The sequence below is a fragment of the Bos indicus genome, chromosome 13 (genome assembly GCF_029378745.1).
Source record: "Bos indicus isolate NIAB-ARS_2022 breed Sahiwal x Tharparkar chromosome 13, NIAB-ARS_B.indTharparkar_mat_pri_1.0, whole genome shotgun sequence".
NCBI lineage: Eukaryota > Metazoa > Chordata > Mammalia > Artiodactyla > Bovidae > Bos > Bos indicus.
The window spans coordinates 50,631,589-50,775,767 of record NC_091772.1 but is presented as its reverse complement, the minus strand read 5'-3'; the positions used below and the strand labels follow the sequence as shown (position 1 = coordinate 50,775,767).

Sequence of the window (144,179 nt, the reverse complement as noted above, 5' to 3'; positions counted from 1 at the left end):
TTTGTAAGGCCTCCCCAGACAGCCATTTTAGAAGAAAAAATTCACAGGGTTCAAAAATCATGAAGTAAATAAACATGACCTGGTACTGGGACTGCCCTAGTAGGGGAAGTGGTTGCAGAGGTGATGTTAGTGTTGGAAGCTGCTGCCTGAGGTAACCAGAGGGTGTGTGGTTCTTTGACCACATGGCTGTAGTATACAAGGTCTTGACTACACCAAGATGGGAAGTTGGAACCAAAACTATAAAATTCCCAATTATATACTCAGTGAAACAAAAAATCTACTCACTAGCACATGGGGAAAGTTTATCTGTCTTGGCCTGATCTGTGTGCTGAAAACAGTAGTCTTCCTTGGGAAATCAAAACCACAGGCCTGACTTTTACAAATCTAAGTTTGAACTTACATAAGTTTCATAGTCTCAAAAGGCCCCAAATCAAAAAATTCTCAGAAAAAATGTGAATGGGGCAGGAAGGTATACTAGTGAAAGGAAGCACAAAACTAAGTACTCTTGAAAACATTGTTGACTGGCATAAAAATTCCCATAAAGAAAGCCCACTTGAAGATTAATTCACAATTCAAAATTACAAAATACATAAGGAAACTGTTCATCATCCAGCAGGATTATATTTGTCCTAATCCTTGAGATAATATTAGACAGAGTGAAGTAAGCCAGAAGGAAAAACACCAATACAGTATACTAACGCATATATATGGAATTTAGAAAGATGGTAACAATAACCCTGTGTACTAGACAGCAAAAGAGACACTGATGTATAGAACAGTCTTATGGACTCTGTGGGAGAGAGAGAGGGTGGGAAGATTTGGGAGAATGGCATTGAAACATGTAAAATATCATGTATGAAATGAGATGCCAGTCCAGGTTCGATGCACGATACTGGATGCTTGGGGCTGGTGCACTGGGACGACCCAGACGGATGGTGTGGGGAGGGAGGAGGGAGGAGGGTTCAGGATGGGGAGCACGTGTATATCTGTGGCAGATTCATTTTGATATTTGGCAAAACTAATACAATTATGTAAAGTTTAAAAATAAAATTTAAAAAAATTAAAAAAAAAACTGTAAACTTTTAAAACACAAAAGAAGAGGGCACTTTTCCCCCCTAGAATAATATATTTTAGGTTCATCCATGCTCCATGTATCAGCAGTTCAATCCTTTTTATTTGCATGTAGTATTTCATTTTACGAATATATAACACATTATTTATTCTTCTGTTAACAGGCATGTAGAGTATTTCCAGTTCTTGGCTGGCCCATGTTATCTTCTGATTATGATATATTCCTGAATTACTTTACTACTATAGTAATCTTTGGTAGAAATATTGGAATGAATGCCAGAAATATATTCCTCAGGATTTTCCAAGATTTGTTCTTATGTCACCAAAAAGCAATGTATAATGTATTTCACCCCTGCAGAAAGCAGATGCTTGAGAAAACAGATACTGGAGCAGCTATCCCTGGGGTGAATCCCAGGTCTACCATTTGCCATGATTTGAACTTGAGCAAGTTATCTAACTTCACTGTGCTTCATCTTTACAGCGGGTATATTAAGGGACATCCATATACATTAATGACATTATAGACACTTCTAACCAACCCTCCTAACGAGGACAACTAGAAAAGCTGCTTTATATATATATAAATATATATATACATATATATACACATACACACACATATATACATATGAAAGTGCTAATCGCTTCATCATATCCTACTCTTGGCGATCTCATGGACTGTAGCCTGTCAGACTACTCTGTTCATGGAATTCTCCAGGCAAGAATAATGGAGTGGGTAGCCATTCTCTTCTTCAGTTCAGTTCAGTCGCTCAGTTGTATTCAACTCTTTAAGACCCCGTGGACTGCAGCATGCCAGGCTTCCCTGTCCATCACTGACTCCCAGAGCTTGCTCAAACTCATGTCCATCAAGTTGGTGATGCCATCCAACCATCTCATTCTCTGTCGTCCCCTTCTCCTCCTGCCTTCAATCTTTCCCAGCATCAGGGTATTTTCCAATGAGTCAGTTCTTCTCATCAGGTAGACAAAGTATTGGAACTTCAACTTCAGCATCAGTCCTTCCAATGAATATTCCCTTCTTATATGTATATAAATGTTAAGATAGTAAGATACATTTTTACATACATGCACACACATCTTACCTAAGAGGATCAGATAATGAAGGATCTAGGGGAGACAGAAAAGTCAGGAATGTGACTTGGGGCAGGATTTGCTGTTGGGCAGTTTTCCACTGAGGACATTTGCTCTTTCTAGAAGAGGAGATGGTGAGTGTGTTGAGAAGCTGAGTGATCTTTTTGAGAGCTTTGTCTCTCTGAGGAGTCAGAGACTAGCTAAGGACAGGATGGCCTGTGAAACCCCTTGGTTTGGGCTGGATTTCTGAAAGGACTCACAGTAGAAATGAAGATGAACTAGAAGTAGGCACAGCCTTGGTTTATCCAGTTCCTGAAAACAGAATGCCATGACCTAGAAGCAGATGCAAATTCTGGGAGGAAGAAATTGGTAATGACTGAGTTCTTAAGTTGAGTGGTGGAGTCTCGTGCATTTTTCACTTTGCTGTGAGGTAGGATTCCATGATCTAAATAAATCCTGGGGCTCATAAAGCCCTGTCTCTGTGGATTATTGCATTCAAAGGACCAAGATCTAGCAATCAAAAGTAAACTCTGATTTCCTTATATTCCTTTCCTTTTCTGCCTCTTTTAGTCCCAGAGTGATCAATTCCCTCCCCAAAGCCAGCACTATTTTTTTTTTCCTTTTTTTTTTTCTAATTTTATTTTATTTTTAAACTTTACATAATTGTATTAGTTTTGCCAAATATCAAAATGAATCCGCCACAGGTATACATGTGTTCCCCATCCCGAACCCTCCTCCCTCCTCTCTCCCCATACCCTCCCTCTGGGCCTTCCAGTGCACCAGCCCCAAGCATCCAGCATCGTGCATCGAAACTGGACTGGCAACTCGTTTCCTACATGATGTTTTACATGTTTCAATGCCATTCTCCCAAATCTTCCCACCCTCTCCCTCTCCCACAGAGTCCATAAGACTGTTCTATACATCAGTGTCTCTTTTGCTGTCTCGTATACAGAGTTATTGTTACCATCTTTCTAAATTCCATATATATGCGTTAGTATACTGTATTTATGTTTTTCCTTCTGGCTTACTTCACTCTGTATAATAGGCTCCAGTTTCATCCACCTCATTAGAACTGATTCAAATGCATTCTTTTTAATGGCTGAGTAATACTCCATTGTGTATATGTACCACAGCTTTCTTATCCATTCATCTGCTGATGGGCATCTAGGTTGCTTCCATGTCTTGGCTATTATAAACAGTGCTGCGATGAACATTGGGGTACACGTGTCTCTTTCCCTTCTGGTTTCCTCAGTGTGTATGCCTAGCAGTGGGATTGCTGGATCATAAGGCAGTTCTATTTCCAGTTTTTTAAGGAATCTCCACACTGTTCTCCATAGTGGCTGTACTAGGTTGCATTCCCACCAACAGTGTAAGAGGGTTCCCTTTTCTCCACACCCTCTCCAGCATTTATTATTTGTAGACTTTTGGATCGCAGCCATTCTGACTGGTGTGAAATGGTACCTCATAGTGGTTTTGATTTGCATTTCTCTGATAATGAGTGATGTTGAGCATCTTTTCATGTGTTTGTTAGCCATCTGTATGTCTTCTTTGGAGAAATGTCTATTTAGTTCTTTGGCCCATTTTTTGATTGGGTCGTTTATTTTTCTGGAGTTGAGCTGTAGGAGTTGCTTGTATATTTTTGAGATTAGTTGTTTGTCAGTTGCTTCATTTGCTATTATTTTCTCCCATTCTGAAGGCTGTCTTTTCACCTTGCTAATAGTTTCCTTTGATGTGCAGAAGCTTTTAAGGTTAATTAGGTCCCATTTGTTTATTTTTGCTTTTATTTCCAATATTCTGGGAGGTGGGTCATAGAGGATCCTGCTGTGATGTATGTCGGAGAGTGTTTTGCCTATGTTCTCCTCTAGGAGTTTTATAGTTTCTGGTCTTACGTTTAGATCTTTAATACATTTTGAGTTTATTTTTGTGTATGGTGTTAGAAAGTGGTCCAGTTTCATTCTTTTACAAGTGGTTGACCAGTTTTCCCAGCACCACTTGTTAAAGAGATTGTCTTTAATCCATTGTATATTCTTGCCTCCTTTGTCAAAGATAAGGTGTCCATATGTGCGTGGATTTATCTCTGGGCTTTCTATTTTATTCCATTGATCAATATTTCTGTCTTTGTGCCAGTACCATACTGTCTTGATAACTGTGGCTTTGTAGTAGAGCCTGAAGTCAGGTAGGTTGATTCCTCCAGTTCCATTCTTCTTTCTCAAGATCGCTTTGGCTATTCGAGGTTTTTTGTATTTCCATACAAATTGTGAAATTATTTGTTCTAGCTCTGTGAAGAATACTGTTGGTAGCTTGATAGGGATTGCATTGAATCTATAAATTGCTTTGGGTAGTATACTCATTTTCACTATATTGATTCTTCCAATCCATGAACATGGTATATTTCTCCATCTATTAGTGTCCTCTTTGATTTCTTTCACCAGTGTTTTATAGTTTTCTATATATAGGTCTTTAGTTTCTTTAGGTAGATATATTCCTAAGTATTTTATTCTTTCCGTTGCAATGGTGAATGGAATTGTTTCCTTAATTTCTCTTTCTGTTTTCTCATTATTAGTGTATAGGAATGCAAGGGATTTCTGTGTGTTGATTTTATATCCTGCAACTTTACTATAGTCATTGATTATTTCTAGTAATTTTCTGGTTGAATCTTTAGGGTTTTCTATGTAGAGGATCATGTCATCTGCAAATAGTGAGAGTTTTACTTCTTCTTTTCCAATTTGGATTCCTTTTATTTCTTTTTCTGCTCTGATTGCTGTGGCCAAAACTTCCAAAACTATGTTGAATAGTAATGGTGAAAGTGGGCACCCTTGTCTTGTTCCTGACTTTAGAGGAAATGCTTTCAATTTTTCACCATTGAGGATAATGTTTGCTGTGGGTTTGTCATATATAGCTTTTATTATGTTGAGGTATGTTCCTTCTATTCCTGCTTTCTGGAGAGTTTTTATCATAAATGGATGTTGAATTTTGTCAGCACTATTCCTTCCTTTTAATCTCTAGTCCGCTGCTGCTGCTGCTAAGTTGCTTCAGTCGTGTCTGCCTCTGTGCGACCCCAGAGACGGTAGCTCACCAGGCTGCCCCATCCCTGGGACTCTCCAGGCAAGAACACTGGAGTGGGTTGCCATTTCCTTCTCCAGTCTATCCCTGAATAATTCTCTCTGGTATCCCCAAAGAGTTAGCATTAATCAATCTCAATCCACCTCCATTTTCCTGTCACCTACCACCTCTTCATTCTTAACCTTTCTGGAGAAAGGCCCTTTTGCTACAGATCCTTTCTAATAGAGATACCCCATCTCAGCTTCAAAGTTTCTTTCACTGTACAATTAGGCCAATTAGTCCAGGAAAGTTGTAAATACCAAAATGACATTGCCAGAATTTTGCTTGATTGAGAGGGAACGTGGGAGAGAGGCTATGAAAGGACATGTGTTAAAAGAAACTGTGCTGATTACATTTTCCATCTGGTGTCCCCAACTTCCCTAGATAATTCCAGGAAGATCAAAATCCCTGTCAGGGATCTCTGTCAGGAAACACTATCAAACTCAGCAGCTTCTGCCAACATTCATCATTGGAGGCAGTAAATGGAAAACCTTGCTAATGGAATTTCTAGAAACATATCAGGTTGAGTAACTAATCCCCCTGCCTTCCAAGAGAATCTCAAACCCTCTGTTCCAGTCTCCATTCTTCAAATAAAGAAATATCATTCATCTGACAAACCTCCTTGAGGTAGATGCCCCACTGTATGCCCCTCTTCTCCATGGCAGATCGGGACAGAGGCCACACCCGTCTTCCAGGTCCAACCACACAGGCGGAGGGTAAGCCCTGCATGGACTCACCCCTGCTGGCTTCTTTTCAGTCTCCGCCTGTCAAAAACAACTGCACTGGAAGCATATTGTGCCCAATCTGTGAGAAGAGCTGTCTTTTGGGGTCCTGATTGGGATTTGAGCCCTATTTATACTTCTCTGACAAGATTTCAGAAAAAACATCTATTTCTGCTTTATTGACTATGCCAAAGCCTTTGACTGTGTGGATCACAATAAACTGTGGAAAATTCTGAAAGAGATGGGAATACCAGACCACCTGATCTGCCTCTTGAGAAACCTATATGGAGGTCAGGAAGTAACAGTTAGAATTGGACGTGGAACAACAGACTGGTTCCAAATAGGAAAAGGAGTATGTCAAGGCTGTACATTGTCACCCTGCTTATTTAACTTATATGCAGAGTACATCATGAGAAATGCTGGGCTGGAGGTAGCACAAGCTGGAATCAAGATTGCTGGGAGAAATACCAATAACCTCAGATATGCAGATGATACCACCCTTATGGCAGAAAGTGGAGAAGAACTAAAGAGCCTCTTGATGAAAGTGAAAGAGGAGAGTGAAAAAGTTGGCTTAAAGCTTAACATTCAGAAAACTAAGATCATGTCACCCAGTCCCATCACTTCATGGGAAATAGATGGGGAAACAGTGGAAACAGTGGCTGACTTTATTTTGGGGGGCTCTAAAATCACTGCAGATGGTGATTGCAGCCATGAAATTAAAAGATGCTTACTCCTTCAAAGCAAAGTTATGACCAACTTAGACAGCATATTAAAAGCAGAGACATTACTTTGTTAATAAAGGTTGACAACAAAATGGTTTTTCCAGTAGTCATGTATGGATGTGAGAGTTGGACTATGAAGAAAGCTGAGCGCTGAAGAATTGATGCTTTTGAACTATGGTGTTGGCAAAGACTCTTGAGAGTCCCTTGGACTGCAATGAGATCCAACCAGTCCATCCTAAATGAGATCAGTCCTGGGTGTTCATTGGAAGGACTGATGTTGAAGCTGAAACTCCAATACTTTGGCCACCTGATGCGGAGAGCTGACTCATTTGAAAAGACCCTGATGGTGGGAAAGACTAGGGCAGGAGGAGAAGGGAATGACAGAGGATGAGATGGTTGATGGCATCACCGACTCAATGGACATGAGTTTGGGTAAACTCCAGGAGTTGGCGATGGACAGGGAGGCCTGGTGTGCTATGGTTTGTGGGGTTGCAAAGAGTCAGACACAACTGAGCGACTGAACTGAACTGAACTGAGAAGATTGCAATGAGAGGGAGTATCCCTTCTGTAACTTTCAATTCTGCTCCAGGCCTTTGGCATGAGCCCCACTAGGTGATCTTACAGGCTGTTAATATGCATTCTTTATCCTACTCAGCCTAGGTCTCCTTCACTAGTAGTGAGAATTCACGAGGTTTTTGCTTCAAGATTAAAATCAGCAGATTGTGGCTCCCTCACTTAATTGCTCCAGCCAGGAGGTTTGCCAAGTCTCATTCCATCACCCCTGGCAGATGGGCCACCTTGGGCATGCTTTCTGCCACTTGTGGGCACAGCCTCTCAAGACCATTCAAAACATTAATTGCAGCTTTTATAGCTTTGACTTCTTAAGTCAGCCCTGGTGTCAGATGTCACATGCAATAGCATCTCACTATTTCTGTGTCTGTGCATATTTGTATCATTTTAGTAGAATGATCAAATTATAACTCAATGTTTTTTATTTGACCCTTCCTTGGCATGGTATTTCCCACAGATTTCTCAAGTTTCTGGGAGCAATTATTTTGTTCCAGTTGTTTCAAAGTCTGAAGTTGAATTCTGCAGCAGCAGCCAGATCCCCCGGAATAAATCTGTTCACCACCAGTGAATAGGGCAGCAGCTTTCATCTGCTCCAAGCAGGACTGACATAGGCCTTTTTCTCTGTTGTGGAAGAAATATAATTTCTTTAAAAGTTAGATGGTCATTGATGCTGTCTTTAATGTTCATTTTGTAATTTCATAGAGAAGCTTTTCTTTTAAAGACAGTTTTGATTTAACTCATTATATTTGCTTCATAAATCTGATTTCTAAATTGGAACTGGTTTTCCTTCTTCCCCTTCCTTACAATTTCCATTTCAGCAAAGCCTCAACCACTTTGCTCTGGCTTTATATAATTATTTCAAGAACCTACTCCTTAGTTCTCACTTTATTTCATTGTTCCAAGAGTCTGACCTCTGTATCAAAATGTACTGTTGATTCAGGTAATGTGTTGTTATTGTATTGTTACTCACTCAGTCGTGTACAAGTCTTTGCCACCCCATGGACTGTAACCTGCCAGACTCCTCTGTCCATGGGATTTCCAAGGCAAGAATATGGGAGTGAGTTACCTTTTCCTTCTCCAGGGTATCTTCCCGACCCAGGGATAGAATCTTGTGTCTCCTACATAGGCAGTTGGATTCTTTACCATCTGAGCCACCAGGGAAGCGCCAGCTCAACCTAGGAACCAGAAACGTAAATGATTAACTTTATCTCTGGAAAAATACTAGTTCAGTTTAGTTGCTTAGTTGTGTCAAACTTTTTGTGACCCTATAGAATGCAGCATGCCAGACTTCCCTATCCATCACCAACTCCCAGATCTTGTTCAAACTCATGTCCGTAATGCCATCCAACCATCTCATTGTCTGTTATCCCCTTCTCCTCCTGTCTTCAATCTTTCCCAGCATCAGGGTCTTTTCCAACTAGTCAGTTCTTCACATCGGGTGGCCACACTAGTGGAGGTTTAGCTTCAGCATCAGTCCTGTCAATGAATATTCAGGACTGATTTCCTTTAGGATGGACTGGTTGGATCTCCTTGCTGTCCAAAGGACTCTCAAGAGTCTTCTCCAACACCACAGTTCAAAAGCATCAATTCCTCAGTGCTCAGCTTTCTTTATAGTCCAACTCCCACATTCACAGATGACTACTGGAAAAACCATAGTTTTGACTAGATGGACCTTTGTGGGCAAAGTAATGTCTCCACTTTTTAATATGCTGTCTAGGTTTGCCCATAGCTCTTCTTCCAAGGAGCAAGCATAATTTAATTTCATGGCTACAGTCACTATCTGCAGTGATTTTGGAGTCCAAGAAAATGGTATGTCACTGTTTCCATTGTTTCCCCATCTATTTGCCATGAAGTGATGGGACCAGATGCCATGATCTTAGTTTTTTGAGTGTTGAGTTTCAAAGCCAGCTTTTTTTCTCTCCTCTTTCACTTTCATCAAGAGGCTCTTTAGTTCCTCTTCACTTTCTGTCATAAGGGTGGTGTCATCTGCATATCTGAGGTTATTGATATTTCTTCTAGCAACCCTGATTCCAGCTTGTGCTTCATCCAGCCTGGCATTTCCCATGATCTTCTCTGCATATAAGTTAATAAGCACAGTGACAATATACAACCTTGACGTACTCCTTTCCCAATTTGGGATCAGTCTTGTTCCATGTCCATTTCTAACTCTTGCTTCTTGACCAGCATACAGATTTCTCAGGAGGCAGGTAAGGTGGTCTGTTATTCCCATCTTTATAAGAATTTCCCACAGTTTGTTGTGATCCACACAGTCAAAGGCTTTGGCATAGTCAATAAATCAGAAGTAAATATTTTTCTGGAACTCTCTTGTTTTTTCAGTGATCCAGTGGATGTTGGCAATTTGATCTCTGATTCTTCTGCCTCTTCTAAATCCAGCTTGAACATCTGCAAGTTCACGGTTCACGTACTGTTGGAGCCTGGCATGGAGAATTTTGAGCATCACTTTGCTAGCATGTGAAATGAGTGCAATTGTGTGGTAGTTTGAACATTCTTTGGCATTGCCTTTCTTTGGGGTTGGAATGAAAACCGACCTTTTCCAGTCCTGTGGCCACTGCTGAGTTTTCCGAATTTGCTGGCATATTGAGTGAAGGACTTTAACAGCATCATCTTTTAGGATTTGAAAGAGCTCAACTGGAATTCCATCACCTCCACTAGCTTTGTTCATAGTGATGCTTCCTAAGGTCCACTCGGCTTCACATTCCAGGATATCTGGCTCTAGGTGAGTGATCACATCATCATTGTTATCTGGCTAATTGAAATCTTTTTTGTATAGTTATCTGGGTCACTGAGATTTTTTTTTGTATAGTTCTTCTGTGTATTCTTGCCATCTCTTTTTGATATCTTCTGCTTCTGTTAGGTCCATACCATTTCTGTCCTTATTGTACCCATCTTTGCATGAAATATTCCCTTGGTATCTCTAATTTTCTTGAAGAGATCTCTAGTCTTTCCCATTCTATTGTCTTTCTCTATTTCTTTCACTGACCACTTAGGAAGGCTTTCATATGTCTCCTTTATATTCTTTGTAACTCTGCATTCAAATCGGTATATCTTTTCTTTTCTCCTTTCCCTTTAGCTTCTCTTCTTTTCTCAGGTATTTGTAAGGCCTCCTTAAACAACCATTTTGCCTTCTTGGATTTCTTTTTCTTGGGGATGTTCTTAATCACCACCTCCTGTACAATGTTCTGAATGTCCGTTCACAGTTCTTCAGGCACTCTGTCTATCAAATGTAATCCCTTGAATCTATTTGTCACTTCCACTATGTAATTTATTGTAAGGAATTTGATTTAGGTCATAACTGAATGATCTAGTGTTTTTCCTTGTTTCTTTCAATTTAACTCTGAATTTGGCAATATCATGATCTGAGCCCCAGTCAACTCCCAGTCTTGTTTTTGCTGACTGTATAGAGCTTCTCAATTTTTGGCTGCAAAAAATATAATCAGTCTGATTTTGGTACTGACCATCTGGTGATGTCCATGTGCTGAGTCTTCTCTTGTGTTGTTGGAAGAGAGTGTTTGCTATGACCAGTGCATTCTCTTGGCAAAACTCTGTTAGCCTTTGCCCTGCTTCATTTTGTACTCCCAGGCCAATCTTGCCCATTATTCTGGGTATCTCTTGACTTCCTACTTTTGCTTTCCAGTCCCCTGTGTTGAAAAGGACATCTTTTTTTTTTTTTTTTTTGGTGTTTATTCTAGAAGGTCTAAAAGAAAATACTAAGTACTAAGGAGAGTCCAATTCATTCCACAGTAACATTTCTCCAAAGCTCCACCTCCTATCTTTTCTTCTTCTACCCTCTCATATGTAGGTGAATGGGCTACCCTTCAACCACCACCTTATTTTCATGCTCCCTTCTTTTCCATACAAATATTACCCTAGACTCTTTCTGCATAAGCTCTTGATTTTCCCCTCTTTCTTTCATGTCCCATTTCCCCCTGCTTTTATAAACAAACTTCATCTTTTTCTTTTAAAAACTTTTTATCTTTAATTTTTTTTTGCCCCCTCTATGACTGCTCTGAATATATGTAATAAAGTCTATGGGGTAGAAGAAAGACAAAGGAAGAAATGAGAGACAGCTATGCTATTGTCTCCTCAGGGGAAACATCAAATATTCATGAATTAATATATCATCCCTGTCACATTACAAAGAAATAACAATAAATCCATCCAATAAAATTTGTTGCTTCTTTGAACCATATTTTTTGACTATCATCTCTCTCCCTATTTCTATTTTGTCTCTGTCAACACTTTGCGTCTTCAGCCTAAAATTAGAAACAAAACAATTGTTCTTCTTTCCCCAACATTACTTATAGGAAATTTCATAGCTGAGTGAAAGATGTTACAGTGAGTTCCCAAGTTAGTGATATTAATTCCAGTCAGTGTTTCCTGTTTGCTTGGAAGTAAATGAGCCTTGTGGGTGTAGAAAAAGAAAATCTCACACCTGCTGCTCAGGTAGGAAGAATTTTCCTTTTCCTTCCTTCCACAGCACCACTATAAGTTCCCAACAAAACATGTGCAATGGCTAATAATGTTTGTTTGATTTTCCATATGGAATTTAATTTTATATGTAAAACTCTCTTCAGAGGGTTATATTTCTCTTAGCATTACACCTTTGGCAACTCAAGAACACAGTCTGTCCATTAAAAAAGCATCATTAATTAGTTCTTTTTGGAAAAATAGCTAATACAAACAGGAAGTTAGAATTTATCATGAACGTTTTCAAAAATATGGGCAGATTTTTCAGAAAAACCACTCACCTAGTTTAGGTAAAATTCAGTAAACTCTTGATGTAACTCAATGAACCCAGAAAGATGGGGTTTTCTGGTAAAAGTTTCTAAAACATACATTGTTGCATCATTAGAAAAAGGAAAACACTCAGACCAAAATACTGAGATATGTTTCAATTTAAAGTAACAGTCATGAAATAATAATTTGTGAAGCCTTCTCAAATCTGATTCCTGAACCAACTCTTCTTGGAAACAAACTTAAGTAGAAGATTCACAGATATATTACATATGTGGCATAAGGGTTTTAAAATCCTCAAAATTGTTCTCATAATTTACCTTTAGATTTGAAACTATTATCTTTTTAAGGATGAAAAATTAATACTTTGAGTTTTTCTGTTATAAAATCCAATTATATTTTACTCTTACAATTTTCTGCAAGTTTAATACCTATCGTGGATACTGTCTTGAAAATATGTTTTGTGTAAATTCTGAGAGTACCTTGAGAGGTTTTAGTTAGATGGCTATCCATCCCGTTGTTCTGTAGAACCAGCCTGTGAGGTAGTATAAGTATTATTTTCAGAACCAGAAACTTCAGTTTTTAGCTTGACTCAATTTCTAGCCTACTTGTGTGATGCTGTGCCAATGATTTAACACTTCTAGGGGAGAATCCAGACTCTGCAGAACTTATTGTCTATATTAACATTATTGTATTATTCTATTGTTTCATCAATTTAACTTTACCTAGAAATAGTTGCCTAGAACTTTTAAAACTTACAGGTAACTTTATAATAGGTTATTTCCAGAAACATTCTAAAAGCTCCATCAGACTTGTCACTCAGTTCAGTTCAGTTCAGTCGCTCAGTCGTGTCCGACTCTTTGTGAACCCATGAATCGCAGCACGCCAGGCCTCCCTGTCCATCACCAACTCCCAGAGTTCACTCAGACTCATGTCCAGTGAGTCAGTGATGCCATCCAGCCATCTCATCCTCTGTCATCCCCTTTTCCTCCTTCCCCCAAACCCTCCCAGCATCAGAGTCTTTTCCAATGAGTCAACTCTTCGCATGAGGTGGCCAAAGTACTGGAGTTTCAGCTTCAGCATCATTCCTTCCAAAGAACACCCAGGGCCGATCTCCTTCAGAATGGACTGGTTGGATCTCCTTGCAGTCCAAGGGACTCTCAAGAGTCTTCTCCAACACCACAGTTCAAAAGCATCAACTCTTTGGTGCTCAGCTTTCTTCACAGTCCAACTCTCACATCCATACATGACCACTGGAAAAACCATAGCCTTGACTAGACGAACCTTTGTTGGCAAAATAATGTCTCTGCTTTTGAATATGCTATCTAGGTTGGTCATAGCTTTCCTTCCAAGGAGTAAGCGTCTTTTAATTTCATGGCTGCAATCACCATCTGCAGTGATTTTGGAGCCCCCAAAAATAAAGTCTGACACTGTTTCCACTGTTTCCCCATCTATTTGCCCTGAAGTGATAGGACCGGATGCCATGATCTTCGTTTTCTGAATGTTGAGTTTTAAGCCAACTGTTCCACTCTCCTCTTTCACTTTCCTCAGGAGGCTTTTTAGTTCCTCTTCACTTTCTGCCATAAGGGTGGTGTTATCTGCATATCTGAGGTTATTGATATTTCTCCCGGCAATCTTGATTCCAGCTTGTGCTTCTTCCAGACCAGTGTTTCTTATGATGTACTCTGCATATAAGTTAAATAAGCAGGGTGACCATATACAGCCTTGACGTACTCCTTTTCTTATTTGGAACCAGTGTGTTGTTCCATGTCCAGTTCTAACTGTTGCTTCCTGACCTGCATACAGGTTTCTCAAGAGGCAGGTCAGGTGGTCTGGTATTCCCATCTCTTTCAGAATTTTCCACAGTTTATTGTGATCCACACAGTCAAAGGCTTTGGTGTAGTCAATAAAGCAGAAATAGATGGTTTTCTTGAACTCTCTTGCTTTTTCCATGACCCAGTGGATGTTGGCAATTTGATCTCTGGTTCTTCTGCCTTTTCTAAAACCAGCTTGAACATCTGGAAGTTCACGGTTCATGTATTGCTGAAGCCTGGCTTGGAGAATTTTGAGCATTACTTTACTAGCATGTGAGATGAGTGCAATCGTGCGGTAGTTTGAGCATTCTTTGGTATTTTGCCTTTCTTTGGGATTGGAATGAAAGCTGACCTTTTCCAGTCCTGTGGGCACTGCTGAGTTTTCCAAATTTGCTGGCATATTGAGTGCAGGACTTTCACAGCATCATCTTTCAGGATTGGAAAGAGCTCAACTGGAATTCCATCACCTCCACTAGCTTTGTTCGTAGTGATGCTTTCTAAGGCCCACTTGACTTCACATTCCAGGATGTCTGGCTCTAGGTGAGTGATCACACCATCATGTTTATCTTGGTCATGAAGATCTTTTTTATACAGTTTTTCTGTGTATTCCTGCCATCTCTTAATATCTTCTGCTTCTGTTAGGTCCATACCATTTCTGTCCTTTATTGAGCCCATCTTTGCATGAAATGTTCCCTTGGTATCTCTAATTTTCTTGAAGAGATCTCTAGTCTTTCCCATTCTATTGTTTTCCTCTAATTATTTGCATTGATCGCTGAGGAAGGTTTTCTTATCTCTTCTTGCTATTCTTTGGAACTCTGCATTCAGATGCTTATATCTTTCCTTTTCTCCTTTGCTTTTCTCTTCTCTTCTTTTCACAGCTATTTGTAAGGCCTCCCCAGACAGCCATTTTGTCTTTTGCATTTCTTTTCCATGGGAATGGTCTTGATCCCTGTCTCCTGTACAATGTCTCGAACCTCAGTCCATAGCTCATCAGGCACTCTATCTATTGGATCTAGTCCCTTAAATCTATTTCTCACTTCAACTGTATAATCATAAGGGATTTGATTTAGGTCCTACCTGAATGGTCTAGTGGTTTTCCCCACTTTCTTCAATTTCAGTCTGAATTTGGCAATAAGGAGTTCATGATCTGAGCCACAGTCAGCTCCCAGTCTTGTTTTTGCTGACTGTATAGAGCTTCTCCATCTTTGGCTGCAAAGAATATAATCATCTGATTTCAGTGTTGACCATCTGGTGATGTCCATGTGTAGAGTCTTCTCTTGTGTTTTTGGAAGAGGGTGTTTGCTTATCTATAGTCAAGAATAATTTTACATTTCCTTCAGTTGTTTACAACGTATATAGTTGAAAAATAGTTCAAGGACAGTTAGAGACTATGATCAGATAACCTGTAAAATTGTCATCTAGGCATTGATAATTTTTCATTGAGGCACAGGTTTTTTCCATATATATTTCTATCAAGGTATATCTATTAGTGATCCGTGGAACCCACTTTGGGAATTGACTTTAGAATCTGCTGCCTTTCTGTGAGTGTGCCCATCATGGGAAATGTAAAAAGGCAGATTACGAAATAGATTTTGCATCTCTTTAGTTGAATTTGAGTTCCAGGTACTGCTCTTTTTGTATGTATCCAAACACTTTGAGAGTTTACATATCCTTTGTCAGCAGGAATTATTTAATATTATCAGACACTGATTTTTGGAGTGGTAGGTAGTGACTCCAGATCTGAAAATTAAAAAAACAAAAAAACAAACAAAAAACACATCATATTTCTGCTAAGAAATACTGGACACAATGCTCACATCACCATAATTTTAAGTGCATCGTTTTATATTTCCTGTGCTTTTTGAATCTGGCTATCCTTTGAAAAATTGTTTCCTGAACATTGAAAATGATGCCATCTCCTTTGGGGAAAATGTTTATGTCTATCAATACTGAAATCTCTTTAACAGACACTTTCTTGGTATTGAAAGTTGAAGGGGCAGACTAATTTGTATGACCCATATCCACATGGTTTCTGAAAAACCCTATTAAGTTAAAAAACCTGAGAATTATGAAGCTGGCCAGGATCCTAATATTCTCTAACTGAAATAAAGAGATGAATGTGGGTACTAAGAGAAGACAAAGGTAGAGAGGATGTGCTGAGGACTTGTGGAAAAACATTAGAGGCTAATTTATTATTATTTTTAGAAGTGACCTGAGAACTCAAAGGGGACAGTTTTTGAAAGCCAATTGATGTGAAGGTTAAGATGGATTTCTTCAATTGTCATTCTGATGCAAATTCATCATGTTTATTTCAACAATTCCTTTTTTTTTTTTTTTTTGCTATTTTTCTCTCTGTCAGACAAGCTGCTGCTGCTGCCGCCAAGTCACTTCAGTTGTGTCCGATTCTGTGCGACCTCATAGACAGCAGGGCACCAGGCTCCTCTGTCCCTGGGATTCTCCAGGCATGAATACTGGAGTGGGGTGCCATTTCCTTCTCCAATGCATGAAAGTGAAAAGTGAAAATGAAGTTGCTCAGTTGTGTCTGACTCTTCGAGACCCCATGGACTGTAGCCTACCAGGCTTCTCTGTCCATGGGATTTTCCAGGCAAGAGTACTAGAGTGGGTTGCCATTGCCTTCTCCACTGTCAGACAAGGCCTACAAACAATTAGCTTCTTAATAACACATGCATTCAACTTTTAGGAGTTAGTTCAAAGTGGGTAAAGCACAGCCTAGAAAAGAAAAGGACTACCAGGTTTCATTACAACAGTATTTCATTCTAACTTAGAGAGAAGGCCGGCCATTAAAAATCTATTGTGATTTGTCTTTTCACTCAAGGGGCTGCCCATCACTGGGGCTTGACAGAGATATAAACAACTGAACAACTAAAGAATCTACTTTTATTTTCTGTAATGAGCTGACTGGTAGCATTCACTCAGGTGCTGTACAGTAACTGAAAGCAGCCTCTGTTTTCCTGATTATAAAGAGGTTATTCGCAGGAGGTAACGCAGATGGTGCAGTGGTCAATAATCTTCCTGCCAATGCAGGAGACACAGGAGATGGTGGTTCAATCTCTGGGTCAGGAAAATCCCCTGGAGGAAGAAATGGCAACCCACTCCAGTATTCTTGCCTGGAGAATTCCATGGACAGGAGCCTGGAAGGCTGTTGTCTATGTTGCAAATAGTCTATGTCGCAAAGAGTCAGACACAACTGAGTGACTGAGTACGTAGCATGCATAGAACCTGGAGAACATTCTGCTGTTGTTTACTACTGGGGAGAGAGCTGGGATAGTAAAAGTCTCCTTTAATAGGCTGAGAGAGACTTTCATTGAGTCTGACAATTCCAGAAGGGTTCATTAAGAGACAAGAGCTCTCAGGCCAAAAATTGCATCAGTACTACCATGCCTCAACAGTGAAGGGTAGTGTCCACCTGGGTGCTGGGGTTCAGAATCAGAGTGTATGTTCTTTATCTATTTTATTGTACAGAGAAGTTTTCTTCTGTTGAGATTTCAGTAAGCAGAGTGACTGGTTCAGTGGTTGATTACAAATTTTCTCTGTTTCCAATCTAAGAAACTACGAAGTTCTCCAGTTTGGGAGCATCTAGGTTTAAAATGGCACCCCACTCCAGTACTCTTGCCTGGAAAATCCCATGGACAGAGGAGCCTGGTAGGCTTCAGTCAATGGGGTCCCTAAGAGTCAGCACGACTGAGTGACTTCACTTTCACTTTTCACTTTTCACTTTTCACTTTTCACTTTCATGCATTGGAGAAGGAAATGGCAACCCACTCCAGTATTCTTGCCTGGAGAATCCCAGGGATGGAGGAGGCTGGTGGGCTGCCGTCTATGGGGTCGCACAGAGTCGGACATGACTGAAGTGACTTAACAGCAGCACCAGCAGGTTTAAAATAGTAGTTTATAAGGAAACTGGAGAGGAATCAATCATTCTACTCCTGTGGTATCAGAAACTATAGTTAGGCACTATTAATATTCTTATATCAATAGTTTCTGTCCTGCCCTCATTGATAGTGTTTGAATAAATTGGAATATTTTAGTTGGTAAGACCCAAAACAGAATTTTCTTATGGGATTTTTTTCAATCATCAGTATCAGAATTACAGAACATACACAACATACACACCCTTATCTTCATCCCAAAAAATTTGTACAGAAAAAAACAAAACAGCCAGAACAAATATTTTAGTGAATGCTTCTGGAATTGTACTCAGTGAGACTAATCTCATTGAATTCTAATAATCTCTATTCATTAGACTTTGTATTAAATTACATTTAATTATCAGTTAATTATAACTATAATTTCATAGATCTGTATAAATACAAAATATTATATGTACATATGTAGCATATGTGTGAATATGTGTATATATAATATCTTATTACCTTATTATTACCTTATTAAATCCTTCCCTGGGCATTCCAGTGAACTGGGTTCTGGGTCAATAAGGAGCTATGTTTGGATGCTAGTGAAACATATCCCAAATATAAAGAAAACCCTAAATATTGATAGAATAAAGGGTTATGCTGAGTTATATGAAAGCAGTTGTGGAGGGAAGGTAATTAGGAGTTGGTAAGGTCGCTTTGCAGGCCTCAGAAGCCAGGCTCAGAATCCTTGTCGCTTTCTGTCTTGCCATCTTTAGCCAGAATCATCAAGGAAAAAAAGACAGATGAACCAATAAAATAAAATCAGAAACGAAAAAGGAAAAGTTGCAAACAACACAGAAATAAAAAATCATGAGATTGCTACAAAAAATTATACATCAATAAAATGGAAACCTGAAGAAATGGCTAAATTCCTAGAAATACAATTCTGAGGCCAACATCACCCTGATACCTACCAAAGATATCACACAAAAAAGAAAATTACAGGCAAATATCACTAATAAATATACATGCAAAAAACCTTAACAAAATATTAGCAAGCCAAATTCAACAATACATTAAAAGGATCATATACCGTGGATTTATCTTAGGGATGTGAGAATGATTCAATGTCTGAAAATCAATCAACATGATACACTACATTAACAAATTGAATAACAAAAATCATATGATCATCTCAATAGATGTGGAAAAACTTTCGACAAAATTTGACATCCAGTTATGACAAAAACTCTCAGCAAAATGGATATAGAGTGAACATGTTGTTTAGTCACTAAGTTGTGATTGACTCTTTTGAGACCCCGTGGACTGTAGCTTGCCAGGCTCCTCTGTCCATGGGATTTTCCAGGCAAGAATACTGGAGTGGGTTGCCATTTCCTTCTCCAGGGGATCTTCCAGACCCAGGGATTAGACCACATCTCCTGCATTGGCAGGTGGATTCTTTACCACTGAGCCACCAGGGAAGCCCATAGAAGGAACATACTCAACATAATAAAACCCATATATGATGAGCCCACTGCTAACACCATGTTCAACTATGAGAGCTGAAAGTGTTTCCTTTAAGATCAGGAACAAAACAAGGATGCCCACACTCACCACTTTTATTCAGCCTGATATTGGCAGTCCTAACCACAGCAATTAGACAAGAAAAAGAAATAAAAGAGATCCAAGTTGGGAAGGAATTAAACTCTCACTGTTTGCAGATGACACAATATATACATGGAAAATCCTAAAGATATCATCAAAAAGCTACTAAAACTCATCAGTGAATTTGGTAAAGTTGCACAATACAAAATTTATATAGAGAAATCTGTTGCTATAAACTAGAAACAAACTATCAGTAAAAGAAATTAAGAAGACAATTTCATTTACAATCATATCAAAATAAAGAATAAAATACCTAGGAATAAATGTAACTAAGATGGTAAAAGACCTGTACTCAGAAAACTATGACACTCTGATGAAAGAAAATGAAGATGACATGAACAGATGAAATTATATACTGTTTTCATGGATTGGAAGAATTTATATTATTAAAAATGATTATACTAGCCAAGGGTGGAGAAGGAAATGGCAACCCATTCCAGTGTTCTTGCCTGGAGAATCCCAGGGATGGGGGATCCTGGTGGCTGCGGTCTATGGGGTCACACAGAGTCAGACACGACTGAAGTGACTTAGCAGCAGCAGCAGCCGCCAAGGTAATGTACAGATTCAGTGCAATTCCTATCAAAATACCAATGGCATTTTTTCTCAGAGCTAGAACAAATAATTCTAACTTTGTGTATGGAAGTACGAAAGACTGCAAATAGCCAAAACGATTTTGAGAAATAAGAACATATCTGGGAGTATTATGCTTCCTGATTTCAAACCATACTTCAAAGTGAGAGACATTAAAACAGTATGATGGGCTTCCCTGGTAGCTCAGCCGGTAAAGAATCTGGCTTCAATCCAGGAGATCCTGGTTTGATTCCTGGGTTGGGAAGATCCCCTGGAGAAGGGATAGGCTACCCATTCCAGTATTCTTTGGCTTCCTTGGTGCCTCAGATGGTAAAGAATCCACCTGCAAAGTGGGAGACCTGGGTTCAATCCCTGGGTTGGGAAGCTCCCCTGGACGAGGGCATGGCAGTCCACTCTAGTATTCTTGTCTGGAGAATCCCCATGGACAGAGGCGCCTGCTGCAGTACAGTCCATGGGGTTGTGAAGAGTCAGACATGACTGAGAACCTAAGGACACACAAAGCTAGAGTCATCAAAACAGTATAGTACTGGCATAAATAGGACACACAGGTCCATGAAAGAGAACAGAGAGCTCAGAAATGAATCCACATTAATTTAGTCAACTAATCTACAACAGAAGAGGCAGGAATATACAAAGGAGAAAAGCAGCCTCTTCAGTAAATGGTGTGGGGACATCTGAATATCTGCATGCAAAAGAATCAAACTGGACTACTTTCTCATATTAAAAAAAATCCTCAAAATAGATTGAAGACTTATATGTAAGACTTGAAACCATAAAATTTCTAGAAGAAAATATAGTCAGTATACTCCCTGACATAAGTCTTAGCAATGTTTTCTTGGTTATGTCTCCTCAAGCAAGGAGAACAAAAGTAAAAATAAACAAATGAAAGTACATCAAACTAAAAAGCTTTTGTACAGCAAGGAAAAGTATCAACTAAATAAAAAGGTCACTCATGGAATGGGAGAAGGTATATGCAAATGACATATCTGATAAGGACCTTGATTTCCAAAATACACAAGTAACTCTTACATTTAAACACACACACACAAATCTCCCCAAACAACTACTAAAAAGGGGGCAGAAGATCTAAAAAAACTTTTTTTCTCCAAGCTGATGTACAGATGGCTAACAGGCACATGAAAAGATACTCTACATTACTAATCGTCAGGGAAATGCAAATCAAAACCAAAATAAGATATCTCTTTACACTTGTCAGGATGGTTTTTGTCAAAAAGATAATAAATAAGAATTGTTTGTGAGAATGTGGAGAAAAGGGAGTGCTCATGCCCTGCTGATGAGAATGTAAATTGGAAAACAGTATGGAAGTTTCTTGGGCTTCCCAGCTGGCACTACTGGTAAAGGGCCTTCCTGACAATGCAGGAGACTTCAGAGATGCAGGTTTGATTCCTGGGTCAGGAAGATCCCCTGGAGGAGGGCAAACAACCCACTCCTGTATTCTTGTCAGGAGAATCCCATGGACAGAGGAGCCTAGTGGGCTACAGTCCATAGGGTTGCAAAGAGTCAGACATGACTTAAGCAACTTAGTGCAGTAAATGGAAGTTTCTCAAAAAATTAAAAATGAAACTACCATGAGAGCCAGCAATGCCACTGCTGGGTACTTAGCTGAAGAGAATGAAAATGCAAACTTGAAAAGATACACACACATCTATGTTCACTGCAGCATTATTTACAACAGGCAAGATATGGCCTCAATCTAACTACCAATGGGTAGACTAATGGTAAAGAATATATGCACACAATTGAGGAGGAGCTAAGATGGTTGAGGAGTAGGACGGGGAGAACACTTTCTCCCCCACAAATTCATCAAAAGAACATTTAAACGCCGAGTAAATTCCACAAAACAACTTCTGAATGCCGGCAGAGGACATCAGGCACCCAGAAAAGCAACCTAAGTCTTCGAAAGGAGAGAGAAGAAATACAGCTACACCCACCAGAACACCGACACAAGCTTCCCTAACCAAGAAACCTTGACAAGCCACCTGTACAAACCCACACAGAGCGAGGAAACGCCACAATAAAGAGAACTCCACAAACTGCCAGAATACAGAAAGGACACCCCAAACTCAGCAATTTAAACAAGATGAAGAGACAGAGGAATACCCAGCAGATAAAGGAACAGGATAAATGCCCACCAAACCAAAGAAAAGAGGAAGAGATAGGGAATCTACCTGATAAAGAATTACGAATAATGATAGTGAAATTGATCCAAAATCTTGAAATCAAAATGGAATCACAGATAAATAGCTTGGAGACAAAGATTAAGAAGATGCAAGAAAGGTTTAACAAGGACCTAGAAGAAATAAAAGAGAGTCAATATAAAATGAATAATGCAATAAATGAAATTAAAAACACTCTGGAGGCAACAAATAGTAGAATAACAGAGGCAGAAGATAGGATTAGTGAATTAGAAGATAGAATGGTAGAAATAAATGAATCAGAGAGGATAAATGAAAAATGAATTAAAAGAAATGAGGACAATCTCAGAGACCTCCAGGACAATATTAAACACTACAACATTCGAATCATGGGGGTCCCAGAAGAAGACAAAAAGAAAGACCATGAGAAAATACTAGAAGAGATAATAGTTGAAAACTTCCCTAAAATGGGGAAGGAAATAATCACCCAAGTCCAAGAAACCCAGAGAGTCCCAAACAGGATAAACCCAAGGTGAAACAGCCCAAGATACATATTAATCAAATTAACAAAGATCAAACACAAAGAACAAATATTAAAAGCAGCAAGGGAAAAACAACAAATAACACACAAGGGAATTCCCATAAGGATAACAGCTGATCTTTCAATAGAAACTCTTCAAGCCAGGAGGGAATGGCAAGACATACTTAAAGTGATGAAAGAAAATAAACGACAGCCCAGATTATTGTACCCAGCAAGGATCTCATTCAGATATGAAGGAGAAATCAAAAGCTTCTCAGACAAGCAAAAGCTGAGAGAATTCAGCACCACCAAACCAGCTCTCCAACAAATACTAAAGGATATTCTCTAGACAGGAAACACAAAAACGGTGTATAAACTTGAACCCAAAACAATAAAGTAAATGGCAACGGGATCATACTTATCAGTAATTACCTTAAACGTAAATGGGTTGAATGCCCCAACCAAAAGACAAAGACTGGCTGAATGGATACAAAAACAAGACCCCTACATATGTTGTCTACAAGAGACCCACCTCAAAACAGGGGACACATATAGACTGAAAGTGAAGGGCTGGAAAAAGATTTTCCATGCAAATAGGGACCAAAAGAAAGCAGGAGTAGCAATACTCGTATCAGATAAAATAGACTTTAAAACAAAGGCTGTGAAAAGAGACAAAGATGGTCACTACATAATGATCAAAGGATCAATCCAAGAAGAAGATATAACAATTATAAATATATATGCACCCAACACGGGAGCACCGCAATATGTAAGACAAATGCTAACAAGTATGAAAGGAGAAATTAACAATAACACAATAATAGTGGGAGACTTTAATACCCCACTCACACCTATGGATAGATCAACTAAACAGAAAATTAACAAGGAAACACAAACGTTAAACGATACAATAGACCAGTTAGACCTAATTGATATCTATAGGACATTTCATCCCAAAACAATGAATTTCACCTTTTTCTCAAGTGCACATGGAACCTTCTCCAGGATAGATCACATCCTGGGCCATAAATCTAGCCTTGGTAAATTCAAAAAAATAGAAATCATTCCAAGCATCTTTTCTGACCACGATGCAGTAAGATTAGATCTCAATTACAGGAGAAAAACTATTAAAAATTCCAACATATGGAGGCTGAACAACACGCTGCTGAATAACCAACAAATCATAGAAGAAATCAAAAAAGAAATCAAAATTTGCATAGAAACGAATGAAAATGAAAACACAACAACCCAAAACCTGTGGGACACTTTAAAAGCAGTTCTTAGGGGAAAGTTCATAGCAATACAGGCATACCTCAAGAAACAAGAAAAAAGTCAAATAAATAACCTAACCCTACACCTAAAGCAACTAGAAAAGGAAGAAATGAAGAACCCCAGGGTTAGTAGAAGGAAAGAAATCTTAAAAATTAGGGCAGAAATAAATGCAAAAGAAACAAAAAAGACCATAGCAAAAATCAACAAAGCCAAAAGCTGGTTCTTTGAAAGGATAAATAAAATTGACAAACCATTAGCCAGACTCATCAAGAAACAAAGGGAGAAAAATCAAATCAATAAAATTAGAAATGAAAATGGAGAGACCACAACAGACAACACAGAAATACAAAGGATCATAAGAGACTACTATCAACAATTATATGCCAATAAAATGGACAACGTGGAAGAAATGGACAAATTCTTAGAAAAGTACAACTTTCCAAAACTGGACCAGGAAGAAATAGAAAATCTTAACAGACCCATCACAAGCACAGAAATTGAAACTGTAATCAAAAATCTTCCAGCAAACAAAAGCCCAGGTCCAGATGGCTTCACAGCTCAATTTTACCAAAAATTTAGAGAAGAGCTAACACCTATCCTGCTCAAACTCTTCCAGAAAATTGCAGAGGAAGGTAAACTTCCAAACTCATACTATGAGGCCACCATCACCCTAATACCAAAACCTGACAAAGATCCCACAAAAGAAGAAAACTACAGGCCAATATTACTGATGAACATAGATGCAAAAATCCTTAACAAAATTCTAGCAATCAGAATCCAACAACACATTTAAAAGATCATACACCATGACCAAGTGGGCTTTATCCCAGGGATGCAAGGGTTCTTCATATCCGCAAATCAATCAATGTTATACACCACATTAACAAATTGAAAAATAAAAACCATATGATTATCTCAATAGATGCAGATAAAGCCTTTGACAAAATTCAACATCCATTTATGATAAGAACTCTCCAGAAAGCAGGAATAGAAGGAACATACCTCAACATAATAAAAGCTATATATGACAAACCCACAGCAAACATTATCCTCAATGGTGAAAAATTGAAAGCATTTCCTCTAAAGTCAGGAACAAGACAAGGGTGCCCACTTTCACCATTACTATTCAACATAGTTTTGGAAGTTTTGGCCACAGCAATCAGGGCAGAAAAAGAAATAAAAGGAATCCAAATTGGAAAAGAAGAAGTAAAACTCGCACTGTTTGCAGATGACATGATCCTCTACATAGAAAACCCTAAAGACTCCACCAGAAAATTACTAGAACTAATCAATGACTTATAGTAAAGTTGCAGGATATAAAATCAACACACAGAAATCCCTTGAATTCCTATACACTAATAATAAGAAAACTGAAAGAGAAATTAAGGAAACAATTCCATTCACCATTGCAAAGGAAAGAATAAAATACTTAGGAATATATCTACCTAAAGAAACTAAAGACCTATATATAGGAAACTATAAAACACTGGTGAAAGAAATCAAAGAGGACACGAATAGATGGAGAAATATACCATGTTCATGGATTGGAAGAATCAATATAGTGAAAATGAGTATACTACCCAAAGCAATTTATAGATTCAATGCAATCCCTATCAAGCTACCAACGGTATTCTTCACAGAGCTAGAACAAATAATTTCACAATTTGTATGGAAATACAAAAAACCTCGAATAGCCAAAGCTATCTTGAGAAAGAAGAATGGAACTGGAGGAATCAACCTGCCTGACTTCAGGCTCTATTACAAAGCCACAGTTATCAAGACAGTATGGTACTGGCACAAAGACAGAAATATAGATCAATGGAACAAAATAGAAAGCCCAGAGATAAATCCACGCACATATAGACACCTTTTCTTTGACAAAGGAGGCAAGAATATACAATGGATTAAAGACAATCTCTTTAACAAGTGGTGCTGGGAAAACTGGTCAACCACTTGTAAAAGAATGAAACTAGAACACTTTCTGACACCATACACAAAAATAAACTCAAAATGGATTAAAGATCTCAATGTAAGACCAGAAACTATAAACCTCCTAGAGGAGAACATAGGCAAAACACTCTCCGACATACATCACAGCAGGATCCTCTATGACCCACCTCCCAGAATATTGGAAATAAAAGCAAAAATAAACAAATGGGACCTAATTAAAATTAAAAGCTTCTGCATAACAAAGGAAACTATTAGCAAGGTGAAAAGGCAGCCTTCAGAATGGGAGAAAATAATAGCAAATGAAGCAACGGACAAACAACTAATCTCAAAAATATACAAGCAACTCCTACAGCTCAACTCCAGAAAAATAAATGACCCAATCAAAAAATGGGCCAAAGAACTAAATAGACATTTCTCCAAAGAAGACATACAGATGGCTAACAAACACATGAAAAGATGCTCAACATCACTCATTATCAGAGAAATGCAAATCAAAACCACTATGAGGTACCATTTCACACCAGTCAGAATGGCTGCGATCCATGTCTACAAGCAATAAATGCTGGAGAGGGTGTGGAGAAAAGGGAACTCTCTTACACTGTTGGTGGGAATGCAAACTAGTACAGCCACTATGGAGAAGAGTGTGGAGATTCCTTAAAAAACTGGAACTAGAACTGCTTTATGATCCAGCAATCCCACTGCTGGGCATACACACTGAGGAAACCAGAAGGGAAAGAGACACGTGTACCCCAATGTTCATCGCAGCACTGTTTGTAATAGCCAGGACATGGAAGCAACCTAGATGCCCATCAGCAGATGAATGGATAAGAAAGTAGTGGTACATATACACAATGGAGTATTACTCAGCCATTATAAAGAATACATTTGAATCAGTTCTAATGAGATGGATGAAAATGGAACCTATTATACAGAGTGAAGTAAGCCAGAAAGAAAAACACCAATACAGTATACTAACGCATATATATGGAATTTAGAAAAATGGTAACAATAACCCGGTGTACGAGACAGCAAAAGAGACACTGATGTATAGATCAGTCTTATGGACTCTGTGGGAGAGGGAGAGGGTGGGGAGATTTGGGAGAATAGCACTGAAACATGTATAATATCATGTATGAAACGAGTCACCAGTCCAGGTTTGATGCATGATACTGGATGCTTGGGGCTGGTGCACTGGGACGACCCAGAGGGAGGGTATGGGGAGGGAGGAGGGAGGAGGGTTCAGGATGGGGAACACAGGTATACCTGTGGTGGATTCATTTTGATATTTGGCAAAACTAATACAATATTGTAAAGTTTAAAAATAAAATAAAATAAAAAAAAAAGAATATATGCATACAATTACTCAGCCATAAAAATAGTGAAATGTTGCCATTTGCAGCAACATGGATAGATCTGAAAAGAACTATGCTTTAACTTGGGACATGTGAAAACTGAAATGTAAAAAAAGGAACAAACATAAAACAAAAAAGGGTCATATATGTCAAGAACAAATATTGGTTGCCAGGAGGGAGAGGGGTGAAACAGATGAGGGAAACAGGTGAAAGAAATCAAGAGGTACAAACTTCCATTTACAAGATAAAGGAGTCACAGGGATAAAATGTACAGTGGAGAATATAGTCAGTAACAATATTTGGGTGATAAACAAACTAAGGGGCTTCATTTATTAATTCCATCTCTCCTCATTACACTTGGAAACAATATTTTAAAGAAGTGACCACCACAAAAAAAATCATCTTTTATAAATAATATTGTTTTCCAATTTTTCCTTAGCAGAAAATATTTATAATTTTTGATCAGCAGTCTTACATAATAATATATATCAAGATAATATATTATGCATAAGAATATATGATTACATATCAATATGATTTGTTAAGCAGATGTATTTACAGTGAAAATCAGAGACTATATTATTGTAGCTTGCAAAGCCTAAAGTTGGATAAATGCATGATTTCCATTAAAATTTCTAAAAACCAAGAATCAATAATCTCACAACTAGAACAGGTGTTGGCCTTAAAACTCACTTTGAATTATTCACTACAACTGGTCCCTAAACAGATGAAAGAAATGCCATTCCTGCCAAACTATTCCCTCATTTGTAATAAGATAGAAGTTAAACATTTTTTTCCCTTCCTATGCTATTCTTTGTGAATGGCAACTACTTTTACTTGTCACAACGAATATTTCCAGCAATATTGAGTAGAGTGTCATTATTGAGTTGAAGTAATAAAATATAAAAAAGCATTTTACAGTTCTTAAAAAAAATGAGCCACTATTCTTTTTTAAAAATCTATCACTGTTACCACTATCCACAAAAATAGAGAGGAGAGATGGAGATTCATTCAATCTACTCCTTTCTCAAGTTCATTTGCTTTAAATAAATTTGCATGGTGTCCACACATATTTCTCACAAAACGTTCTCTAATTTTAGCAATTTCCAAAAGCCATCAGCACCAACAACTTTCTAGTTTTCAATATGCTCACAGGAGGTTTTCATTTGACATGTACATAGATATGTGACTTTCAGCCTTTAGTTGTTGGGACTCATTTATAAGAAACGTGCTATTAATATTCATCTATAACATTCATAAGATAAATAGTTGAACACATGTAGGAGGACTATGTACATCTCTGTCTCACCTGCTAAGACAAGGATGTGCATCCAAGTGCAGCAATTTTCTTTTAGTATCATATTTTAGACTGAGCTATCATTCTTGTTTGGTTCAAATTATCTGCTTGAAGAAACTGTGTTGTTTTAAACATTCACAGCTTTTCCTCCTAGTATAAGACTATAATTTAAATAAAAGTACACTGTTTAAGGGGCTTCCCTAGTGGCTCAGTTGGTAAAGAATCTGCCTGTTAAATTCAGGAGACCTGGGTTTGATGCCTGGGTTGGGAAGATCCCCTGGAGAAGTCTACTCCAGTACTTTTGCCTGGAGAATTCAGCGGGACAGGCTGCAGTTCATGGTATCGCAGAGTCAGACACGACTGTGCTACTAACCTTCACTTTCATGCTGTTTAAGGGCATTTCAGTTCTGATTATTAATCTCTAAAATCAGAGAGCTGACATCTCATTATTAGCCAGTCTCCTCTGGCTCACTGTTTTCAAGTACAACTGTGTTTTAAGAATAGCGCATTCTGGAGCTTGCTGGTTTATCCTACAGCACACTGCTTACAGAGAGCATAGTTTCCAGCCCTTATTATTCATCTTCTTTCATCATTAGCCTTGGGGTATCTTCATGTGTAGCAGAAGCAATATTGTGGAATAAAGCTAGTTTTTTGATAATCAAAAGGACAATTGACTATGCCAAAGTCTTTGACTGTGTGGATCACAATAAACTGTGGAAAATTCTGAAAGAGATGGGAATACCAGACCACCTGATCTGCCTCTTGAGAAACCTATATGCAGGTCAGGAAGCAACAGTTAGAACTGGACATGGAACAACACACTGGTTCCAAATAGGAAAAGGAGTACGTCAAGGCTGTATATGGTCACCCTGCTTATTTAACTTATATGCGGAGTACATCATGAGAAACGCTGGGCTGGAAGAAGCACAAGCTGGAATCAAGGTTGCCAGGAGAAATATCAATAACGTCAAATAGGCAGATGACACCACCCTTATGGCAGAAAGTGAAGAGGAACTGAAAAGCCTCTTGATGAAAGTGAAAGAGGAGAGTGAAAAGTTGACTTGAAGTTCAACATTCAGAAAACTAAGATCATGGCATCTGGTCCCATCACTTCATGGCAAATAGATGGGGAAACAGTGAAACAGCATCAGACTTTATTTTTGGGGGCTCCAAAATCACTGCAGATGTTGATTGCAGCCATGAAATTAAAAGACACTTACTCCTTGGAAGAAAAGTTATGTTCAACCTAAACAGCATATTGAAAAGCAGAGACATTACTTTGCCAACAAAGGTCCATCTAGTTAAGGCTATGGTTTTTCCAGTGGTCATGTATAGATGTGAGAGTTGGACTGTGAAGAAAGCTGAGCACTGAAGAATTGATGCTTTTAAACTGTGGTGCTGGAGAAGACTCTTGAGAGTTCCTTGGACTGCAAGGAGATCCAACCAGTCCATCCTAACGGAGATCAGTCCTGGGTTTATTGGACAGACTGATGCTGAAGCTGAAACTCCAATACTTTGGCCACCTCATGTGAAGAGTTCATTCACTGGAAAAGACTCTGATGCTGGGAGGGATTGGGGGCAGGAGGAGAAGGAGACGACAGAGGATGAGATGGCTGGATGGCATCACCGACTCAATGGACATGAGTTTGGTTAAACTCTGGGAGTTGGTGATGGACAGGGAGGCCTGGCATGCTGCGATTCATGGGGTCGCAACGAGTCGGACACGACTGAGCGACTGAACTGAACTGATATGTTATATATATAATAAATATCGAACTGAAGCCAAAAGTAAGCATTTGTGAACTTTGGGGATAAATCTATGTATAATTCAATGCTAATTCTAACAGCATAAGGCTCTTTGATTAAATTAAGGGGTTGGGGAAATTGGAAGGGAAGGCAGGTAACACAGGATGGGTTAGCAACCAACTAAGACCTGCGGGTAACTGAAGCATGCACGTCAGAGAACTATGATCGTGTGACTCATAGAACACACATCTATGAGTTAAATGCCAGAGGATTGAGGGATTCGGTATTCATGTATGAACTCCTTTGCTACAGTCCATGAGTTCACAATTTAAGCCCTCCAGAGGGCACTGATTCCAAAGTGCATGACATGTGGATGGAGCAGCAGATTCCAAGTTCAATATCTCCTATAGGTATTGGCAGTTGAAATTCAGCTGCTGGGCACAGGTGAGCAACTTTAAGTGGGGCCTCCCAAATTGAAAAACAGATCTGACTCATGTCAAAGCCATTGCTTTCTGAGTCACGTCTTATTAATGCAAATCTTCCCCAGGTGTTTTTTCCATGAGTGAATAAAATTTTAGATTGAAATCACAAGGTCTTTTGGACTGGCACTTCCCTGCATCTTCTCCAGAGGAAGATAAGACTCTAAGAATCAGCTGTAAATTTGGCCTTAATGTTTCTTGTTAAAGCCAAAAGTTTATAATCAGCCAGGTTTCTTGTGCAGACACCCTACATTTACTGGATGTGCTAGGGAACTGTTGACCGCCTTGACCAAGCACAATAATAATGATTTGCATGAGTTGTCTCAGCAGGAGGTCCTGATAAGGAGAATGGTGCTGTTGCAGAAAACTAACGGGGAGAATCTACAAGGGGCCAAAAGGAAGGAAGAGATGCCCACCCATAATATGTCCTGCCAAACCCACAGAAACCTTGTGCTGGCATCCAGATTTGCAAGTACACAAGGAAGTACCCTTGTTGTTGTTTAGTCATGTCTGACTCTTTGTGACTGCGAACAGTAGTCTGTAGCCTGTACAGGTGTAGCCTGCCAGCTTCTTCTGTCCAAAGAGTTCTCCAGGCAAAAATTTTGGAATGGGTTGCCATTTCCTTCTCCAGGGCATCTACCCAATCCAGGGATCAAACCGATGTCTCCTTCAAGTCTCATGCATTGCAGGCAGATACTTTACCACTGAGCCACCTGGGAAAGTCCAGAAGGATCCTGAGTCAGACCAAATATGGGTACAAGCAAAAGCCAGAGACTATCTGGAAAGCTAACTCCATTACCATTAAACCTGAGACTGTAAACCACGCAGCAGAGCAGTTCTCCTGTTCCCTTACCCTGCGGCTCTCTGCCCAGGCACCCCTTACCAATAAAGTCTTTTGCTTTGTGAGTACACGTGTCTCTTTAGATAATTCATTTCTTAGTGTTACACAACAGCCCACCCTCGGGCCCTGGAAGGAGTCCCCATTCTGGTAACATATGCCCCATTTATTTCATAAGCTCTTTTTTGTGTATGTGCATGATCCAAATATGGAAAGAAAATGAGTGTGCAGCAAATTCTGGGTACCAGTTAAATAGCAAAGACACACGCAGTAGGGAAGAAACAGCCTTTGGCAGAATTGTGCCAAGGGCGGCTTTAGGCAAGTACTGCTCTAGGTTTTTAATTTTTCCTCATTCTCCTGCCTTTTTAGTGTAACAGACACCTAATCCCCTCTTGCTGTCCCCTCAACCCAATTTCTTGAGGCTTAGATGTACTACCTGCTCTTTGGCAGGCAGCTGCAAATAAAATTTCAAAGTCTAAGCATGTGTTTGCTCACTTAATTAATGTAAGCAACAGAGAACTAAATTTGAACTTTGGAAAAAGTCTGTTAATAAATGACTAATAACAGAATTGTCAGAGTGTAGAAAGCAACACAGGGGGAAAAACATCCCAGGGTTTGCAATAGCCCAGGAAAATGTCCTCTCGGCTTGTTTGCATCAGTGATTATGAACAACATGCTAAATCTGTACTTCAGAAGTCTATATATGACTATTATAAATCTGGGGCAAATGATCAGGAAACCTTGGCTGATAATATTGCAGCATTTTCCAGGTAAGAATATTTTTAAAACCATGTTTTAAAATTATACAAAGATATTCTATCAAAGCACTATATTTCAGTTTTAATAATGATGGTATGGACTTACTTGTTTAGATATTATGTTTAGTAGAGAGGGAAAATTCATGGGGCTGTGAGAAATATTGGGCTTTAAATTTGCTTGGAAAAAGCTAACCCTAAATTTCCTCACTTGGAATTATGTGGATAATTCACCTAACTGTGTATAAAAATGGTGATAAATTCTGATGATTCCATTCTCTTTTTCTCCGACAGTCTAATTTATGGTATAGAAAACTGTTAGTATTAAACAGGAGATAACTGTCTTATCTGGACAAACCAGATCAGATGGTTGCCTCAAATGTTGCCATCATGCTGCTTTTCCATTATCATTCATTTTGATTACTGTTTTCTAAATTTTTACTTTAGATTCAAGTTTGTCTATATGGCATTAATCTTTCACTTTGTGGTTTCTTTTCTCCTCCAAAGGGCTTCATCTCTCTTCCCAAATTAGTTTTCCACTGACTTTCATATTTCAAAGCCCAAGATGGTGGATGTCACAGCTTATGCAGTTAGGAAATGGTTTATTTGCTGGAGTAGGGGAGGGGAGCCCTCAATATACTACAGTCTATGAGGCTCATGCACCTGTAGTGAAGCCAGCAAATGTGGGCACTCATGGATGGTGATAAACAAAAAGGGAAAAAAGTACCCAGGTGAAAGAATCTGCCTTTCTTCCTGATTTCTGCTTTAGCCTAGAGCAAAATTACTCAGGCTCATTTTCCTATGTGTGTATTAGGAGAAATGAAATCATTCTAACCATGGTGTTTCCCAGCAAACAGCACCAAATCACCTACAAATCAGTGTATGAGCCTGAGCGTGGGGTGAAAGGCAGGGGAAGCTTCCCCAAACTCCTTCAAGCCTTGACTTTGTCTCAGATCTTTCCTGGGACACAAATGAGATTTAATAAATGCTAGGGAGCCATGGCAAGGGAAAAGCTGGCAAAGAGTGGAGCTGCTTAAACTTCTGATGATTTTATCCAACTGCTATGGGGTATTTCAGGTCCTTCAATGTTTTCTGCTCTCAGAAGTTGCCCCTACTTGGGCTCATCTCAACTCTGTTCACAAGTGATGTGGTTTGCCTATTAGTAGTTTCCTGAAAGCAACACTTAAACCCAAATAGGTAATTTTAACCAAGGAAATCTCAGGGCCTTGGGAGGATAATGGAGTTGGTGTCCATCAGCATTCCTCAAGGCACAGTGCTCAAGGGACCACCTAGTCCATTTTTGCACAGCCTTCCTCGCCCTTTAACACCCCTCACCACATGCTGGTTGGTTAATTGCCTCACACATTAGGTATCTCAGTGGGTTCGATTCAATACATGTTGAGGATAGAGTGAGCCAGGTGAAGAAAGTTCTTGTCCAGTGGAGCTTACATTTCAAGGGATGCACATTGACCTTTGGCCTCAAAAATACTGGTGGCTGAACTGGTGAAAAATGGACCCAAAACAATTGGCCCAATGGACATCTTCAAGATGGAGCGAAGGGGTGTAGCAAACCAGACACCTCTTCAACCCTTGAAATTCTAGAAACCTTGTGAGACACAGAAGACTGTGGTGACTTCTGTGTGGCCTGGAAAAGCGCCTCACAGCTTCTGTGAATTACACAGCTATCCCCAGCAGTGGGTATTCCCAGCCTACTCAGCCTAAGTATTGAGTGAGTAACTTAGGGACAGGACACAGACAATGAGAAGGAGTTTTAAATGCCACCTTTTCTATGAACCTTGAGCATTCTCTTTTGTTCAGCTTTAAAGGAGGGAAAAATGTACTATCAGACTCTTTTTTTTCTTCTGGAGGATAGAGGATTATTATCAACCATGTGAGGAGCTTTTATTACAACACACATTGCCTGTCTAGCATCTCCAATCCTTTTTTTGTCATGTAACTTGCTGGATGAACTTTCAGTTCTTACTCTGTATCATAAAGCTGATCAGATCAGATAAGATCAGTTGCTCAGTCGTGTCTGAAGAAGAGAAGTGAAAAGCAAAGGAGAAAAGGAAAGATATAAACATCTGAATGCAGAGTTCCAAAGAATAGCAAGAAGAGATAAGAAAGCCTTCTTGAGCGATCAATGCAAAGAAATAGAGGAAAACAACAGAATGGGAAAGACTAGGGATCTCTTCAAGAAAATCAGAGATACCAGGGGAACATTTCATGCAAAGATGGGCTCAATAAAGGACAGAAATGGTATGGACCTAACAGAAGCAGAAGATATTAAGAAGAGGTGGCAAGAATACACAGAACTGTACAAAAAAGATCTTCACAACCCAGATAATCACGATGGTGTGATCACTGACCTAGAGCCAGACATCCTGTAATGTGAAGTCAAGTGGGCCTTAGAAAGCATCACTATGAACAAAGCTAGTGGAGGTGATGGAATTCCAGTTGAGCTACTCCAAATCCTGAAAGACGATGCTGTGAAAGTGCTGCACTCAATATGCCAGCAAATGTGGAAAACTCAGCAGTGCCCACAGGACTGGAAAAGGTCAGTTTTCATTCCAACGCCAAAGAAAGGCAATGCCGAAGAATGCTCAAACTACCGCACAATTGCACTCATCTCACACGCTAGTAAAGTAATGCTCAAAATTCTCCCAGCCAGGCTTCAGCGATATGTGAACCGTGAACTTCCTGATGTTCAAGCTGGTTTTAGAAAAGGCAGAGGAACCAGAGATCAAATTGCCAACATCTGCTGGATCATAGAAAAAGCAAGAGAGTTCCAGAAAAACATAAAGCTGATCACGTGGAGGTAAAATAGATGTTCTTCGAGGTGATGGCTTTGGCTTGATGGGATGAAGGCAATCAGTCTGAAAGCTCTCATTCTAATTCAAATGAAGATGACAAATCAAGCAAACCTCAGATAACCCACTGTGACACACGACAGAGTATTTTAAAGACAGTTGTGAAATTTATAACCTCCCTATCCCAGGGGTATAGCAAATGATGTGAATGCACAATGACACCTTTTATCTCTGCACCCAGCTCTGACAACCACCTTTTGGGGTTCTGGGGACACAGACCAGTTAGGTGACAAAGCAGTTGCTTGGAGATATTTTTGGGTAAGACTTGAGGCTGTAATAACATTGTGTCTGCTTCCCACACACACACACACACACACACACACACAAAAGACAAATAAAGTCAAATAGAACTACCCAAAGAATGGAGTTTCCTATTGCCAATTATGACAGGAACAATGAAAAATGTCAGCTTGTTAGATTTCGTGTGGGCTGAAAGTTTGGAGTTAATTTTCAAAAGGATAGTTCTTAGATTCTCTTATACATTAACCAGGGTTATAATGTGAGAAACACATTATCTTTCTCATACATGGTATGCACACATTTTGTGGCTTTTTTTGAAATTATCTGGTGGAATATGATTCTCCAATTTGGGTGTTTATAAGTCATGGGATATTAGTAAAGGAAGCTCATCGTCCCTAATGCACTTAGTGACACTGAAAATTGCATGGATTTTCTCAAATAAGAGGTGGTAAAAGTGACATCATTCCGTCTCTTAAACATTTGAGAAGCAATATATATTCACCAGGGGCATTGTTAGTGTTCTCATAGGTGTAAATGTCACAGAATCATTCAGCTACTTGGCACCACAGGTAAGCAAGCTGATTTTTCTCTTGCATTATGAAAAGCGGTTAATTGTCTCATTTTTTGAAAAGTCACATGGCAAGAGATCTCACATCAGTTCCGTCATCTTCTCATCCTTCTCCCTCCTCATCATTCTTCTCCCTTTTCTTTTCTTCTCTTCATCTCCCTCCCTCTCCCCTGGAAATCTCTCACTCTCCCCACTTTGGACCTCAAAGCTGTGGTTTTTTATCCAGACATGTATTACAAACTACACACACAAACACATGTGCGCACGCGTGCGTGCGCGCGCGCACACACACACACACACACACACATGCATATTTCAGGAGATTCATGGGCCTTCTGAAACTTATCTACGCACAGAGGCACTCCGAAAATGGCTTGACTGTTTAAATATAGTATTTACCTGGCTGTGTTTTCTTCCGACTTAAATTCCTTCTTCTTTACCAAGTGTCTCAGAAGTATCAATATTCCAGTTAAATGTTTTAAAGTTCTCTCAATATTGAGAAATAAATAGTAACAAATAAGATTTTAAAACTTGTAGCATATTTTATATATACATATACACAATTTATGTATGTATATATATGTTATGCATTTTTAATGCTTAGAATAAGTAATTCATGTGGAGAAATTAATATGATCATCATTTTTATTGCTTACTTGCTAAGTCGTGTTGGACTCTTTTGTGACACCATGGACTTTAGCCCACTAGGCGCCTCTGTCCATGAAATTTTCCAAGGAAGAATATTGGAGTGGGTTGCCATTTCCTCATCCAGAGGATCTTTCTGACCCAGGGATTGAATCCGAGTCTCCTGCATTGGCAGGCAAATTCTTTTCCACTGAGCCATTTGGGAAGACATGATCATCTTACAGTACTTATAAATTATTAATTCACTGTGTTGAGTTGGTGGGATTCAATAACAGCACAGAACTTCAAAACTGGATGATGAGAGGGTTTCTTCCTTCATCAGTGTACTTCCTCTTGGGGACCTGATTTATAATAACATAAAATTGAGGCCCTTGTTGGATGTTAAAATGATTTCCACTTTTGCACCACTTCATTTAAGAAACCTTTGAAAAATGTTTATTATTCAGCTGGTTCAATTGTTTTGTCAATCTTCATATTTTTTTCCAAAGTGGAAGTCCCATAAAACCAGGGTCCAAGGTTGTAGTAAGCTAGTTTTATGTAAGATTGTGAAAAAATAACTTAAATTCGGGATGAGATTGGGTGGGGCTTGCAGAACTATTGGGATTACCTGACAAGGTTAAGTTGTAATTGCTCTTTGGAACATTTCAAAATGTGAAGGACTTTTTAGAAAGCATACATTTTCCACGCCACTGATCTCATCTAATTTGGTCTAGGAATTGCATTTTGTGCTGTTGGTTGATGCCTCTGTAACGTCATCATCAGGGCAGGAAATTATATGTGTGGGAAGCGAGAGCATAGTTATTAAAGTGACTTCGCCACCTCGTGGACAAGCATGAAATTGCTGCCTGTAGAAGAAAGGGTTGAGCCTTGCGTGATTCAAGGGGAACTGGATATCTGAAAATGTTCCTTCTGACACACAAACACACACATGGCTAATGCCCTGCAGCTCTGTGTGTGCTCTTCATAAAAGCTTCCATTGTTTTCTCAGCTCTAAGTAAATATTAATGCCTTCCAAGGCCAGCATGCCAACGGCTGCTATTAAATCTTTTTCTCTCATTCTAATAATACACTTAGAGATGACTGGTAGTAAAATTTCTCTTCAAGGTTTCTGCATCTCCCCATTCAGAATGGAGATCAAAGAATCATGCTGTGAGGGTCAGTTGAGAAGAAAAGACTTCCAGCAGCAGAGCATGTGGTGTGACAGAAAATCAAGACAATTATGTTGTTCAAAGGAATTGCAGAGAAATCACCGTTAAACTTCTTTATTATGTTTTGCAGGGGTTGGATGTTTTTACTTTATTATGTGAGGAAGGATTATATTACAGACCCTTAGCTATTCCTCAAAGCAACATTAAGGCAAAATTTCTTCTTCCGCTGGAGGAAGTAGGCTTCAATTAAGTCTTGGGAGGTTCCATTTATTTTGGTGACTCTGTTACTAAATCACACTTCACTGTATTAATGAAAAATCTTGATCTATCTGGAAGCAGAATTAAATCTAAGTCCTGAAGGTGAGTGCTAGTTAGGTATATATGCATGTGTACTCACAGGTTTATTGCCTTAATGCTCATGAGAAACTGGGGCTGTATGTTCTTCAGTTTTAATCAATTACTAATGAGGAGAAAATAATCCTGAACAAATAGGAGATATAAATTTTGCAGAGAGAAAAGAGAACTAGTTTTCCTGTAAATTTTACTAGTTTGTTTCTTGGTTTGTTAGTAACTAACATTGCCACACAAAAGAACTGCAGAAAAAATAATTTTAGATAATGGTCAGGGGTCAAAAATTCTTTGGGTCAAAAATTCCAGTCTCTGCCAAATAACATTTTTGGGGAAAATGCTCAATTTACTAAAAAAAAACCCATCTTACCTTATCGTCATACTTCAATGGATACAGAATTCAGATCAAGGATTTTGAAGAAACCACATCATAATTTTACAAGTAATTGCCTGAAGCTACTGTCTGTAAGAAAAAAGAACAGATGACGTAGACATAGGATATCTTCTTAAACTCTAATCTAATGCCCATGCCATTCTATACTGTCTTCAAAATGGCTTGGAAGAAGTGAAATGAAAGCTATGTTCACACAGAAACCTTCCGGTGAATGCTTATGGTGGCATTATTTATTATCACCCCAAGTTGAAAGATTCCAAATATTCTTATCTTGAGAATGGATAAACTGTGCTACATTTTTACGATGGAATACTCACCATCAACTGAAAACGACAATTATTGATGCTTGCAGCAATATGGATGAATCTCAAAAGCATTAGGCTGAGCTAAAAAAAAGTGAAAGTGAAAGTCACTCAGTCATGTCTGACTCTTTGCCACCCCACAGACTATACGGTTCATGGAATTCTCCAGGCCAGAATACTGGAATGGGTATCTGTTCCCTTCTCCAGGGGATCTTCCCAACCTAGGAACTGAACCCAGGTCTCCCATATTGCAGACGGATTCTTAACCAGCTGAGCCACATCCCAAGCCTGATTCAAAATGCCATATACTAGAGTTGACCTTTGAATATGGATTTGAACTTAGCAAGTACGCATATACATGGGTTTTTTTCTTTTCTTTTTTTTTTTTTACACCGAAAAGGTAGTACATGATCTGCAGTTGCTTGAATCTGTGGATGTGAAACCAGAGATCTGGAGGATCCAACTGTAAAGTTATACACAGATTTTCCACTGTGCAAAGGACTGACCCACCCCACTACCCCTGCCCTGTTCAAGGATCAATTATATATAATTTCAGGACGAACTATATATGATTCCATTTTTATGATATTCTTGCAAAGTAAAACTATAGGAACAACAACAACAAAATGATCAGAGGATGTTAGGGGATTGAAAGGAAATGGGGCAATTTTTCAGGATGGTGGAACTCTTCTAGATCTTGATTGGATATGCAAATGTGTTTCTCAAAGAGCAAAAGGCTGTAGACTCAAATGGGTGATGTCTACGGTTTAATTGTTCTTGACTAAGAACAATAACTTGAGAGGTTTATTATTAATCTTATTGATAACTTTCTATCTTAACAAGCATTAAAATTTCCTAATTTCCTTGAGCTTTGTGAAGTAATTTGCTTGCTGGGAAATACACAAGAATATCTTCTTTTTCTAACTCAAACACTTGAAATTCTCAAACCTTTTCTCCACCCTCCCCCAAATTCTAGGTGGAAGCTATATCCAAGGATGCTCCGGAACGTTGCTGAAATAGACCTGTCGACTTCTGTTTTAGGGCAAAAAGTCAGCATGCCGATCTGCGTTGGGGCCACTGCCATGCAGTGCATGGCTCACGTGGATGGGGAGCTTGCAACGGTGCGAGGTAGGAAGAAGGTTCTCACTCAAAGGACAGAAACAAACTAATACTTAGTGACTGTCTTCTCTGTATGCATCAAGCAAACACTTCCCTGGATGTTTTTATACTCACAATAGTTAAGCTCACTGACTGGCATAGAAATGCCTGTTCTTGCACGTCCTGCTCTTCTACCTTCTAGATGTATTACTTTAGCAAGATACTCTGTGTGCTTCAGCTTTATTAGCTGTAAAATGGGGATAAAAATAACACCTACCTCCCTGGATTACTGTAAGGATTAACTGAATTTTCACATACAAAGTACCAGTACCTGGCATGGAGTAGTGGCTCACTGACTTTTATTCATACTGTGAGTATTAATATCAACATCTCAAAAAATTGAGGTCTGAGAAAGGGACTCACCCATGGGGACACAACTAGGCATACAGAGATGGACTCAACTTCACATCCACCTCATTTTCAAAGCTCTTTTTGCTTCCCCTAAACCCACATGATTCTCACTGTCAAACAGCAAATACTGTGACTTGGTTGGTTATGTTTTCTGCTATAGTTTGCTTATGGATGGGTTATATTCCCCAAAATAGAGTGTTTTCAACTGCCTTAGGAGGGAATAATGAGAAATTCAAATATGAAATGCAGAAATTCCTAATTAAGGGTAATTTGTCAACTTCCCAGTCTGCTAGCAACTATGGATATTTGAAAAGGTATGTGCAGTGATAAATCTCCCCACATTCTGCTTCAGAAGCATGTATAAAAGTTGGTAACACATTTTATCTGATTTTTTTTTTTTTTTTATGCTAAGGACGGCAGGTAGGAGAAGGAAATGGCAACCCACTTCAATATTATTTCCTGGAGAATCCCATGGGCAGAGGAGCCTGGCAGGCTACAGTCCATGGGGTCGCAAGCGTCGGACAAGACTTAGTGACTAAACCAAGGAAGGCAGGAAATTCAGGACCAAAGAGCAGGAACTAAATACTATTTTTAAAGAATTTTAATTCTAAGAATCAAGGAGCTTGTGAATTCACTTTCCTCCTTGAAATGTCTTCCACAAACTACTGCTTTGAATATCAGCCTGACTCAGTGAGATTGTGCTGGGAAGATTTAGGTCTTTAATTTTGGGACCACAGAGACAAGTGACCCTTGGAGCCCCAACCATTTATCTACAGTAATCCTGAAATATGGAGAGAGAGAAGGGGAAAAAGGAGAAATGGTATTGGTCTACTTAAAATTTGGATAAGAGAGAACTTCTCAAACATGTTATAGATCACAAACAGTAAAACAAAAGCAAACAAGTCAGCACACACACAAAAATGGAAATTTCCACACTCTCAAATTTCTATAAAAGATTAAAACAAATGGTAAACCAAAATGAATTGAAAAAATATGAGACTGCAAAAGGTTAATGTCCTTTTTGTGTAAAGAGCTTTATGTTTGAATAATAAAATAACATATAACCCCTAAATGGAGGAAAAGATGTAAATGAAAAAATTCAAATAGGACATTCACAAATGTAGACATAAAAATGGCCAATAAACATATTAAATATATAAAATATTTTATCATATCCATGATTATCAAATAAATATAAATTATAATATTGTGTTTTCTGACTATCAAATTATATTATTTTAAGATTAAATCGTGGGATGAGGTTATATGCATGTTGAAAATGTGCATTTTTAAGAGAAACCTATATGCAGGTCAGGAAGCAACAGTTAGAACTGGACATGGAACAACAGACTGGTTCCAAATAGGAAAAGGAGCACGTCAAGGCCGTATATTGTCACCCTGCTTATTTAACTTATACGCAGAGTACATCATGAGAAACGCTGGACTGGAAGAAGCACAAGCTGGAATCAAGATTGCCAGGAGAAATATCAATCACCTCAGATATGCAGATGACACCACCCTTATGGCAGAAAGTGAAGAGGAACTAAAAAGCCTCCTGATGAAAGTGAAAGAGGAAAGTGAAAAAGTTGACTTAAAGCTCAACATTCAGAAAATGAATCATGGCATCTGGTCCCATCACTTCATGGGAAATAGATGGGGAAACAGTGGAAACAGTGTCAGACTTTATTTTTGGTGGCTCCAAAATCACTGCAGATAGTGATTGCAACCTTGAAATTAAAAGACACTTACTCCTTGGAAGGAAAGCTTACTCCTTGGAAGGAAAGTTATGACCAACCTAGACAGTATATTAAAAAGCAGAGACATTACTTTGCCAACAAAGATACATCTAGTCAAGGCTATGGTTTTTCCAGTGGTCATGTATGGATGTGAGAGTTGGACTGTGAAGAAAGCTGAGCACCGAAGAATTGATGCTTTTGAACTGTGGTGTTGGCAAAGACTCTTGAGAGTCCCTTGGACTGTAAGGAGATCCAACCAGTCCATCCTAAAGGAGATCAGTACTGGGTGTTCACTGGAAGGACTGATGCTGAAGCTGAAACTCCAATACTTGGGCTACCTCATGTGAAGAGTTGACTCATTGGAAAAGGCACTGATGCTGGGAGGGATTGGGGGCAGGGGAAGAAGGGGATGACAGAGGATGAGATGGCTGGATTGCATCACCGACTCGATGGACATGAGTTTGGGTAAACTCCGGGAGTTGGTGATGGACAGGGAGGCTGGGCATGCTGCGATTCATGGGGTCGCCAAGAGTCAGACACAACTGAGAGACTGAACTAAACTTAGGAGGAGTATAAAGTGGAATAATCTTTCTAGAAAATAGTTTGGAACTGTTTGTCAAAGCTTTAAAAATACCAATTCCATGTGATGCTATAAATTTCCTCTAGGAATTCCAAGGAAATAATTATGATTTTGAGGAATGACATTTCTTCAGGAATTTTTATGCCTGTTATTATTATTTTTTAAGTATTTGCCTATTTGGCTGTGTCAGGTCTTAGCTGAGGCATGAGGGATCTTTTGATGCAATGCAGATTTGCAATGAAGTTTCAATGTGGGGTCTAATTCCCTTGCCAAGGATGAAAACCAGGCCCCCTGCATTGGAAGTGTGGAATCTTGGCCACTGGACCACAAAGGAAGTCCCGTCCCTGTTATTTTTAATAAGAAAAAGTTAGGAAAATAACTCAAATGTCCCAGAATTAGAGATTGGTTGCAAAAAAATAGGATGCATAAAAAATGGGGTAAACATTTAAAAATTATATGAAATGAAGAGTTGACTGGCATAGAAATATGTTACAATATAAGAATTTTTAAAAAGCCGTTATAAACTGTATTAAGGTCCTAGAATATATTTACTTTTGAGGACCAAGAATGTAGACCACATTTTACAAAATTTTATTTGTGGGTTATGGATATTCTGACTATAGGATCAGATGTGACTCTATAACCTTCTTATTTTTGGTCTATATGTATAGAATTTTCTTTGATTTAGAAGAGTGCAATAAAAGTTAAATTTAAAATAAGAGAGAAAACTGGAGAAGGAACCATGGAGGAATGGATGAGAATGGAAGGAAGTGAAGAAGGCAATAAGCAAAGCTTATTGAATTGATAAAACACCCTGAAGCTGCGAATTATTTTTACATAAATCACTATATTTGCTATTTGACAGGTGTCACTGTCCCCAGCAGGTGAAGAGCTGGTTCCATACAGAGCAAGTTTTCATAGTTAGTGATTAATAGGACTTATTCTCCAACTCACTTCTGATGATTCCAAGGTCACTACTCCTTTTTGCTGGGAGTAAGGTGGGAAGAAAAATGAGAAGAAAGCTTACTTAGAAACTACTTTGACAGCCTAGGCATGACTGTTTTATCTAACACTATTTCCTGCCAGCGCTAACTCTGAGGCATTATTAAAGGCCTACTGGAGTCTTACCCCTTTAGATTTATTTATTAAGCATTTAATACCATGCTCCAGGCACTTTTATAAACACATTACAAGTATTAAAGCATCACATCCTCCAAACAACCCAAAGAGGTAGGTACTATTATTAGGCCCATTTTATATATGAGAAGTAATGCTGTGCCCCAACCAGTAACGCTGAAGAAGCTGAAGTTGAACGGTTCTATGAAGATCTACAAGACCTTTTAGAACTAACACCCAAAAAAGATGTCTTTTTCATTATAGGGGACTGGAATGCAAAAGTAGGAAGTCAAGAAACACCTGGAGTAACAGGCAAATTTGGCTTTGGAATACGGAATGAAGCAGGGCAAAGGCTAATAGAATTTTGCCAAGAGAATGCACTGGTCGTAGCAAACACCCTCTTCCAACAACACATGAGAAGACTCTACACATGGACATCACCAGATGGTCAATACTGAAATCAGATTGATTATATTCTTTGCAGCCAAAGATGGAGAAGCTCTATACAGTCAGCAAAAACAAGACTGGGAGCTGACTGTGGCTCAGATCATGAACTCCTTATTGCCAAATTCAGACTGAAATTGAAGAAAGAAGGGAAAACCACGAGACCATTCAGGTATAACCTTAATCAAATCCCTTATGATTATACAGTGGAAGTGAGAAATAGATTTAAGGGACTAGATCTGATAGAGTGCCTGATGAACTATGGACTGAGGTTCATGACATTGTACAGGAGACAGGGATCAAGACCATTCCCATTCAAAAAAATGCAAAAAAGCAAAATAGCTGTCTGGGGAGGCCTTACAAATAGCTGTGAAAAGAAGAGAAGCGAAAAGCAAAGGAGAAAAGGACAGATATATGCATCTGAATGCAGAGGTCCAAAGAATAGCAAAAAAAGATAAGAAAGCCTTCCTCAGCGATCAATGCAAAGCAATAGAGGAAAACAACAGAATGGGAAAGACTAGAGATCTGTTCAAGAGAATTAGAGATACCAAGGGAATATTTCATGCAAAGATGGGCTCGATAAAGGACAGAAATGGTATGGACCTAACAGAAGCAGAAGATATTAAGAAGGGGTGGCAAGAATACACAGAGGAACTGTACAAAAAAGATCTTCACGACCAAGATAATCACGATGGTGTGATCACTGACCTAGAGCCAGACATCTTGGAATGTAAAGTCAAGTGGGCCTTAGAAAGCATCACTATGGACAAAGCTAGTGGAGGTGATAGAATTCCAGTTGAGCTATTTCAGATCCTGAAAGATGATGCTGTGAAAGTGCTGCACTCAATATGCCAGCACATTTGGAAAACTCAGCAGTGGCCACAGAACTGGAAAAGGTCAGTCTTCATTCCAATCCCAAAGAAAAGCAATGCCAAAGAATGCTCAAACTACCGCACAATTGCACTCATCTCACATGCTAGTAAAGTAATGCTCAAAATTCTCCAAGCCAGGCTTCAGCAATACATAAACCGTGAACTTCCAGATGTTCAAGCTGGTTTTAGAAAAGGCAGAGGAACCAGAGATCAAATTGCCAACATCCGCTGGATCATGGAAAAAGCAAGAGAGTTCCAGAAAAACATCTATTTCTGCTTTATTAACTATGCCAAAGCCTTTGACTGTGTGGATCACAATAAACTGTGGAAAATTCTGAAAGAGATGGGAATACCAGACCACCTGACATGCCTCTTGAGAAACTTGTATGCAGGTCAGGAAACAACAGTTAGAACTGGACATGGAACAACAGACTGGTTCCAAATAGGAAAAGGAGCACGTCAAGGCTGTGTATTGTCACCCTGCTTATTTAACTTCTATGCAGAGTACCTCATGAGAAATGCTGGGCTGGAAGAAGCACTAGCTGGAATCAAGATTGCCGGGAGAAATATCAATAACCTCAGATATGCAGATGACACCACCCTTATTGCAGAAAGTGAAGAGGAACTAAAAAGTCTCTTGATGAAAGTGAAAGAGGAGAGTGAAAAAGTTGGCTTAAAATTCAACATTCAGAAAACGAAGATCATGGCGTCAGGTCCCATCACTTCACGGGAAATAGATGGGGAAACACTGGAGACAGTGTCAGGCTTTATCTTTTTGGGGCTCCAAAATCACTGCAGATGGTGACTGCAGCCATGAAATTAAAAGATGCTTACTCCTAGGAAGAAAAGTTATGACCAACCTAGATAGCATATTGAAAAGCAGAGACATTACTTTGCCAACAAAAGTTCGTCTAGTCAAGGCTATGGTTTTTCCAGTGATCATGTGTGGATGTGAGAGTTGGACTGTGAAGAAAGCTGAGCACTGAAGAACTGATGCTTTTGAACTGTGGTGTTGGAGAAGACTCTTGAGAGTCCCTTGGACTGCAAGGAGATCCAACCAGTCCATTCTGAAGGAGATCAGCCCTGGGTGTTCTTTGGAAGGACTGATGCTAAAGCTGAAACTCCAGTACTTTGGCCACCTCATGCGAAGGGTTGACTCATTGGAAAATACTCTGATGCTGGGAGGGATTGGGGGCAGGAGGAAAAGGGGATGACAGAGGATTAGATGGCTGGATGGCATCACCAACTCAATGGATGTGAGTTTGAGTGAACTCCAGGAGATGGTGATGGACAGGGAGGCCATGCGTGCTGCGATTCATGGGGTCGCAAAGAGTTCGACAGAACTGAGTGACTGAACTGAACTGATACATGAAAAACTGAAGCACACAGTAGACACCGAGGGTCACAAAATTGTGTGAATTTATAAATGATACAGATAGGATTCAGACCTCGGCAGTCTGGCTCCACAGTTTGGGCTCTTAGCCACCTTGTGTTGTTTTTAATTTCCAGAAAATCCCACAAGTGTTATGAGGGGAAGCCCATTTATCTGTAAATCACAATTCCCTGAAAGTGAAGTGAAAGTGAAAGTTGCCCAGTCATGTCCAATTCTTTGTGACCCTATAGACTATATAGTCCATGGAATTCTCCAGACCAGAATACTGGAGTGGGTAGCTGTTCCCTTCTCCAGGGGATCTTCCCAATCCAGGGATTGAAACCCAGGTCTCCTACATTGCAGGTGGATTCTTTACCTGATGAGCCACCAGGGAAGCCCTAAAGGTAAAAGGGAAAAAATTTGCTATTTAAGGTGCAGGCGAAGCAGCCTATGCCTACCCCAGGAGAATGCAGGAGAGTGAAACACTTGATAGACGTTAGGATAAGGCAGAACAGGCAGAGCAAATGATGTAGTGACACCGAGAACACAGAGGAATTCGCAAGGAAAGGTTATACACACTGGCTTCAAGAAGCTAAGATCCTGAACAGGTTCTTGTCAGGCTACTGACACGACAGTTTATATTCCATATTTGTAGTAGAATCATCCCTCAAGGATTTCAACATTCTTAAGATTTCTTCTATGTTCCTATCAATGTCTATGGATTGATGGTCTATGTAGTATGGCTATTAATCCTCCAAAGTGGTGGTGATCAGCTCTTAACAAAAAGGGCTCCTTGGTTGGTATGTGTTGGTTGTGGGATGGATAGATTATTCAGAAGGAAAAAATGTGTGTCTGGAACAGATGCTATTGGTGCCCATCATATATTCCTTTGTTACTTCCCATTTCTATCAGAACATGCAACTTTTTGCCTAATATTTTCTCTGGCAACAGGAGCTGATGGGGGTGGTGTTGGAAGTTGGTGAGTGGAAGAGCATCCTTCAGGCTGTTAGAAAAATACTCCAGCTCTCTTTGATCAGGGTCACGGAAGTATTTTCTCATCCTACCACCCAGGGTTTCCCCAGTAAGCCTGGGCCCCAGTTGCCTTCAGAAGTCACCTGCCCAATATCACACCCTTCCTTGGCTGCCTCCCTTTCCTCTTTCACTTTCCCATTCCTTCAGCTTAGCTTGTGATCATTCCCAAATAAAAGTCTCAGGCTCACAGTACTGTCTCATTGTCAGCTTCTGGAAGAATACAAACCAAGACAGTGGCTAACTGAATATTAATACAACCATAGGCACTTTAAAAGTGGAGGGATGCTTGTATTTGATAGAGATTGTTTCTTTCTCTCAAAACTGACGAAATCAACATGGAATTATACAGCTAATATTTGATTTACTCTATTGTTTCCAAATATGGACATACTCTCAAGCTAGCTTGATCCTTGTGGAGATTATGAAATCTATGGATGTTGTTGTGAAGGACTTTTTTTCTCACTCTCCTAATTATCTGGCCCTTAATGTAGCTTTCTTGTTTCCAGAGTCTTGGTCCCTAGTTAGCAGGAGAAATTGAAGCCAAGTTTGGAGAATAGGTGGAGAAGGAAACGGCAATCCACTCCAATATCCTTGCCCCAAAAATCTCATGGACAGAGGAGCTTGGTGGGCTGCAGTCCATGGGGTCGCAAAGAGTTGGGCACAACTGAGCGACTAACAATAACTTGGAGAATAAGTGATAGTTAGCAGCCCTTTCTGAAGAAAGGGCTCCCCCTAGCTTGGTCAGTAAGAGTTAAGTGAAGGATATTCAAATCCCCAGGGAATGGTCTGGCCTGAATAATTAGAATGAGCAGCTAGAAAGTTCTGAAAGTTGTCATGGTGCCAGGGTCTCACTGTTCTGCAAACTTCTTCATGGAGCCCTGCTTCAGGGGTCCTTTGGTCTTTCTCCTTACCACTGTGGGACATGTCCCCAGTACCAACTAAACCCCAAAACAGAGCTCTCTGTTTTTACATGACTGTGATTGTAGAGTGACCAGTGGAACTACACTTTCTTTCTTTTCAAAATGGCAACGAAAGAGCAAGCTGTGGTTGCATTTCAGATAAAAATTCATTTGTAACAGGGTATCCTATGTCTATTTGCTATAGCTGGCAACCCTACTTTAATAAGAGATCTTACCTCTAGAAGTTCTTGTGAGAATCACATGAGATAAATGTTGGGAAAAGCTTCCTGAAGTGGGGCTCAACTATTATTTGCCCCTGAGATTCCAAGTCCCTAAAATATTTCTCTTCCATACATTCCACACATCAGAAAAGTACACTCCATTTATATCTTAGTGGAAGTAAAGAATGCTCTTTTTACTTTGCTTAATTTTTTTTTTAAGTTTTATGCAGAAACCTCAAAAAATGGCTTTTAGGGCCAGGTTGGTAATGTAAATGTGCAAGGAGAGATGAAGTTGAGAAAACAACAATGCAAGCTCAGTGGTAGAGAGGGTACCATGCCTAGACTGCATATTCCATGGAAGGAGGGTAGCCCCATCTTACCTCCAGCTAACTGATGCCCTATGGGAATGAGAATGTGGGTTTGCCAAATCTTCAAAAAAAATTTTTTTAAGAGAAGCCAGAAACCTTGATTTTTATGTGCAATCTCCTGGTTTTTAAACGTTGGCAAATAAATCAAAATTCTTTAAAAAACTGTTTGGGGCAACAATGTGTGGGCCAAAGTAAATACTTTTGTGGGCTACAGCTGACCACTGAGCTGCCAGGCTGGGGCATCTGATTTATGTGGAAATTCACCACTAACTAGTTTCGCTCCTTGAGGCGGGCCATTTCCACTCTCTATGATTACGCTCCTGCACTGATAAAGTGAGCTGCTTATGCAAGAGCAGTGGTTTATTTCCGGTGTCCCAAGGAGCTGGAGTTGTTTCCAAGTATCTCAGGGAAGTTAAGTGTGTCACTGAGCACACAGCTACTTTTGTTACTTATTGGGATTCAAAAGAGTGACCCTTCAAACAAAGGGTTCTGTTGCTAAGACAGAAACAAAGAAAAAGTATTCAAAAGTAGAAAACTCCCAACAGGAATAGATGGTCTTTACAATTTTTTCAGCATATAAAAAATTATTTTGTTCCATTTTTAAAATGTCATCAAATACAAAAAGAGAGACCAAAGTAGAGACCTGCCCTTCCTTACATTTCTGGAACTTCCTCCCAGCCCACTTACTTTCAACTCTATGCCAGCTCTGGAGGATAGAGAGTGTGGAGTGAGTATCTACCTACACTGGATTTTTATTTCTTAAAGCTGCCTTCTTGGTTTGGAGGAGACTGATCAGATAAGTATTTATCTCTGGATCTTGCTGAAAACAAATAGGTGTTTAAAAAACACATATAAATTTAAAAAGTGATACTTCAAAGTCTTGTGGAAAATTATGATAGCCAACATTTATTTAGCAATTAATATGTGCCAGGAAATTTGAATTTTTAACTCATCTATCCCCTGCTGCTGCTGCTGCTAAGTCGCTTCAGTCATGTCTGACTCTGTGTGACCCCATAGACGGCAGCCCACCAGGCTCCTCCGTCCCTGGGATTCTCCAGGCAAGAACACTGGAGTGGGTTGCCATTTCCTTCTCCAATGCCTGAAAGTGAAAAGTGAGGGTGAAGTTGCTCAATTGTGTCTGACTCTTAGCGACCCCATGGACTGCAGCCTACCAGGGTCCTCCACCCATGGGATTTTCCAGGCAAGAGCACTGGAGTGGGGTCCCATTGCCCTCTCCGATCTATCCCCTAGTTGTGTCTTAAAATGTGTGAGCCCAAAGCCCTTTATCCAACTCCTGTGGATGTGGAAACTGAGGCTTGGAGAGATTAAATGCCTGGTTCAAGATTATTAATCACAATACACAATGTTGTCTATAATACTCTGGCCAGTTACTGATATTACCAAATGTCATATCAGTCTAATTGCAGCAAGATCCCTACAGCAAGCTATATGTTATATAGTCTTGGAATATTAACTGCAAATGTTCTATGTTTTTACAGTTTTATCCCTTTAGTTTTGAGAGTATGGAATAAGCCACAGGATATGAAACTTATTAGGAAATAGGAACCTTGTGCAAAATTCAGGAGCATGAATAAAGGTGCTTAAACTTTAAACAAACAAAAATTAAAATTCTTTTAAGATGGAAGGGGGGCTTCCCAGGTGGTGCTAGTGGTAAAGAACCAGCCTGCCAAGGCAGGAGACATAAGAGACAAGGGGTCGATCCCTGGGTTGGGAAGATCCCCTGGAGGAGGACTCCAATATTGTTGCCTAGAGAATCCCATGGACAGAGGAGCCTGGAAGGCTATAGTCCCTGGCTGGCTACAGTCCATAAGGTTGCAGAGTCAGATACAACTGAAGCAACTTAGCATGCACACATGCAAGATGGAAGGAGTAACCAGGAAACATTCAGTGGAAAGCAGTTTGCCATGCACAGTGCTATGAATAAGAGGTTATTGCAATGGATGTCAACATTTTAATAATTGGTAATTATTATAACATTTAAGGAGCTTCCCCAGTGGCTCAGCAGGTAAAGAATCTGCCTGCAAAGCAGGAGAAACAGGAGATGCGGGTTTGATCCTTGGGTGGAGAAGATCCCCTGGAGGAGCAAATAGCAGCCCACTCCAGTATTCTTGCCTGAAAAAGCCTGATGGCCTACAGCCCAAAGGGTTGCAAAAAGTCAGACATGACTGAACAACTAAGCAAGCAATAATATTTAAGTAGTCATACAAATGCCCCTTACTTATAATGGCATATCTGTTTGAAACTGTATTAGATTGGGTTTTAATTTTTAAGTTTTATTCGTCATATAACCTTCAGGGATGAATACAAAATCAGTTCTCCAAAATATTAATATATTGAAACAAATAGAAATAATAAATACAAATGCTAGTAGCACATAAAGAGAGTGGTCTCATTAGGTTAAATTTCCATCTTGCAGAATAAGTAGAGTATATCTGATTTCTCGAAGAACTAATTAATAAAATGTTTACTATAGCATTGTGAAAATCTCTCTGGTTTTATGTACGGTGGATGTAGTAAAATTTTATTTCATTTCCCATGGGGGTACATTAGCTCTTTTGCTCTGTTTAATCATGGGAAATAATAATGAAAGAAAAAAAAAAGAGATTAAATATTTACTTATGCTTTTGCATCTGACTTGTTATGTGAACAAATACCACATGAGGGAGTGCTGGGACCTCAAATAGAGAAAAATTAAAACCTACCCAATGCGTTCTAGGAATGCTCAGCATATTAGTAAATTCTTATTAAACTGTCAAAAAAAAAAAAAAAAAAAGATTTAAAAAAGAAATTCCTACCCCTGGATGCAATTAGAGGCTACCACACAGGATTTGATGGGCCATAAAACCATTAAATCTAAACACTTTCTTTTTGAGCCTAAAAGGGCAGAACATTCCAAAGTGAAGTTTTGGGACTCAGTTGTGACTTGACCACCTATTAAGGTGCAGGTGGAACAGATTGCAGAGTGACACAAAGGCCCCAAAGAGCTGAATTAGGGTGTAGGTGAGAGATTTAGCTGTTGAATTTTCTGGATTTTCCAAGATTAAGTGATCAACCTTAGCACTGAGTGAAAGACCATTCAGCAAGAAAAATTGTCATTTCCTTTGCTCCAGGCCCATACGATGTATTTTTGAAAGCTTTATTGATTTATATATTTATGTGTTGTACTAGGTGACCAAGTATATATATATATGAGGAAAATATCACAATAAGTTTTAATTTTAACTAAATCCAGGAAAAGCACCAGATTTACTTTAAATGAAACTTTCACTATTTCTGAAGTGAGTGCCTTTTATATACCAGGTACTTGAACTTCACATCCCTATCATTAACCCTCACAATAGACCTGTGTGATCATGATCTTTTATCAGTCTCCTCATTTGACAATAGTGAAGGACACCCTTGACCAGTATTGGTCGGTGGTTAAGATGGGGATTGAACCTAGATCTGTTTCACTCTAGAGTCTGATCCACTGATTTGTCTTCAGCCATTATTGTATCCACTTTTACTAAGAAGAAACAAAAGTAAAGAGGAATAAAGGAGAACTTTAGAGAACTATCTGTTCACTGAAACTTCGTCCAAATTACATCAGTTAAAAATTTGGAAGGGAATACCTCTTTGCATCGTTGTAGTATAAAACATCAATTTGTACCTTTTCTTTCCCTTATTTTCAACCTATTTAATGACTACTGTATATTTTGGATATTCTGATTATTTAAAATGATCAAAAGTCAGTAAACGTGCTCTTGCTGTACATATACACATTACATATACATACACACATACATATTGTATTGCTAACTCATTTCTGTCATGTCCAATTCTGTACGACCCCACGGACTGTAGCCTGCTAGTCTCTTTTGTCCATGGGATTCTCCAGGCAAAGATACTGGAGTGGGGTGCCATTTCTTACTCCAGGGGACCGTCCCAACTCAGGGATTGAACATGTGTCTCTTATAGTCTCCTGCATTGGCAGGCGGGTTCTTTACCACTAGCGTCACCTGGGAAGCTTTATATACATATATAATAATGATTGTGGGCATCTTATATATCTGCACATATATAAATATATAATTCATATATAAAATTATTCAAAAAGTGATAGATTCAGCGTTGAAATTACTTTGCAGTGAGAGAAACTTCATTCATCTAAAACAGCTATTAAAAGATTAGACTTCAGCTGTTTTAAAGACCAACATCAAATGAAATAATTTTTAGTATTTTGCACCAGAACTGAGCAGCTTTCTTGAGAATGTGAGATTGCTTCTTCTCAAACTGTTAGTGCTCTGGAAGATATCAAAGTGTGACAGCTAGAAGTCAAAGGCTTACCTATGGATTCCAACATTCAGGGTGTTAGATTGAGGGAGGTTGATTGAAGTCACCATGTGTAAATCTGATACTCCTTGAAACCATCATTAAAAGGCATCTCACTGTGGTGTGGTCTTCATGCCAGCTGCCAGCTATGACAAGGCCTGGAGACTCAATAAAAATGAAAGAATTATAACCTGGGAATCATTACAGTAAAGCTAATGTTTTTGTCTATTGCAGAGCGTGGCCTCAGAGATGAAGTACGAACAAAGAAGGGTGGACTAAGGAAGCCCATTAGGAAGAATTGTCCCGAAAATATTTCCACACAATGAAAAAGAGTTCTTGGTGTATAGTGACATTATGACCACTCAGTGTTACATTGTTTCAAAATCAGACCATGGAATGTCATGAAAACACTGGCTTCTTGGCCTTTTGAGGCAGGCTTGGTTAAATTTTCTAAATTGTAAATGAATATTTTTGACCACTTCTGAGTATTTCACACATAATTATAGTAGAAGTTGTTTCTTAATTTAGATAACTGACTTTAGAACATTCTTTTTCTGAGTAATCTAAATGATAGGTTTCAACGTTGAGACAATAATTTTAATTGTGTCTTTAACAATTCTGTGTAATAATAGCTTCCTAGGCAAAGAAACTCTGACCCCTCAATGGCTAGTATGGTGCATGTTTATGCAAACACTTCAGTGTGTCAGACCCTGAGTTTAGAACCACACAACTGCTTGGTACATGATCATCGCATATTTTCCCTATTGCATAATGACTTCCTGTGCAGAGGACAAAATGGGTTTTCTCAACAAAATTTTCAGCACAGATGTTTTGGTGACTAAGTTTTACAGAAGCATTTTAATCAAATGCACCTAAAAAAGCCCCTTTTTGCCCTTTCATAATATTACCCCTTTTCCTTAAACATATAATTTTGGAAGCTTAACTCACCTTTCCCATAAAGGAGAGTTATTTTCAAAGAAATAATTTGTACCCAAAGTAGCACATTGCTTAATTGTTCTGCTCTGGCTTATTCCACATGAGTTAATGTCCCAAATAACAGACATCAATTCCCATTGATAACTTATAGTTCACATTGCTGTTTTTGTGGTAGTGAATAAACATCATTCTCAAATGTATTATAAATCTCTTCCTTGTCAAGCCTAGAATGATAAACTTTTTCATTTGACAGTTTGGCATCTTATTTATATGTGTAATTCACCAACTCAGTGGATATGAGTTTGAGCAAACTCTGGGAGATCGTGAAGGACAGGGAAGTTTAGCGTGTTGTAGTTCATGGGGTCTCAGTTGGACAAGACTTAATGACTGAACAATTGTTTGCCCTGATATTAAACATTGAGAACTATTTTATAATTGGTAAATTGTGCTTTCTTATCTTTGAGAAACCTCTCTTCCTCCTCATCTTCTGTCACTTTATTTTTATTTTGTTGCTTGCTTTTTCTTTGAGTCTGAAATCTAGGAAGCTTGCAAATTCTGGATAAGCAAGATTATAAAATACATCTGATAATGGTTAAGTGTGCTGAGGGGTTGTTGTTGTTTGGTCACTAAGTCATGTCCAACTTTTTTGTGACCCCATGGTCTGTAGTCTGCCAGGCTCCTCTGTCCATGGGATTTCCTAGGCAAGAATACAGGAGCGAGTTGCCATTTCTTCCTCCAGGGGATCTTCCCGACCCAGGGATTGAACCCATGTCTCCTGCATTGGCAGGTAGATTCTTTACCACTGAGCCACCAGGGAAGCCCAAGGGGTTGTTGCTGTAGTGGACTTTAGTTCCCTGACTTTAAATCTTACTAAGAGATGAATTAATAAGAAAATGTTGCAAAGTTACCTGTGTCCCTCTACAGAGGAATAACAATGGAGAAGAAAAACACATTCAGCAGGACGTGGCTGGCAATTGACAAGACACAAGCCAGCCCTGTCCTGGCTTAAAGTATAGTCCACAAAACAAATGCCAGCATTACTAGGAAGCTTGTTGGAAACACAGAATCTTAGGTCATATCCCAGACCACTTGGGTCAAAATCTGAACTTTATCAACATCCGCATGTAATTCCTGTGCATGTTGAAGCTTGAGAAGCACTGGACGGAGACTGGAATGAAAGCTCCTGGTGGTTTCCAGCCAAAGGCATAGCTTAAATCCCCAAAGATGAAGTAGTGTTGGGTGTAGCTCAAATATTGTTTCCATCTGAAGGCCCTCCAAGACCTTCTGAGAGCCTCTGATTCCGTGATGATTGCCTGCAATGAGCAGGAACTGAGAAGCAGACTCTAGATGCATGGGAGATGTGTACAAAGTAGTCTTTATTTAAAGAACTGAAACAGGCAGATTTAGCATCTCCTGAGATTTAAGGTCACAATAGCCCTCCTATCTGCTTGCCTCCACATTCAGATTACTTGGATTAGAAATAAATGTTTTATTTAAGGCTTGATGTAAAGTGAAACCCTGGCCAAACCTAGAAATACAATTGCATTTCTCAGCCATAGGGAGGATTTTGCCAACTTGTGCTGTTTTGCAAAGCTATTTACCTGTTTTATCCCAGCTAAATCACTGAACGTTGGGTTTAGCCTTTGTTTCAACCAGAGGTGGCTGCATTCATATATAATATGAACTGATATAAACCTCAGTAGTTGTTTACAGATTTCATAGTGTAGGACACTGAATTAATTACATTGAATTTGGGGAGGCAGAATTAACTTGGTCTTATGCCAGATTATTGTAACCCATGTAGCATTTCTCCACCCTAGGGCATGTGATTTAATTCTAATAAAGAACTATTTGGATAGGTCTAAAGATAATTTTTGTTCTATTAAACAGAATGCACCAACATTTTCCACTAGCCCATAGCCCACTTTGATGTTGGGGGAAGGGTTAGAGCTGATAGTATTGATCTCATGATTTCCATATTATGCTTACAGTTGTAAAAGAGGGGAGAAACTAAAGAGTGTAGGGAAAATCTGAAACGTTTGCTTTCAGAAATTACTGCTTGATGGGCTTAGTGAATACTATAGGCACTAATATCTTCTCCATGGTTCTCTTCATGGAAATCTGTAGACAGATGAAGGACAGCCATGGGGAGTGGAGAATGGCATATTTTTGTTGTAACTCCTAGATTATTTGCTTTTGTCTTGCCATTGACTTTACAAAAAGATCACACCCCGGGAATGTAGGAATTTCCTCCTTTGATATCCCTCTATCAGCCATAGCCTGGAGTTTCTTGGCCTGGAGAAGGTTCCTCTCTTCCATAAGTGCTCTCTTGCTTCAGGAAGTGAGAATCTGACACTATATTTGTAAGGAAGAATGAATGTCTTGAGCATCAGTACCCTTGTAGAGAGGGCCTTCTCTGGTGGTCCAGTGGTTAAGACTTTGCACTCCCAGTATAGAGGGCCCTGTTTTGATCCCTTGTGGGGAACTAAGATCCTACATGCTAGAAGGTGTTGCCAAAAAAACAAAATGAAAAAATTAAAAAAAAAAAAAACCCAAAACATTGCAGAGGAAAGCTGTATGTTGAGAGGATTATGAATAATGAGAACTCCAGGTGCTTGAAAAAATTCTAAAAATTTAAAAAGTTATCTAGAACTTCTTTTCCCAAATACTGTTAGGCATTCTCTCACTTAACCCTTTACAATTGCTTAGCTTTACAGTTTACCAGAAAACATTCATAAATATAATCTCAATGGACCATCTGGCAATACTATGATGTGATGGAGTGGGTGGGGCAGCAGCTTTGGTTGAAGAATCTTTACAATTGAAATGTGCCTCATAGATGGTAAGCCTGAGAGTGCAGCCCAGACCTCTGACTCGTGTGTGTGTGTGTGTGTGTGCACACGTGCGCTCAGTCGTGTCCGAATCTTTGAGACACCTTGGACTGTAGCCTGCCAGACTCCTCTATCCATGGAATTTTCCAGGCAAGAATACTGAAATGGGTTGCCATTTCCTACTCTAGGGGATCTTCCTGAGCCAGGGATCAAACCCACATCACTTGCATCTCCTGCACTGGCAGGCAGATTCTTTACCAGTGCTTGAGAGATAGGAGAGATTGACATTATTACTTAGGTCATTTGTAGGGTTTTATCTTTGATGTTTCAATATCTAAAACCTTACTAGTGTCTCTTTAGTAGTGTGTGTGTTGGGGGGGGTATGTATTTTTCAATAGCAGTGACTTGATGACTCTTTCTTCTAAATAAAGAAGAGAAAGATATATCAAATATAAACAAAGTCTGAATATACCTAGAATATTAAGAGTTTATATGTCTATCCTTGAAGATTTATCTCAGGGATGATAAAACAGTATACCTGTGGCGGATTCATTTTGATATTTGGCAAAACTAATACAATTATGTAAAGCTTAAAAAAAAAAAAGAGTGGATGGAAATAGGAAATAGAGTCATATGGGATCAATGTTTACTTAATGTTGTAGCTTCCAGGGTATGCTTTCTCTAGGACATGTTGACTATCATGAAAGGCAAGATGTTCAGATTTGGATCAGTGCTGGGGACCTTCTCATGGGCAAGAGACAGGCCTTGCCTTTTAGTAACATCACCATTTTGCCAGGAATTGGGAAAAGGCAACATGCTTTGGAGTCTTCATTCTGCACTACATGTTAGGAATGGGGGCCCATGAACATTGACCCCTGCCCTTTGTAAAATGAAATTTGACACTTGCTCCTTGTGAGAGCAGGTGAGAGTTTCATTGAGGAAAATAAATAGGGAAAATGGACTTCAAAAACTTTTGAGTTCTTGGCACTAGACTAGGACAACTCAAATTAGAATTTTTCAACAAAATCTATGTTCAGTCATTTATAAAATTAAAAACCTTGTACTTTTTGTCCCCCTCAGAACAGTGTAAGCTGGAAGGGTGAATCTTTACTCTCAGACTAAGGTGATATTTGAAATAGTTAGCAACCAGTAGAACAAAGATTGTGACCAGTTACAAGAGATGCACATGCAGTAAATGGCAGGCATTAACCACGGGTTTCCAAATTTCCAAGCCTTCCCAAGTATACAGAAAACCTGTTCCCTTGGTTGTCATGGTCCTAAGGATTGCGGGAGTACATTTGTTCATACTAGTAACAGGGAGTCTGGTGGGCATCTGGGAATTCTAGAAAAATCATTGCCTTGAGGGAGTGGTCAGACATGCTGGGTTCTCTGTGTGACCTTACTTAGGCCACATCCTTTTCAGAACACATTTCTTTATGGGAAATTGATGGTTAGGGGATTCTGATCCAAACAATCGTTGTCCTCTGGTGTTTGTTCCAAACAATAGTGGATGACCTGGATCTATTTTTCATATTTACAACTCTTAATGAAGATAAGATATTTATACATATTATTACTCATAATTTCTTACTTAAAATGTGGTTTGTTGGGCAATATTTTTCTAATATGAGTCCTTAAGAGAGAAATTCTCGAAGGAACACTTAGAGGAAACAGATGAATGATCCATAGATAATATAACCTTCAGGTTAAGTCTTCTTTATCTGACCTGTGACCTGAAGAACAGGGATGAAAAGCATCTTTGAAGGCATTGGAAAAGTAACAATCATCAAAAACAAAATCCGCTTTACTACCAGGTTACCTTAGAGTAAAGAGGATGTGGCCTAAGTAAGGTCACACAGAGAACCCAGCATGTCTGACCACTCCCTCAAGGCAATGATTTTTCTAGAATTCCCAGATGCCCAGAAGACTCCCTTGTTACCAGTATGAACAAATGTACTCCCCTAATCCTTAGGACCATGACAACCAAGGGAACATGTTTTCTATGTACTTGAGAAGGCATGGAAATTTGGAAACCCGTGGTTAATGCCTGCCATTTACTGCATGTGCATCTCTTGTAACTGGTCACAATCTTTGTTCTACTGGTTGCTATTTCAAATGTCACCTTAGTCTGAGGGTAAAGATGCACCCATCCAGCTTACATGATGATGCTGTTTGAATGTCAAAGAGTGGTCCAGGGACTGGCAGCATTGGCACCACCTGGGAGCTGGTTAGAAAGGCAAGTTCTTGGGCCCCGTCTCTGCCAGACTGCATCAGAAACTCTGTGGTGCTTTTCACAATTTGTGTTTTCATAAACACTCCAGGGGATTTATCTGCTTGCTACAGTTTGAAAAGCATGAAAGCATTTTAACCTCTCAGAGCAGCTTTGTAAACAGCATGTCACTTGATTCTTATCATCTCCCTGTGTCACTTGGATGACTTTCACTCATATTTGATGGATGGCAGATCGAAGGTAAGTCAAATGAACCAGGGTCAAGTAGTCAATTTTATATATTTATTATTTATCTTTTGGCATTTGGCATACAGACATTGTATCAGTTTGTCCTCCACTAAAGCTGACCCCAATTTACTACCTATTTTTGGAAAAAAGCCTGTCATTCATGTTCTTTCAAGTTCTCTAAGACAATAGGATTGGTTCAGTTCAGTTCAGTCGCTCAGTCGTGTCCGACTCTTTGCAACCCCATGAACTGCAGCATGCCAGGCATCCCTGTCCATCACCAACTCCTGGAGTTTACTCAAACTCATGTCCATTGAGTCGGTGATGCCATCCAGCCATCTCATCCTCTGTCGTCCCCTTCTCCTCCTGTCCCCAATCCTTCCCAGCATCAGGGTCTTTTCCAATGAGTCAGCTCTTCACATCAGGTGGCCAAAGTACTGGAGTTTCAGCTTTAGCATCAGTCCTTCCAAAGAACACCCAGGACTGATCTCATTTAGGATGGACTGGTTGGATCTGCTTGCAGTCCAAGGGACTCTCAAGAGTCTTCTCCAACACCACAGTTCAAAAGCATCAATTCTTCACCACTCAGCTTTCTTCACAGTCCAACTCTCACATCCATACATGACCACTGGAAAAATATAGCCTTGACCAGATGGACCTTTGTTGGCAAAGTAATATCTCTGCTTTTCAATATGCTATCTAGGTTGGTCATAACTTTCCTTCCAAGGAGTAAGCATCTTTCAATTTCATGGCTGCAATCACCATCTGCAGTGATTTTGGAGCCCCAAAAGATAAAGTCTGACACTGTTTCCACTGTTTCCCCATCTATTTCCCATGAAGTGATGGGACCAGATGCCATGATCTTTGTTTTCTGAATGTTGAGCTTTAAGCCAACTTTTTCACTCTCCTCTTTCACTTTCATCAGGAGGCTTTTTAGTTCCTCTTCACTTTCTGCCATAAGGGTGGTGTCATCTGCATATCTGAGGTGACTGATATTTCTCCTAGCAATCTTGATTCCAGCTTGTGCTTCTTCCAGCCCAGCGTTTCTCATGATGTACTCTGCATATAAGTTAAATAAGCAGGGTGACAATATACTGACTTGACATACTCCTTTTCCTATTTGGAACCAGTGTGTTGTTCCATGTCCAGTTCTAACTGTTGCTTCCTGCCCTGCATATAGGTTCCTCAAGAGGCAGGTCAGGTGGTCTGGTATTCCCATCTCTTGAAGAACTTTCCACACTTTATTGTGATCCACACAGTCAAAAGCTTTGGCATAGTCAGTAAAGCAGAAATAGATGTTTTTCTGGAACTCTCTTGCTTTTTACATGATCCAGCTGATGTTGGCAATTTGATCTCTGGTTCCTCTGCCTTTTCTAAAACCAACTTGAACATCTGGAAGTTCACAGTTCATGTATTGCTGAAGCCTGGCTTGGAGAATTTTGAGCATTACTTTACTAGCATGTGAGATGAGTGCAATTGTGTGGTAGTTTGAGCATTCTTTGACATTGCCTTTCTTTGGGATTAGAATGAAAACTGACCTTTTCCAGTCCTGTGGCCACTGCTGAGTTTTCCAGATTTGCTGGCATATTGAGTGCAGCACTTTCACAGCATCATCTTTCAGGATGTGGAATAGCTCAACTGGAATTCCATCACCTCCACTAGCTTTGTTCGTAGTGATGCTTTCTAAGCCCACTTGACTTCACATTCCAGGATGTCTGGCTCTAGGTGAGTGATCACACCATCATGATTATCTGGGTCCTAAAACTCTTTTTTGTACAGTTCCTCTGTATTCTTGCCACCTCTTCTTAATATCTTCTGCTTTTGTTAGGTCCATACCATTTCTGTCCTTTATAGAGCCCATCTTTACATGAAATGTTCCCTTTGGATCTCTAATTTTCTTAAAGAGATCTCTAGTCTTTCCTATTCTGTTGTTTTCCTCTATTGCTTTGCACTGATCACTGAGGAAGGCTTTCTTATCTCTTCTTGCTATTCTTTGGAGCTCTGCATTCAAATAAGTATATCTTTCCTTTTCTCCTTTGCTTTTTGCTTCTCTTCTTTTCACAGCTATTTGTAAGGCCTCCTCAGACAGCCATTTTGCTTTTTTGCATTTCTTTTTTGGGGGATGGTCTTGATTCCTGTCTCCTGTACAATGGGAACAGGAACCTCCATCCAAGTTTATCAGGCACTCTATCTATCATATCTAGTCCCTTAAATCTATTTCTCACTTCCACTGTATAATCATAAGGAGTTTGATTTAAGTCATACCTGAATGGTCTAGTGGTTTTCCCTACTATCTTCAATTTAAGTCTGAATTTGGTAATAAGGAGTTCATGATCCAAGCCACAGTCTGCTCCTCGTCTTGTTTTTGTTGACTGTATAGAGCTTCTCCATCTTTGGCTGCAAAAAATATAATCAGTCTGGTTTTGGTGTCGACCATCTGGTGACATTCATGTGTAGAGTCGTCTTTTGTATTGTTGGAAGAGGGTGTTTGCTATGAACAGTGTGTTCTCTTTGCAGAACTCTAATAGCCTTTGCCCTGCTTCATTCTGTACTCCAAGGCCAAACTTGCCTGTTACTCCAGGTGTTTCTTGACTTCCTACTTTGGCATTCTAGTCCCTTATATTGAAAAGGACATCTTTTTTGGGTGTTAGTTCTAGAAGGTCTTGTAGGTCTTCATAGAACCTTTCAACTTCAGCTTCTTCAGTGTTACTGGTTGAGGCATTACTTGATATCTTGTTTAAAAGGTTGTGAGGTGACTGATGTCTGTTTGAGGTGTCTAACATATGAATTGTATAAAATTTTAAATGACAATGTAAATGGCAAATGCATTTTTAACAGATTTTAAAAGATAACATTTAAAAAGTTATAAAGGAAGAAAAAATAAACTTTCCCACCCTCACCTATCATTAACAATTAGTTTGTTTAGGTTCATACACCAATAATCACATTCGTACAAATCATGGTAAACCAGTTATTTTGGAGATTTTTTTTCTTTCTTCTCCTATTTTTTTGGGTGGGGAAGAGGACGGTGGGGGGTGGGGGGTCATGCTGCATGGAACTTAGGTCACTGATCAGGAACTGAAACCAGGCTTCTGTGGTGAGAGGGTAGAATCTTGAACCACCAGGGAATTCTCTGGTTTCTTAATATATCTTGATAAACTTTCTGAGTCTGCAAATGTCATTCCTTGTAACTGAAAGAGAAGGAAGGAGGAGTGAGAGAGGGACTGTGAGAGAGAGACAAGGGAGAAACAGAGAAATAGAGAAATGGAGAGAGAGAGAGATTCAAGGAATCGGCTCATACAAATGTATAAATTGGTTAAGTCCAAAATCTAGAGCTGGCACACTGGAGACCCCAGAAAAGCTGAGTTGGTATTTGAATGTGAAGGCAATCTGCTGACAGAATTCCCTCTTCCTCCAGAAAGGTCAGTCTTTTTTTTCAAGGCCTTCAGCTGAATGGATGAGGCCTATTCACATTATGGAGAGTAATCTGCTTTATGTAAAGTCTACTGATTTAAATGTTAATCTCTTCCCTGGTGGTTCAGAGGTTAAAGCCTCTGCCTGGAATGCGGGAGACCCAGGTTCAATCCCTGGGTCAGGAAGATCCCCTGGAGAAGTAAATGGCAACCCACTCTACTACTCTTGCCTGTAGGGAGGAGCCTGGTAGGCTACAGTCCACTGGGTCCCAAAGAGTCGGACACGACTGAGCGACTTCACTTTCACTTTCACTGATTTAAATGCTAAACTCTTAACAAAAAAATCTTACAGCAACATCTAGACACATTTGAGCAAATATCTGGGAACCATTGCCTAGCCAAGCTGACACATAAAATTAACTATTACAAAAATTACTTTTCATGGCTGTGTATATCTCATTTTATTTATGAACTACCATTTATCTATTTCCTTAAGGTTGGAGATTCAAGTTGCTTCTAAGTTTTTAATCTTTACATATAGCACATCTTTGGCCATTGGGTCAATTTTGTCTTCATATCTATTCACAGAGTGTGGAAAGGAAAGAGTGTTTCTAACTTTTTAAAGATGCAACTTTTTATTTCTAAATTGTCTTTGTAGCTGTCTTTATCCCATGAACCACAACTTGGAGACTAGAGTAGGGAAAATGCCAAGCTGGTCTTGATCTTCTCTTTCCTTCTTCAGCCTGCAGGTCACTGGGAACTGGCATGATGCTGAGTTCCTGGGCCACCTCCTCAATTGAAGAAGTGGCAGAAGCTGGTCCCGAGGCGATTCGCTGGCTGCAGCTGTACATCTACAAGGACCGTGAGGTCACCAAGCAGCTTGTGCGGAGGGCTGAGCGAATGGGCTACAAGGCCATATTTGTGACGGTGGATACCCCTTACCTGGGCAACCGCTTTGATGACGTGCGTAACAGGTTCAAGATGCCACCCCAACTCAGGTAACCATGGCTGTTTGATCACTGGGCCCCTTAACTTATTTTCTATTTCTATTTGCTCTTGTCATGATCCAGTTCCAAAGACTTTCTCCAGTTTCCACTTGGGTGCTCTGGGGAATTAGATCTTCACAAAATGTTGGTCCCAAAGTATGGCTGTATGAGATTGTGTCTAGGAAAGATAAGGTCTGGGTTCTAGAGATGGTGTCATTGTCAAATATCCATATAATCCTCAGCAAATCACACATCTTATGTGAGTGTTGCATACTTGAGCTATAACAGCAGAGACAAGATTTGCCATATACTTGTCAAAGTAAAAAAATCTATGTCTCAGAGTGTATTAAGGGCTTTTAGTAGGATGCATTGCCATATAGATAAAAGATACTTAATTTAACTTAAGCAACAGCTTGCTATTGTAATCCTAATACTGTATTTCTTTGCCTGTTAAAATAAAAAAGCACCCTTTTAATTTTATTTTTAATTGTATTTGGAACAATTCTGGCAGGGAAGATTGAAGAAAACTAAAAGAATGGAGACAAAAGAAGTCACATATTTGCTGCCCCGTCTCCTACTTCTTTCAGTAATATATCTCTTTTGTTGTGGTTCGCCCATGGTTCAAGATTCACTAGTTTATTTATTGGTTCATTCATTCTTTCATCCATTCACTCACTCATTCATCTTAGAAAAAACAATGTACAATCTAGGAATCTAAGACTGAACTGTGATGGTTTTATCAGGCCATTCAGCTGATCCATCAACAGGGAATTATAGTCCTTTTCCCTGTAAAAGATTAGAATCATCTTGAGTCAAAACTAGAAACTCTGGAGCTTACTGAAAAAAGACAGAGCTACAAATCTCTCCTCCCCTTTGTTTTTACCTTCCCTTGGTTCCTATCAAAATCTGCCCTTATGTTTTTCATACCAGTGTTTGACCGATAGACTTTAGGGCTAAAATTATTTGACCAGAACCAAAATCTTAGTTTTAATGGAGGACATTTTGATGATGGGATTTCAAAGCATCCACCAGAGTACAAGAAATGAGGGATGACTTCTTTGGAATCCTAGACCTCACTTCACTGGACTATCGCTTATTCTGTCTACATATAAAGTTAATCCTCCTAAAAGATCCAAAATCTAAAAGATTCAAAATCAAATCAGCATTCCACATAAGGACAAGAAGACTGTTGAGAGCCAGGATTCCAAGTGTATTAGAGAATGGAATGTCTTCCAACCGTCATGTAAGTTCATAGTCTTGTGTGTTACATAACTGTCATATAGCTCTTCTGTGTGTATACCTATTTAAGTATAAGCTACTGTGCATAAAATCTTGCTGTTAAACCATATATAAATGAGCTGTGTGATGTGATCTCTGTGATAATTCCAGGTAGGTTTAGGATTTCTTTCTGTATATAATATCCTCAATGGCCCAATGGCAGAATGAGGAAGTGTTCCCCTGACAGCCATCAATCACCCTGCTCCACACATCCCAGACATGGAGTTACCCAAACACCCTGTCTTTCTAAGAGAACAAAAACAAAAATCCTTGACATATTTCTACTTCTTGCCAAATTTATCAGAAAGTAGATGGTTTCAAATGTCCTTAATATGAAATCTTATTAATCTATATTAATTCTTAATATGAATTCACATTTTTCTCTCTTTTGATTACCTTAGTTTTTAGACTTTCTAAAATGTTGTTTCCCAGTATTTAGGCTTCTGACAGGAAATGTTCCTCATTGTTTCCCTTTGACCATTTGAATAGGAATTTGCTATTTCTTTTCCCTCTTCTACTACCACTTCTGCTAGCGACAACAATAAATAATACAGCGGGTTTGTTCTTTAAGTTTAGGAAGCAGTTTCTGGCTCTGGATAACAAAACAGGCTTCACGTGGTATCTACTTAGTTGGCGGATGACACCCATGTTAATTCTGGCCCATATCTCTTACTCCTTGGGTGCCAGGGCCACTCAGCCAGGAGCGGGAAGGCTGCTGTTCTTTCCCCCTCCTCCTTCCTCCCGGGCTCCTGCCCAGATGACGTGAGGGACCAGGAGACAAAGGCCCTTTTCAGCTGTCAATGTGTAGAGGAGTGGCCACGGCTCCCCAGCTTGTCACATCTTCCTTCTGAAGATGATCAAATAATGAGCCACACATCTAGACTACGGGGAACACAGGAAACACCCTTTGCCGGAGCCCTGGCCGTCAGAGCGCACACTGACGCTGTTTGTCCCTTTGGGCTTCGGGGTGACGGGGGGTGGTGGGCGGCGTGCAGCGCCCTGGGGCGCACATTCAGCAGTGAAGCCAGATCCCACAACGGGAGGCCCTGTCTTCCGCTGGAGGGCACGTGCTGCCCAAAAGCTCATCTGTTACAGCCTGATACGAAATCAGGTTTCTTTCCGCATTGACCTGACTCATAGAAGGTGAAGCCGGGCTGTTCAGAATGAGGTTTGGCAGGCGAAAGAGGCAGGAAATCCAGATGAGAATGAGTCTGTAAAGCAACGGCTCCTTCCAGCCCTGGTGGCTTCCTCTGCCTGGAGAGAAGGGGGCGGGTCCTGACTCTTGGCTTCTGGGACCAGCCAGAGTTCAAGAGTTTGGTAATCTCTGCCTGGTCCATATGCAAAACACATGGATGTGCCGCATGATGAGCAGCGCGGAGGTCCCCGAGACTGAGGGGGAGTAAGGCGAATTCTCATCTGCTTCCGGAAGAGGCGAGGATTGAAGCCAGTTCACCAGATTGGCTCCTGAGGCGCTGAGTCAGGGACCCGAGTCCATCTCCACACCACACGCGGGTGGCTTGTTTACCCTGGGTTAAAATTTGGCTCTTTGGGGCAGCACTAAGGCAGTTAAAAGAAATTTCCCATCATTGACTAAGGTCAAGCTAAATCATGACACCTACCCTTTTGATGATTTGCCTTGGGACGTGCTTCCTTAGGCCCTGAAATAAAGTATTCACCACAGTAGCCAGAGAATAGCACACAAAAGAGATGAGACTGTGCTGTCTTCCCAGGTTTCTGGGGATAAAAGTGGCGGGTGAGGCACCCCCTTCTCTGACCTCATTGCCAGCATTCTCATCTTCATTCATTCTTCCCAGCATCTCCTGCTTCCTCCTATTTTTTCAGGGTGCCAGCCACATCTGCGCCTTAGAGCCTCAGAACTGATTCTTCCCTCTGCCTGTAACATTCTTTCCCCAAATCAATGCAAACTAACTTCACTTCCTTTACATTTTGACATCAGGGATGAAGCTACTTGTTTTTATATTGGGAAACCAAAGATGAACGGTAGAGAAAAGAATAGAGATACAATAAGTGTGGGGATCTTGGGTTGGGGGTCTAGAGGAGAGAAAGCGATTTGTGGAGGAGGACTTTGTACATGGCAGATAGCCTCTAAATTATTTGGTTAGGAAAACAGTTACAATGTTAAGTCACATAATATTAAGCAGGATAATAACCTTCCAAAGATGCCTATGTTCTGAACCTTGGAACCTGTGAATATGTTACTTTTTACATGGCAAAATGAACTTGGCAGGTGTGATTAAGTTAAGGACCTTGAGATGAGATGATTATCCTGGATTATGACACGAGGCTTAAGGTAATGAAAAGGCTCCTTATAAGAGGCAAGCAGGACGGTCAGAGTCAGAGAAAGAGATGCGATGAGAGAAGTAGAAGTTGGAGTGATAGCATCTGGAAACAGGGAAATATAGATGGTTTCTAGAAGCTGGAAAAGTCAAGGAAAGAGATTCTCCCCTAGAGCCTCTGGAAGGGAAATAGCCCTATTGACCCCTTGAGTTTAGTCCAATGAAACAGTTTGAACTTCTGACCTCTAGACTATAATAAATTTGTGTCACTTTGAGAGTTGGATTATGAAGAAAGCTGAGTGCCAAAGAATTGATGCTTTTAAATTGTAGTGTTGGAGAAGACTCTTGAGAGTCCCTTGGACTGCAAGGAGATCCAACCAGTCCATCCTAAAAGGAGATCAGTCCTGGGTGTTCTTTAGAATGACTGATGCTGAAGCTGAAACTTCAATACTGTGGCCATTTCATGCGAAGAGTTGACTCATTGGAAAAGACCCTGATGCTGGGAGGGATTGGGGGCAGGAGGAGAAGGGGATAACAGAGGATGAGATGGCTGGATGGCATCACTGACTCGATGGACATGAGTTTGGGTAAACTCCAGGAGTTGGTGATGGACAGGGATGCCTGGCATGCTGTGATTCATGGGGTCGCAAAGAGCAGACACGACTGAGCGACTGAACTAAACTGAACTGAACTGAAAGCCTCTAGGGTTGTGCTTGTTATAGCAGCAACAGGAAACAGATACAATGACACAGCTCTGCCAATTTCCTCTACAAGATAGCTTCTCATTGGGGCCACATCCAATTATCATATTTAAACTTTCAAGTAAAGCCTCTACCAGCTCACATCCCTCTTGTTCTGCTCTTCTTTTTTCTTTATTTTGTATAGAACTTATGAAAGTGAAAGAGGAGAATGAAAAAGTTGGCTTAAAGCTCAACATTCAGAAAAATGAAGATCATGGCATCTGGTCCCATCACTTCATGGGAAATAGATGGGGAAACAGTGTCAGACTTTATTCTTTTGGGCTCCAAAATCACTGCAGATAGTGACTGCAGCCATGAAATTAAAAGATGCTTACTCCTTGGGAAGAAAGTTATGACCAACCTAGATAGCATATTGAAAAGCAGAGATATTACTTTGCCAACAAAGGTCTGTCTAGTCAAGGCTATGGTTTTTCCAGTGGTCATGTATGGATGTGAGAGTTGGACTGTGAAGAAAGCTGAGAGCCAAAGAATTGATGCTTTTGAACTGTGGTGTTGGAGAAGACTCTTGAGAGTTCCTTGGACTGCAAGGAGATCCAACCAGTCCATTCTAAAGGAGATCAGCCCTGGGTGTTCTTTGGAAGGAATGATGCTAAAGCTGAAACTGCAGTACTTTGGCCACCTCATACGAAGAGTTGACTCATTGGAAAAAACCCTGATGCTGGGAAGGATTGGGGGCAGGAGGAGAAGGGGACGACAGAGGATGAGATGGCTGGATGGCATCACCGACTTGATGGACGTGAGTCTGAGTGAACTCCGGGAGATGGTGATGGACAGGGAGGCCTGGCGTGCTGCGATTCATGGGGTCGCAAAGAGTTGGACATGACTGAATGACTGAACTGAACTATGTTCTAACAGGCTCCATAAATTACCTGTTGATTATGTTTCTTGTTTATTTTCTGACTCCCCTAGCTAGAATGTCAACCTAGGTAGCCAGTATTTTTGACCATTTTACTAAGACACTGGCAAATGGTCAGTGCTCAGTAAGTAATGTTGAATAAAAATGTACTAGATTATAACAGATTTACCCAATAAAACAATACTAATAAGAATTTGAATAAGGGTTTGAGCTCATACTTAAAATCCATGCCCTGAACTTTTCTTCCAAATACCCAGCCACATGGAAGAAAAAGTTAGCAGGGCTATGCAGTAAATAGAAATGTTTTCCTAATCACAGTATTAAAGGTTGCTGTTCCATGTACAAATATCTATTACGTATTTTGAATGTCTCTTATGTTATACTGATATTATGTGTTCTGCTGCTGCTGCTAAGTTGCTTCAGTCGTGTCCGACTCTGTGCGACCCCAGAGATGACAGCCCACCATGCTCCCTGGTCCCTGGGATTCTCCAGGCAAGAACACTGGAGTGGGTTGCCATTTCCCTTTCCAAGGCATGAAAGTGAAAAGTGAGAGTGAAGTCGCTCAGTCGTGTCCGACTCTTAGCGACCCCATGGATTGCAGCCCAGCAGGCCCCTCCGTCCATGGGATTTTCCAGGCAAGAGTATTGGAGTGGGGTGCCATGCCTTCTTCGATTATGTGTTCTACTGGTTGTTATTTTGTAATGTGTTTCCCACAGTGGAGACATATGATATCTCAATAATAGTCATCATTACTGACATTAATTTTGATTATTTAATAATGTTAACTTTCCTTAGTAGTTGTTACATTTTTATGATGCTAACTTACTAAAAACTAAAATCATTTTTATATTAGATTAAAAAGTATATTTAGGGGCCTTTCAAGGCACAATGAATCCTTTACAAAAAAGAAATCCTATCCCTTGCCTGTGGGTCATTAAACAGATTGGGATTCAGAGAATTAAGTCCCAAGTAATCTTGTTATTATTTTGATGTTGCCCTTTTCCTTCCTTATGAAATGAAATACTTTGGTTATCAGAAGCTGCTTTAAGTGTTTTTTGTGTATATGTCATAATTCTAATAAAAATAGCATTCATGGAGGTTTCCTTTGGAGCCATGGTTAAAACACTCCATCGTGGGTCTCTGTCAAGATATCTGAAAACTTTTTCTTGGCTTCTGGCTTTGAACAACGTTTAAGAGTAACAACAAGGCTTCATTGTACCCTGAAATTTCTGTAAGGCAACATTCATTCAAGTGTTGATCTGCATTTAGCCATCCAAGAATAACAACAGTTATTTATATAATTTTATCCATGTTTCTGTTTTTTCCTATCCCTTTCACCCTTTCACCCCACCCCTGCTGAAACACTGTAGCTTGTTTGGGATGGGGGTGGGGTGCTATGCAGAGAATATACACGTACAGATATTATTCTTTTTTCCCCTCTGGTTTTGCTATGGCATGGACAGACAGGACCTTTTTCTTATTAACAATATTATTTAAAGGTTTGAAATTTAATATCGCTTAGTATCATTTCTAAGTAATGGAATAGGCCTCCAATAATAAGGGTATGTTTATTGACTAGGTTAGCTTAGTTCAAGTTAGGATGACCACAGAAGGCCAAAATCTGTGATAAAATGTACAACCTTAAGTGGTTTGACTTAAAAAAGAAGCTCAGAGTATTTCAGCTATAATCTAAACCAAACCTCAGCAAATAATGGATACAAATATGACTTTCATGGATTTGTGATTTTCTGTGGCCTTTAGTGGCCACCTGAGTCATGCTGCTAAGTTGCTTCAGTCGTGTCTGACTCTGTGCAACCCCATAGATGGCAGCCCACCAGGCTCCCCTGTCCCTGGGATTCTCCAGGCAAGAACACTGGAGTGGGTTGCCATTTCCCTCTCCAATGCATGAAAGTGAAAAGTGAAAGTGAAGTCGCTCAGTCGTGTCCGACTCTTTTCGACCCCAGGGATTGCAGCCTACCAGGCTCCTCCGTCCATGGGATTTTCCAGGCGAGAGTACTGGAGTGGGGTGCCATTGCCTTCTCCAAGGCGAAGGTCTTCTCTATGACCTGAGTCATAGTCAATCCTTATTGAGAAAACTTAGCCAGTGGTTGAAGACAGTTACATGGGATGTGAATGTCCATGGCCTTATGATAATAGATACTGTCTAAGCTACACAACCAGCTATTTATAAGCACATTAAAGGCATTAAACCTCAGCGCTCAGTTGCTCAGTCATGTCTGACTCTTTGTGATCCCATGGACTATAGCCCACCAGGCTCCTCTGTCCATGGAATTTTCCAGGTTGCCATTTCCTCCTCCAGGAGATCTTCTTGACTCAGAGATTGAACCCAAGTCTCCTGTGTTTCCTACACTGGCAGGCAGATTCTTTACCACTGAGCTACCAGGGAAGCCCTAGTTTTGTAAAAATTGTGTACCTCTGTACTTCTAAGTTTATATAAAAATTGTTATAGCCTTGGCTCCAAGATACTTTCTGTGTTCAATGTCAGAGCCAGTGGAAAGGAGTAAAGACTGATGACTAAGCCAGAGATCCATATATAGCTTTTACTTTAACACAAAGAAGAGACTTGCTAGCAGAGTAATTCATAATATGCAGAAGAGCAAGGTGAGTCTAGGTCACTGTCATCATTCAAAGTCAGCCTTTTAGAGAAACGAAGTTGGCAGTTGGATTTGGGTCTGCTAAGCTGATTTCAGGCAGCTAAGTCATATGGGTGGTGCCAGTGTGTATTTGGAAGGCCATCCATCCAATCAGTGGTCAGAGGTGTAGGCAGAAAAGACTATGTCCTTAGCTTGGAGAACTTCCAAAATCTTCCAAGATATCAGGATATTAGACTAAGAGAAAAGACTTCAGGTGTAGAGTAAGCCAGCTGCAAAATCTTCTAGATTAGTTAGAGAAATACTGTTCTAAGCTGAGTTAACAAAATTAGACATAGGAGAAGGGAGCAACTCAGTGGGGTTGTGTCTCAGTTTGTGTTTCTTTAGGAGAAGAATGTGAACCACTGATTTAAGTAAAAGTAGTACCTTTAGAAGATGGTAGGAATATTGGTAGAGGAGTGGGGAAGAGGTATCAGGGAGCGGAGATGGTCAACAATTGGCATGTTACAAAGACAGTCACAGCTATGGGCAACTGAAGCTTAATCCTGCTGGGAAACTCTGGGAGATCTTGTAGAATCTATCTCAGAGTTAATCCGCCCAGGGTTGAAGGAGCTGGGGTATGTGTATACCAACATCCTTGACAAGTTGAGTCTGCTGTGTTGAGGGTGACTCAGGCCCCAGGAGTAAGAAAAAGTCATATGTATTAGTCAGGTTCTCCAGAGAAACAGAACAAGTAGGATGTCCGTATCGAAATGGCTGTATCTATATCTATAGAGATATTTACTATAAGGGATTTGCTCACACAATTAAGGAGGCTGAGAAATCCCACAATCTATTATCTACAAGCTGGAGGCCCAGGTTGTAGGAATAGGTCCAGGAAAGCCAGAGTAGTTTCAACCTAAACCTGAGGCCTAAGATGGGGGGAGTTAATGGTATAAGTCACAGTCTGTGTCTGAAAGGCCTCAAAACTGGGAGCCCATAGTGTAAGTCCTGGTCAAAACCTGAAGGTTTGACAACCAATAGCTCCAATGTGAAGGGTAGGAGACAATGGATGTCCCTGCTCAAACAAAGACAATGAACTTATTCTTCCTCCACCTTTTTGTCCTATTTGGGACCTCCACAGATTAGAAGATGCCTGCCCAATCTCTTCTCAGTCTACTGATATAAATGCTAATCTCACCTAGAAACATCTTTATGGACATACCCAGAAGTAATGTTTTACCAGCTGCTTAAGCATCCCTTAGCCCAGTCAAGCTGACAAAACTAACCATCACACCTCAGGCAAAGTAAGGAAGGTCTTGGAAACTCATATCCTGGTCAGGATTGTCTAGAAGATTGGGGGTTCTGAGTAAGAAGACAGAAAAAACAAGTAAATAGAGAAAAAAAGCAAGAGCTGACAGTGCATCTGCTGGGAACCACTTTCCACTTCTCCCTATGACCAAGCACCAGCACCACCACCACACCAACATGGTAGCAGGAAAAGAGTTGAAAGAAGAAAAAAAAAGACAAGGAAAAGAGTTTACAGTGACCCCAGACAGAGGTGTTAATACTGCATTTCCAATCTCCTCTAGAATTTTCCACAAGGACTTTGAAAGATTTCTGAAGTCTAATGTAATTGACAGAGTGCAGTTGAGATCTGAGTGAAGAGAATGTAATTAGGAGTCAGAGACGCTGAGACTTTCCTGGTGGTCCAGTGGTTAAAACCTCACTTCCAATGCAGGGGATACAGGTTCGATCCTTAGTTGGGGAGCTAAGATCCCACATGCCTCACAGTCAAGAAACCAAAGCATGAAATAGAAAGACTTTAAAATGATGCACACAGAAAAAAATTCTTAAAAAAAATGAGTCGAGACCAGTTTGAAACCCAAATGCTGCATTAGTTAATACATGGGGGCATCTTGTTCTACAATTCTGGTTTTTTTTTTTTGTATAAAATAGAAATTATAGAGTGTGAATTTTATCTTCCAAAAGTTTTTTAAACATTGTGGGTATATGAATGCCCATTGTAAATTGTGATGCATCATGCAAATGTTCGTCTTATGATTAGTATGCATTGCCTTTGAAAATAGCATCAAATTGATTGTTTATATTCACAGACTGGCTTAAAAAGGTAGAGATATTTGAACTTGGCCAAAGTTTTATCCTTTAATCTGACTTATTTATATAAAAAGATATAAATTTATATAAAAATCTTACATTATAAGATGTAAAATAAACTTTAAGTGACCAATTAAGTCTACTAAGTTGTCATATTTAGCCTGGACTCCTTCATCAAAACACGAAAACATAAATGTGATCAACTTGGAGAGTGAACAGTCAATTGATTTGAAAAGGGTACCCTTCTTTTTTTTCATTGAATGAGTCATTGTAAAGATAGTTCTAATTTGGGAAGTTTCTCATGTTATGTATCTCTTTGTTTCAGAATGAAAAATTTTGAAACCAATGATTTAGCATTTTCTCCTAAGGAAAATTTTGGAGACAAAAGTGGACTCGCTGCATATGTGGCTAAAGCAATAGACCCATCCATCAGCTGGGAGGATATTAAATGGCTGAGAAGACTGACATCTCTGCCCATTGTTGCAAAAGGCATTTTGAGAGGTTTGTTTATTTCTCTACTTGAGTGAATTCTGATTTTATGATTCTTTATGGATATGATCATGATATTTTAAGGGAAAATAATCAATTATTTCCAAATAATTAATATGGAAATATAAATCCATCTCTCAGTTCTCCCATTTGACATTAATGACTAAATGTTTCTTCCTTCTGAAGGAGAACAGGGCTCTTATGATGTAAAAAGTTACTTTTTCTAAAGTAGTGGGATTGCCTGATTTTGGATGCCATTGAATCACAGAACTTGGCAAAACCTAGGTAGAAGGTCTTGAGTTTGTTGCTTTGGCTGAAAGCTGCCAACAACTGCTCTCAAATCAATAAGTCCCAAGGAAGATATTATGACAGCCAGATATGTTTAAGAGCACTTTGTATTTTTCTCCTGTTCCCTCCCAGTACTAATGACTAGAACTGATTTTTTGAGTGTGGAATCCCATATCACCTCTCTTTAAAGAATGGTGGACTAGAATGTTAAAATCTTCAAATATCAAGCCATGGTTGTTAAGAAACTTGACAAATTCCCCAATATCCACATGTATGCAAATCCCACAGGGAGGTACCAATGAATATAATAATTTGGAATGTAAATGTGTTCACCCACAAAAATATTTTCTTGCCTTTGAAAACATTTAATACTGTTATGTAGATAACTGCCCGAAACATATTATTTCAAATGGAAATGTTTAAGTAAGTGGCTCTGTGATGAGAGACTCCATTAATTTATCTCAGGGTTAACTATGACTTAGAATCAAAACTTTTTCATTGGTTTTACTTGAATATGTATGAGTACCATGGCCCTTATTTATAAAGCTCTGGGAATGCCCCTGACTTTATTTAATAGTATGGACACAAAAATAAGCTAATGTGAGTAAAAGAATGGGCCTAATGAAGCTTGGCTACCCACTCCAGTATTCTTGGGCTTTCCTGGTAGTTCACATGGTGAAAATCCACCTGCAATGTGGGAGTCCTAGGTTTGATTCCTGGGTGGAGAAGATCCTCTGCAGAAGGGAATGGCTACCCACTCCAGTATTCTGTCCTGGAGAATTCCGTGGACTGTATTGTCCATGGGGTTGCAAAGAATCGGATATGACTGGGCAACTTTCACTTTTCATAATGGAGCTTTTAAGTAGTGGAGATATGTTTAAATCCTGATCTGTATTAATCTGTGCTTTTAAAAGACATTGTTATATTCTTTTCTATAGACTATTGTCAGTTCAAAATTTCTGTGGATTATACTTTTTTGAGTATATACTGATATTACAGACACCTTTAAACAGTTTTGCTGACCTTACTTGCATTCATACTGTAGTCCATGATTATTAGTGCTACTTCCTGTAGCTATATTCCACTGTAGGTACTGAAATATTAACCCGAAGGATCTGTCCCATTTATTTGCTCATTCATTCACTTATTCACTCACTCATTTCATAAACATTTATTATACTTACTGTGTGCTAAAATAAAAGACAATAATTTGAGATCCTTGGCCAAAGGACATCTCATTCTTGGAGGGGACAGACATAAAAACAAGAATTTGGGTGAGATAAGATGTTGTACATACTGAGATTGAAATCTATGCACTATAAGGGTATGGCTTAAATAGTGTTTGGACAGTTATAAAAGTGATTTAGGGAAGGTTTCATTCCAGGATGAAAGATGATCATGACATGTCATGACATCAGGTCAAAAGACTCTTTTTCAGACTTCGGTCATGTTGAAATACAGCAGTCACAAGTAACAATGTTAAACCATATAAGCCGTATGTAGACTTTAAGATGATTGAGAACTACTAAGAACCTTGATGAGGGAAGCAACCTCATCAGATCAGCAGTGTAGAAAAAGCAAGCTTTGTATAATGGTCCGACTCAATGGAGGTGGCCTAGCTGTGGTCAGGGAAGCAATTTAGGAAACTGCTGTAATCTGGACAAGAATTGTAGCTAATCCCTGGTAGCTCAGCTGGTAAAGAATCTACCGGCAATGCAGGAGACCCCAGTTTGATTCCTGGGTTGGGAAGATCCACTGGAAAAGGGATAGGCTACCCACTTCAAAGTCTTCTGGGACTTCCCTTGTGGCTTAGCTGGTAAAGAATCAACCTACAATGTGGGAGACCTCTGTTTGATCCCTGGGTTGGAAAGATCCCCTGGAGAAGGGAACAGCTCCCCACTCCAGTGTTCTGGCCTGGGGAATTCCACGGGCTGTGTGGTCCATGGGCTGTGTGGTCCATGGGCTGTATTGTCCATGGGCTGTATTGTCCATGGGCTGTATTGTTGCAAAGAGTCGGACATGACTGAGCTACTTTCACTTTCACTTCACAGTGGTGTCACTGAGGAAACTGAAAGGGTGTAATCCATTTAGAAAATTATTTAAAAATTATTTAAAATATTTAAAATTAATTAAAAATTATTTTAAAAATGCTGTTTCAAGTATTTAATTACTCTCATCACAGAAGGCTCACAGCAGTTGGGGTAAAATCACCAATTTAATTTCTAACCAATGTTTCAATTTTGGATTCCCAATATACCTAATTTTCTACCACTTTGTCCTCTAGGATATGATGTGAATCTACTGAATGATTTACTATCACATGTTAAGTTGAAAAATGTTTTGACTTCAAGAACATCATTCTGTGGCCGTTACACCAAGGACCACTACCAACACTTTTACTTCTCTCTTTTCTTTCTTATCCATGTTATGTGTTTTTCACTCAGTAGACAGCCTGAATGTTTATTGAGTAAAATACTTAGGGAAAACTGCATGAATATCTATAACTAGAGAGAGCTCAAAAGCAAGAGAAGGAAAGACTGGGCATTTGGCATTTGAAAGGAAATAACTTATTTGTACACGTGCAGTTTACATTGTCTAACTTCTCTGTAACTATTTACTTCATTTATTTAACAAACAAGAATCATCACTATGACAACAATGACATTAAGTGGTGCATAGGTTCAGTCTGGGTGGAGGGGAGGCGGGAGTGCTAAGGCCAATTCTGGGAAATCCAGGTCTCATTATTTCACAGATCTTCATCCAGAAGTTACATGGATTGACTAAGAGTCATCTATCTTTTTTCATTTTCCTTTTACCAGAAAGGTACAGATTATATTTGTAGGAATATGAAATCACAGGCAACTGAGAAGATCTCAATGAAACATCCCCCCTTACCACCGTTTTAAGGATTGCATTCTAATGAATGCAACTAAAACAGCAAGATGCAATCTCTTGCTGTGGTTAAACTCTGTCTTTGGAAATCTCAACACAAACTCCAAATATGTACTTGAGACAGGGTTAGGTTTTCCTCAGAACTCACGCTAACAAATGGCATTATAAACAAAGGCATGTGCTTTTTAGAATTTTTTTCTAATTAAAAAATTTAAAACTAGACGATCTCACTTCTCTAGTGATTTTTGGCTTCTCAGAAACTTCTTTAACTCATTATTACCCTATCTATAGTTTTTAAAGACATTCTCAAAGAATATTCACTCAGTGTTCCTGAATTGTGTTCAAAACTGCTGCCATGAAGCTAGGATTTAGTTACTAAGCTCCTGTTGAAATAGCATAGAGTCCTGCTATATGTCTATTGTTCAAGGCCTTGACAATAGATAGAAGATAATACTACTCTAAATCTTGAGTACTTACTTTGGTATTTAAGATTAAATATGGAAATAATGTATTAATAAGATAGCAAACAGTGCTATTCACTATTGACTGTTGTGTTTGTGAATCAGTTAGTGTATTAACTGGCAAATAACAAATTTGGAATGTCATACTAGTAAACTCTAAAGGTTAATGAAAATATCCAAGATTCATGAACATTTGCTATGTCCACTTTGACTCTCTTGTTAAGAAAACATTGTTTTTCTCTCTGAGTTAAAATAAAATGTGAACAAGATTACATAAACAGCTAAGGAAAGGGATACATAAATGGTCATAAATGATTACTTTCATTTTTCTCTACATGCTCATGATCCTGTCTTCTTAGAAAACCATTCAGTGATTTCTCCCTACATTCCCAGCACTGCCTGGTAGAACACAGAAAACCATTTGAGATGATAGAAGACAACAAACTAAGACTTAAATAGCACTTCCTTCAAAATGAAAAGCTCATAATAATCATAACCCTCACTATGATTAAAATTTGTTGTTATAAACAAAACTTAAATAGATTTGCCAAAAGTATCCAGCAAATAAATCTTCCTCTACCTACTCATATTCTTAGTTAGTATTTCCTGTACCATCAGCTGAAAATAATAATAATCATATTTATCTGAGTGCTCAACATGTCAGGTACTTTCTAAGAGCTCATTCAACTCATTTAATCCACAAACCAATCATATTTGAATCTTTATCCCCATTTTGTGGTTTAGTACACTGATGTACCAAACAAGTTAAGTAATTTGCCGCTTACATGGCAAGCATGAAGCAGATATGGGATTCAAATCTAGGTGGCCTTACTACCAAGCCTAAGGGGTTAATCTCTTTTTCATACTGTATAGGGTCAGTTTATTGACAGTATTCAATATCTTAAAACACAGGTTATAGCTACCTGGTGGCAAGTATTTGCATTATAAATCAGAAGATTACATATATCTTCAATCATGAGATTCATAAAATATATTTCAAATATTTTAATTTTTTAACTTTTGATTTTTATGTTGATATCACACATGCAATTAGATAACCAGAGCAATTCTAGTTACATTTTACATTGTTTGTTAAGGTTACTTATAGATATAGATACATCTAGACATAAAAAAATACCGTGGTACATCTCTTTATTAGAGTGGGTAAACCCATGCAAACATTAAAACTCAGCCAATATGTCAGTCCGTAGCCAAGTGTGGCTATTCAAGTAAATTAAAATTAAACAAAAGTAAAATTCAGTTTCTCACCTACATTGCCACACTTCTATTACTCTATGGCTATTTATGTTACTATATGGAACCACACAGATGTAGAACATTTCCATCATCATAGAAAGTTCTCCTGGATAGCATACAAGTCTGTATCTTTAGAGAACCATTTCCTAAACATGTTTTAAATGATAGTGTGATAACATATTGGATTTCTAGTTCAAAATGATAGATTGAGCACATATGTACCCTTTTATCAAATTTAAGACCTTACTGAAATTAAAGTACAGAAATCCAAGAATGCATAACACTTATGACAGCAAAGGAAAGGAAGGCACAAGCAGCAGAGAAACTTCAAGACATTTATGAAAGAAACAAAAGGTAAAGGGAGTATATTGACACCAGGAAAATGAAAAGAAAACTGCTCCTGTAGAGAGTCTTTGTGAGAACCCTGAAGGCAGGAGCAAGTCGTATCATAGGGTGCCTGAGGGTTCCTAGGGTCTAGAGTGCAAGTGTGACAGAGATGAGGGATGAAAAGTGGGAGCTGAAAGCCAGAGGAATCACTGGAGTTCTGTTTGTGACACTCCCCCACTAGCCCAGGGGAGACTCTGCTGAAGATGGGTAAGGTTTGCTGGGGTTCCGGGGTATCCAGGGGACTGGTCTCTGCCTCCTGCTGCTGCCTTGGAGGGGTGCAGGGTGGTGAGGAGCTGGGAGCCACGGGGTCTCTCAAGGGTCTGTGCTCCAGCCCAGGGGAGACTCCACCTTTAGCATCACAAGGCATTTCAGAAATTCCAAAACATAAAAGACCATGGTACATCTGCAGAAAAGCTGATGGCAGAGGAAAGAGATAAAGTAAAAAAAGAACTTTAAAGACTCCAAAGGATAGGTTCAGAGGGATTGAAAATATGTTTAAATAAGAAGAATCTGCCATGAAAAGAAAATTGGAACATTAAAAACAGTTTGCAAATATTAAAAAAAATGATTTTTGGAATTAAAAATAAAATTACTGGTTTACTGAAGAAGAGGGTCAAGGATATTTCCCAAAATGTAAAACAAAGTGACAAATAGAAATGATTAAATGATTTTAATCATTAAATATGATTAAATGGAGAGGCTTGAAGACTGTTTAAAATGTCCAATATCCAAATGATAAGGGCTTCAGGAAAATTAGAGATACCAAGGGAACATTTCATGTGAAGATGGGGGCAATAAAGGACAGAAATGGTATGGACCTAAGAGAAGCAGAAGATATTAAGAAGAGGTGGCAAGAATACACAGAATTGTACAAAAAAAGATCTCCATGACCCAGATAACCATGATGGTGTGATCACTTACCTAGAGCCAGACATCCTGGAGTCTGAAGTCAAGTGGGCCTTAGGAAGAATCACTACAAAGAAAGTTAGTGGAGGTGATGAAATTCCAGTTGAGTTATTTCAAATCCTAGAAGATGATGCTGTGAAAGTGCTGTACTCAACCTGCCAGCAAATTTGGAAAACTCAGGAGTGGCCACAGGACTAGAAAAGTCAGTTTTCATTCCAATCCCAAAGAAAGGCAATGCCAAAGAATGCTCAAACTACCACACAATTGCACTCATCTCACACGCTAACAAAGTGATGCTCAAAATTCTCCAAGCCAGTCTTCAACAGTATTTGAACTGAGAACTTTCAGATGTTCAAGCTGGATTTAGAAAAGACAGAGGGATCAGAGATCAAATTGCCAACATCCATTGGATCATCAAAAAAGCAAGAGCATTCCAGAAAAACATCTGTTTCTGCTTTATTGACTATGTCAAAGCCTTTGACTGTGTAGATCACAACAAACTGGAAAATTCTTCAAGAGATGGGAATACCAGACCACCTTACCTGCCTCCTGAAAAATCTGTATGCAGATCAAGAAGCAACAGTTAGGATCAGACTTGGAAAAATGGACTGGTTCCAAATTGGGAAAAGAGTACATCAAGGTTGTATATTGTCACTCTGCTTATTTAACTTCTATGCACAGCACATCATGCAAAATGCCAGGATGGATGAAGCACAAGCTGGGAAAAATATCAATAACCTCAGATATGCAGATGACACCACCATTATTGCAGAAACTGAAGAGGAACTGAAGAGCCTCTTGATGAAATGAAAGAGGAAAGTGAAAAAGCTGGCTTAAAACTCAACATTCAAAAACTAAGACCATGGCTTCTGGTCCCATCACTTCATGACAAATAGATGGGGAAACATTGAAACAGTGAGAGACTTTATTTTCTTGGACTCCAAAATCACTGCAAATGGTGACTGTGGCTGTGAATTTAAGGCACTTGCTCCTTGGAAGAAAAGCTATGACCAACCTAGACAGTGTATTAAAAATCAGAGACATTACTTAATACACAGAGACATTACTTTGCTGACAAAGTCCATCTAGTCAGAGCTATGGTTTTTCCGGTAGTCACGTATGGAGGTGAGAGTTGAACCATAAAGAAAGCTGAGCACCGAAGAACTGATGCTTTAGAGCTGTGGCGTTCGAGAAGACTCTTGAGAGACCTTTGGACAGCAAGGAGATCAAACCAGTCAATCCCAAAGGAAATCAATCCTGAATATTCATTAGAGGAACTGATGCTGAAACTGAAGCTCTAATACTTTGGCCACCTGATGCGAGGAACTGACTCATTGGAAAAGACCCTGATACTGGAAAAGATAAAGGAAGGAAGAAAAGGGGATAACAGTGGATAAGATGGCTGGATGGCATCACCGACTTGATGGACATGAGTTTGAGCAAGTTCTGGGAGTTGGTGATGGACAGGGAGGCCTGACATGCTGCAGTCCATGGGGTCACAAAGAATTGGACATGACTGAGCAACTCAATGGAACTGAACTGAAGGGCATCACACACACACACTATATATTTCTTATATAGCACCCGCGTCTCTTTACGTCTCCAGCATTGGCAGGAGGGTTCTTTATCACTATCATCATCTGTGAAGCCTAACATATATATAGTTTAGTATATATAGTATATGGACTTCTCATGTGGTGCTAGTGGTAAATAACCAGCCTGCCAATGCATGTTAGATGAAATAGATGCGGGTTCGCTCCCTGGGTCGGAACCATCCCCTGGAGAAGGGCGTGGCAACCCACTCCAGTATCTTGCCTGGAGAATCCAATGGACAGAGGAACCTGACAGGCCACAGTTCATAAGGTCACAGAGTCAGACACAACTGAAGCAACTTAGCATGCACACTATATAGTATATATTCCTTATATATACTATTCTCTGCTAGTAATAATAATATCATGATGACACAATGTCTTAGTCGGCTCAAGTTGCCATAACAAAATGTAATAGCCTGAGAAAGGGAGTGTTTTAAAGCAGAAATTTATTTTCTCATTCTTCTGGAGGCTGGAAGTCTGAGATAAAGTAGCCAGCCTGGTTGGTTTTTGTGAAGGCTTTTCCCTTGAGTTGCAGAGGTCACCTTGACGCTGTGTGCCCACATGACCTCTCCCTTGTGTGCGTGGAGAGGGAGAGGAACAAGCTCTCTGGTGTAATCTTGTAAGGGCACTAATACCATGATGAGGGCCTTACCCTCATGACCTTTATCACTAGCACTACCTGGGACCTCATTTAACCCTTATTACTTCTCAAAGTATTCATTTCCAAATTTGATCACATTGAGGGTTAAAACTTCAACCTATGAATTTTTAAGGATATAAACATTGTCTATGCCACATGGGTTTAACATTTTCATATGCCTATAATTTTAGAAGAAAAATATTTCTAGCTTTATTTTGAAAAGTGGGAATATTTAAAAATTCCATGAAACACAGTTTGGAAAATGGTGGTTTAAAGAATAAAATTTTCAAATAATTCAAATTACAAATTATCCTATGAATCTCTTTTTTATTATTCTTAGTCAGGTATGCCCTTGATCTCCATTGCTGAATTTATAAATATATGCAATGTCCTGTATCTATCTGCTTAAGTTTCCACAATCTGATTTCACTACAACCTTGGGCTACTTTTGAGTGTTAAACTTGGGAAGCAGTGTTATTTTCATGATTCTGTTAGCAAATAGTTTTTATTGGGAGAATGCTGAAAATAATAGTTTAAAGATGTAAAATATTTTTAAAAGATTTGAAATTGATTTTGGAGTATGTTAGTCAAATTTAAAACAGCATTTTCAAAAATCAATATATTTTTAAGACTGGTTTAAGATGTAGCATATCATTTGAATGTTATATTTTTATATGCTTCAATGGACAAAATACATTTAATTATAGAACACTATTACTTAAAATAATTACTGAAGTTAAAGCTTTGTATTAAAGAATATTTTTGAAATAGACTTGTTTATCACCTGTTACACTAAACTGCTTGCTACTGATATGTTCGTTTATGTTATCCAAATTTTGGGGGAGTAATTATGTTGAATGATAAATAATTTAATCTTGTTAATAATAAAAATAAACTGAGCACGGGTATTTCCTTATGAGGATAAATACATTTTAACTGCATGTCAGTTTACCATCTATTGATAGTTTTATTTCATCATTAAGCTGTTTCAAATGTTAACCTTTTTTGGCCAAAGAAATCATCAATATAATTCTAGATTTAACCCTTGGGTGTATGTCTGTGCTAAAGTTTCTGAGCAAGATACATATGTATCAGGCTAGCCCCTCTTTGATGGGGATGCTTTGGCCTCAAAATTCAAGCCTTTTATTAAGTTGCCTTTTCCACACCGTGGTTGTATTACTCTTTCTAGGTGATGATGCCAAGGCAGCAGTTAAACATGGTTTGGACGGGATCTTGGTGTCAAATCATGGGGCTCGACAGCTTGACGGGGTGCCAGCCACTGTGAGTTTTGGCAAATGCCTCCATTGGAATTCCCATTTGTATTTCAGTTTTGACCATCTCTGTGACTACCCCTCTTTGTATATATATTTTTGTATGAATACTCAAGATAGAATATGTAGGAATATATGTAAGATCTCAGATTTTAAGTTTAGTGGTTCAATCCCCGAGTCTGGAAGATCCCCTGAACTAGGAAATGGCAACCCACTCCAGTATTCTTCCTTGGAAAATCCCATGGACAGAGGAGGCTGGTGGGCTTCAGTCCAAGGGGTCGCAAAGAGTTGAACACGACTTAGCGACTCAGCATGTGCACGAGCACATGGGCATCTACCTAAATTAGATTATTATTCTATTTGTTTGTAAACTTATAAAAGTCGTCTGTGTTAAGTAAGTAGCCATTTGTAGGCAGTGATTAGTCCTATATTTATAGATATACTGAGAGGAATATTGTAAATTTGAGTAGGAAAGAAGATTATGCCATGAGTGTCTTGGAGGTGGAGGTTGAAAAGCTGCAGAGTGAGGGCAGGTGGGGAAAGGAGGCAGAAATCCTGTGGCCTGGGAGAGGTTTCCTGCAAACAAACCTCTCTGTTGGAGCTTGAACTACCTTGGCTGCACATTGGAATCTCTTGGGAGCTTTAAAGAATCCTAATTCCCAGTCTGCACCCTGAATCCATCCATCAGAATCTTGTGGGACCAGGAAAACTGAAGCACTAGTATTTTTACAGCTACTGAGTAGATCCAATGTGAATTTATATGTACTATATACCCTGTGCCAGACAAATCAGAGTCAGAATCCAGATATAAAAGTAAACTAACTGGCTGCAATGGTGTGGGATAGAGTTAAAACGGTTAAAGGGAGCAATCGGCTCCCAAGGCCAGGAGCGAAGGGCCCAGCCATGGATTGACTTTAAGATAAAGGATTGGGGAGCCCAGAAATGGATCAAAAGTCATGGAGATAGACGTATATCCAGGGGTGTACTTCATGGATCCCTGATCTAGAGTGAAGGCCAGAAGCTGTAGGTGGGGTGGCATGGGGATCCCTTATATGCTGTCTGCTGTGAGAATGTGTCCGGGATTTCTTCAGATGAGGCAGTGGGATTGCAGCTGTCTTTCACCTCTGCTTTGTTCCCGTATGGACCCCTGCTTTCACTAGTGTGAGTGTAAAAGTGGAATGGGAAAGACTGAGATATTCTTGGGGAATACCAAGGAATCTCTTTTGTTTGCAGTATCTGGTGGGTGTTGGGAGCCTGAGAAATATGCCTGCTTGGACAGGTCAGGGAGGGGATCTTTGAATATTAAATATTATGAGTCATTAGATATGCAATAGAAAAGCCTTGATTTAGCAGCAACAAATACCACAAATTGGACTGTGGCATGACAGGGAGCAGGAAGACCAATGAGGTGGCCTGGATAATTATGAGAGCCAAGGAAAGAGAGAAGGGTCTGACCTGCTATGGGGCTGAGGGATAACCCCTCCAAATCTCAGCTTTTTCATCTTTTAAAGTTAAAAAAATTAATTAGATTGTTTCTTTGGTGCCTTTAAACTTTAGTATTCCATAATTTCACTTATCATAGGCAAAGTAAGCTAACATCATGTAACAAAACTTAAATAAATATGTATCTATGAAATAATGTGGATAGACTCTTTAGTTCATCATTTCCGAGCTGGATCATCATATCCATTACCCCTTTTGTCAGAACCATTTAGTCATAGTTATTAGTTGGGGCAAACATTTGAATTCATTCAAATAATTTAGTCAAGTAGTGGATTACTGTTTCATTAAGATAGCATGTTGATTTAGCTAAATCCATGGATGTTGTGCAGGTCTTAGGGCAGATTGAATGAGGCCAGGGGTTCATGCATTTGCACTCAAGAGTTTTTCTTGAAGCACTAATGGGCTAATGGTAGGAAGAAATCAAGTCTTTGCACAGAATCAGTAATTAAAATCATAAAACTGGAAGTTGTCAGCTCTTTCCAATTCAGCATTACTTATAAAGACCCATCTTTTTAGGTGATATTAAACATTGCCTGTAGTGGAGAGTGAAGAGCTCCTCTGGGCGGGCAGGAGAAGTTGGTCTCAGCTCAAGGCTTTTCCGCTGATTTATGCCTCTCTTGTGTATGAAGACGTGGACTTAGTGGGCAGGCCAAATTAAGTTTGTTTTCTAAAAATAAAATCTAAATCTACTGAAATCAAATCTAACTAGATTTTAAGGGAAACATATCTGAATGGTGTGGTTTATTTCCTTCTGGCTGAGGGGATATGGAAACTTATCTAAAAGGGCTTTTTGAGTTGTGGTCTCAGAAACTGTTTTAAGATAAACAATGACCCTCCCCTTTGCATGATGTGTGCCTGAGAGGAGATACTTGCTTGAGTTTGCCTCCTACTCTAGAGAAAATTTAAGGTGCATGATGATGAGAGAAATGTGAAGCAGGATTAAGTTTATAGTGAAGGTGTTTTTCTCTCAATGTGTTGGTTTTCAGGCATTTGGCAAAAGACTTGGAGGAGGCTGTGATATAGAACTTCTCAGTAGGTACACAGAAGGACTTACTCTCTTGCACATTCTGTGACATCATAACTCAGAGCCAAAGAGGCAGTGTGATTTTACTGCAAGAGCATTGAAATGAACCCAGAGTCTTGGGTTCAAGCCTTTTCTTGCCTCTAGAAGGGTGAGAGCTGGGTGACCAAGTTGCTCAGACTTTTCAGCCTGAGTCTCTACATAATGTTGTGTTGGTTGCAAAAATTAAATGTCTGGACTGTATGATTTCTGCATTTCTATAAATCACAGAGCTTTCTTGTATGGAGAAATACTTATCATTAAGAGTCCCAGATCAGGAGTTTGACTGCAGTCCATAGTAATACAGTGCTATTGAGAACCATGGCCTGTTCCAGCAGAGTTTAAAAATAAGTTAACATTATTTGCAAAGCAGAAGTAGAGACAGAGACATAGAGAACAAACATATTGATACCAAGGTGGGAGGGAGGGTGGGATATACTGGGTGTTTGGGATTGACATATATACCCTGCTGCTGCTGCTGCTAAGTCACTTCAGTCGTGTCCGACTCTGTGCGACTCCATAGACGGCAGCCCACCAGGCTCCCCTGTCCCTGGGATTCTCCAGGCAAGAACACTGGAGTGGGTTGCCATTTCCTTTTCCAATGCATGAAAGTGAAAAGTGAAAGTGAAGTTGCTCAGTTGTGTCTGACTCTTTGCGACTCCATGGACCGCAGCCTACCAGGCTCCTCCATCCATGGGATTTTCCAGGCAAGAGTACTGGAATGGGGTGCCATTGCCTCCTCCACATATATACACAACTATATATAAAACAGATAACTAATTAGAACTGACTGTATAGCACAGGGAACTCTACTCAATGCTCTGTGGTCACCTAAATGGGAAGGAAATCCAAAAAAGAGGGGGTTTATGTAAACACATAGCTGATTCACTTTGCTGTATAGCAGGAGCTAACACAACATTGTAAAACAACTATACTCCAATAAAAGAAAAGAATAACATATTTCTTTCTAAGAATTTTGATAATTCAGTAGTGCATGCTTTTATAAGTAATTTAACATCTGCCTTAAAAAAAATGAGTTCACATTAAGATCCTTACTCTGAAGGTAATAATGTGGCAAAGACTAGTCCTGAGGTAATTAGGGAATGATATGGCAGAATTAGTATATTTCCAAAATCCACAATACTAGATCATCTCAAACTGGGGTCTAAAGACAGATTATATGGAGTCTTTGAACCCTAGGAGCTTTTTTTTTTTGACTTTTTTATGGAAAAAAAATTTTTTTTATGCTAACTGGATCCAAAGTAGTGTTTGGTCACTCAGTCATGTCTGACTCTTTGTGACCCCATGGACTGTAGCCCACAAAGGCTCCTCTGTCCATGGGGATTCTCCAGGCAAGAATACTGGAGTGGGTTGCCATGCCATCCTCCAGGGAATCTTCCTAACCCAGGGATCGAACCCAGGTCTCCCACATGCAGGTGGATTCTTTACCAACTGAGCAACCAGGGAAGAATGTAAACTTAAAAATATGATATTCTTTTCATATTTTCAAGTGAAAAATTTCAATTGTAAAACATTTTCATAAAATAAACTTTGGGTTATTAAATCAGTGTTTCTAAAATTGAGTCCTTGGGTATATTCTATGACATCAGAAATTTCATTTTTCCTTCTGAAAAAGATTCATTATATTCTTCCTTTGAGGACCATTTGATTTATCAGTTAGCTTTTGCTGTATAGCAAACCATTCTGAAATCTACTGGCTAAAATTCAATAGCCATTGATTCATGTCATAACTTTGTGAATTGTCCATTTGACCTGAGATCCACAGAGAGGTTTTGTGTTCCTGGCTGGGCTCACTCATACATGTCTGTGGTCAGCTGCTGGGTCTACTAGGGCAGGCTGGTGTAGGATGACCTCAGCAGGGATGGCTCTGCATTGTCTCTCATGTCTAGAACGTTAGGTGGGCTGGGTCTCACAAGGCACTGGGTTTCCCAGGGAGCAAGTGGAAATATCTAAGCCTCTTGAGCTTTATGCTTAGAACAGGCATATTGTCACTTATTTCTTTTTCTGTTGGTGGAAGCTAGTCACACGGCCACTTCAGATTCAAGGTGTGAGGAAATAGACTTTTTTGACTTCATTTCTTCCTCATGATGGGAGGAGTAGAAATGTTGCACTGCAAGGAAATGAAGATAAGGTGGCAGATGGCTGCAGCCATTTCTGCAATCGCAAACTGTCAGCCAGACCTATATGGAGCAGGGGTTTTCTAAACGTACTTAGTAGAACTCACACTATTTATTAGAACTCACACCACCACCTCCAGCCAGGGCTGCCTGAAGCATGGTGGGTAGACAGAGGAGGACTTGTGGGCAGTGGCTTGGAATCTGTCTTCTGCATTGTTAACTAAAGCATCTCTGGCTTTATCTGTTTGTTTGTGCTCAACTGCTCTGGTTTGGAACCTTTAAAGTGTTTTATGCCTAAAATGTCAGAAATCATGAGTGTAGGACTGGATGCTTTAAGAAGGTAGAAAGATGGAAGCACCTTGTGAGTGGAAGTTTTGTGGACAGGGAGGACCTTGAGCAGGAACAGGAACTGCTGCTGCTGCTAAGTCACTACAGTTGTGTCCGACTCTCTGCGACCCCATAGATGGCAGCCCACCAAGCTCTCCTGTCTCTGGGATTCTCCAGGCAAGAACACTGGAGTGGGTTGCCATTTCCTTCTCCAATGCATGAAAGGGAAAAGTGAAAGTGAAGTCGCTCAGTCGTGTCCGACTCTGAGCGACCCTATGGACTGCGGCCTACCAGGCTCCTCCGTTCATGGGATTTTCCAGGCAAGAATACTGGAGTGGGGTGCCATTAGGGGGGCTTTTCCAGAATCAGGTCCCTGTGGGATTCTTTTTGGATTCTGTAAACTGCCTGGCATGATGCCTGGAATCTGCCAAGTCATCAATAAAATATTTGATAAATCAGTGAATGGAGGGATGAGTGAACAGTAGTACATTGGAATCTTAGCATATTTTCCTGTAGATTAACTCTGCTGGAGCTAAGCCTGCAATTAATTGTCTAAGGAACCACTAAGAAAAGAAAAGCTGAAATGAATGGTCTTTTAGATGTGTAGCAAGCTGAAAAGAAACAGAAAAGTCGTAAAATAGTGGACTTGTTCACTATATTTACTTATTTTATCTGCTCTGGTCAGAATTATTCTGCATAATATATACCCAGTAAAACTGCAGCTCCAGGAAGAAGAAAGGGGGGATAGGAATGCTCTGTGATGGATAGAACTTCCTTGTCCATGGACAGGAAAACACGAATCTAGGCTTCATTTTATAATCCAGGATTCACACTTTAAGTATCTTTATTAGTTTATTTTTTAGGCCAGATTGGGCATTGGAAATATCCTAAAAGACTTGATTTGCGTGACTTTGAAAACGTGTATTGAACTGAAACTAGCTAATATTTTTCTTTGGTTTTGGTTTCAAATGGGGAAATATACTTAATTATAGCTTGCATCATCACTTGGAAATTGTAGCATTTATATGTTGATGTAACTTGCCTGAGTCTAAAAGGAGGACTATGTATAGTTAAAGGGACATATGTAAATGGATCCAAAGCATGTTTGGCCAGGCAGAAAAGCCGAAAGGAAAAGAGGAAAATCACATTACTTGCCAAACATTTAGGGGGCTGTGCTCCAACTGTTGCCTTCACTTCCTCCAAATCTGTAGTTGGGTTTGGTCTTCAGTCTTTTACATAAAACTCTTTTTACATTGAGCCTCTCAAATTTGGGGGGAGAAGCAGGAAAGTTTTTGAGTGATTTCAGCACAATTACTTCTAGAAAAACTGCACTTGAATGTATGGATTTAATTTTATATTTAAGTACTTGGGGATAAGTGTGGATAATTTCTGCGGATTTTTACCTACTATGGTCACTATAGTAAGTCACTATGAGAATTGTTTCCACCCTCAGATGCAAAGATTTACACCCAAGTAGCCAATTGTGTCAGTTACGATCTATAACTAACTATATTGGCTATTAACCAACTTTAAGAGCTATTACCACATGATGCTAAAAAACAAAAGATTCCAAACTCAAATTTAAATCATTATTCCCATGAAACTTTTTGTCAACTAGGGGTCTGCTGACCTAGATTTGGTACTGGCTGGGTGGCTGTTCTCCAAGTTTCAGGTCCAGCTGGGCTTGGATGGGACAACTCTCCTTCTTCTCCGGGGGTCTCAGCTCTATGGAGGGGAGGGGGAGTTTTCTCACACGGCCAATGGCACAGCTGCAAGAGACAGTTGAAATATATGAGGTCTTTCAAGGTCCATGCCCAGAAATGGCACTCTTCCACCTCTGTTCACATGTCACTGGGCAAAGTAGGTTGCAAGGCCAAGGCCACTGTCAAGGAGTGATAAGTGCACTGTTTTGTTTTTTTTTTTTAACTACGAAACACTGCCAAGTGACCTTGGAAAAAGAGTGGGTTCAGAGTGGTGTGAAGAATTACGAACAATAATACAGTCTAGCAGATGGACCTCAATGAAGCTTTTATATTCTCTAGAGCTGATATAATAAGCCCATTATCAACTGCTAATCAAGATGAGGATCTTCAAAGTGCATGTGGTCATTTTCCTTAAAAGCAAGGAAAAATATTTTCAGGGAGAATTCTCTAATGTATAACTGGATGTTTGCTATATTGTTATACATAATTGTATATTATATATATTCTCATATTTTGGGTGGGAAAATCAGAGACTAAGTTTTTTTGTGACTGATAGTGTTTGCATTTTTATATACCATTGCTTCTACCACAATCTGAGTATGAATTTTAACAATTGATTTTCAATGAGTAAATTAATGTTCAGAATAATTTATATGAGGAAGATACTTCATTTATATTTATGTATTTAATATAGAGTAGCTCTGTGCCTTTAAAGCTGATTATGTATTTTTAATTGTGTATGTATATATACACACAATTAAAAAACATATATATGTATATACATATATATATATATATATATATTTGGATCATGATATTTGAATCCGAATATGAGGAATAAGGGCTTCCCAGGTGATATTAGTGCCACCTACCTACCACTACGTTTTCTGCCTACCATTGCAGGAGACTTAAGAGACAAGGGGTTGATCCTTGGATTGGGAAGATCCCCTGGAGGAGGGCTCCAGTATTCTTGCCTGGAGAATCCTAGGGACAGAAGAGGCTAGCAGGCTATAGTCCATAGGATTGCAGAGTTGGACAGGACTGAAGCAACTTATCATGCATGCACACACATCAGCATGTACACTGCATGTACATGTATCAGCATGTACACAAAATAATCTTGGACTTTGACAGAAAAATAAGCTACTTGGTTCCAAATTTAGCTGGTCTTTGGTTGCTAGCATTTGCACTTCTTTTATTTTAGGAGAGACTGATTTTACTGTTGATTCTAAGCTTAGCCTTTCCTACTTTCAGTGCTGATTGGATGGTTGGTGGCCTGTGGAAGTTGAGTTGGGGAACAATTCAACATGCATAGTATCACTTTACTGACCTCTTCTCTCCACAGATTGATGTTCTGCCAGAAATAGTGGAGGCTGTGGAAGGAAAGGTGGAGGTCTTCCTGGATGGCGGTGTGCGGAAGGGAACTGATGTTCTGAAAGCTCTGGCCCTGGGAGCCAAGGCTGTGTTTGTGGGGAGACCGATCATTTGGGGCTTGGCTTCCCAGGTAACTGGAGAACAAAGCAATAAATATATAAAACAGAGTGACTCAACTGTGAAATAAATTCATGAAACCAGTCATACAGACTTACTCAAAAGATCTGTGTCTTCTTGCTTAGGGAGAGAAAGGTGTTCAGGATGTCCTTGAGATACTGAAGGAGGAATTCTGGTTGGCCATGGCTCTGAGTGGTAAGACTTGGTGTTATCATTTACCACTTCATTTCTTCTGGGTGTCTTTAGGCCAGGCTCCTTGGTGGAACTAAGTGAATTTGAGGGGGAAGAGGATGGAACCATTTGGAGTGTAATGAAATTTAAAGTTGGCTATAGTGTGCAGAGAGCTCTTGAAGGGAGGAACTCCACAGTATGTCTGCCTGTAGCAGTCACTTAGCTTCTGCTTGGACAGTCTTTTCAGGGATGCTTTGACAAGTCTTATTAGTACCTTAAGGGTAATGCTACATCATATTCTTTCTCCTGTCTTAACACATGAACAATAAATCTAATGGGCTAGCCACCAGCTCCACCTAGATGTCTATGTGGCATCTCAAAATCTACCTGTCCAAAACTAAGCTGCTCAATTTCTACATTAACTCTGCTCTACCTACAGATTTTTCAGTCTCAGTTCATGTTAATACCTTTGTCTCACTTGCTCAGATCTTAAGTCTTAAGTCACTCTTGACTCCTTTTCTCTCTCATAGCCTCACATCCAACCACAGAGGTGCTTTCTGTAAAAAAAAGCCTGGTTGGAACCTGCATCGTCTCCCTTCTTCTTGGATATTGTAATGGTTTCCTGGTGTATCCTTCCTGTCGCTGTCTCTTTCCTTGGGTATTTTGAGTCAGCCTGTCTATCCTGTCTTCCTTCTCTGTTCCAGTTTCTTCTGATCATAACATCAGAACTATCCTTTTAGACGTTAACTTAGATCATATCACTCTTCTATCAGCACATTTCAATTGCTCCCAATTTATTCAGAATAAATAGACCAAAGTCCTCATGATTGTCTATGAGGGTCTATGTGGTTTGATCTCTGTCACCTCTCTGACTTCAGCTCCTCCCACTGTTACTCAGGCGGTATTTGAGTGACAAATATGTCCACCCAGGCCTTATTTGCCTTCTTGATGATCCCTGATGACAACAGGCATGTTTCAGCCTAAAGGCTTTGGCCTTGCTCTTCCTGCTGGCTGGATGCTCTTTCCCCAAAAATCTATGTGGCAAACTCCCCTGTGTCCTTCAAGGCACACTTTTCTATCTTACTGTTTCATAGGATCCCATGTTGATCACCATATTTAAAATAGCAATTTGTCTTCCGCTCACCCAACTTCCAATTTTTTCCTCTGTTATTGTTTCATTTTTTTTCATAGCAGCTAACATCTTCTAATTTCATTATTTTCCTTGGCACCTAACACCTTCTGTAGATTATCTATCACATTATTTTTCTTAAATGACACACATTGTGCATTGTCTGTTTCTTCTCTGGAATGTTAAGAACCTCGAGGCAGGGATCTTTGTTGTCTTCACTGCAGTATCTCTAGTGTCTGGATTAGAGCATAGCATGTAAATAATAAATATTTGCTGAATGAATGAACAAATAAATAATCATTATTCCTAGTGACTGTTTTGAATTTGACTCAGAATGGACCTCTAATTGCATTGAATCATCTTGAGTCAATCATCCCCTCCCCTCCTTTTGAAGGTAGCAAGGGCTTCCTTTTCTGTGATCTGTATCACCCAGACCATCCCCACAGATAGAATTCCAGAGCTCAGTGGTCTATGCATTTCTGAGCTGAGGCCGGGTAGACACAGCATCCGTGAGAAGGATGCCATTCTTTGAATCCTCACTCTGCCTTTTAATTTGCTACAGACATATCCTAAAAGAGAACTTTTAGCCACTGACTCTGTATTAAATGTGGCAGAAAAGAATATACTCTTTGTGTTAATAAAAATATGTGCCAGTCATTTTGTGTTAAGGACTGTTTAGGTAATAAAAATGGTCTCATGCCACATAAGATTTGGCAAGCTTACCTTGAATCATAAACCTTACATTTGTCAAGTTTTACATTCCTTGGGAAAACGATTACCTGCCTGATTATTATTGCATTCATTTCATATTAAATGTATGCATTATTTTTTCAGGGTGCCAGAATGTGAAAGTCATCGACAAGACATTGGTGAGGAAAAATCCTTTGGCTGTTTCCAAGATCTGACAGTGCACAATATTTTCCCATCTGTATTTTTTTTTTTTTTGGCATGTGTTACTTGACAAAGAGACACTGTGCAGAGAGTGACCACAGCCTGTAATTCCCCACTTCGATACAAAGGGTGTCATTCTTCTCCAGCAAAATAGCAATCCCTTGCTATTTTAAGTTCATTGCTTTTGACTTTTCAATGAGTGTCCTAGGAACCTTTTAGAAAGAAATGGACTTGCATCCTGGAAATATATTAACTGTTAAAAAGAAAACATTGAAAATGGTTTTAGACAACGTCATCCCCTGGCAGCCTCACGTGCTACAAACAAAAGATATTCCTGGGTAAAATTGGAGGTAGCTAGTGCCGAGGTCAAAAGATAATGATCTCCCTGTTTATAAACCTTCACTATATTTGGATATCCCTAAAACTGTGTTCTTAAAGTCTAAGGGCAACTTTAGAAGGCTGGATGTGCCCGGGGAAACAGGAGATTTGGATTCACAACACTAAGGAGATAGCACTTAACTATCTTAACTGTTTTGTGTTTCCAGTTAGTGAATTGGGATAAAAGTGATTTTCTAGATACTTTTTAACACTCTGGGCTATGTGACTCCTTTCAATGTAGATTTTCATTCACATCTTCAGTATCTGAATATATCTGAGTATTTTATGATATAGACTGCTTCTTAATCAGAGTGAAATAAAGCATTTTCTGAAAAGAAGCTATCTGGCCCATGTGTAACAGTATGGAATTCAACTGTTTTAATCTCACAACCCAAACACCTCTCTGTTCCTCCTGTGCATACTCGTTCACTCTCTTACACCTCATCCTCCTTCATTAGTTTGCTTCTTCCCCACTCACAGTCACATGTAAGGCCAGCTTCATGATTTATGAAGGCCATGCCAAGTGAAGATGTGGGCCCCCTGTTCAGAAAAGCAGGACAAAGGCTTTCTTCCATGATTTTTCTCTGAACTTGTCATGGAATCTTTTCTTTCTATTTAATGTCATGTTTCCTTGGGCAGGGGAATCCTCATGGGTGCCTGAACACTGCCCTGTGATCTATCCTGACTCCTCTGTGCCCAGGGCCGTGAAGGGGGCTGACGGTAATGCTTTCATTGGGGCTGGATGAGCCAGCAGCCAAGGATTCACTCACTCAAGGGACCTGGGGAGGTAGCAGGGGGTGGATGGGTTGGAGGAGGGACAGTGTATCATTCCAGGCTCCCAGGCTGCAGCACATGTTCCATGATCCCCTGATCCTTTACACAAACTCAAAGATAAGATTATTAAGAATTTTAAGTCAGTAAGAACATTAAACTCAAACATGAGGCCCCTTTGGAGCATGGAGTCCTGTGTGACTGCACTGGCTGCCTGTCCATGAAGCTCTGGTCATATGAGCTTCACATTTATTCCCTAGCCAGATTTTTGACAGATTGTAGGTAAAGTTGATAACCAAAGAGAGTTTGAAATTTCTTTTCACCATCTCCCTGGTTATTCATTTACTGTGAAGTATATTTACTGTGAAGAACAACTGAGAGAGAATCACTACCTTAATATATGATGGTGATGCTATATTTTGTTGTTTTATTATAATGTTTTATTATTCTCAGATCTCTTTGTCTCTTTCTTTCTCCCTCTCTCTCTGTCATTCTGTCTTTCTCTCTTCTTCCTTCCTACTCTCTTTCCCTTTAAATGCTAGAGTATTCGTAAATACTCTGAGGGACACAAACATAGGCCTTTCTTTTTGAAATTATATCTGGGTCTGATAAAAAAGAATCATTTAGGGACTTCCTTGGTGGCTCAGTGGTTACGACTCTGTGCTTCCACTGCAGGAGGCCCAGGTTAAACTCCGGTCAGGGAGCTAAGATTCCCCCATGCCACATGATGCAGCCAAATAAATAAATAATACAAGGTAAAAATGAGTCATGTAATGTGATGAAAATTATGCCTTAAATTATTCTCCAGATACCAATAAAAAATTTGACTGTCATATCACGTAACTGTTTTGTGTTTCCAGTTAGTGTTAATAAACTGATAGATCTATAATAAGCACCTCTTTGATCCCACAAACTGATTTGAAAGTGTCTTTGCTGTTGGCAAAGAATGTCCACTTTGGCTTCATCATGGTTTGTTGTTGTTATTTAGTTGCCAAGTCGTGTCTGACTCTTTGCGACCATGCGGACTGTAGCCCACAAAATTCCTCTGTCCATGGGATTTCCATGCAAGAATACCGGAGTGGGTTGCCATCTTCCTGACCCAGGGATTGAACTCACATCTCCTGCATTGCACGTGGACTCTTTGCTACTGACCCACCTGGGAAACCTACATCATAGTAGGCTTGATACAGCAGGTTGCTAAAAACTTGATAACTATCTCAGCAAATGAAGACCCACACGTGATGCTTTATGTAAGTCTTATGAGAATGGAGATGAATGGTCTTAATTTGTGAATTTCTAGACACTTTTATGACCCCCAGAGCCATGCTACCTCCTTGAACATAGGTCCCCATTATTTTCTTCAGAGTTGTGATAGGACTGAATGTTTTATGATATGTGTTGTTTCCATAATCAGAAAGATACAAAGTTGTTTTTACATTGTCTTGAGTGTATCCAATCCTGTTTTAACAGTGCTAAAACCAAAGGTGTGTGATGTCTGACACAGGAAGAGTGGGTGTTTGTTGCATATCTACTTCTAGGGATTTTCTCACTTGAGCTTGAAAGAAGTTCTTTAAGGAAGACAATTGATCTTTCTGTTCCTGAGTTTCTTAAAATATGTTGAGAGAAGGGATAATAGGGAATGAATAGTTTAATGTAGGCCAATCTGCTTTTCTTGTGTGTTTAATGTATGTGGTACCCTAGAGAAGTGTTTCTCAAGCTGGAGAGTGTATTATAATCACCTGGTGTGAGTGTGTGTGTGTGTGTGTATGTGTGTGTGTTAGTCACTCAGTCATGTCTGATTCTTTGCGACCCCGTGAACTGTAGCATGCTAGGCGGGCTTGTTAAAACAGATTGCTGGGATCATGTCTATAGATTCTGATTCAGGAGGTCTGGGGTAGGTTCTGTATTTCTAACATGCTTCTAGGCAGATACTGCTCTTCAAGGCATCACTGGTGTTGTCTAGAGCAAGAAGCATCAAGTCCAATTTGCCAAGCAGATCATGTAATGACCCAACTGTTGGGTATGGTGGATGACAACCCATCTAAAAATGCCATCTTTTCTTCAGCCAATTGATTCTTCTTGTTAAAATGTATTTCATATGGAGGCACAAAGTACTTGCAGTGATGTGTGTTAAGTGCCTAAGTTTGTCATAGGTGGACACATTTTACACACACACCCATGCAACCACCACCACCCAGATCAAGATTTGGAAGTTTTCCATTGTCCCCAAACCACTCTGTCTACCAGAAGTAAACTTACGCTACTTCCATCACCGTTGGTTAGTTCTAGCTGTTCTTGAACTTCATGTAACTGGGATCAAATAATATGTGCTACTGTTTCTAGTTTTGTACATGAAGTCCATTCATGTTGTTGAGTATATCAGTAATCCTTTCTGTTTATTGCTCTATAGTAACCCAATGCATGAATATACCACAGTTTATTGATTCACTGGGTTGTTTGCAGTTTTTTCTGCTGGAAGCTGATTCCCACCAATTTAAGTGAAAATGCAAGTTCAGTGTTATTTTCTTATTTTTCAAGGAAAGCTAGACATCCCCATTATTATGTGAAGATTTTTAAGAGCTGGCAAATATTTAACAGTTTAAACATGGAGCAGGTCATGTTAAACATGGTGTGGCCAGTCTAGTGCATGAGTCATGGGTTCTCAACACCTGTGACATCTTGGCCTCACAGATGTTCCCCTCATGGCTAAAATCACTCTCATGTCCCCACACAGAACATGCTTGATATATGTAGCAGTGATGGGTGCCTGCTAATAGAACTCATCAGAATCTTTTTTTGTTAAACTCACTTATATTCTGCTATTTAGAAGAATGTGGGTGTGAAATAAACTTCCTTCTCTCTACCATGCTTGGGGAGCCCAGGATCCCAGACCTGTAAGAATGAATCAAGTAGTACTGATGCTTCTTAGCGTGCTGTCTGCAAGCTGCATCTGTGTCATTGCTGTGCTATTCATTCATTTGTTTATCTTGCCAAAACATTAGCGTTTGTGAAACAGCTTTAGAGAGCTGTGGTGGATTAGTATAGCATGAAAGGAAGTGGTGGCTTGTTCTCAAACAGGGAGAAAAGACCTTTCATTGTAAAATTCATTATTTATTTATTGTCCAAAGGACTGTATTGCACATCTGTTGCATAGCAACAAAATAAAGTTTGTCTGTTTAGGAAAATCTGAAGGCGTCTTATAACATAAAGATAAAGAATGCTTTCTGAACTCTTATTTGCTTCAATGCGTGCTTTGTCACATGCCAATTATAGAAGAACATCAGGATGAGAGTTTATTTTAGGTGATACAAATGTTAACATAAATGATAGAGGGTATTATTTTATGTTTATGTGATGGGAAATCTTATCTATTTAAAAAGATGCAATTTCCTGTCCTTATCCAATCTTACTGGAGTAGTCAGTATCTTGTTTCTTCCCTAAGAATTTTTTGGGAGAGTTTATTTTTAGCCAGTTATTTGTTTCTATTTCTATTGATATTTTTCTGAATATCATTTCAGATAATGCCCATAGGTTCAACTGAAAAATTTCCAGGATCTTCTGAAAACCAAAAACTGTGTTACCCTGAATGATGCCAATACAATGGGTGAAATTCAAGTGTGCAATATATTTGTTTGTTCATTTGTTCAGCCTCATTGGGGAAAAGATTCTGGCTCAGTTTCCTACTTGTGTTCTCTGGTTAGATCATCTGCCTTTCAAGTTGATTCATTTTTCATTATAGTCAAAATCCTAAGTTTAACAGTATGGGGATCTTCTTATTGATGGGGTAGTTTATAGTAATATGCTTCACATTATGTATTAGAGTTTTATTACTAACGTCACTAGTTGAAGGTCAAAGCCAACCCACCCCAAAGTATTGGACTAGAATCCTGAAGATCTGAGTAACTAGCCATGTGAAACATTATTTAACCCTAGGACGCTCAGAATCTCAGCTGTGAAATGAAGACACAGCACGGTGATATATGTGAGAATGTATTGCGAATTATAAATTGAACATCAAAGTCTTATTTATAATAATTATTTTTTATATTATTTACTTTAAAATTTTACTTCTTGTGAAAAACGGTTAAGAATTTCAAACAATTCAACAAAGTAAAATAAAAACCACATATTTTATCACATAAATATAATTGTTATTTATATTAGGTGAATACTCTTTCAGACATTGCTATATACATATAATGAATTACATCTGGATACATAGATAAAAATGGCTTTGCTAAAATAGAACTATACAGTAAATGTTACATTTAAGTAAAATATTCAATTTTACTTGAATTTAGTAGGAGGGAAAGTGAAATTGCAAGAATTCTTAAAATTAAGGTAAATAGTTCTTCCAAAAAGAAATATAGCATTTAAGTACCTGCTTATGACATTTTGAAAATTATTTAAAACTTAAGAAGTTTGAGTGAATTGTTATTTCTGGCATATACATTTTATATGGTATCAGTTAACTAATCACTATAGAAAATGAAGAAATTAGCCTCTTACATCTACTCTCTTTTCTATTTTTCTCCCCTTCTCTCTAAATATTATTCAGTTCAGTTCAGTTCAGTTGCTCAGCCGTGTCTGACTCTTTGCAACCCCATGAATTGCAGCACGCCAGGCTTCCCTGTCCAGCACCAGCTCCCGGAGTTCACTCAGACTCACATCCATTGAGTCAGTGATGCCATCCAGCCATCTCATCCTCTGTCGTCCCCTTCTCCTCCTGCCCCCAATCCCTCCCAGCATCAGAGTCTTTTCCAATGAGTCAACTCTTTGCATGAGGTGGCCAAAGTACTGGAGTTTCAGCTTTAGCATCATTCCTTCCAAAGAAATCCCAGGGCTGATCTCCTTCAGGATGGACTGTGGATCTCCTTGCAGTCCAAGGGACTCTCAAGAGTCTTTTCCAACACCACAGTTCAAAAGCATTCAATTCTTTGGCGCTCAGCTTTCTTCACAGTCCAACTTTCACATCCATACATGACCACTGGAAAAACCATAGCTACTCAGCCATTAAAAAGAATGAAATAACACCATTTGCAGCAATATAGAGGGACCTGGAGATTATATATAATATTATATATTATAATATTTTGATATTATATGACATTTGTCTTCATCTCACTTACTAACCAAAGTAAGTGAGATGAAGACAAATGTCATATAATATCAAAATATGCAGAACTATACAACATGATACAAAATAACTTATTTACAAAACAGAAACACATTCGCAGACTTAAAGAACAAACTTACTGTAACAAGGGGGAAGGGTGGAGGGAAAGGATGGACTGAGAGTTTGGGACTGACATGTAAATGCTGGTATGTTTAAAATAGATAACCAGTAAAGGCTTACTGTAAAGCATGGGGAACTCTGCTCAACATTCTATAATAACCTAAATGGGGAAAGAATTTAAAAACAGGATACATGTTTATGTGTAATTGAATCACTTTGCTGTACACCTGAAACCAGCACAGCATTGTTAATCCACTATCATGCATGCATGCGGGTATGCTTAGTAATGTCCAACTCTTTGTGACCTCATGGACTGCAGCTTGCCAGTTTCCCTTGTCCATGGAATTTTCCAGGCAAGAATATTGGAGTGGGTTTTCATTTCCTACTCCCAAGGATCTTCCCAACCCAAGGATGGAACTTGCATCTCTTGCATCTCCTGTGTTGACAGGCAGATTCTTTACCACTGAGCCACCGGAGAAGCCCCTAATCAACTATACTCTAATATAAAATAAAAATTTAAAAATACTTATAATCAAGGCCTATTTCATAGTTTCTTTAATCGATTATATTAAAATAAACTTTGTAACTCACAAAAAACAAATTTTTAAATGACAAACCCACCCTCAAGAAAATTACACTTCTTAATATTTTAATAATATCTCCCTTTTCATTTCTGTTTTGCAAATAAAACACAGTTTCAAAACAAAAATTTTTGATCATAAAATGCTCATGTGTAAATTCATGTTCTTAGAATTTTACATCAAATACTGTGATTTTAAATTTTTTAATGGAATGCTTTAAGTATTCATTGTATTTTGATGCCATACATAGAATGTTAGAGTTGATTCTTTAAAAATTTCTATACTATCCCTTACAAATTGTTGTTGATTAATTTAACAAATATCTATTGAATCACTACAATTTTTCAGGGAAGGTTCTAGTAATGTAGCAAAAAGCAAGACAAATTCTCTGCCTTCGTGGATATGACAATCCAGCTTCTAGCTCTCTATCCTCATAATTTTTCCTTAGTGGTATTTGTTTCACTCCTAGGACAACATAGCATAAATTTATCCATGTATTTACTGAACAGCAAAAGTAAGAAAGTAAAAGTCATCACATGTCAACTTTAAGATGGTGGTACATTCTAGAAGCATGACTGGATTTCCAGGCATCTTCCCTGTTGGCTTAGAGGGAGACCCGGGTTCAATCCCTGAGTGGGGAAGATCCCCTGGAGAAGGAAATGGCAATCCACTCCAGTACTCTTGCCTGGAAAATCCCATGGACGGAGGAGCCTGGGAGGCTGCAGTCGGTGGGGTCGCGAAGAGTCTGACACCACTGAGTGACTTCACTTCACTGCACCATGTTGAGCGGTCTCCTGTGAGTATACTCAGTCTGGCCAGGGCCGGAAGCAATGCTCCGTGAGTAGACAGAACACTGTTGAGGATGACTTTCTGTTGTTCTTAACACTACATGTCTTTTAACATACTAAAGGACTAATAAGTATTACAGTTGGTGATAATAGAACTCTGCACTTTCTGAGATATTCAAAGTACCAAAAAGCAGTGCAGGAAGCAGTGTGCCGTAACAGAAAGATGTCTCAGTCCTGAGCCTGAAGGTCTGGATGGCAGATCTTATTCTAATATTCATCTTGGCATGACCTCAATGTACAGAGAAATATCTAACAGAATTGAGGCATTCTTTGTGAAATTAGAAGCTATCTCCACAAAAATTCCATTCCCCTACTCCTTCACACTCTCCAGTGAAACATGTAAAAAAAATTTAAGGACAAGTATAATAGTTTAACTGATATGTTATTAAATGACAGCTGGTGACAAACACAATTATTCATCACTGAGCTGGTTCAATAGGGTAGATATTATCATCTGATTTTGAGCATTTCCCAAGAATTCTTGGATATTTACAACAATGCTCTAACAAGGTATGATATTTTTCAGTTTCATTCTTATCCCTTAGTTTGATAGAAGCAAAACTATAAATGAATCTAGACTAGGAAATCATCTTGGCTCTTAACTGAATTGGAATACTTAGAATACCTAATTTATGTTTCATTTCTGAATGAGTGTCAAAAACTCCAAAAGATCAGCAGTCCCTGAAAAAAACTGAAATGGATACTAAAAGATAGATTCTTGCACAATGTGTTTTTCTTATTCTAGTGCTATCATCCTTATTTCCTGCTATTGAGCAAAGTTAAAAAAAAATGGAGGACCATGTGAACCTTCATCATTAGGAAGTTTAGGATAAGCAATAAAAATGGAAATTTTTCTAACAATTATTAGAGTGAAAAATTTTAATTCATGTATGTTTTCAAATTAACTTTTAAAAAATACATGTTGCTGCTTTTTTACTTGCCTGAAGCCTTTGAAGAACTTTGGAAGTTTTCACAAATGTTAACAGAGATGATATTAAGTAGCAGAAGTTCTCATTCTTGAACTCCTGGAAGGAGGCATCTCAGATGCAGAGGCAGTTTGAATATTAACTTCCCATGGCCTCTTAAGTGCTCCCTTCCTAAGAAAGGGCCAACAACTGTGGGGAGTGTCTTGCTTTCCAAAGACCTTTCTTTCAGTGTTTATTCGCTTGCCCTTGCATCATTTTCTCCATCATTTACTTGCCCAATAAAGGATGGACAAGAAATGGCAAAACAGTTGAAAGCCAATCAAATCATTCTGGAAAAATTGTTAACAGACCTGGAATAAGATTAGCCAAGAAACGTTTAGCTAAAATAAGGTTTGGGGGGAAATCTGTAGATCTCATTTAGATTGGGTTTATGTGACAACAAAGCATCCGGTCAATTTAGCGGAAAGTGGGCAAATTGTTTATGCAGTTGTGTTGACAAAACCACCAGTCGATCCAATGACTGCATTTTCAAATTTATGGATTCTAGCTTTCATACATACTGCCCGACCCATAATAATGAATATTTAATAGTTGCATAAATTAATTTTTGGCAGATTAACAGTTTATGTCTGAATCTTCAGATATTTTTGTTAGTTTGTTGCATTGTTGCATCTTTTTTGGAGCTATATGATTGGTAGTACCGGAAACAGTGAATTTTAACTTTATTTAGTTAGATTTATTGAAGAATTGTTTAAAAGAGTTTCTTCCTAACTACTTTTTTAGTGCACTTTTTAAAAGTGCTACTTAAGATGAAATGTTCATGTCACAGTACAAATTTTATTAAATTACTGTTATTCATAAGTTCTCCCCCAAAGTTGGAGTGATATTGCTCATTCATATTTCAACTTGATAGGATGGTTATAACAACTAAAATATTCAAACCAAAAGTATATTCTTGACTAAGACAAAACTATTGTCTTCTATTATTCAGAAACTTTAAAAATCTGAGACGTTTGTTCATTAATATTAAAACCAGATAACATGGTATCAACAATAAAGGAAAATCTAAGCCAAAAGTGTGTTCTTGACTTGGGCAATGCTCCATGTTATATGGTAAAGAAATCTGCTCCTGGATCAAAGAGATACCAAAGTTCCTTAGAGAAAGTTCTTTGTTGGTGCCAGTTGGTGATTGAGAATACAGGATTTTGTCTACTCAAAAGGACATATTTCACTCTAACATACTTTGCTCACTCTTTTTAGAGTTCCAGGATGTCAGCCATTACACTACATACTCTACATGCCATATATTTTTATTATAATTATTTATGTAATAGCTTACACACATAATTTCCTAGTTTAAAAGGGGGTCACTATTCTTTAGTACATAGTATTGATAAGTAATATGACTATTTCACCTAAAGAATGAAAATTAATGTTCAAGATTATTTTCTCAAGATGATGTGTTTATTCCATGGCTAGTCTGAGTCACAAAATCAAGACTTTAGCCAAAATTTCTGGAATCTTCCTAGTAAACCATAAATAAAAGATTAACAAGAAAAATAAACAAAAACAATACTGTTTTAGACCAATATAGCATTTTTCTTCCAAATAATTGTAAACATTATTATTTTTACTGTAAAAGCTGTTATAACATATAATTTTTTAAATTAGAAAGCTATGTTGAAAAGACTCTATGTGACTTGCCCAGGGTAACCATGTAGCAAAGCTGCTCTTGAGTCTATTAAATGAAATTTCTTCTCTGCCCAAGATTGTTTTCCATATCTACATCTGGACTACCCAGGATTATACCAACTGGCCACATGTTACTACTTAAATTTAGAATAATTAGAATTAAAGTGAAGCATTCAATGCTGGGCACATTTCGAGTACCCAAAAGCCATATGTAGATAATGGCTACTATATCAGACAGCACATATATACAATGCTTCCATCATCACAAAACATTTATGGGGCAGGACTAGTCCAGATAAAAAGAATCTTTCTTTTCTTTTTTTTTTATGGCCACACTACACAGTGTGTGGGATCTTAGTTCCCTGACCAGGAATCGAACCCTTGCTCCCCAAAGTAGAAGGATTGAGTCTTAACCACTGGACTGCCAGGGATGTCCCTAGATAATAAGAATCTTAAAATCTTTGTTTTAACAAAATAAGTGTCCCAAAATTTATAATAACCACTGATTTTACTATTGCTATAACATTGTTAGTAAGGCTAATGTAGAAAAATAGAGGGCAATATTAATAATATATTAATTCATATGAGACATATGCTAGTTATTTTGGGCTTTTTTCATATTTAAACTAAAATTAAAACAATGTACTAAGCATAGTTCTATTTTTAAACTGTGTCATGTGATATTTAGCATTGCCTCAGCTGAAGATACTGAAATTCAAAGATAAAGATATGATTTTTCAGGCATCAGGTTTTTGGTTTGGTTTTTTGGTGGGTGGTGCTAAGTTAACAGCAAAGGGAGGAAAGCAGACCAGTCTGGATTTCATCAGATGCCAGATGGCAATGCAAAAAGTCCATCAGAGGCAAGTGTGACCCCAAAATATTATAACCATCTCAGCTACTATTCAAATATAAAAGCATCAGGCCAATTTTTAAATATGCACAAACTCAAAGAACACTGTTACTTTTTAAAATATGAGTTACCGATGAAATCCAGGGAATGAAGAAGAGATAAATCAAAATGAAGAACCAGGGAACAGAGAAACTATGAGGATTATAGTAAGTACTAAACCCTTTTCAATGAAAACTAATATTAAACAATTTTGGAAGAGGTATAATTAAACAATTTCAGAAGAGGTATAGTAGAAAAAAGGATAGTACATTAATAATAATTAGCATATTGAAAAGCAAAGACATTACTTTGCCAACAAAGGTCCATCTAGTCAAGGCTACAGTTTTTCCAGTGGTCATGTATGGATGTGAAAGTTGGACTGTGAAGAAAGTTGAGCGCCGAAGAATTGATGTTTTTGAACTGTGGTGTTGGAGAAGACTCTTGAGAGTCCCTTGGACTGCAAAGGAGATCCAACCAGTCCATCCTAAAGGAGATCAGTCCTAGGTGTTCTTTGGAAGGACTGATGCTAAAGCTGAAACTCCAGTACTTTGGCCACCTCATGTGAAGAGTTGACTCATTGGAAAAGACCCTGATGCTGGGAGGGATTGGGGGCAGGGGAAGAAGAGGACGACAGAGGATGAGATGGCTGGATGGCATCACCGACTCAATGGACATGAGTTTGGGTGAACTCTGGGAGTTGGTGATGGACAAGGAGGCCTAGCGTGCTGAGGTTCATGGGGTCACAAAGAGTCAGACACAACTGAATGACTGCACTGCACTGAACTGAACTGAATGGCTGAGTAATATTCCTTGGTGTTATGTACCGCATCTTCTTTATCCATTCATCTGATGATGGACATTTAGATTGCTCCCATGTCTTGGCTGTTGTGCACAGCATTGTTTATTTGATTATATTTTTGTAGCAAATATAACCACCAAGTGAGACTGAGAAATTGTTGAAATGTTACAAAGTCATAGAATTTTAGAGTTGCTTGGAATATGTCAGATCATGTGGCCAAATGCTACTCACATATATTCTGTGGGCAAGCCCTATGGTCTACTCCCTGCATAATGGGTCTTGGCCACACAGTTGGGTAATGTGGGTATGGCACATCTCCATTATTCAAGTTTGTCCCTAAAAATGGTGAGCAATTAATATTTCTTTAGTCTTTCTGAGATAATTAATTTTTGCTTAAGCACTTTAAACAATGTTTCATTGAAATTTTATAACTCATGATGTTTTATTGGAAAGAACAAACACAAGTTGAATTAGCTCAAGCAGTCAGAGAGGTTTTTAGTGTCTCATTAAATCATAGGAAGTGTTGAACTGCCAAACCTCAGGAAGAACATAAATGCAGTTGGGGCTTATGAAACTTGGTTCCAGGGTTTTAAAAGTACCAAGGATGTGTTTTGCTTTATTCACCCCCTTTGGTTCTCCCAGAATGTTGGCTTTATTGCTTTCTCACTGCAGATGGGCAACTTCAACTCGGTAGGTCACTTGGCTACAAGCCTCCCTGGATTCCCATCACCTGGCTCTGCCACCAAGAATTATATTCCAGCTTCAGTCTGCGATTGCTAGAGACTAGAATGCTAACTTATAAACCCCTTGATCCATTAAACATGGTAAGGGAGAAGCGGTATAATATGAATATGGGACAACTGTGAATCCTAAGGGCCAGGAAAGGACACTGGTATGTCCAGAGTAAGAAAATTTGGTTGATTATCAAACAAGAGGTGTCCTCTGTAGAAATAACAACAACAAAAAATTTTATTGTAAGTATATCCCATACAACATTTGAGATATACTTATGCTAAAACAATTTTGTTGTTTAGCTGATATTCAACTTTCATTTGGCACTCTATGTTTTTGGATGTGTTTGGATGTGTGCTAACTTTGTCGGTCTCCTTATAAATTAAATTTTTTTCTGGTGATATTCTCACTAAAAAAGAAACTTAGGAATGATATGAGTTATTTGACCTTAATATTGTAACACCTAAAGGGTATGGCATCACTTGGCAACTGGGAAATTTGAAACTGGTTAGGGCAATGCCTTTAATCCCACTGTGAGTAGTCTTTCTTTGCTTGACCATGCACCAGTAATCTAGAAACATCCTGTCAGTTTCAGACCACAGAATGTTTGATGGAAGTTTAACATGTTATTTCAAGGCTAGTGTATTCATTCTTGCAAATTTAACTTCTTGATTGCTTTATTTTTGAAGTGCATAAATTAATCATGGTAATTTAAAATTGTCTTGTGGCTTAATTAGACATATCTGCTTATTAATGTATCTCAAGTCTTATATTAAAGAAATCTATTTACCTTTGTTAATCAGGTATTTTTCATAAATGCTCCATGTATGTATGCAATTAATATAGTGTTAGGTGCTCAGTCGTGTCCAACTCTTTGTGACCCCATGGATTGTAGCCGACCAGGCTCCTCTGTCTGTGGAATTCTCCAGGCAAGAATACTGGAGTGGGTAACCATTCCCTTCTCCAGGGGATCTTTCCGACCAAGGAATCAAACCTGGGTCTCTTGCATTGCAAAGTGGATTCTTACTGTCTGAGCCACCAGGAAAGCCTAATTAATATGATATGGATTTAAATTCTATGGACTGCAATGTGAGAAATACTGAAAATTCAACCCTTTGATCTCTAGGAAACTGACCAGAAGGATTATAACTTACCAAAGTCCAGTCGACTATTAGTGGCAGAGATGGAGATAACTGACAAAGTTTGAATAACAAAATAAATCAAATTTTAATGGCAAGAAATTAAAAAAAAATTTGTTTAATGAAAAGTCTTCTCAGAATACTCCTCATCAGTTTAAATAGCATCTGTAGAATTCAGGTATTTATTATGTCAAAAAATTATGAATATTGAAGTGGTGCAATTTTCCACATTGCAATTCTAAAGGAACTTTGCAAAGCAAGAGAGCTAAGGTGGCTCATCAAGATCACTCAAGAGTAGAGAGTCCACGTACCACAGCTACTGAGCCAAGGCTCCTGATCCCACGTGCCACAGCTACCGGGCCAGTGCTCTTGAGCCCATGTGCCACAACTAGAGAGAAGTCCATGCTCTGCAGTGAAAGATCCCACGTGCTGCAACTAAGACCAACATAGCCAAGTGAAAGTGAAGTCGCTCAGTTGTGTCCGACTCTTTGTGACCCTGTGGACTGTAGCCCACCAGGCTTCTCGGTCCATGGGATTCTCAGGCAAGAATACTGGAGTGGGTTGCCGTTTGCTTCTCCAGGGGGTCTTCCTGACCCAGGGATAGAACCCAGGTCTCCCGCATTGCAGGCAGACACTTTAACCTCTGGGCCAACATAGCCAAAGAAAGAAATAAATATTTTTAAAAAAACGATCGCCCAAAATTTAAAACAATTCACATAGAGGAGCTGGGAATCAGCAGGTATGACAAAGTCATTAGGCCAAAACCAATGTGTTGAAGCTGCTCTTCCTCCAAGGTGCTGTTTAACCTCTGTTTAACCTCTGAACCCATGGAAACAGTCTGATGCCCCTTTGTGGATGAATTACCTCTATTCTGTGATTAGGGAGCTGAGTGTACTTCAGTCAATAGAGAGAACCAACAGCTGGCTATCTGGTATCCACCAAGTAACCTCTCAGAAGCAAGGGAAATAAGCAATCTAATCTTATTTTTCTTGAGATAGCACTGGCCCTATACATAGGCAGAGTGCACAGTTTATGGGATATGTTTTTGAAAGCTTTAAAATCCTCAGTGGAAAGACAGAAGGGAGATGACATCACCCAAAGCAACTTTATGAGGATATAGCTTGAATGATGTGTATTGATGATAATTTGGTATAACAGCCAAATAAAGTGGCATTAAATCACCTAATGGGAATGCAAATTATTATCCAGAGAACACAAGTGGAAACTGAAGATAAAAGTAGAGAATCAACCAGAGGACTTCATGTGTAGGGTGATTATATGCTCCTATTTGTCCACAACAGTCCCAGTTTTATATTAATTCTCCCAGCGTAATACTCATTCTTCCAGTGTTCATGCTCCAGTTACTCCCAAACTCTCCCAATTTGGATTATAAATTACATGGACCACTTTGATGAAACAGTATGACTTACACTTGTGGTCTGCCTTGACAGATCACAAATTGTCTTGTACTGTTCAAAATTCTGTGTACTTAAACAGATGAGGTATTGTTTGGGAAAATGCAGTGTTCTTGGAGAGGATATAAAGAGGAAAGAAAGAAAGAAAGAAAGGCTAGAACTCAGAAAGTGGTCTTTAATATGTAAATAGTCCTTTAAAAACAAAGAAAACTAATCAAGTAAGCAAATATCTTCAGTTGCTTGTGCCCAAGATCAAAATATAGAGTCATTTGTACATGAAATTTTATAGGCTATTGTTGAATAAGAGTAAAAAGTTTCTAATTGAAATTATTTCTGACATTGCAATGTGCTTTGAAAAAGAGTTTCACAACAGAGGACATCAACATCTAATTCTTCCCTCTGCTACTTCCAGATCAGAGTTTACAGTACTAGGAGAGGATCAGAGGGAGAAGAAATCTTTCCTACATGCTCTAACTCATCTGGCCTTCCCAGTGTCTCTGTGCATGTATAACAATCCATCATTCCTGTCTACTGACTAGTTTTTCCTGCAGAAGGCCATTGCCTATAACTCTCTCCAACAGTTCTTCATCAGATCTTATTCTGGTGAGAGCTGGAGCCAGAGAGAATACAGTTGAGCACTTGCCTCTGGCTCCCGTTCTAGCCCTGGGAAGGCTAGACTCCAGGATGAAGAAGGAGACGGGAATCCAGCCATGAATATCTGTTCCAGTCAGATTTCTTGCCAGGCTGGGATTTGGTCCTTATTGGAACACCTGAGTTCCTGCTCTTCTATCTTTCATCTCTATGGTTTGGTGGTTTAGACAGTTATTTCCACTGTCAGGTACGTCATCTTATCCAAGATAGCTGGACCTGAAAACCTACAGAACAGTGATCATAGGAGATTTTGATCTGCAATTGTTATATAAAATTCAGAAATACAGTATATTTCCAAATAGATTCTCCCAAGTATGGCTCTTGGAATAATACTTCTTAAAAATTATCTTCATGTCCTAGGATTATCCAGATAACTCATATACATAGGGAACACTTCTACAGAGACAAAGACCATATGTTGGGTTTTGAATAAAACACACTGATAAGCAAAGTTAAAAAGACAGTATTGTACACTGACATAATTTATACTGTATCTATTAAAAATGTGTTCTATTTATGTTTATTAGCTACTGGGAATTGATTCATCACTTGACTTTTTGCTACCACATAGTCTCTTATTTCCATTTGCGACATTCTTTCTACCTTTTTTTCTTTGAGTAAGAGGCTCTGGAAAATTAAAAAAAAATACAGATTCTAAAGTTCTGATTTGTGGAAAATCTGGATTACAAGGAGACCAGCCCATTCTGGGCTGTATGACAGGCACAATTTTTATGTTTTTATGTCTCAACATCGAGGACCTATTTGAAGCTGTCTTATTCAAAAGTGTTTTCCAGCATCTCTGTCCAACACCTGCCCAGGTGACTAATAAAGCAATAAAAACAGATCAAAGCTGTGATTCTTTTCCCTGTCTTTCACACAATACATGCCTCAGGTATCTGTCTGGTATTTAATATAAAAAGAAAACCTGGAAACATCATGACCATTGATACATGCCACCAATGTTGTGAACTACTAACACATTTGCCTGTTATGTCAAGGCATCTGAAAGTTTAAAGCTTGGCAAAGTAATGTTTTTCTTTTTCTTCTTCTATAATCCCAGGGTAAACATTAAGCAGACAGCATTTATGCTCTGAGCATTAAAGAAAAGAAAAGTTTGAATTTGAAAAGCCTGCTAGTACACTTTGGGGATTTTGGAAAGTGTCCTTTGGCTGCAAGCTGAGTGGAGAAGCTGCTGTTCTGTAGATGGGACAAGAGTCAAGCCGCATGGCCTCATTCATAACTTCACAGCTACTGCAAATATCAGCTGATGAATATTTATGTTATCCCTGGCTTAGACCCGAAAGACAAATAGGGGAAAAAAAAGAAAGTTAGGAAAAGGTCGTCTGAACTCTGTGGGATTTTTTACCAGCACTTTCCATGCACGAACAGTAGCCCTGAATGAAGTCATTCTGTTCAGGGCCCGGCACAGGAAAACAGAGGCTGTTCATTAGCGCCTCGCACTTTGTTTGAACCTTGTACATTCATGGGGTCCTGGAAGGGAAACCCTTTTCCTTAAATCAAACACACGGGTTATAGAGCTACTTTATTATTGTGTTTTTTTTTTTGGTAAATTATTGCAAATTGCTCCTCATTGTATAGTAACTTCAACGGTTCAAAGAGCAGGTCAGAGAAGTAGAGTTTCTAGACACAAAAAAGTACAGTCCAGGACAAATTAATATTTTATTCAGTTATGGTTTCAGAAAAATATCTGTAGGTATATATAAATGATAGAATTACATATCCTAGCAGAGAAAATTATTTTCTTAAAATATACTAAAGATTTTAGTTTTATTTCAGAAAAAAAATGCCCCTTGGGATGCACTAAATAATAGCTAATCAAATCTTAATCACTTGGGGTTGATTATTTAAATTTTATCTCTTTTAACTGTCTGTTTGCCACATACCACACCCTCCTCCCGCCCCAAGAGCCACCTTTATACTCTGCTGCTATTTCTACCATCTTTACCATCTCCAAGTTGACCAAAGTTATGGAAAGAAGAAAAGGAAATTCACCAAGATGAGAGAATTTTCCCATCTGCCTATAACTTGGCTTCCCTCATAGCTCAGTTGGTAAAGAATCTGTCTGCAATGCAGGAGACCTGAGTTCGATTCCTGGGTTGGGAAGATCCCCTGGAGAAGGAAATGGCAACCCACTCCAGTATTTTTGCCTGGAGAAACCCATGGATGGGGGAGCCTGGTGAGCTATCATCCATGGGGTCACAAGAGTCAGACATGACTTGGCGACTAAACCACCACCATCATAACTCTGTTATCAATTTTAGTTCAGGATAATCTTAAACATTTGGCTAAAATGAAATTTGTGACTGCCACATGAATTCAATGGCAGACACGTCCTGTGATTTTCTCACACTCCTGGAAAGGGGCAGGAGTTCATAATATTTCACTGAGATGAGAATGGGGTGCAAATGATTTACTAAGGAAGTGCTTCCAGGAGACACGGGAAAGTGAGAGGAGAGACCAGATACGGAAAGGAAGATGCGAGGTACGGGAAACTCCAGCCTCAGTCGGTTCCTGCAAGGTGCTCTGGAACACAGTTGTACCTGGATGTTCGTCCCAACTTAAGACAAGGGAATTGGGCTTTTATCAGTTCAGTCACTCAGTCATGTCCAACTCTTTGCAACCTCATGGACTGCAGCACACCAGGCTTCCCTGTCGTTCACCATCTCCTGGAGTTTGCTCAAAGTCATGTCTGTTGAGTTGGTGATGCCATCCAACCATCTCATCCCCTGTTGCCCCTTCTCCTCCTGCCTTCAATCTTTCCCAGCATCAGAGTCTTTTCCAAGGAGTCAGTTCTTCACATCAGGTGGCCAAAGTATTGGAATTTCAGCTTTAGCATCGTATTTTTGGGCTTGCCTATTACTGCACTAATCAGATATGACTATTCGCCCACTTGTGGTGATGAGGGTACTTTGGGTAAGCAACTTTCTCAGTTTACCTGGGACTGTCTTTCTTTTAGTGCTGAAAACCCCACATTTGGGGACACCATTCAGTCCTCAACAAACTGGGCTGGTTGGTCAACCTTGGAAGATGCAAATTCCCAGGTACTTCTGGCTCTCTGGGCAGCAAAGTTGGTTCCCGTAGTTCAAGGTCAGCCTTCTAAAGGAAATCACTGGCTCAGACCACACCCAGCCTGTGGGTGAACACAGAGACACAGCGTAGGGAACCCACAGTCCTCTGGGTGGAGCTCAGACACACACCCTCATAGCAGTCAGTTCCTACCATCAGCTCTCCAAGGGACAACTTGTACCTGCAGAGATAATGTTAGATGTGAGATTGAGGCCTGGAGTAAGATATTTATTTCATCCCTCCACATACAGCTCTTAGTTGCAGTCAAAATTCCAGGCTATGGCATGTAGATTCAGCATTAGTCAAGAGTTACAAGTAGATTTTATGAAGAAAGTACTAACACTTGAATGAAATCAGGTGCTAGCCCACGAGCTAGACATTAACAGAGAGAATTTGAACAAAATCTCTATAGATTCTTGTATACTCTGTCAGGTTGACTCTTTCAACATACTGTTTCTCATGATGTGACATCTAATTCTGAAAGTACGTTGTATGTACGAGGTGAAGACAGAGTGCATATTCTCCGGCACTGCCCAAGACTGATGGAATCCTGTGTTTCTTTTGATTTAACCTCTAAGAGTTAATAGTAACTGCCTAAAGGTAATGGTGCTATGCTATGCTAAGTCACTTCAGTCGTGTCCGACTCTGTGTGACCCCATAGACAGCAGCCCACCAGGCTCCCCCATCCCTGGGATTCTCCAGGCAAGAACCCTGGAATGGGTTGCCATTTCCTTCTCCAATGCATGAAAGTGAAAAGTGAAAGTGAAGTCGTTCAGTCATGTCCGACTCTTAGCGATCCCATGGACTGTAGCTTACCAGGCTCCTCCGTCCATGGGATTTTCTAGGCAAGAGTACTGGAGTGGGGTGCCATTGCCTTCTCCTAGGTAATGGTGAATAACATGCAAATTTTACCTTTTTTCCCTTTCTTGAGTTAAGAAATAAAATAAGACTTTTTTTACTTGTGTTCCTCCCTTGGTTTATAAAGACAAAAATGGTGGGTGAGAAATTGGTCAATTTACTAGCTTGGGCAGGTATGCTTGGTAAATGGTGTGTGCTTTTTAACTCAGTGTGTTGGTGACAAGGGCCTCAAGTTTCACATTTGGTTCTTTGCTTGTCTTTCTCAGCTTTTCAAGACCCTTATAAAGCAAGCCCACCCAGAGGATTTATTATAGGAGTGCTTCCTTTTGCCTGCAGCAATACCATATCCACATGAAAGCATGTCTTAGCCAGCCCACCTTGTGTCACTGCTTAGGAGAAACATGGATTCAAATAGTTTCCAGAGAAATAGCTGGAAAGTATACGGCAGAATATTATAAAAATATGTGAAGAAGAGAAATCTTTCTACCATTGCTTAGTTCATTGAGAAAATCATCAAGGTGCTGGCTTCTGGGTAATTATTAACATTTCCTAAATTGATATGTACACACTACCATATTTAAAATAAATAACCAACAAGGACCTACTGTATAGCACAGGGAACTCTGCTCTGTATTCTGTAGTAACCTAAATGGAAAATAATTTGAAAAAGAATATATGTGTATATGTAAAACTGAATCACTTTGTTGTATATCAGAAACAAACACAATATTGTTAATCAACTATGCTCCAATATAAAATTTAAAAAATGTCAGTCAGGTTGCTATTTGGGCTTAAATTTCAATGATCACAGACCTTTCAAAATCATTACCTTTGCTAAATTACCACCACAATTAAACATCAGAATGGAGACAGAATGAGACCTAAAATAAGGAGGTAAAGAATTAAAAAAAAAAACATGTTATCCAGACAAAAACTAAGGCCATATTCCTTGTGAATTATTTATTATGAATATTTTGGAAGGGCAAAGACTGATGATTGAGTATGGACAAATTCACTAAAATTGAGAACCATAAAACTATGACCAAGCTTTTGAAGCTATAGAGAAGTGAATTTATGGCATTGCTAAAAGAATAATATTTACTGAAACTCTATACCAAAAACATAGTACAGATCAAAAATATGGCTAGGTTTGTGACATGTTAGCCCTCATTTTTCTATTGGTTTTGAGGTTTGAGGGAGAGCTTACCTAAGCATTTAAGCTATTGGTTAAGTAATTTTATGTGTACCTGCAGACTTTAATATTACTGATGTGACCAATTACTCAAATGCATAACACAAATGAAGATTCTTGGACATGGCATATAGTGGAGCCTAGATAAAGATTTGTTGGATGAATGGATATTTTTTTCTATGAATGATAAGCTTCTATACAAAGAAATACCAAGATTAAACATGCAAGACATTTGTGTTGAAGGAAATGCATAAAAAGAGATTACTATCTATTTCTAAAATGAAATCTATTAGAAGTAAGTCTAGTCAGACTGTAACTCCAAGTGCACAGAGTTTCAAAACTAGAAGAGGTAAGGCTGACTAACGCATTTTGCTTTTTTACACAATTTGACAATAGTCTGTGAAAATTTGGATAAGCCACCCTTAATGACCCTAAAGAGCCAACTCATCAGAAAATACCCTGATGCTAGGAAAGATTGAAGGCAGGAGGAGAGGGGGATGACACAGGACAAGATTGGTTGGATGGCATCACTAACACAAATGACATAGGTTTGAGCAAGCTCCAGGAGATGGTGAAGGACAAGGAAGCCTGACGTGCTGTTGTCCAGGGGGTTGCAAAGAATTGGACACGACTGAGTGACTGAAAAACAACCATAATGACAAAATGTTTTCCCCAAATAAAGACAAATTAATAATAGTATTTGGGGATGGCATCTTCTCTAGATTAGTTTTGTTCTGTTTCCACTTAGCATCAACTGGGTTACTTCCATTGTTGTTGCTGTTGTTCAGTCACTAAATCATGTCCAACTCTTTGTGACCCCATGAACTGCAGCATGCCAGGCATCTCTGTCCTTCACTATCTCCCAGAGTTTGCTCAAGTTCATGTCCATTGAGACAGTGATGCCATTCAACCATCTCATCCTCTGTCGCCCCCTTCTCCCCTTGTCCTCCATTTTTCCCAGCATCAGGATCTTTTCCAATGACTTGGCTCTACACATCAGGTGGCCAAAGGATTGCAGCTTCAGCATCAATCCTACCAATGGATATTCAAGGTTGATTTCTTTTAGGAAGGACTGGTTTGATCTCCTTGCTGTCCAAGGGACTCTCAGGAGTCTTCTCCAGCCCCACAGTTCGAGAGTGTCAATTCTTCAGTGCTCAGCCTTCCTTATGGTCCAACTCTCACATCCATACATAACTACTGGAAAAACTATAGCTTTGATTATATGACTCTTTTTAGGCAAAGTGATGTCTTCATTTTTTAAAACACTGTCTAGGTTTGACATAGCTATTCTTCCAAGGAGCAAGTGTCTTTTAATTTTGTGGCTGCAGTCACTGTCTGCAATGATTTTGGAGGCCAAGAAAATGAAATCTGACACTGTTTCCACATTTCCCCCATCCATGAAGCGATAGGACCCAAAGCCATGATCTTAGTTTTTTGAATGTTGAGTTGTAAGCCAGCTTTTTCACTCTACTCTTCCACCTTCATCAAGAGGCTCTTTAGTTCCTGTTCATTTTCTGCCATTAAAGTGATATCATCTGCATATCTGTTGCTATTTCTCCCTGCAATCTTGATTCCAGCTTGTGATTCATTGAGTCTGACATTTTGCATGATGTTATCTGCATGTAAGTTAAATAAGCAGGGTGACAATATACAGCCTTGATGTACTTCTTTCCAAATTTTGAACCAGTCCATTGTTCCATGTATGGTTCTAAGTGTTGCTTCTTGACATACGTATAGGTTTCTCAGGAGGTAGGTAAGGTGGTCTGGTATTCCCATCTCTTTTAGAATATTCCACAGTTTGTTGTGATCCACATAGTAAAAGGCCTTAGCACAGTTAATGAAGCAGATTTTTTTTTTTGGAATTCTCTTATGTGATCTCTGGTTCCTCTGCCTTTTGTAAATCCAGATTATACATCTGGAATTTCTTAGTTCACATACTCTTGAAGACTAGCACGAGGGATTTTGAGCATAATCTTGTGAAATAAGTGCAATTGTGTGGTAATTTGAACATTCTTTGGCATTGCTTTTCTTTGGGATTAGAATTAAAAACTGACCTTTTCCATTCTTGTGGCCACTACTGAGTTTTCCAACTTTGCTGGCATAATGAGTGCAGCACTTTAATGGCATGATCTTTTAAGATTTTAAATAGCTCAGCTGGAACTCCATCACCCCTACTAGCTTTGCTTGTAGTAATGCTTCCTAAGGCCCACTTGACTTCACACTCCAGGATGTCTGTGTATTCTTGCCACCTCTTCTTAAACTTTTGCTTCTGTTAGCTCCTTGCTATTTTTGTCCTTTATTGTGTCTATCTTTGTATGAAATGTTCCCTTGGTAACTCCAATTTTCTTAAAGAGATCTCTAGTATTTCCCATTTTATTATTTTCCTCTGTTTCTTTACGTTGGTCACTTAAGAAGGCTTTCCTATCTCTCCTTGCTATCCTCTGGAACTCTTCATTCAGTTGAGTGTATCTTTCCCTTTCTTCTTTGCCTTTCACGTCCCTTCTTTTCTCAGCTATTTTAAGGCCTGCTCAGACAACCACTTTATCTTTTTGCATTTCTTTTTCTTGGGGATGGTTTTGGTCATCACCTCCTATACAATGTTACAAACCTCTGTCCATAGTTCCTCAGATCTATTCTGTCTACCAGATCGAATCCCTTGAATCCATTCATAACTGTCACAGTATAATCATAAGGGATTTGATTTAGGTCATAATTGAATGGCCTAGTATTTTTCCCTACCTACTTTCTTCAATTTGAGCTTGGATTTTGCAGTAAGAATCTGATGATCTAAGCCACGGTCAGCTCCAGGTCTTGTTTTTGCTGACTGTATAGAGCTTCTCCATCTTCAGCTGCAAAGAATATAAATCTGATTTCGAGACTGACCATCTGGTGATGTTCATGCGGAGAGTTGTCTCTTGTGTTGTTGGAAGAGGGTGTTTGCTATGATTGCTGCATTTTCTTGACAAAACTCTTAGCCTTTGCCTGCTTCATTTTGAACCCCAAGGCCAAACTTCAATTAGATAGCTACAAATCAATTAAGGAGAGGTTTAATTTTTTTTTTTTTTTTTTTTACAATTTTATCAAGTCTTTATATTTTCCAGGCATATTTTTTTTTCATGTGGTAACTACATTATTGTATAGTTATAGACTTGTAAGGCTTTAGATCTTTGCTGGTGATGTCTTTTCTTACTGCCTATATTCCCCAATCCATCTGGTTAATAGTCATTTTATAGTTAATGTCCCTGCCCTCATACATTTTTTGTTACTAAATACACCGCCTGTGTTCAGATACTTTGATGCATCTGCCTTCCTCCCCTGTACTCCTCAGATACCATGACAGGTGTGATCCTATTCTGCCATCATTTTTGACTTAATGCATCAACTTCCTCCCAAAGATGATGAGTCTTAGGACAGGGCCATTGTCTTTTTGTGGGTCACTATATCCCAAGTTTGTTTTTGGCACCATAGCTTACATAGCAGACCCACGAGAAATAATTGTTAAATAAATGAATTTTATATAGCCCCCAAATCATGTTAGTGGATGAAGGATCCAAAGAGCAGTGATCAAACCACTGATGCAGTAAATGCTAGTTTGGCAAAATGGCCTTCAATGTGAGAATTTTAACATTTTTTCTCTATCCTCCTCTTCCTTTTTTGGTTAACCTTTACTCTTGGCATCATACATCCAATACAATAAATGCTCTGCCTATATAGGTTGCTACCTTTGAACTCTTTTCTTCTCTTTGGGACTGAGAAGTAACCTTGGTTGAAAGAACAAAAGTATAACTCTGGGAAGGCTGATACGATGTAATCTGGAGCTTGAAAAGAAAGGGACAGCATTCAGAACCATGTAGTCATTTCTTTGTATAATGTAAGCTACCAGAAAGAATTTCTGAAGATGTTTCACATGGATAAACATTCAGGTTAAAAGTTAGTAAAAGATTGCATTAAATACCAGTATAATCCTCTCTCTGTAATACATTTTGATCATTAAGATGTAGATTATGTAACTGTTCATGTTACACCAATTCAGGTTCTTCTATTTTTAAATGCAGGCTATTTTAAACAGGAGCCAAGATTAGATTTAGCAAGGGCTTTCTTTTAAGAATAAATTGATGAATTTAACAAATAGTTTGTGAGTGTAGAAAATACTTATAATTCCATCTTTTTCTGCAATAAGTCACATATTAGAGTAAGGTCATTTACTTTTTACATTTTAGTTATGGTATCATTTACATATAGTAAAATCCATATTTCTATTTTAGAGTTGAGAATTTTACAAATATGTACAGTAGTGTAATAATCAGCTCAATCAAGATGTAAAATGGTTTCTTCACCCCTCCCAAATTCCTCTATACCCCTTCATGTTACCCTCTCTTCCTACTATAGCAACCACTGATATATTTTCTGTCCCTAGAGTTTTCACTGTTTCAGAATATCATTAAATGAAATAATGCAATATGTAATTCTTTGAGACTGGCTTACTTCACTTAACATAATGGATTTGAGATTCATACATGATATTAAATAAATCAGTAGTTCCATCATGGTTTCCCCTGCCCCATTCCTTGTCATGAATAATTGTGTAAGATTTTTATTTTAATATTTAAAAAATGTTTATGCATTTTTTGGGGGGCTGCACTGGGTCTTTGTTGATACATGCAGACTTTTGCTAATTGCAGTGGTTGGTGGTTACTCTGTAGTGTGCAGTCTTCTCACGGTGGCTTCTCTTGTTGCAGAGCATGGATTCTAAAACATGGGCTAAATAATTGGCACATGAGTTTAGTGCCTCCATGGCATGTGGAATCTTCTTGGACCAGGAATCAAATCTGTGTCCCCTCCATTGGCAGGTGGATTCTTAACCATTGGACCATCAGGAAAGTCCTTTCTTCTAGTATTTTTAAAGACTATTTTTTAGAGAAGTTTAAAGGTTCATAGCAAAATTAATAGGAAGGTACATAGATATCCCATTTACCCCTTTCCCAACACATGCACAGCCTCCCCACTATTGACATCCCCACCGGATGGTACATTTGTTATAAGTGATGAACCTACATTGACACATCATAATCATTCAAAGTTCATAGTTTATATTATGGTTCATCATTGGTGTTGGCAGTCTGTGGGCTTCGATAAATGTATAATGACATGTATCCATGTATAATGACATGTATCATGGTATGGTATCATACAGAGTATTTTTACTGCCCTAAAAGTCCTTTCAGCCTACCTATTCATCTTTCCCGCCTAATCCCTTGGCAACCACTGATCTTTTACTGTCTTCATAGTTTTGTTTTTTTTTTTCCTTTTCCAGAATGCCAGATAGTTGAAATCGTACAGTATGTAGCCTTTTCAGATTGGCTTCTTTCACTTAGTAGTGTACGTTAAAAATTCTTGCATATCTTTTGATGGCTTACTAGCTCATTTCTTTTCAGGGCTGAGTAGTGTCTAGTTGCCTGGATGTACCCCAGTTTATGTATTCATCACCTACTCAACAACATTTTGGTTGCTTTCAAGTTTTGGAACTTAAGAATAAAGCTGCTCTAAATTGCCATATACACGTTTTTGAGTGGACATGCTTTCTCAGCTTATTTGAGTAAATACCAAGGAAATGATGACTGTATCATGTGGTGAAAATGCTTATTTTCTTTTGTAAAAATCTGCCAGATATCTTCCAAAGTAGCTGTACCACTTTCCTTTCCCACCATCAATGAATGATAGTTCCTGTTGTTTTACATCTTTGTCATCATATGGTGTCATCAAGGTTCAGATTTTGGCATTCTAGTAGGTATGCAGTGGTAATCTGTTATTTTAATTTGATTTTCTGGGGTGACATACAGAGTGGGCTGTCTTTTCATATACCTTTGAGAAGGGGATGACAGAGGATGACATGGTTGGATGGCATCACCGACTTGATAGATATGAGTTTGAGTAAGCTCTGGGAGTTGGTGATGGACTTCTATGGTGATGTATTCTTCTTTGGTAGCGTCTGTTAAGACCCACTGTTTTTTAAATTAATTTTTTATTGAAGGATAATTGCTTTACAGAATTTTGCTGTTTTCTGTCAAATCTCAACGTGAATCAGTCATAGATGTACATATATACCTTCCCTTTTGAAATTCCCTCCCATCTCCCTCCCCATCCCACCCCTCTAGGTTGATACAGAGCCCCTGTTTGAGTTTCCTGAGACATACAGCAAATTCCCTTTGGTTATCTATTTTACATATGGTAATGTAAGTTTCCATGTTACTCTTTCCATACATCTCACCCTCTCCTCCCCTCTCCCCATGTCCATAAGCCTATTCTCTATGTCTGTTTTGCCACTGTTGCTCTGTAAATAAATTCTTCAGTACCATTTTTCTAGATTCCATACATATGTGTTAGAATAGGTTATTTATCTTTCTCTTTCTGACTCACTTCTCTCTTATAATAGGTTCTAGGTTCATCCATCTCATTAGAACTGACTCAAATGTGTTCCTTTTTATGATTGAGTAATACTGTGTGTATATACCACAACTTCCTTATCCATTCATCTGTTGATGGACATCTAGGTTGCTTCCATGTTCTAGCTATTGTAAATAGTGCTGCAATGAACAATGGGTGTCTCTTTCAGTTTTGGTTTCCTCAGGGTACATGCCTAGGAGTGGGATTGCTGGGTCATATGGTGGTTTTATGCCTAGTTTTTTAAGGCCCACTTTTTAATATGGTCGTTCATAATCTTATTTATTTGGTTGTTCTTTTTCTTTGGTTGAATTCTAAGATTGTGTAGATTTTGGGTGAGAATCCTTTATCAGATGTGTCTTTTGCAAATACATATTCCCAATCCATATATTGTCTTATTTTCTGAACACTGTCTTTTGGAAAGCAGACTGTTTTTAATTTTAATGATGCCTATTGGAAGACTCTGATGCTGGGAGGGGTTGGGGGCAGGAGGAGAAGGAGACGACAGAAGGTGAGATGGCTGGATGGAATCACTGACTCAATGGACGTGAGTTTGAGTGAACTCTGGGAGTTGGTGATGGACAGGGAGGCCTGGCGTGCTGTGATTCATGGGGTTGCAAAGAGTCGGACACGACTGAGTGACTGAACTGAACTGAACTGAACTTATAGTAATTACTTCTTTCGTGGATTATGCCTTTGATATTTTATCTAAAAAGTCATCACCATTCTCAAAGTCATTTAGATCTTCTGTATTGTCTTTTCAGAATTTCATAGTTCTGCTTTTTATATTTCTGTCTGTGATGCATTGTGAGTAAATTTTTGTGCAGGGTGTAAGATTTATGTCTTTACATTTTTTAAAATTTTAATACAGAAGTTCAATTGTTCTAGCATCATTTGTTGAAGGGACTTTATTTGCTCTGTTGTATTATCTTTGCTCCTTTGTCAAAGATCAGTTGACTGTATTGTGAGTTTATTTCTGTGCTGTCTATTTTGTTCCATTGATCTATTTCTCTGTTCTCTCACCAGCACAACCTTGTCTTGATTATTGCAGCTTTATAGTAGTTTTGAAGTCTGGTCTTATCAATCCTCCAAATTTGTTCTTCTGCTTCAATATTGTGTTGGCTATTCTGGGTCTTTTGCCCTTCCATATAGACTTTAAAATCAGTTTGTCAATATCTACAAAATTATCTTGCTGGGATTTTGATTGGAATTGAATTAAATCTGTAGATCAAGTTTGGAAGATCTGACATCATGACAGTACTGAGTCTTTCTGTTCGTGAACATGGAGTGTCTCTCAATTTATTCAGTTCTTTAATTTTGTTCTTCAGAGTTTTATAATTTCTTCATGTTGACTCATACATATATTGTTAGATTTATACCTAAGTATTTCATTTTTGGATGCTAATGTAAATGACATTGTGTTTTTAATTTCAAATTCTACTCTTTCATTGCTGGCATGTAGAAAAGCAGTTGACTTTTGTATATTAACCTTATACCCTTCTGTCTTGCCATATTTGTTTATTAGCTACAGAAGTTTTTTGTTAATCCTTTAAGATTTTCTATATAGATGATTGCATCATCAGAAAACAATGTTCTATTTCTTTTTTCTCCAAACAATTTCTTTGTTTTCTTGCGTGTGTGTTTAGTCGCTCAGTTGTGTCTGACTCTTTTGTGACCCCATGGACTACAGCCCGCCATGCTCCTCTGTCCATGAGGATTCTCCAGGTAAGAATACTGGAATGGGTTACCATGCCCTCTTCCAGGGGGTCTTCCCAATCGAACCCAGGTCTCCTGCTTTGCAGGTAGATTCTTTACCAAGTAAGCCACCAGGGAAACTGGTATTATTATGGTATTTAGAACTTCCAAGATAATGTCAAAACGGATTGGTGAGAGAGGACTTTTTTTTTTTTTTTTAACTTTTTCCTAGCCATAGCAGAAACTTCTACTTTATCATAATCAAGTATGATATTAGATGTAGGCTTTTGTAGATACTCTTTATTAAATTGAGGAAGTTCTCCTCTATTCCTGGTTTACTGAGAATTCTTTTTCTTTTCATCATGAAAGACTGTTGGGTTTTTGTAAATGTTTTTTCTGCATTTATTGATATGATGGTGTAGCTTATCTTTTAAAGCCTGTTGATGTATTAACATTAATTGATTTTCAAATGTTTGACTAGCCTTTCTTTTTTTTTTGCTTTTATGTTTTTGGAATTTATTTCTTATCAGTTGACAAACTACATTTTTCAAACTCTTCCTCCAAAATAAAAAAGAAAAGCATGACATCTACATTTTGAAATGCTATATTCAAAATGTCCGAAACTAAAATAAAAAATGATGACAGTGGAATGCAACATGATCAAATAATGCTAATATACAGACTTCTGATTTTAGTAAATTCACTGAGTAGTTAATTTGTTTATAGCTTGATGCAGATCAGAAACTAGACTATGTCTAAAATTCAACTTTCCATTTTATTCAAAGACATTAGTCCTTTTATTCTAGACATATATGATCTGTTCTTCATTATCTATCACCTTATCTCACTGCTTTCTAATCATATCTTCCATTAGGTCAAGCCTATTTTCATGTCATTTCTGTCAGAGGACTTGCTGGTTTAAGAACTTCAGACTGGTTGGAAATAGAGAAGAAAAAATTCCAGGATCCATGACTAGCCTTTCATACCTGGGATGAATTCTGGGTATTGAAAGCCAGTTTAACATTTGAAAATGTTTTATTTACATTTGTAGTCCATATTTAGTTAAATTTTATATAAGGTATGGGTTGAGGTTGCACATATTTTGTATTATCATTTTAGCACAATTTGTTGAACAGACTATCATTTCTCTATTGAATTGTCTTTGCACCTTTGTAGAAAAATAAGACTCAATATAGCAGTTTACTTCTGGATTCTTTATTCTATTACTTTGACTTATATATGTATTCATTTGACAATACCACACCAGGATAACTATTTTTAAAAGGTTGAAAATGTTAGAGTGATTTTTCTTATAAATAGACAATCTGAAATTCTTCTGCATCGTTGATGAATAGAAATGAAACCTTCCGAGGTTAGTTTCTGTATGTATGGCATGAAGATTTGCATGAGTGAAAATCCAAAGTCCTTTTCTTAAATTTAACTTCCCTTCTCTTCCTTTCCTTTCCCTCCTCCATCCTTTCTTTCTCTTTTCCTCTTCCTTTCTAGCCTTCTCTTCTTTCTCACCTCCTTTCTGTGGCCTGTCTTTTCCTGTCTTCTTTTTCTCACTCCCATGTTCTTTCCCTTTATGGTCAGTAGATGGTGCTGTGCTGCAACACATACAATTGCTGATTTCCTAAAACGTGTAAGTATCATATTATGTCATCTGTTAACTCTGTGCCTTCACTTTGAGAAATGATTTGTTAAATTGTTAATGGAACAACGATGTTCACACTCCTCCCCTTTGAGAAATGAAACTCCAGGTAGGGATCAGATCATTTGGTCACTGGAAAAGTCAGGAGATAAAAACTTTTGATTAAGAATATTTTTAAAAAAGCAGTAGTGAGTAGTGGCCCTGAAAACCCACAATATGGCTCAGTCTGTGTGACATTTGAGTTGGTGTTTGTTTATCCAAGGGCAAAAATATGGATGGCCACTAAGAACATAGGATAGGAAGCCCCTTTGCTCAAAATAAAATCCCAAGGTTAATTTGTTTGTGAATCACAGAGCCAGCTGGCTGCCTTGGCCCAGCTATGACTTTTGTGGTGACAGCTGTTTCTACCAAGATTTGACGGGTGGGAGCAGGGGCAGAGCTGGTGGTTGCAAGATGGAATGCAAGTGGGAGATGGATTGAAAGAATGGACTATGGTTTCTTTAGAAAGGAAATCCATGGGTTTCAGATATTCTCAATTGAAATCATATTTCCTCTAGCTGGATAATGCTTTTACTTCTCAGGCCACAATAGGTGGGAGAGCATGGTCAGTCGCTACTTCATGTCTCCTTTGGTTATGATTTAATGGTGGGTGTTTAATTTTCCAAAAGTTTAGCGAACTGTGAAGGTTTCCAGAAAAGGCACTATATTTGCTTGCAAATAACCCAACTTGTACTTCTCTGGCCCCAAAACCCTGAGGGGCTATGGTTTCTTGCATGTTTCCTGAAGTCTACTTTTCCAAAGGTCAAATAAAAGGCCCCTTTTGGAGTTGATGGCATCTTCCTAGGGCTTCCATGTATAAAACTTACAGTTTATAGTACTTGTAGTTTATAACGTACACTTTATAGTACCTTATTGTTTCACAAAGCAATTTTACCAACATCTGAAATTATCCTTTTTCTTAGAAAATAGAGATTTGGATTAGGGCATTGGAGGTCCAAGCCAGAGAGATAGATGAGGAAGAAATGCATTGGCTAAGGATGACCTTTAACTTCATTTACATCTCCACTTGGGTGTTTCATCTTAACAGATCCAAAACTGAGCATCTGATATCCATCCCCCATCTGCTTAATTTTCTACCTTCTCTCTCTTCCTGAATCGCTTGTCATCTTTTCAGTTCTCAGCTCTCAAACATTGGGGTTTCTCTTGATTCTCTCTTTGTTATTCTACACCTGATCTGCAAACAAAACCTGTTGATTCTACCTTTAAAGTATGTTCAGCATCTGATTTCATCTCATCACCTTCCTTGCTACATAAACCCTGGTCTGACTCACCATCATCTCTTGTGTGAATAAGGCCATCAGTTTTCTAACAGGTTTCCCTGTTTCAACCCTTGTGCCCACTTCAGTGTAATCTCAGCATAGCAGCCATAGTCAGGCTGTTAAAAAGCAAATTCGACCTTTGCCCAGAATCCCCCAATGGCTCCCATCACCCATGGAGGAGGGGCAAACACCTTACAATGACCTGCAGAGTGATGTGGCACTAACCTCTAACCCCTGGGACCCTGTTTTGTTTTACTTACCCTTTTACTCACTACCTCTTCCCTGTTTCTCACACTTGCCAGGAATGTTCATGCCTTGGTATCTGTTCACTTTCTCTTGTCCTTGAAACCCCCTCTCCAAGAAATCATTCTTGATCTCTTATCCTTCAGATCTTTACTCTGTGTAACCTTTTCACTGTGGGCTTCCCTGGTAATGTTCTTTAAAATAGCAGTCTCTAATTGTTACCAACCAGTGTTCTTGGCCTCCTTAATAAAAAGAATTTGATCAGAGGCCAGACAAGAAATCCAGACAAGGCTTTATTGGGGCACTTGCTGCATGAAGGATGAGTGAAAATGAACAACAGTTTCTCTTGCTTGCTCCCTCCCTGAGTGGGGGGCAAGCTTACATGGGGTCAGGGTAAAAAAGTGTGTTCAGGTGTCAGGTCAGAGGGGTGGCTTAGGTGGTTTGCTCACCCTTTAGGTGGTGCTGTGTGCAGAGGGAATGTGTAGTACTCTGCTTTTGCTTCAGATTCTTCAGACATGGCAACTGAGTTTTTTTTTTTATTAACTAATTTTTTTTAATTTAATTTTATTTTTAAACTTTACAATATTGTATTGGTTTTGCCAAATATCGAAATGAATCTGCCACAGGTATACATGTGTTCCCCATCCTGAACCCTCCTCCCTCCTCCCTCCCCATACCATCCCTCTGGGTCGTCCCAGTGCACCAGTCCCAAGCATCCAGTATCATGCATCGAACTTGGACTGGCGACTCATTTCATATATGATATTATACGTATTTCAATGCCATTCTCCCAAATCATCCCACCCTCTCTCTCTCCCACAGAGTCCAAAAGACTGTTCTATACATCAGTGTCTCTTTTGCTGTCTCATATACAGGGTTATTGTTACCATCTTTCTAAATTCCAAATATATGCATTAGTATACTGTATTGGTGTTTTTCTTTCTGGCTTACTTCACTCTGAATAATAGGCTCCAGTTTCATCCACCTCATTAGAACTGATTCAAATGTATTCTTTTTAATGGCTGAGTAATACTCCATTGTGTATATGTACCACTGCTTTCTTATCCATTCATCTGCTGATGGACATCTAGGTTGCTTCCATGTCCTGGCTATTATAAACAGTGCTGTGATAAATATTGGGGTACACGTGTCTCTTTCAATTCTGGTTCCCTCAGTGTGTATGTCCAGCAGTGGGATTGCTGGATCATAAGGCAGTTCTAGTTCCAATTTTTAAGGAATCTCCACACTGTTCTCCATAGTGGCTGTACTAGTTTGCATTCTCACCAACAGTGTAAGAGGGTTCCCTTTTCTCCACACCCTCTCCAGCATTTATTGCTTGTAGACTTTTGGGTTGCAGCCATTCTGACTGGCGTGAAATGGTACCTCATAGTGGTTTTGATTTGCATTTCTCTGATAATGAGTAATGTTGAGCATCTTTTCATGTGTTTGTTAGCCATCTGTATGTCTTCTTTGGAGAAATGTCTATTTAGTTCTTTGGCCCATTTTTTGATTGGGTCATTTATTTTTCTGGAATTGAGCTATAGGAGTTGCTTGTATATTTTTGAGATTTGTCAGTTGCTTCATTTGCTATTATTTTCTCCCATTCTGAAGGCTGTCTTTTCACCTTGCTTATAGTTTCCTTTGTTGTGCAGAAGCTTTTAAGTTTAATTAGGTCCCATTTGTTTATTTTTGCTTTTATTTCCAATATTCTGGGAGGTGGGTCATAGAGGATCCTGCTGTGATGTATGTCAGAGAATGTTTTGCCTATGTTCTCCTCTAGGAGGTTTATAGTTTCTGGTCTTACATTTAGATCTTTAATCCATTTTGAGTTTATTTTTGTGTATGGTGTTAGAAAGTGCTCTAGTTTCATTCTTTTACAAGTGGTTGACCAGTTTTCCCAGAACCACTTGTTAAAGAGATTGTCTTTAATCCATTGTATATTCTTGCCTCCTTTGTCAAAGATAAGGTGTCCATGGGTGCGTGGATTTATCTCTGGGCTTTCTATTTTGTTCCATTGATCTATATTTCTGTCTTTGTGCCAGTACCATACTGTCTTGATGACTGTGGCTTTGTAGTAGAGCCTGAAGTCAGGTAGGTTGATTCCTCCAGTTCCATTCTTCTTTCTCAAGATAGCTTTGGCTATTTGAGGTTTTTTGTATTTCCATACAAATTGTGAAATTATTTGTTCTAGCTCTGTGAAGAATACCGTTGGTAGCTTGATAGGGATTGCATTGAATCTATAAATTGCTTTGGGTAGTATACTCATTTTCACTATATTGATTCTTCCAATCCACGAACATGGTATATTTCTCCATCTATTTTTTATAGATGGATAATTGTTTTACAGAGTTTTGCTGTTTTCTGGGAAACCTCAACATTAATCAGTCATAGGTGTACATATATCTCCTCTCTTTCTAAACTCCCAGCCATCTCCGTCTCCATACCACCCCTCTAGGTTGATACAGAGCCCCTGTTTGAGTTTCCTGAGAGAGCAAATTCCCGTTGGCTGTTTTACATATGGTAATGTAAGTTTCCGTGTTACTCTTTCCATACATACACCCTCTCCTCCCCTCTCCCCATGTCCATAAGTCTGTTCTCTATGTCTATTTCTCCACTGTTGCCCTGTAAATAAATTCTTCAGTACCATTTTTTCTAGATTTTGTATATATGTGTTAGAATATGGTATTTCTCTTTGTGACTCACTTTACTCCTTATAATAGGTTCTAGGCTCATCCACCTCATTAGAACTGACTCAAATGTGTTCCTTTTTATGGCTGAGTAATATTCCATTGTGTATTTTGATCTTTTGTACCTTTTCATCCTTTTTCCCCAACTGTGCATGCACATAGTTATTTTTAATCCCATATAGTTTCTTTGTATTTTGTTGCTCAAGGAGAGGTGTGTCCAGATACAAGCAATGCAGCACTTAAACAAAGAGTCCCAGGTTCCAGACCTGTTTCATAACCACTTCCTATTCTTTCCCTGGTTTATCTTTTCCAACATATTACAAATATATTATAATCTGTATGTATTCATCCTGCTTTTCATCACCCTCTATATTCCTAGAATATAAACTCCATGAGGGCAGGATTCTTATCCATTCTATTCCTTATGTTTTCCTCAAACCCTAAACACATAGGGGGCCCTCAATAACTGACTAAAGAAATGAATGCTGTTCCCCAACCCACTTCCATGGTCTGAGGACCTGGCAGAACCACCAATGGAAAGTGCTACAGCTCAACTGGATTCCTAGGATTGGAAGATTTCCTGGTTAGAAGGACTGGAGCATGGAAATCAGTGCCCTACAATCACCTTGTGAAAAATACTGTCTCATAGTCTTACTCCTGGATACTCTGATTCAAAGATCTCAGAATCCATATTTTTATGTATTCCCCAAGTGATTGTTAATTTTTTAACAGATTTGGAAACCCACAATTCTAGAGAATGAAATATAAATTAAGCACATTCTATGTTACAGAAATTATGCCAGGGAGTGGCCCCAGTTCAACATCTTGTAGGAGAAATGGGTGTGTAAAATGATACTTGTAGTATAATTAATGCTTTCCTGAGGCACCTATTAGTTGCAGGGATTGAAGAAGACAAAGAAAGGACATGTGTGGCGTGTACAGGGAAGAATTACCACAGGAAGTGACTTCTGGTGAAAAAGAAGTGACAAGGCAGATGAAGGACAAGGATGCTGTGGATGGAATACAGAGTGGCCTCTGAATTCAAGGTAATTTATAAGGAAAAGGAGTACATCAAGGCTATATATTGTCACCATGCTTATTTAACTTATATACAGAGTACATAATGAGAAACACTGGGCTGGAGGAAGCACAAGCTGGAATCAAGATTGCTGGGAGAAATATCAGTAACTTCAGATATGCAGATGACACCATTCTAATGGCAGAAAGTGAAGAGGAACTAAAGAGCCTCTTGATGAAACTGAAAGAGAAGAGTGAAAAAGTTGGCTTAAAGCTCAACATTCATAAAACTAAGATCATGACATCCGGTCCCATCACTTCATGGCAAATAGATGGGGAAACAGTGGAAACAGTGGCTGACTTTATTTTTCTGGGCTCCAAAATCACTGCAGATGGTGGTTGCAGTCATGAAATTAAAAGACGCTTACTCCTTGGTAGGAAAGTTACGACCAACCTAGACAGCATATTCAAAAGCAGAGACATTACTTTGTCGACAAAGTTCCATCTAGTCAATGCTATGCTTTTTTCAGTGGTCATGTATGGATGTGAGAGTTGGACTATAAAGAAAGCTGAGTGTCAAAGAATTGATGCTTTTGAACTATGGTGTTGGAGAAGACTCTTGAGAATCCCTTGGACAGCAAGGAGATCCAACCAGTCCATCCTAAAGGAGATTGGTCCTGGGTGTTCATTGGAAGGACTGATGTTGAAGCTGAAACTCCAATACTTTGACCACCTGATGTGAAGAACTGACTCATTTGAAAAGATCCTGATGCTGGGAAAGATTGAGGGCAGGAGGAGAAGGGGATGACAGAGGTTGAGATGGTTGGATGGCATCATTGACACAATGGACATGGGTTTGGATGGATTCCGGGAGTTGGTGATGGACAGGCAGGCCTGGCGTGTTGCATTTCATGGGGTCCCAAAGAGTCGGACATGACTGAACAACTGAACTGAACTGAACTGAATACCTGTTTAGATTATATCAGAGTCCAGAACTGCACCTTAGTCAGCAAAGGGGGCACAGTTATGCAGTTTACATTTTCCATGGAGCACCTATGTTTCTTTTTATAGCTCTCTTTTTCTAGGTGTCCAGGATTCTAATTGTCTCAGAGATCATAAAAATATACTTCTGACTTGTTTACGTGGTTTCATTTTAAAAGGGTATAATAATGTCCTTCTTATTATGGAGTGACATATATTGTTGGACATATTCTTGTCTGGAATGTTTGCATTGCAAAATGTCACCCTTTAATAATAATTAAAAAAATCAGGCAGGCATTAGCTACAAGCCAACAGAGAGCTATTCTTAGGTGCTTGAACCTCTGATTTTCCTCAAGTCATGTACATGAGGAAGACCTTAAGATTGGTGCTAGAATTGGTCTCCAAAGGTTTTCTGCCAATTCATCTCATCTCAGTCTCAGAGGCAATGGTAACAACTTCTCTCTCTTTCAAGCTTTGATATAGGCCTTGGACCAATGTATTGACTTTTATGTGCTGCAGTTATTCACATTTGTAATATCTTGATTGTACTGCTTTTCCCATTTTTATTATCTAAGGTAAGTTGTGTTTACTTCTGTGACAAATAAGTCCCAGGTTACAGTGCCTTCACATACCAACATTTTATTTTTTATCCATCTCAAAGTCCAATGTGGGTCTTAAAGGAATATGGGTGGGCTGGTTGTCTGGATACAGGCCTCAGTTCCATGCAGTCATTTCAAGGACTCACATTTTTTCATGGTTTCTGGAAAGTACAGTCATGACTTCAAACTGTACAGAGATCTTCTAGATTGCAGATAAGCAGAAGAGAGGATGGAATAGGTACTCAACTTTAAGATGCTTTAAACCAAGGTTGGTGTCTTTTTTCTGTAAAGGGACAGATAGTACATATTTTAAGTTCTGGGAAATATATATTCCCTGTTACACTACTCAGCTTTGCTGTTACAATGTGAAAGCAGCTATAGTCAATGTGTAAATGAATGGAGGTGGCTGAGTTCCAAAGACAGGTGGCCAGCCAAATTTGGCCAGTAAGCTACAATTTGCTGATCCCCACATTCAACCAAAAGGGATGTTTTCCCTTCACATTCCATTGGCAAGAGCCAGTCCCACGTCCCCACCTAGATACAGGGTGTCAGGGGATGTAGTTTGGCTGTGTGCCCAGAAAGAGGAAACTCTTTGATGAGCAACTAGCCAGTCTCTGACAGATCACATATCAGGGCTAGAGTGTTCAGTGAGGTTTTTTTTTTTTTTTTTTTTTTTTTTGAGACTGCAGACACAGTGCTATCTAGTTCTGACTTGATCAAGGTCAAGAATATTCCTTTGTAAAACATTGCCTCACAAGTTCTAGGTGGGGATACTTTGCTTAAGAAAGTTCTAGCAGGTCCTATATTGATCAGGTGGGAGGCTTTCCTTCCAGGTAAAGAGAAGTATTCTCCCAACCAGATTCCTGAAGTGGCACAAGCTCGCAAGACATAAGTGGACTTTATTGGGTGGCCAGGATAAGGACTGCTCTGTGTTAACTTTCAAACAAACACCAATTGGGATATGAAGCCCTCCTTCTCTCCTTCCAAAGTCACCAGAGATGGATATAAATCTTGGTACACCCAAGATCTAATTATACAAGTAGCACTTCAGTTTGTGGTACAGTATTTGTTTCTTTGGACCTCCCCCTCCTACCCGCTCCCCGCCGAAGCCTCACCTTTAATTTACTGTTGAATCGGAAACAACAGGTTCTTTCAACAGCTCTGTGAATTAAACAGAGCAAATGTTTAGTTAAAAATAAATTCAGGGGTGGCTTCTTATATAGGAGTTATAAACAATCTCACAATCCCAGCCCTTAAACCTCATACTCTATGTTTGGTTAGTTGATAGATTTGGTGCAGTAATGGCTCCAGTTCTCCTCCTTGTATTAGTTCTGACCTGATGACTCATTTTGGTCAACAGAATGTGGTAGAGACCTGGGTTTCCACTGTCTCTCAAAACTCCGCTGCTCTCATCTGCAACAGTCTGGATTAGCCAGGTAGAGGGTGGAAGATAAAATGAAGCAGAGGACGGCTGTCCTAGCTGAGGCCTTCTCAGAACAGCTGGCCTGCCAGTGCCTCCACATGCTTCCATGAGTCCAGCCCAGAGAAAAGGAATTTGCCGAGGAAATAAACTAAAGATTGATTGAGCAGGACTCAATGGCACATCTTTGGATTTTAGTCCAGCATCTTACCACAACTTGCAAAAACAGGCAATTTCTGTGATCTCATGGTTTTCACTGCAATCTCCCTTTGGTTCTTATCATTTTATAGTAATCTCTTTACTGAAGGGTGAACCTGAGGCCATATTGTTATTAGCTGATGAACTTGACTGTGTTGCTTAACCTTTTGTCCTTAGTGTTTTTCCCAAATACTGTTAATGGCATCACTCTGTTATTCAGAAAAATCACCTCTGATCTACCCTATGTGGGATTTCCCACATCAAATAAGTTTCAGAAGTCTCTTCATTTTATATCAATTATGTTTCACATTTACCCCATTGATATTAGCCAATTTAAGCTTCCATTACCTCCCAGAGTTTAGACCAATAACATAAATGCCTACCTGTTTCCTTGGGACTCCTTGAATCTATCCTGCCTAAGAACTCTGCAGGTGTTTATAAAGCTCAGCTCAGCCAGGTATTGTCCAGCATAAGCCCCTTTGATTCCTCACTGCTTCTCTGAGTGTGGAGGTCTGAAAATACAGACACCTTTATCACTTTTCTTTTAAGGATACCTCCATCCACCAGGGATTGTCCCACTTTCTGCCTCATGTCTCACTTCTCAGTTCAGTTTAGCATTTGTCCTGCCCCCTTTCACTCTCAAAACTGAACCAGCTTGGATGGTAAACTACATGATAATACTTGATACCTTTAACTATTTTCTTTTTGTGGCCTTCATTCTGATCTGAAATTCCCGATCTATTTCTTTGAGGGACTAAATATATGAAATCTTCCTCAATGCTTGTGCTTCCTACTTGTAAGATTTTAGTAAAAATGAAAGGTGTGGAGAAAGAGGTGGGGGGTGTTAACCAACAAGCGGGGACAATTTTAAACTCTGACCCCACAGAGGGAGGCAGGGCTCCAGTATATTTCTTATGTAAATTTTATGATTGCTCTGATGTGAGCCATTTTACACCTACATTACATCATTCCTAGTCTAAGATGTAAAGAAAGGCTTTGGGATCCTTGGGTCAAGGAAGATTGGCAATTTGCTCACTTCTTCTGGGGATGAAAAAAAAGACCAACTGATAGAAGTGGTGGGAAAGGAAAATCAGTCCTGGGCCTTCTTGGGTGGCAGATGCAGCCTTGCTCTGCAAATTCTCCTGAGAAATTTGCACCAACGTGAACCCTGTTTCTCATCCCTGGACAGACAGATCTGCTGAAATATCTGTTTTAAGAAGCGTGATGAGCACTCAAGGAGAAGAGTCTCAGGACCCTGAGATGTTGTTACATGTGTGCTTGTGCATGTATGAATATCTCCTCAATCTCTTCAGCAGTATTAGGAACCATGGAAGGCTAATTATGCTTTATCATTGTACAAAACATAAAATGCATTTCCAGTTCTAAATAAATGAGTAATGTCTATTCCAGCACTGAGTGAGAGAACTTCAGGCAAAGATGTGACAGTTCCCAAGAGCAGTCTCTTTTTGTGGAGGAGATGATACAACCTTATTGCCCACAGTTAAACTGAAGACATTTAAAAATCACTACTATCGGTTGTATTACCAGGGAAAATCAGAATCATACCTGGCATTGGAGATCATTCTAGATTAGAAAATTGATTTCCAATGTAAGAAAACTAAAAATAAATAAGTTGTGGTCATTATCTGATAAGAAATCCCATTTATCCCTATTCCTGGCATCTTATCTTTTTCTTATTTATTTATTTAGTGAAAGGGAAAGGACTTGGGAAAGTCAGAAAACAGATATGCAGGAAAGGGGATTTACCAATGGGGACAGATGTTTTTCTAATTTTGAAAAGGTATAAGGTTGAAATAGGCCTTTCAATGCTAGAGATAGACTCAGGGGGTTATGGGCACTTGGAGATTTCTTGTCCACTTAATATTTTTTGAAGTTTAATATCACAGCAGTGAAAGGAAACAGAAGCAGCTAATTCTGAACCTCCTTGCTCTTTTCTGACCCCTGGGACCTAGGCACAATAGGGTGAGTTCAAGACTGAGTAAGGTCTTCACTCCCTGTTTCCTGTCTTTTGTTAGTTTTAATCTGACGCTTAAACATACTTCAATGTGGACTTTTGTGTGGAAAATGCCTTTGTTTTTTTTTTTTTTCCTGCTCCTGAGGAATGCCAGCTAAGAGATGGGAAAAATAGAATAAAGTTCTAATCATATGTAATATGTATCTTAAGAAGTGATGTGATGCTTTATTTTTAGACATGAGAAGTAGACTGGTGACATTGTAATAATGTTTTCTTAGAAGGAATCTGAACTTCAGTCCTAGGAAGAGGGTGTACTCCTTGTGTTCCTTTCACGTGTGCATCTTTCCATGAGAAATTCACACTGCAAGGCTCCTGGCACCACATCTTGTGCTTGTAGATGGAGGCGGATGCTGGGGTACTTGCTTTTGGGAAAGCGAGACCTCTTCTCATTTTAGGGAATGATGTGGTCAGCACTACCAAATGCACACATCTTTTGGATATGTGTTCTGGGAAGGGGTGAGGCAAGGCTCCTTGATGATCCAGTAAAATATTTTCTTGGTTTGGTAAACTAGGCCCTTGAGCTAGTTAACCGAGTTATCTGGTCAGTCATTTTGGTGGACCATCAGTTTACTGTGACTAACGAGCCATTGTGACTAATGGCCTTGTAGCTCAGTCAGTAAAAATCTGGCTGCAATGCATGAGATCCACGTTCGATTCCTGGGTTGGAGACATCCCCTGGAGAAGGAAATGGCAAACCACTCCAGTATTTTTGCCTGGAGAAGCCCGTGGACAGAAGAGCCTGGCAGGTTACAGTCTATGGGGTCACAAAAGCCTGACATGACTGAGTGACTAAGCACAGTGGGCCATTAGCTTTGGAATTTTGCTTAATGTGATCTTCTCAGCTACATTTATAGAGAAATGCTCTTATTTCCACTTGAATAAGTGGCCCCATGTCTGGGGGGAATGATACATATGCTTTAGTTAGAGAGAAAGATGGAAAAGCAAATAACAGGCAAGGGTGAGTAATAATGATTAAGCAACACAGTTAACATTGTGCCCTTATGACCACATGTTTAATAGAGTGTGATACATACTTCTGATGCAGAAACCTAAAAACTGAGAATCACCATATGGAAAGCATATTGGCTACAATGGATTGGTGACATTTTAACATATGTATATGTGTATGTGTATATTAATATATATGTATACCAGGCAACCATCTGCTTTAAATGGCTCTATCATATTATTCTGTAGATGTTTTCATTTGGTGGTATTATTTTACCAGATATAATCACTTCACTTTCATATTGCCTCACAACTATTATATTAAGCAATTCAATGGAAAACATTGTCTATATTCTATTAACACTCAACCTATACAGGTCTTCCCTGGTAGCTCAGTGGTAAAGAGTCCACATGCCAATGCAGTAGATGCTGGCTCAATCTCTGGGTCAGGAAGATCCCCTGGAGAAGGAAATGGCAACCCACTCCAGTATTCTTATATGGGAAATCCCATGGATGGAAGCGCCTGGTAGGCTACAGTGCAAGGGGTTGCAAAAGAGTCAGATACAACTGAGAGACAAAGCAACTAGCAACAAAACAAACAACAGGCATTATTTGGTAGTTTATATGCATACTTTCAAAAAGGTAAAATCACGAATCACACAAATATAAAATGAGTGCACACGAAAGATTTTATTTTACTTTAATAAATGAGGGAACAAATAAGGTGTTAAAACATGTCCACATGAGAATTTTGCTTATATAAGCAAAATTAACTATTTTGGGGGGACTTATATAAGCCATTTGTGCTTCTATGGGCAGGGATTATTCATATTGCTTATCATTTTCTACAAATTTAGAGTACTCCTATAGAGTGTAATCTCTAAAAAATATATTTCTGAACTAGGAAGAAATAGAAAGCATGAAAAGACCAATCACAAGCACTGAAATTGAAACTGTGATAACAAATTTCCAATGAACAAAAGCCAAGGGCCAGATGGCCTCCCAGGTGACTTTGACCAAAGTTTAGAGAAGAGCTAACACCTATCCTGCTCAAACTCTCCCAGAAAATTGCTAAGAAAAGAAAATTCTCAAATTCATTCTATGAGGCCACCATCACCCTAATATGAGACAAAGATATCACTAATACTAGCTAGACAAAGATACCACAGAAAAGAAAATTACAGACCAATATCACTAATGAACATAGATGCAAAAATTATCAAGAAAATTTTAGCAAACAGGATCCAACAACACATTAAAAGGAATATGTACCTTGATGCTTTTGAACTGTGGTGTTGGAGAAGACTCTTGAGAATCCCTTGAACAGCATGGAGATCCAACCAGTCTATTCTAAAGGAAATCAGTCTTGAATATTCATTGGAAGGACTGATAGTGAAGCTGAAATTCCAATACTCTGGCCACCTGATGCAAAGAACTGACTCATTTGAAAAGATCCTGATGCTGGGAAAGATTGAAGGCGGGAGAAGAAAGGGACGACAGAGGATGAGATGGTTGGATGGCATCACCGACTCAAAGGACACGAGTTTGAGTAGTCTCTGGGAGTTGGTGATGGACAGGGAAGCCTGGCATGCTGCAGTCCATGGGGTTGCAAAGAGTTGGACACGACTGAGCAACTGAACTGAACTGAAACATGATATAGTGGGATTTATTCCAGGGATGCAAGGATTCTTCAATATATGCAAATCAATCAATGTGATCCACTATATCAACAAAGAGAAAGATAAAAACCATATGATCATCTTTCAACAAAATTCAGCATCCATTTGTGATAAAACCTCTACAGAAAGTAGGCATAGAAGGAACCTGCCTCAACATAATAAAGCCATATATGACAAACCCAGAGCAAACATTATTCTCAATAGTAAAAAAACAGAAAGCATTTCCTCTAAGATTAGAACAAGACAAGGATGCCCACTCCTGCTACTATTATTAAACATAGTTTTGGTAGTCCTAGCCATGGCAGAGAAAAAAAAGAAATAAAAGGAATCCAGATTGGAAAAGCAGAAGTAAAAGTCTCACTGTTTGCAGATGACTTGATACTCTACATAGAAAACCCTAAAGATGACACCAGAAAGTTAATAGAGCTAATCAAGGAATATAGTATAGTCACAGGATATAAAATTAATCACTTAAATTCCTATACACTAACAATGAAAAATCAGAAAGAGAAGTTAAGGAAATAATCCCATTTAACACTGCAACAAAAATAATAAAATATCTAGGAATAAATGTACTGAAAGAGACAAGAGACCTGTATGCAGAAAACTATGACACTGATGAAAGAAATCAAAGATGACATAAACAGATGGAGATATATACCATCTACTTAGATTGGAAGAATCAATATTGTGAAAATTAACTATACTACCCAAAGTAATCTACAGAGTCTATGCAATCCCCCTCAAACTACCAATGGTATTTTTCACAGAACTAGAACAAAAAAATCCACAATTTGTATGGAAACACAAAAGACCTGCAATAGCCAATGCAGTCTGAGGAAAGAAAAATGGAGCTGGAGGACAAATCAACTTTCCTGACAACAGACTATACTACAAAGCTACAGTCATCAAGACAGTATGTTACTGGCACAAAACAAAGATAGAGACCAATGGAACAAGATAGAAATCCTAGAGATACACACACACCTATGGGTAACTTATCTTTAGCAAAGGAGGCAAGAATATACAATGGAGAGAGGACAGCCTCTTCAATAAGTGGTCCTGGGAAAACTGAACAGCCACATGTACAAGAATGAAATTAGAACACTTCCTGACATCATACACAAAAATAAACTCAAAATGGACTTAAATATATTTAAGTCTTTATAAAATATAAATATATTTAAAGACTTAAATATAAGGCCAGAAAGTGTAAAGCTCTTAGAGGAAAACATAAGCAGTACACACTTAGACATAAATGACAGCCAGATCTTCTTTGACCCACCTCCTAGAGCACTGGAAATAAAAACAAACAAATGGGACTTAATTAAACTTGAAAACTTTTGCACAGCAAAGGAAATAATAAACAAGGTGAAAAGACAACTCTCAGAATGGGAGAAAATAATTGAAAGCAAAACAACTAGCAAAGGATTATTCTCCAGAATGTATAAGCAGCTCACAAGCAGATCAACATCATGGAAAAAAATAGCCCAAACAAAAAATGGGCAGAAGACTGAAACAGACATTTCTCCAAAGACATACAGATGGTTAACAAACACATGAAAAGATGCTCAACATCTCTCATTATTAGAAAAATGCCAATTAAAACTACAATGAGGTATCACTTCACATCAGTCAGAATGGCCATCATCAAAAAATCTACAAACAATAAATGCTGGAGAAGGTGTAGAGAAAAGGGAACCCTCTTGTACTGTTGGTGGGAATGTAAACTGATACATCCACTGTGGAGAACAGTATGGGGACTCCTTAAAAAACTAGGACTAGAACTAACATATGACCCAACAATCCCACTACTGGGCATATACCCTTAACAAAGCATAATTGAAAAAAACACATGTACCCCAATGTTCATTGCAGCACTATTTACAGTCGCTAGGATATGGAAATAACTTAGATGTCCACTGACAGATGAATGGATAAGGAAGACGTGGTGCATATATACAATGGAGTATTACTCAACCATAAAGAACACATTTGAATCAGTTCTACTGAGGTGGATGAACCTAGAGCCTATTATACAGAGTGAAGAAAGCAGAAAGAGAAAAACAAATATCATATATTAATACATACATATAGAATCTATAAAGATGGTACAGACGAACCTTTTTGCAGGGCAGCAGTGGAGACTTAGACATAATAAACAGACTTGTGGACACAGTGGGAGAAGGAGAAGGTGGGATGAATTAAGAGAGTAGCATGAAAACATATACATTACCATATGTAAAATAGATAGCCAGTGGGAACTTGCTGTATGATGCAGGGAGCTCAAAACTAGTGCTCCATGACAACCTAGAGGAGTGGAATGCGGTTGGAGATGGGAAGGAAGTTCAAGAGGGTGGGGACATATGTATACTTATGCCTGACTCATGTTGATGTATGATAGAAGCCAAAGTATTATAAAGCAATTATCCTGCAATTAAAAATAAATTTAAAAAAGTGCTGTGACAAGGACCTGAAGGCAGGGGATCAGAACTCTACCACCGGCCCCCAGCCCCTAAACATTTTAACAATTTGAGCAGACAAATTGGATTCATTGTTTCAGAAAAGACAATCACCTGACATACTTTTTTCTGCCATTATTCTTTACCTCTGATCCTTTTTTTGTCTCCCTACCTCTTGCTCCACATTTTCCTTCCTCCTTCTTCTCTCTTTCTGTGCCCCATGCCCCACAGATAAGCACTCTAAGAAACACCTGCTCCCTGTAAAACGTACTGTGATGCTCCTGAACAGTGAGGTTGGGAAGTATTTGATTTTCAAGGCAATTCTGGACAAACACTGACACATTCCTACTCTCCGATTCTTATTTTTAAATCAACTACAAAAGCACCATGACATCACCCTAAGCAAGGTAAAATGTGACGCTGTTTTCTGCTTTATAATGACCACATGCCGGTCTAGGTTTCCTGATCCCTCTGAAAGTTTGCTGCTGTGAGCCGCGTGTTATGCCAGGATTCATGACCTCCGGAGGAGAGGATTTTGATCTAGGGTCAGAAACAAGGCTTGACTACTTGGAGCTTTTTGTGTAACAACGTTTTAGTAAAGTATAATAGAGATAGGGAAAGCTTCTGACATAAACATCAAAAGGGGACAGAAAGAGTTCCCCCTTGCTAGTTTTTAGCAAGGCATTTTATGTCTGTTAGCAAGTTTCTTATCAGATAAAAGAAACACCTCAAGCTGAGGGGTTTCACCAGCCTCCTCTCTCACAATATGCATTTTTGAGATAGGATGGCACAAGGTATGCCATCCATAAAACAATTGACATGAATACTGGTTTGTTGAGACATTATCAGCCTGTTTTGAGAAAGGAAAAAAAAAATAGTTAGACTTAGGTAGAACTGGTTTCGTCAACACAGAAGGGGGAAAAAACAAAAACAAAAACGTCTGCCACTTGCAGTTTATTTCCTCCTGCTGCTTGGGGATCTCTGGCCTTCCTACCTGTTACCCTCTCCTCACCTCTTAGGACTAGAATCCCTTTGCTCCCATTGACAGGCATTTACACATCACTTCCCAGGATTGCTTATTTCCTCAGATGGCTAATTTGGTCCATTTGCCTTGACTCATGCTGATTCCTCTCTAGGGGGTGAGATTTTTCTGTCAATATTAATTTTTTAAAAAGCAATAGTAGTGGGCAAAGATGGAGGCGGGAGTGAGAAGAGGCACCTTGTGCAGCTTCCAATATTCTAAATTCATCACAGTCCCACCAGAACTCCCAGTGAATTCAGTAAAGCTGATTTTATCCAAATGTCTGGATAAATTTAATCTGTTTAAGACAATTCCCATTTAAGTGTGAAATGATCAATAACCAACCCAGCTAATCTTGATGTTCATTTCAAAAGAGATTATTAATCAGAAAGAATATCAAACTGAGTCAGTTTGGAGTACTAAGTAGAAGGAAAGAAATTAAGGCAGCTTAACAGGAAGATGCTTGATCAATTAATATTGACCACATCCAAAAACAAAATCATTATTCACTGTATAACAAGAATAACTCTGGGCAAGTCTGAAACAATAAGCTCTTGGTTCTTTTATTTCTTTTTTTATTTATGGCTAAGGCATGTGGGATCTTAGTTCCTCCACCAGGAATCAAACCTGGGCCCCCTGCAGTGAATGTTCAGAGTCCTAACCACTGGACCACCAGGGAATTCCCTAAACTCCTAGTTCTAATTGCTGTGATTGACTGGGTAATTACCATCTTGGGCTGAGTTAGTACATCCCTGAAGTGAGGGGCTTCAATAAGGTAGGGATAAAGCCATGACAAATGAGAAAGCTCTTGTATCATTCATTTTCATATTACAATTACAAAAGGAGAAAAGAAGAGAAAAGAAAAGGAAAAAGAAATCTACCTAGAAAAAAGTCTGCAAGTAACACATGCTCATGGTACAAAAATTAATATCCCCAATCCAACTAAAGCAAAGCAGAATGACACAACATTCAATTGTACAGTGTCACAATGTCAGGATGGAAGTTCCCCTCTGCACCTTCAGGATCCACACTCCCATTCATTTCTCAGAGGTAGTTAGTGTTAATTTCTTGTATATCTTTCCCAAAATGTTCTTAGGACATTGCATTAGCTAAGGTTCTTTTGGTTTCAGGCCACAGAAATAAACTATAGCTGACTTAAGCCACAAAAAAGAGTTTACTGGAAGGATGCTGGGGTATTTTGCAGAACTGAAGCAGGATTAAACCCCTAAATCTTTGAAGGAGTATACTAGAGGAAAGTTATAAGACATCCCAGTGCCATATGTCAGAAGATTGCCTGCTAATATGACTTTGCTACAGAGATTCTCAGCCTCTGATACTACTGTTTAAATTTCAAATCTGATTGGTCAAACTACATTAAGCAAATGAGCTATAATGTGGCTGGATGTGTGGGGGCAGAAAAATTAGGAAATGGGCAAATCTCAAAGTGTAGGTAGTTGGGGAAATTTTCTGGACTAGTTAAATAGTAACTTGCAAGACCAAAACCATGAAGAATCTTTGAAACATCATGTGAACATAAGTACGTTTACATTTACTCACATATAAATCATACACCCACACTGTGTATTTGATTGTAAGACAACTATGTTTCACATTTTAGTTAGCTATGAAGTCAGAGGTGTAGTTTATAACTGATAACTATGTTAGCATTAGAGGATAGTTTTAATACAAACCATTTCTTTTGTTTGTTTCTCTGTGTCATATAAAATAATGAAACATTTCCAGTTTGGCATTTTAGTAACTTATGCACAGTGCAAAAAATACTATTTGTTCCTGAACCTAGTGTCACTTATGGATACATTGCATATCTGGAACTATTTTGGAGAATCCCTACCTTAAAAACTAATACAAAAATTATCTTTGTAGAGAAGCCTCTTGGCCATTATAATTAAACTTTATGTAAACACTGTAGAGTTTATTTTAGAAGAAAAGTACAAAGCTAGGTACTGTGGGTAAAATGTGACTCTATTTTTGCTCTCAAGATAATTACAAATTGACATCCTTATTTTGAAATTCTAGCTTCCAGAACTGTGAGGGAATAAATTTCTGTTCTTTTAAGGCATCATGTTTATGATCATCTGTTATAGTCATCCTGCTGCTGCTGCTGCTGCTG

At 39.0% G+C, this 144,179-nt stretch overlaps 1 protein-coding gene across 1 annotated transcript; it reads left to right on the top strand.

Moving 5' to 3' along the window:
• Positions 1-32,160: 32,160 nt before the first annotated feature.
• Positions 32,161-96,440, top strand: HAO1 (hydroxyacid oxidase 1). Its single transcript, XM_019971899.2, has 8 exons — positions 32,161-32,356; positions 39,833-39,984; positions 63,715-63,970; positions 74,185-74,360; positions 83,964-84,055; positions 92,122-92,280; positions 92,393-92,462; positions 94,402-96,440. The coding sequence occupies exons 1-8, from the start codon at positions 32,220-32,222 to the stop codon at positions 94,470-94,472; spliced, it is 1,113 nt and encodes a 370-aa protein (XP_019827458.1). The 5' UTR covers positions 32,161-32,219; the 3' UTR covers positions 94,473-96,440.
• The last annotated feature ends 47,739 nt before the right edge of the window (positions 96,441-144,179 follow it).

Coding starts and splice junctions, on each gene's coding strand:
- HAO1 (XM_019971899.2), top strand. CDS start 32,220: ATGTCCTCTCGGCTTGTTTGCATCAGTGATTATGAACAACATGCTAAA. Junction 74,361..83,963: donor TGCAAAAGGCATTTTGAGAG/GTTTGTTTATTT, acceptor TACTCTTTCTAG/GTGATGATGCCAAGGCAGCA. Junction 84,056..92,121: donor TTGACGGGGTGCCAGCCACT/GTGAGTTTTGGC, acceptor TTCTCTCCACAG/ATTGATGTTCTGCCAGAAAT.